Source organism: Lygodium microphyllum, chromosome 8, assembly GCF_053477565.2.
Source record: "Lygodium microphyllum isolate KBCC chromosome 8, Lygodium_microphyllum_v1.1.10, whole genome shotgun sequence".
NCBI classification, from domain to species: domain Eukaryota; kingdom Viridiplantae; phylum Streptophyta; class Polypodiopsida; order Schizaeales; family Lygodiaceae; genus Lygodium; species Lygodium microphyllum.
The window spans coordinates 123,709,763-123,853,941 of NC_141142.1; positions in this window are offsets into that span (position 1 = coordinate 123,709,763).

Consider the following 144,179-nt stretch of genomic DNA (forward strand, 5'->3'; position numbering starts at 1 on the left):
ATCCTAAGTCTTTGCACATCAATGCTTTTTGGGAGGGCACTGAAATGCACATAGTTTTGCCCGTCCTAGCCTTAGGCGACATGACTCGAAAGGGAATTGTAGACATAGGTGCCGGTGTTAGTGTGCTAAACCATGCGGCCTCGTCTCGCACCCCCAACAACAAACTAGAGCTTCAGGAGATCGTAGAGTATCTGTCGAATAAATTGAACGGCAATTTGGCCGCTAACTTAAAGCCTCTACGTGACCTTCTAGCTAGACCAGAATGGAAATGGAACAAAGTCCTTGGGAAACACCTTCCTCAAGTGAAGGATGCGAGTTCAACTCAAAGTCGGAAGTCTGTACTGAGAGTGATCCCGAGATACCACAACCATCTGAGGTCAAACGCACCAAGGGAGACTTGCCAGTCCACCTGAGGCGCAGGAGGCTAAAAGAGGAGGCCAGGAAGCAAGCAATGGGCTCAGAAGCGGAAAGGCAGAGGAAACCACAGGATCTGCCCAAACGGTTTACAACAAGGGTGACAGAGTGGTGGTCCTTCTAGGTGCAAAGAGAGAAGGTCAGACTAGTGAACCGATAGAGGGACCCGCCAAAGTCAAGGAGGTTAACTTGGCTGGAAAAGGCAAAAAACCAAGACCGGTATTCGTCGCGATGACTTGGCGGAAGAGGAAGAAACCAAACTTGTTGCGCTCTTGCAAGAGTACATCGACGTGTTTGCCTGGTAACTTAAGGGAGTCGACCCTAGGGTTGTGACCCATAACATCCCAATGATTCCAGATGTAGTGCCAACCAAACAACAACCTTACCCCATGAATCCTAAACACGCCCATGCAGTGAAGGAGGAGATTGACAAACTCATGAGGCCAGGTTTCATATATGAGATCGAGCACACGGACTGGGTGTCACCTATCGTGATTGTCATGAAGAAAAATGGAAAAATCCGAGTGTGTGTCAACTACAAGAAAGTGAATGCCGCTACGAAAAGGGATAATTATCCTTTACCTTATACCGAGCACATGCTGGAGAGGGTAGCACGGAAGGAAGCCTACAGTTTTCTGGATGGCTTCTCGGGCTTCAATCAGGTACAAGTGCACCCCGACGACAGGCACAAGACTGCCTTTGCCACAGAGTGGGGTGTATTTGCCTACATTGTCATGCCTTTTGGGCTAATGAATGCACCCACAACTTTCCAGCACCTAATGTGCACCATCTTTAAGGATATGCTCAGGCGCGAACTCGAAGTGTTCGTAGATGACCTATGTTTACACTCTAGTTGGCACGAACACTTGAAGAAATTGCGAGCTGTCTTTGAAAGGTGTAGACTCTACCACTTCTCGCTAAACCCCTTAAAGTGCCAATTCTGGGTAAAACACGGATGCATCTTGGGGCATGTAGTGTCAAGGAATGGCATTGCCACTAACTTCTCCAAAGTTAGAGTCATTGTTGACCTACCGCCACCCGACAACTACAAGGGAGTTCAGTGCTTCTTGGGACACACTGGATATTATCAACGATTTGTGCTAAATTATGCATTAATAGCTAGACCTTTGTACAAGCTGTTGATAGTGTTTGAGTGGACAGAGGACTGCCAGCGCACATATGAAGAATTGAAAAAGGCTCTTACGACTGCACCAATCCTGCGAGCCCCAGACTGGAACGTAATGTTCCATGTGCACATAGATGCCTCTAAGTTCGCTATTGGAGCTGTGCTATGCCAGCCTGGTGAGTATAATTTGGATTACCTGGTGAGTTTTGCCAGCAAGAAGCTCACAAAAACCGAGATGAACTATTCCACGACAGAAAGGGAGGGGTTGGCCATGGTATTTGCGGTAAAGAAATTTAGGCATTACCTATTGGCCACTCCCTTTGTCTTCTTTGTTGACCATCAAGCCCTACTGTATCTTGTGAACAAGCCTTGCGCTACGGGGCACATAGCCAGATGGTTACTTCTTTTACTAGAGTTTGACTTCTCTGTGGTTATACGCAAAGGAAAGCAACACTACATGGCCGACCACATATTCCGCATACCCATAGGAGAAGCCGTTGGACAAGGCGTACCTGATGATTTACCGGATGGCCATATTTTTAACTTGTCTAGTGAATGAGAATTGTTTAGAGCTGATATGACGCTTATTGGGCCAATGACATAGTGCAAGTGCTAGAAAATGGACTACCGGAGCGGCCCATTGAGAAGGCCAGGCTGAAGAGACTTATCCTAAAAATTCAGCCCTATCAGCTGATAGCTGGCCAACTCTACAGGTTGGTACAAAACGATTTATTGGGCAGATGTGTGTGTGAGCACGAGTTGCACGACACCTTAAACGAAGCACATGGCGGAATCGCTGGGGGACACTTTAGTGGGGACACAACAGCCCAAAAGGTGCTACAATCCCAGCTATGGTGGCCCACCCTATTCCGCGATGCAGCTAAATTTGCAAAGCACTGCGATGAGTGCCAAAGGACCAGAGTGCCTGTGCGGAAGGACAAGATGGAGCTGAGCCCTGTCATAGCCCGACAACCCTTTGAAAAATGGGGCATCGATTTTATTGGGCCTATCAGTCCCACAACACAATATTCCCAAGCTCGATACATCATTATGGCAACCAACTATTTAACGAAAATGGGCAGAGGCTTGGGCCATGAGGAAGAATGATGCTCGGACCACTGCTAAGTTCCTGTGGGAGCAGTATTAGAGTTCAGAAGGAAAAAAAAGAGATAGAGACAAAAGACTCAGGCCCAAGGGTAGCAGACAGCTCCCTTCAGTTCATTCTCCATATCCACACCTAGTCACTCACAAGTCAACTATATGTAATTCACACACTCAAAGATAAACTGACCTAAATCTAATCATGGTTAAGTCAGTGTGACTTAACCTTATTCACTAAGGTAAACAAAATGAGCTTGAGTCTCAACACTCCCCCTCAAGCTCAAGTAGGATACTTGACTCCAAGTAACTCTCTGAAATGCACAAACTTATCTTTACCTAATGACTTGGTAAAGATATCTGCAACTTGGTCTTCTGTCCTCACATGGACCAAATCAATGTCACCTGCAATCACTTTTTCCCTGATGAAGTGATAGTGTACCTCAATGTGCTTAGTCCTAGCATGATAGACAGGATTACTGGCTAGGAGTACACTACTCATGTTGTCACAATAGAGTGTGACAGGCCTGACTTCCTGCATGCCCAAATCATCAAGAAGCTTCATGAGCCATGCTGCCTCACATGCAGCTAGTGCAGCACCTCTATACTTTGCCTCAGTACTAGAGAGGGCAACTGTAGGTTGCTTCTTACTGCTCCAGCTGATCATACTACTACCAAGGGAAAATGCATACCCACTAGTAGATCTCCTGTCATAGGTACTTCCTGCCCAGTCAGCATCTGTATATCCTGTAAGCTCCAAAGGCTTATCATGCTCATAGAATAGACCATAATCTGATGTAGCCTTTACATATCTCAAGATCCTCCTCACTGCATCCAAGTGTGGCTTCATAGGCTTCTGAATGAACTGACTAATCAGTCCAACTGAATAGCTAAGATCCGGTCTAGTAATGGTAAGGTAAATCAGGCTACCCACCATTTGTCTATACATAGTGAAATTCTCAATCTCATGTCCAACATTTGCAAGTAGCTTAACATTTTGTTCCAATGGAGTGCTCAATGCTTTGCAATCCAACATACCATACTTGGTTAACATATCCTGTGCATACTGCTTCTGCAACAACCAAGTACCATGAGATGTAGAGATAACCTCAATCCCAAGGAAATACTTTAGATCTCCCAAATCTTTGACCTGAAATTCAGCATGTAATATTTCCTTGATCTCTCTAATTCCTGTGACATCATCACCTGTAATGATTAAGTCATCCACATAGATGACTAATACTACATAACCCGCTCTTGTCTTCTTTGTGAGTAGGCTATGATCAGCCTTGCCCATAGTAAAACCAAGTTTTTGTAAGCATGCACTTATCTTAGCATTCCAAGCTCTAGGTGCTTGCTTCAGCCTATATAATGCTTTCTTCAATCTACACACATATGTAGGAAAATCTGGATGTGTATAGCCCTCGGGCTAATCCATGTATACTTCCTCAACCAAATCACCATTGAGAAAAGCATTCTTCACATCCATCTGATACATACTCCATCCTTTAGATGCTGTCAAAGCAATCACTGTCCTCACGGTTGCCATTTTAGCAACAGGACTGAATGTTTCCTCATAATCAAGACCATATTGTTGTGCATACCCTTTTGCCACAAGTCTTGCCTTGTACCTTTCCAATGTGCCATCTGATTTGCATTTCACTTTGTATACCCATTTGCAACCAATAGCCATTTTTCCTTCAGGCAATTCAACCAAATCACAAGTGTCATTTTCAGCCAATGCTGAATATTCCTCATCCATTGCCTTACACCAATAATCATCCAAAATAGCTTCAGAAAACTTTGTGGGTTCCTTGAAGCTAGTGACTTTTGCCATATATGCATAGTGCCTCACTGTGTAACCACTGTATGTAAGCCTATCCATAGGCTTCCTGAATCTTTCTGATCTCCTCAACTGAGGTGCAGTATGAGACTCTCCTCTCTCATGAGGTGGTATATATCTATGTCTCACACCAGGAGTCACAACTGATGGAATACCAAACTCACTATCCAAGCTATCAATACCAGGTGAATCATAACCACAGGTGAGTGGCCCAGTAACATCATCAAGTTTTCCTTTGCCTTTATCCACATCTCTCCCCCTCACTGACATACCCGTGTCAGTGGACAAAGATGCTGAAGTCCTCAATCTACCTGTCCAAGGACTAACTGACGTAGTAGCATCTTTAGAAGGCCCAGAAATTGCTGCACTTTCATTTGTACCTGCATGTACATAAGGCTCGTGATAGCCATCCTCATCATTCATCACAATGATCTTCTTCTCATGCCATGATTTTAGCTCATCAAATACCACATCTCTTGAGATCAATGTCTCATGAGTAGAAGGATTGTAGCATTTGTACGCTTTCCTATCTTGTGCATACCCAATAAAAATGGCCTTTTCTGCCTTTGGATCGAGCTTGCTCCTCTTTTCATCTGGAACATGTACATATGCCAAGCATCCAAAAACCTTAAGATGGCTGATGTCTGGCTTTATCCCATAAAGCCTCTCATAAGGAGTCACCTCATGTATACCTGTTGTTGGTGTACGATTCATGACATACACTGCAGTCATTACAGCCTCTGCCCAATATGCATTTGGTAGGCTTTTCTCATTCAACATGGCTCTAGTCGATTCCATGATCACCCTGTTTTTCCTTTCGGCTACACCATTTTGTTGTGGTGTGTACCTGCATGTCAGTTGCCTTTTAACTCCATGAGCTGCCAAGAAGTGATCAAAGTCTTTAGAAACATATTCACCACCACTATCAGATCTCAAGCATGAGATATAGCAAGCCAATTCTTTCTCCATATGTCTCTTAAAATCCTGAAAAACATCCATGACATCACTCTTGTGCTTTAGCACATACAACCATGTGTACCTACTATAGTCATCTATGAATGACACATAGTAACGTGATCCCCCAAGAGATGCATTCTGTGAGGGTCCCCATACATCAGAATGTACCTGTAACGTGTCCACTAGGATCATCCAGGACACGTCTTAACAGTCCATCGGAAAGGATGTCTAGAAAACTCCACTCGGCACTCCCATGGAATGTTACGGGTTTTGCAATCTAGGTCTTCCCGTGTCTGCCCCGTACCGGAAGTATCCTGGCCATTCCCACTTAGGATCGACCTGAATTTGGGTTTTCTTATTTGGTCATTAGCTAGCAGCAACTAGCGTTAGACCCGATCGAACTACTTTACGCAGAAACGCCCGGTCTGAAGCGGATTCATGCCGCCCTTGGTTCAAGGAGAATGGGAAACGAGAGGGATGCAAGGCTCGACCTCTCTGCCATAAGGCATAGTCCCATTCCGTTCCCCTAAAACAGCGTGAATCGGGTAATAGGTAATTCTAAGTCATCGTTCTCGTTATTTGTTTTGGTGATGCTGATCATCCCTCTGTTCGTCGAGGACTTTGAGAAAAGTTCCCGGCTAACCGGGACCATCCATCCGTAGGAAGGACCCATGGTCCATCCTCCGCACTTTCCTCGGTTTGTTTTAGTTATGTAATTACCTAACACATTAGTTTGACATATAACAAACAGCTCCCTTGATTAATCCCGTTAAGCACTGGTTCCTTCACGTAATCTTATCACGTGACATAGAAAAACAGTATCAAACAACTTCTTTATTATCATATCATCATTTATCTTTGAAATACAAGGAGTTCCGCCCGTAGGCTTGTTCATAATCCGCCCGAAGGCTATCTAGTAATCCACCAGGGATTACTATTCCAAGTTTCCGCCCGTAGACTAGTATGGGGGCCTCGAGATCCAATCTCAAGTCACGTTAGCCTCTTGTGCAGGACCCGGAAGGCGAGGGATTTACGGCCAGAGCCCCCCCTGGCAGCCAAGCGTCCTCCTGCTCCAAGTAGAACTCAACGGAGAGACCTCTCACGGCGGGTTCGGTCCATGTTCCCGACGCGGTCAACAACCCCCTTGGTTAGGGTCAGGCAGGCAGTCGGGGGTAACTGAAGCTAACTCTCCCTTCAGGCCTTCAACCTGAAGTATTTAGATATCTTTTCATCCTTTAGTTCCTTGAGCAAACAATGCAAACAGTGCTTTCTAAACTATTACAAGCACAATCAATTCCAGTGGTCGTTTTATTTGGCCAACTGTTAAAAAGTGAATCATTCTCTCCGAATGCATCCAGCATTCGATCTGGGATCAAATTGCGACTTGGCAAGATCCCGAAGGGTTTGTTTGTTCACCCTTTTGTCCTTGGGTTAGGGCCATACCCTAATAACCCAACTTAATCAATACCTTAGGTTTTATTAATAGTAAATCCTGGCGACCATGTCGCTTCAATTTATTGATTGGTCATTTGCTTCCAGGCAAATACCTAACTCTCCTTTTTCTTGGCAATTATTCCCCAAGAAAGGTGATGTAACAGGATGATTACTCATCCTCTTGTAAGTTAAATTTGCGCAAGAACCTACCAACCTCATTCCAAGGATTGGCAAAACTTTCTTGTGATCAAACCACAAGGCTATGCGACGTTGCAACTTGTTGCACAAGTGTCGCCTCCATTCCAAGAGATCATTTCACTTTTGAATGGTGTTTTCTGGTCAAGAATTATGATTAGACTCGAAGTAGGGTTTAGGGTGTCTTCTTACCCAGCCCATTCCTAATTGCACTAGACCGACAACGTTCGGTCCTAGGGATTCCAACTCAAACCAAGTTCTAGCACTAGGTCGAATGATCCTTAGGGTAGCAACCTTAGATCGTTTTATGCATGAACATCCAATTTACTCAACATTTCGTGAATGTGGGTATGATCTTTGGGTTTGAGGGTTTTGACTTGGCAACAAGTGTAAAACTAGGTCGACTCCTTATCGTGCTACCCTAGTTAGCACTTGGGATATTTGCCATATCGACTGAACCATGCCCATATGAATCCCTTGTGGGTTAGGTGATTTAGGCAACTCAATATACTTGTCTTGCGACAAGGATGAACCTTTTCTAGAGATAATAAACTAGATCTAAAGGAGGAAAAATAGTTACAACTACACCAATACATGTAAACATGCGATTCATTGCTTCTACGCATCACATGGTTCACAATAACCCTATCTTTCCTTGGTAAAGTAAAAATGCCTGATAATCCGGACACTAACTTTCCTAGGTCCTACTAGGGCTTACATCAAATAATCATGCCTACAACCTTGTTGTCTACACTTTAGAATCTTATGCTTTGATAAACCATGCAACCTTTCCTAAATGCGGCTCCTGATGAATGACATTTTTGCATGACGACTATGCAATACGCAACTTTCTCCTAGCCCAATGTAGTCAATGAAGCTCGTACAAAACTAAAACTAGTGTTAACTTATTCCATTTTACATGCCACTTGCAAGTCCATAGATCATTTTCGTGCTCTTCTATTTCTTTTCGAATAACATCTTATGGGTGTTAACTTTTCCTCATGAATCATTACAAGGAAGATTTATCTAAAAATGTGACATGCCATTAATCTTTCCATGCCTAGTAAAAAGGTGTACCTCAATAATTTCAACCTTGCAATGAGGTAACAGTTGTCCTAGGCTCGTCACTTTTGAATGCACAAAAGGAAACTTACTAATAAGGTCCTACAAATGCATAGACACCTTATGCTCTTTTCATTCATTCCATTGAACGTACCAATGACCAATTTTCATATCTTAAGCTATTTCTAATAAATGTTCAAATAGCCAATTCATTTTCCAATTGCATTTAACTTGACTAGTTGAATTTGAACATGCATGAGTGCTTCCTAATCCATGAAGTTATCGTGATTAATTCAATACTTTTGTGTGGAATCCAAATAGATAAAACCTGGACTTGTGGACTCCGGGAAATATCCACGTAAATACTAGGAGAAGATCCTTCCGCAGGCGCGTCTTGTGACTTTTTAGGGCCCATTGTAGGCGTGATTTTGGCTTCCGGATTGCCTTCGCGGCCTATAAATTTACTCACCTTGGTATGCAGCCTCAAGATCTTGCCCTTCTCCCTCATACGTACAAGATCCCCTTTTGAAGTACGGATCCTTGAAAAAGAAATACCGGTTTGTGGGATTTGGCTTATGGAAGGCCTTAGGGATTGGAACTTGGGCCTTTTGCAGAAGAGCTGTGGAAAATGAAACTTAATAAGTGCTTGCGGGAATTGGGGCTTTCTCGAGCAAGCTTGTGGGAATTGAAGCTTGTTATGGGAAGGAGCTCTTGCGAATGGGCCTTGCAAGAATGGGGCTTTAGAGTTCTTCTTCTCCTTCCCCAAAAATCCTAGGGCCAGCCTTGTGGGTGATAGGTGGGAAGGCTCGTAGGCTTCCCCTTCTTCTCTTCAAAGTCTGGGCTAGGGGCTTGTGGGTGTTGCAAAGGGAAAGGGGTTTAAAAGGAACCCATGGGGTAATATGGACTTGTGTGGGGAAATCCATGGGAAAAAGCCTTAAAAATCGGGGCTAATATGGATTTGTGGTGGTTCCAATAGGAAGGGGGCTTAGAGAAGCCCCCTTAGAAGCTTCCTAGAGAAGCTTCTAAGAAGCTTTAGGAAACTACGTGGCGTGGAGATAAGGATTTGGGAGGCGTTCTGGTCCTACACCACGGCAGGGCCCTCCTCCACGGATGGCATTGGGGCTCTCCCCTCCTTCACAGCCGCCTTTCTTCATGGCGCCCCCCTCCTTCACGGTCGCCCTCTCCTTCACGGCCCCTTCCTTCATGGCGGCCCCCCTCCTTCACGGTCGCCCTCTTCGCCGCAGCCTCCGTTACGGCAGCCTCTTCACGGGCCCCCCCCCCTTCACGGCAGCCTGGCGACCATCCCCCCTTCATGGCAGCCTGTCGTAGCCTCTTTTTTTTCCCCCCCTCCACAAAGGGGGTTCTTATAGTCCAAGGGGGGGGGAGAGGGGACCTCCCCACGTGGCCCGTTGCATGGCTCTCTCCCCCCACCTCCTCATGCTGCCCTTACTAGCCCATCCCTTTCCCCCAGCCACACATCGACTGGGGAGGATAAATTCAAATTTTTTTTTGCAATAATTCCGCCTTTATCCCCTTAACCTCCTCCCAAGAGGGAGTTTTCCCGCGGCTATGCAGGTTTGAATCCCCGGCCTTATTTTCCTAAGGTGGAGTGTCTCCATTTCTCGCGTGTGGTTATAGATTAGCTGCTGGCACTGGTGATAATCTTTGCACGAGTTTACGATGAGAGCGGGAGGTCGGTTTAGTAACATTCTCAAATGGGAATATTACATTCTCTCCCCCTTGGAGGAATCGAGATGTCCTCATCTCGAGATGAACTAGGGATATTGTTGGTTGAGAGTGCTTTCATCCATCCAAGTGGCATCCTCCTTGGGATAATCTTTCCACTGGATGAGGCATTCTCTCAAGGTTCTGGATCTCAGTTGTCTCTCCCCAACATTTAAGATCCTGTTAGGCCGTAGCTCAAGGACTCCTTGGCTAGGCATTACAACTTGTTGGTCATCAAGTACATGGCTAGGATTAGGTACATACTTGTTCAATAGGCTGATATGGAATACATTATGACCCTTTAGGTTCTCAGGGAGTTTGAGTCTATAAGCATTGGGTCCTAGGTATTTTAGGATCTTGTATGGTCCACAATACCTTGGATTTAGCTTGTTGCAATCCCCTAAGGATAGGGAACTCTTCTTTGGGCATACGTGAATGAAGACCATGTCTCCTTCCTCAAATATTCTATCTTGACACTTCAAATCCGTGTATGCCTTCTGTCTATCCTTCGCAGCTCTGATGTCCCGAGAAAGTGAAATCATGAGCTTCGCACAATCTCTTCTATTTAAGTAACTGGCTTGCCGGTATACATGCTCTCATTCTATAGTAGACATGTCCATTATTGACAGAGAATTCATGACCTTTGGCCTATAGCTTTTGTTCCTGGTCCTTGATAGAGACTTCCCTTAGCACCTTTTGATAGGCTAGATCATGGCATGCTTCCTCTCTAGCTAGTTCGAAAATAGGGTTGCTTGGCATAGATACCTTTGTAGCTAGAGATCTAGCTATTGATGGATTCTGCAAGATTAGGGAATTTAGGAATGCCTTGCGACTGAGTGCATCAGCAACTACATACTCCTTTCCAGTTCGGTACTTGATCTTAAGGTCACACCCCTCCAGTACTTCAATCAACTGACATTGCCTCATGTTGAGCTTGTTCTAGGTAAAGTTCCACTTGAGACTTTTTTTATGATCAGTCACTAGTGTAAACTTGTTACCCCGCAGGTAGTGTCTCCAAAGCTTGACAACTAAAGGTTCAAGATCATGGGTAGCATAATTCTTTTCATGGGTCTTCAGTTTCTTGAAGATTAGGCTATAGGATGACTTTTCTACATAAGCATGCTAGTATCAGTTACTACCTCTACTCCTTACTGTGGTCTAGAAGTTTTAGGATCAGTACTAATACCAAACTTTGCTTCAACCTATCAAAGCTAGTTTGTTCGGCAGTTGACCATGCAATGGACGTTTGCTTCTTCAATAATTTTGTCAAAGGTGCTGCAATCAAAGCATAGTTTTTGATGAAGACCCCATACCATCTTGTCAATCCAGGAAAGTTGAGTATTTCTTTGACAGTTGTTGGTATTTGGCCATCCTAGAACATTTCTAACTTAGGCTGGCTCCAGTGAGATTTCTTCTACCGATATGATGAATCTCGGATAACCAATTTGATGTTTGGGGAATGCACATTTCGTCATCTTAGCATACAGCTTGTATGACCTCCTTGTCTCAAGGAAAATCCGAAGTTGGGGTTCATGATCTCCTTCCTGTTTGGAATAGTCTAGAGTGTCATCAAAGAAGACGAGCATAAAGTTTATCAAGATATGGTCTAAAGATATCCTTCATTAACGTATTGAATGTGGCAGGCACATTCGTAAGCCCTAATGACATAGCTAGAACTCAAAGTGTCCATATCTAGTGTTGAAGGTCGTCTTTGGGATATCTTCTTCCTTGATTCCTATCTGATAGTAACCAGACCTAAAATAATCTTGGAGAAGATCTTGGCATCCTGAAGACTATCAAGAAGCTCATCTATTCTAAGAATATGATATTTGTTCTTGACTATTGATTGATTCAACCCTCTGTAATCAATACATAGCCGAAGTGTTCCATCTTTCTTTTCTAGAACAGTACTGGTGCTTCCCAAGGTGAACTGCTAGGACGGATGTAGCCCTAATCTAGTAGTTGCTTGAGTTATTCCTTCAACTCAGTTGCTCTCGGTATAGACATTCTATAGGGTCTCTTCGCAATTAGCACAGCTCCTATTACTAGCTTGATCTCATGATCTACTTCACTTTGAAGCAAGAGTTCTATTAACTCTTCAGAAGCTACGTCCACGTATCCCTTCAGCCAAGTGACCAAATCACTTTACTTCTTTATCAATATTCATAGTCAAGAAAATCGGAAAAAAAAGTTTTATTCCATTCATATCAACATAGCCCTTTCGAGGTATAATTATTTATTGGGGCGATGGAACAAGTTGATACATTAATTTGAGGAGAATAAGATATTATTGCATTCAGCTACAGGAACTGAGTAGTAGTACGGATTGGGGTCATCGATTTTCAGGAATCGATAGTTCATGGGAAGATTAGGGTATCTTTTCCTTTGATATCCATTCTTCTCATGACGTCCCAAAACCTTGATTCGGTCGGCAGGGATTCTTTGAATCACTTCTCCGTACACATACTTATTCTGGTTAACCCTTCGACCTCCAACCTGTAGGGTCGCGTTTGCGTGAGCCTCAACAAAGACGAACAGCTTTATGATCTTCAAATCCTCCATCCACTTGATTCTCTTCAAGTTAATTTGAAGGTACGCAGGTTGATAGGCAGTTATGTAATAGATCCCTGTAACACCCATCCATCTCCGTTCCACATACACAGGCGATGGATTGTAAATGCGGTCTAGGATGTTCATCATCTCAACCCTTTGTCGATAATCCGTGGACTGCATCGCGGTCATAAACATGACTCGGAACACTAAGAACTTGTTCCATGCTTCATAATTCTGCAAGACAACATTGAAAGTAAGGAAATGTTTGGGACAGTAGCATTTTCTTTACTTCGTAGAATTTTCTAAAAACAAATCCTTTGTTGGTTTGCTCTGATACCAACTGTAATGTGTCCACTAGGATCATCCAGGATACGTCTTAGCAGTCCATCGGAAAGGATGTCTAGAAAACTCCACCCGGCACTCCCATGGAATGTTACGGGTTTTGCAATCTAGGTCTTCCCGTGTCTGCCCCGTAGCGGAAGTATCCTGGCCGTTCCCACTTAGGATCGACCTGAATTTGGGTTTTCTTATTTGGTCATTAGCTAGCAGCAACTAGCGTCAGACCCGATCGAACTACTTTACGCAGAAACGCCCGGTCTGAAGCGGATTCATGCCGCACTTGGTTCAAGGACAATGGGAAACGAGAGGGATGCAAGGCTCGACCTCTCTTCCATAAGGCATAGTCCCATTCCATTCCCCTAAAACAGCGTGAATCGGGTAATAGGTAATTCTAAGTCATCGTTCTCGTTATTTGTTTTGGTGATGCTGATCATCCCTCTGTTCGTCGAGGACTTTGAGAAAAGTTCCCGGCTAACCGGGACCACCCATCCGTAGGACGGACCCATGGTCCATCCTCCGCACTTTCCTCGGTTTGTTTTAGTTATGTAATTACCTAACACATTAGTTTGACATATAACAAACAGCTCCCTTGATTAATCCCGTTAAGCACTGGTTCCTTCACGTAATCTTATCACGTGACATAGAAAAACAGTATCAAACAACTTCTTTATTATCATATCATCATTTATCTTTGAAATACAAGGAGTTCCGCCCGTAGGCTTGCTCATAATCCGCCCGAAGGCTATCCAGTAATCCACCAGGGATTACTATTCCAAGTTTCCGCCCGTAGACTAGTATGCGGGCCTTGAGATCCAATCTCGAGTCACGTTAGCCTCTTGTGCAGGACTTGGAAGGCGAGGGATTTACGGCCAGAGCCCCCCCTGGCACCCAAGCGTCCTCCTGCTCCAAGTAGAACTCAACGGAGAGACCTCTCACGGCGGGTTCGGTCCACGTTCCCGGCGCGGTCAACAACCCCCTTGGTTAGGGTCAGGCAGGCAGTCGGGGGTAACTGAAGCTGCCTCTCCCTTCAGGCCTTCAACTTGAAGTATTTAGATATCTTTTCATCCTTTAGTTCCTTGAGCAAACAATGCAAACAGTGCTTTCTAAACTATTACAAGCACAATCAATTCCAGTGGTCGTTTTATTTGGCCAACTGTTAAAAAGTGAATCATTCTCTCCGAATGCATCCAGCATTCGATCTGGGATCAAATTGCGACTTGGCAAGATCTTGAAGGGTTTGTTTGTTCTCCCTTTTGTCCTTGGGTTAGGGCCATACCCTGATAACCCAACTTAATCAATACCTTAGGTTTTATTAATAGTAAATCCTGGCGACCATGTCGCTTCAATTTATTGATTGGTCATTTGCTTCCAGGCAAATACCTAACTCTCCTTTTTCTTGGCAATTATTCCCCAAGAAAGGTGATGTAACAGGATGATTACTCATCCTCTTGTAAGTTAAATTTGCGCAAGAACCTGCCAACCTCATTCCAAGGATTGGCAAAACTTTCTTGTGATCAAACCACAAGGCTATGCGACGTTGCAACTTGTTGCACAAGTGTCGCCTCCATTCCAAGAGATCATTTCACTTTTGAATGGTGTTTTCTGGTCAAGAATTATGATTAGACTCGAAGTAGGGTTTAGGGTGTCTTCTTACCCAGCCCATTCCTAATTGCACTAGACCGACAACGTTCGGTCCTAGGGATTCCAACTCAAACCAAGTTCTAGCACTAGGTCGAATGATCCTTAGGGTAGCAACCTTAGATCGTTTTATGCATGAACATCCAATTTACTCAACATTTCGTGAATGTGGGTATGATCTTTGGGTTTGAGGGTTTTGACTTGGCAACAAGTGTAAAACTAGGTCGACTCCTTATCGTGCTACCCTAGTTAGCACTTGGGATATTTGCCATATCGACTGAACCATGCCCATATGAATCCCTTGTGGGTTAGGTGATTTAGGCAACTCAATATACTTGTCTTGCGACAAGGATGAACCTTTTCTAGAGATAATAAACTAGATCTAAAGGAGGAAAAATAGTTACAACTACACCAATACATGTAAACATGCGATTCATTGCTTCTACGCATCACATGGTTCACAATAACCCTATCTTTCCTTGGTAAAGTAAAAATGCCTGATAATCCGGACACTAACTTTCCTAGGTCCTACTAGGGCTTACATCAAATAATCATGCCTACAACCTTGTTGTCTACACTTTAGAATCTTATGCTTTGATAAACCATGCAACCTTTCCTAAATGCGGCTCCTGATGAATGACATTTTTGCATGACGACTATGCAATACGCAACTTTCTCCTAGCCCAATGTAGTCAATGAAGCTCGTACAAAACTAAAACTAGTGTTAACTTATTCCATTTTACATGCCACTTGCAAGTCCATAGATCATTTTCGTGCTCTTCTATTTCTTTTCGAATAACATCTTATGGGTGTTAACTTTTCCTCATGAATCATTACAAGGAAGATTTATCTAAAAATGTGACATGCCATTAATCTTTCCATGCCTAGTAAAAAGGTGTACCTCAATAATTTCAACCTTGCAATGAGGTAACAGTTGTCCTAGGCTCGTCACTTTTGAATGCACAAAAGGAAACTTACTAATCAGGTCCTACAAATGCATAGACACCTTATGCTCTTTTCATTCATTCCATTGAACGTACCAATGACCAATTTTCATATCTTAAGCTATTTCTAATAAATGTTCAAATAGCCAATTCATTTTCCAATTGCATTTAACTTGACTAGTTGAATTTGAACATGCATGAGTGCTTCCTAATCCATCAAGTTATCGTGATTAATTCAATACTTTTGTGTGGAATCCAAATAGATAAAACCTGGACTTGTGGACTCCGGGAAATATCCGAGTAAATACTAGGAGAAGATCCTTCCGCAGGCGCGTCTTGTGACTTTTTAGGGCCCATTGTAGGCGTGATTTTGGCTTCCGGATTGCCTTCGCGGCCTATAAATTTACTCACCTTGGTATGCAGCCTCAAGATCTTGCCCTTCTCCCTCATACGTACAAGATCCCCTTTTGAAGTACGGATCCTTGAAAAAGAAATACCGGTTTGTGGGATTTGGCTTATGGAAGGCCTTAGGGATTGGAACTTGGGCCTTTTGCAGAAGAGCTGTGGAAAATGAAACTTAATAAGTGCTTGCGGGAATTGGGGCTTTCTCGAGCAAGCTTGTGGGAATTGAAGCTTGTTATGGGAAGGAGCTCTTGCGAATGGGCCTTGCAAGAATGGGGCTTTAGAGTTCTTCTTCTCCTTCCCCAAAAATCCTAGGGCCAGCCTTGTGGGTGATAGGTGGGAAGGCTCGTAGGCTTCCCCTTCTTCTCTTCAAAGTCCGGGCTAGGGGCTTGTTGGTGTTGCAAAGGGAAAGGGGTTTAAAAGGAACCCATGGGGTAATATGGACTTGTGTGGGGAAATCCATGGGAAAAAGCCTTAAAAATCGGGGCTAATATGGATTTGTGGTGGTTCCAATAGGAAGGGGGCTTAGAGAAGCCCCCTTAGAAGCTTCCTAGAGAAGCTTCTAAGAAGCTTCAGGAAACTACGTGGCGTGGAGATAAGGATTTGGGAGGCATTCTGGTCCTACACCACGGCAGGGCCCTCCTCCACGGACGGCATTGGGGCTCTGCCCTCCTTCATAGCCGCCGTTCTTCATGGCGCCCCCCCTCCTTCACGGTCGCCCTCTCCTTCACGGCCCCTTCCTTCATGGCGGCCCCCCTCCTTCACGGTCGCCCTCTTCGCGGCAGCCTCCGTTACGGCAGCCTCTTCACGGCCCCCCCCCCCTTCACGGCAGCCTGGCGACCATCCCCCCTTCACGGCAGCCTGTCGCAGCCTCTTTTTTTTCCCCCCCTCCACAAAGGGGGTTCTTATAGTCCAAGGGGGGGAGAGGGGACCTCCCCACGTGGCCCGTTGCATGGCTCTCTCCCCCCACCTCCTCATGCTGCCCTTACTAGCCCATCCCTTTCCCCCAGCCACACATCGGCTGGGGAGGATAAATTCAAAAAAAAAATTGCAATAATTCCACCTTTATCCCCTTAACCTCCTCCCAGGAGGGAGTTTTCCCGCGGCTATGCAGGTTTGAATCCCCGGCCTTATTTTCCTAAGGTGGAGTGTCTCCATTTCTCGCATGTGGTTATAGATTAGCTGCTGGCATTGGTGATAATCTTTGCACGAGTTTACGATGAGAGCGGGAGGTCGGTTTAGTAATATTCTCAAATGGGAATATTACAGTACCAGCTGTAATGGTCTAGTAGTAGTGCTTACATGCCTCATAAATGGAAGCCTTGATTGCTTTCCAAATTGACAAGACTGACATACATGTCCCAATTCCGCATGCTTGAACTTAGGAAGTCCAAGTACAACTTGTTTATGCTGCATATTCTTCAACTTTTGAACATTTACATGTCCAATCCTTTTATGCCATATCTCAATGTCCCTTATTGCAACATTTTCATGTGAGTACATAGCAGCATTCAATGCTGGAATTTTCGTATCCAATGTAAACATCCTGCCATTTCTTTTGCCTTTAGCAATGAGTTTGCATCCTTGACCATACTCTTCAATGTAGCATCCATCTCTATTGAATCTAACTTGTAGATTTTGTTCAGCCATTTGGCCCACAGAAAGCAAGTTTTTGGTTATGGAGGGTACATGCAATACATCATAAAGACTCTTTTTCCTGTCGCCATGCATCATCAAGGGAACAGTACCTGTATGCATAATGTCATGTTGCGTATCATCCCCTGTGCAAACATATCCATGAGCACCTTCTACCAATGTGTCAAACCACTCTCCATGAGGAGTCATGTGGTTAGACGCCCCAGAGTCTATATACCATACATCATCTGCTTTGTCGTGTACAGGCAACCCTTTCTTCACATGTTGCATTGCAAACAACCTGCCATCCTCCTGCATACTACTAGAAGAAGCATAATTACCATGTTGCTTTCCTCTTGCTCTCTGATCATTCTGCTTTTTGTAGCAATCCTTAGCTACATGCCCGTATTTGCCACAATAATGGCAATCCTTATTTGCTGGTTGCAAAAAGGAAAAACAAACATATTACAGAAGTTGCACGCGCCTTGATGGCTAAAAAGAATATACCTAAGCATTTTTTGTATGAGGCTGTTCATACTGCTGTTTATATTATGAAGAGAACTCCCATAGCTGTAGTTCATGGGTGACTTGTGAAGAATGCTTTACTAGCAAGAAGCTTGATGTATCGGACTTGAAGGAATTCGGCTGTGTTGCATATGTTCATGTGCCAGATGAGCTATGAATGAAGCTTGATCCAAAGGTAGAAAAATGTGTCTTTATTGGATACTCTTTAGAGCAGAAAGGGTATCGCTATTATAACCTTGTCACATGTAAGTTCAGAGTGAGCAGGGATGTCATCTTTGATGAAATGAGTAGTTGGTATGCATCTAGTGGTGATACATTGGATGATGATGATGATCATGACACTCATGTGCAGGTTGAAAAGCAAGAATGACGGACTCTTAGTGGACTAGAGACATCATCTGGTAGTCCATGGTGTAGGAGACTAAGGAGTACCTCTACATCTTCAGGTGCATCTAATAACATTGCAGGTAAAGACAAAGGAAAGAATAAAGTGTCAGATGGCATTGATGCAGTTCTTAATGGAGACTCTAGTGGCTTAGAGAGCTTAGATGATGAGCTTGGTATTCCTTCTGTCAGGACACTAGGTATACAGAGAGCTCATAATAATGTAAAGGCTCCATTGAGTGATCTGGTGGTACATAGATCTAGCAGGATCAAATACCCTGTTAAAAGATTTGGTTTTGAAGGTTATGCAACTCACCATTATGCTTATATGGTGAAACTAGTTGAGGATGTTGAGCCCACTTGTTTTGAGGATGCTATTGATCATACTCATTGGGATGCAGCAATGGATGAGGAGATGGCTGCATTAGAGGCCAATAAGACTTGGGATCTAGTATCATTGTCAAAGGGCAAGAAAGCTATTAGATGTAAATGGGTTTATAATATTAAGCACAATGCAGATGGTTCTATTAGTAGGTACAAAGCTAGGCTGGTTGCTAAAGGCTATGCCCAGACATATGGCATAGATTATGAAAAAACCTTCACTCCAGTTGCTAGGATGGCAATTGTCAGATGTGTGATTTCTTTGGCAAATAGCCAAAGGTTGGAGGTTGCAGCAAATGGATGTGAAGAATGCCTTCTTGCATGGTGATTTGCAAGAAGAAGTGTATATGGATCAACCAGCAGGTTATGAAGATTTAGAGCATCCCACGTATGTGTGCAGGTTGAAGAAGGCATTCTATGGGCTCAAGCAAGCACCTAGAGCATGGTCTGACAAGATCAGAGAGTATCTTGTCAATATTAGCTTTTATGTTTCTGATGTTGATCACTCACTTTATGTGAGAAAGGGAGATGCAGGTTTGGTCATCATAGTCATCTATGTGGATGACTTGATTATTATAGGTGATATTGCTAGTGGGATTGCTAAAGTCAAGGATTTTTGGAAGAAGTTTGAGATGAAGGATTTAGGTGAGCTAAGGTACTTCCTTAGCATTGAGGTGATCAAATGTGATCATGGTATATGGCTCTGCCAAAGACAATATGGCTTGGATATGTTTTCCAAGTATGGTATGACAGCATGCAAACCACTTTCAGTCCCATTGGAAGCAGAATGTAAAGTTGAGTACTGATGTTGGGGATGAGATAGAAGACCCTACTATGTTTAGGAGGATAGTGGGGAGTTTGATCTACAATATGACCATTACAAGGCCAGACTTGAGCTACACTGTTTGTCTTGTGAGTTAGTTTATGCAAGTACCTAGAAAGCCACATTTGGATGCAGTCAGATGCATATTGAGATATGTGAAGTCCACATTACATTATGGACTTTTCTATGAGGCAGGTACATATGTACAGGTGTTTGGATACACAGATGCAGATTGGGCTGGTAGTATGTCTAATAGAAGATCTACAAGGGATACATGTTCTCTCTTGGTAGTGCAGTAGTTACTTGGAGTAGCAAAAAGCAACCTATAGTCGCTTTGTCAAGTATAGAGGCTGAATATAGAGGTGTTGCTATAGAAGCATATGAGGTAGTATGGCTACAAAAGTTATTGGCTGATTTAGATGTGTAGGTGGAAGGTCTAGTTGTCATTTATTGAGACAACATGAGTAGTATACAATTGGCTAGGAACCCTGTGTTCCATGCCAGGACAAAACATATTGAGGTACACTACCACTTTGTGAGAGAGAAGGTACTAGCAGGTGAGGTTGACTTGGTGTATGTCAGCACACAGGATCATATAGCTGACATCTTCACGAAGGCATTGGGTACATAGAAGCTTCAACAGTTTGGATGCTTACTTGGAGTTGCAGAGATGCGGTTGAGCTTGAGGGGGAGTGTTGAGATGACAAGCTCAACACATGCGAACATTGATGATGGACCGCCTAGTTAGATGGGTCCACACGTCTACACTTAGTACGTTGGTGTTCATTATGACTCTCACATGGCCACTGACTCATTACTTATTATATTCAGGTTGTTACACCTATTTATAGTTGGCATAGTTATAGCACAAGTCGACTAGTGTAGTCAGTTATGCATTGTTTGACTTAGTAGGCCACTTTCCTTTATGTTATATCTTATCTATACTTTTTTGTACATTGTAAAGTGTGTGGAGTAAGAAGAAAAAACCATCAAGAAAACGTTTTGGCCTCCATCTCTCTTCTTTATCTTGACTAAGCTTCTCCTTTTGCATTCTGTGTATTCGGCGCAGCATCTTGAGCAAGTCCCCCCACCACGCAATTCTTGACATAATGTTGAGGTTCGATGGGCCAGGGAGGAGCATCTTGAGTTGAGGACTGATCCTCTAGAAGAAAGCAAGAGGAGATATTTCTTGGATGGAGAGATCCAACTCCTCCAAGTGAGTAGGATCTTGTCTGGCTATGGCAACCATATTGAAGCTTCACTAAAGGTAGAGTGAAAATTGGAACCATGAGTTGGCCTGAGGTTAGGAGAAGCTGGAAGAGCAGAGAGAAGAGCTGGATTGAGCTAAGGCCATGCTCAAATACGCTCTAATACAATGTTAAAATATGCAAGATCTAGAGCATGTCAGATGTTGAAGCTATGGAGGTTTGAAGGAAAAGAGTGACTTCATGAAGACATTGACATGACTAACTCTTACACAAGTGAATTGGGTTCTAAGATGGAATCTTGGACTCATAAACACAATCTTGTGTATTGGTTGACAATGATACAGAGACTTTAGTGAAGGACAAACGTACTATGACATTGTATTCGAAAAGACAGCAAGTACAATGCTTTATAGGAAAGTGGATGGTAGCACTTCTCCTACTGTGGATATGGGATTCTAGACCTGAGCCCTCACTGCTCGTTACAAAGAGACTGAAGTAGGTGTGATTGCAAACATCTCAACACCCCTCCTCAATAACAACCAGAAGTAAAAAGGGTATAGAGGATTTAGTGAAAGCAACACCTGCAAAGTGTGGGCACACAATAAAAATGGCAAAACACCAGATGCTATCACAGAAAAGGCTAAGTGTGGGTACCACAAACATGATGGACATCCAGAGGCTATAACACAAGGCCTCACAAAGTATAGAGAGGTTTTAGTGCAAGGCTACATGAGGAGTTTACTAGTTTATGTCCAAAGCATTAGGGCTAGGCAATAAAAGGCTAAAAAAGTCTATCCAAATAGAAGGACTGATGAGGTTTGTCCTTCTCTTTGTGGTCTTCTTCTTCTTTTTCTTCTTTTGATCCATATTCTTCTTCTTCTTTAACAACAACTAGATAGACCTTTTGAGACCCCTTTTTGGCATGGCAGATCTTCTCGATGTGTCTGGTCCTTTTGCAAAAGTCACAAAAATTGTTGATCCTTCTTGCTTTTGTACCTATGGCCAACATATAATGCTTGTTCATCTTTAGAGATGCTTGGTTCTTCCTTAGTTTTTAGAATATTTTCCTCCTCTACTAGTGATGCTTGGATATCAATAAGCTCAGGGTTTGGCATATTGATTGGATTTGCTGATACATTATTATATTGAGAAGGTGATTTTTTAAGTAGAACTCCAACGCAAACATCTACTTCCATTTTAATGTTGATTTCTACAAGCTAGGTTAGAGGTCCTTCCATGTAATTTAGATGTGTGGAGAGTGATGTGTTGGACTTCATTCCAAGCCTGAAAATTTCAATCAAGAGACCATACTTTGATGACTTAGACTATGCACCAAACAAAATGTTGAGTCTCTTCCATGTATCATGTGAAGTATCACAGTTATCCACATGGTGGATATAGTTATCCTCTAGTTCTAGTTTGATAATGGCCTAGGCCTTATCATCGTTCTTTTGCCAAGTGATTGCAAGGTCCGCATCACAAGGCTTCTTTTCTTTCCCAGTGGTAATGGCCCAGAGGCCCTTCTTCATCAGGATGAGTTTGATGTGGGTTTTCCAGGTGTGAAACTTGACTCCTTTGAAGCAAGATGTTGGAGAGTCTTTTCCCATGTTGGATTTGCAAGAACATCAGCAAATAAAATCTAAAATTATCAAATTTTATCAGTGTAAGAGCTCATTACAATGTATCAAGAGACACAAGTAATGATAGTGTGAAAACACACTATGTGAAGACTATGTCTGAGTTGATGTCGAACTTGAATCTTCTTAGTTTAGGGTCGTTCATCCTTCTTCAATCTTTCCACGTCCTTCCCCTTCTTGATTTGATGCTGGGACAGTAGATCAAAGTTGAAATCGGTTGCTCCAGGTGGTAGGAGAGAGAAAAATGATGAGTTTTTTTAAGCTTAGGTGAAAATGACTATGGAGTCACAATTAGAGTTTATGGGGGCAACTTGTTTTTTCTTACATTTTAGGAGCTATACTTGATCATTTTGAAAAATGTTTATATGGAAATGAAGCTTGATTGATGGGCTTAAAAATCCATATGGTGGTCGTCAACATCACGGACTATAGGCATAGTGTCAATGGTACAAACAATAACATGCACATTTCAATCAATGATCTGCAAGAACGATAATGTTGGGCTTAGTGACAAGTAATGTTGAGGTTTGATGGGCCATGGAGGAGCATCTTGAGTTGAGGAATGACCCTTTAGAAGAAAGAAAGAGGAGATATTTCTTGGATGGAGAGATCCAACTTCTCCAAGTGAGTAGGGTCCATACTGGCTATGGCAACCACATTGAAGCTTCACTGAAGGTAGAGTGAAAATTGGAACCATGATCTGACTTGAGGTTAGGAGAAGCTAGAAGAGGAGAGAGAAGAGCTAGATTGAGCTAAGGCCATGCTCAACTATGCTCTGGTACCATGTTAAAATATGCAAGATCTAGAGCATAGCAGATGTTGAAGCTATGGAGGTTGGAAGAAAAAGAGTGAGTTCATGAAGACACTGACATGACTGACTTTTACACAAGTGAATTGGGTTCTAAGATGGAAGCTTGGACTCATAAACACAATCTTGTGTATTGACTGACAATGACACAGAGACTTTACTAAAGGACAAATGTACTATGACATTGCATTAGAAAAGACAGCAAGTACAATGCTTTATAGGAAAGTGGATAGTAGCACTTTTCTTACTATGCATATGAAATTCTAGACCTAAGCCCTCACTGCTCGTTACAGAGAGACTAAAGTAGGTGTGATTGCAAACATCTCAACACCCCTCCTCAATAACAACGAGAAGTACAAAGCGTATAGAGGCTTAAGTGAAATCAGCACCTGCAAAGTGTGGGCACACAATAAAAATGGAAAAACACCAAATGCTATCACAGAAAAGGCTAAGTGTGGGTACCACAAACATGATGGACATCCAGAGGCTATAACACAAGGCCTCACAAAGTATAGAGAGGTTGTAGTGCAAGGCTACATGAGGAGTTTACTAGTTTATGTCCAAAGCATTAGGGCTAGGCAATAGAAGGCTAAAAAAGCCTATCCAAATAGAAGGACTAATAAGGTTTGTCCTTCTCTTTGTGGTATTCTTCTTCTTCTTCTTCTTTTGCTCCATATTCTTCTTCTTCTCTAACAACTAGAAAGACCTTTTGAGACTCCTTTTTGGCGTGGCAGAACTTCTCGATGTGTTCGATCCTTTTGCAAAAGTCACAAAAAAGTTGATCCTTCTTGCCTTTGTACCTGTTGCCAACATGTAATGCTTGTTCATCTCTAGAGGTGCTTGGTTCTTCCTTAGTTTTTAGCATCTTTTCCTCCTCTACTAGTGATGCTTGGATATCAACAAGCTCAGGGTTTGGCATATTGATCAGAGTTGTTGATACATTATTATATTCAGAAGGCAAACTTTTAAGTAGAACTCCAACGCAAACATTATCTTCCATTTTAATATTGATTCCTACAAGATGGGTTAGAGGTCCTTCCATGTAATTTAGATGTGTGGGAAGTGATGTGTTGGACTTCATTTCAAGCCTGAAAATTTCAATCAAGAGACCATAGTTTGATGACTTAGACTATGCACCAAACAAAATGTTGAGTCTCTTTCATGTATCAGGTGAAGTATCACAGTTATCCACATGGTGTATATAGCTATCCTCTAGTTCTATTTTGATAATTGCCTAAGCCTTATCATCATTTTTTTTTCCAATTGATTGCAAGGTCCGCATCACGAGGCTTCTTTTCTTTTCCAGTGGTAATGGCCTACAGGCCCTTCTTCATCTCAACATGAGTTTGATGTGGGTTTGTGAGGTGTGAAACTTGACTCTTTTGAAGCGATCTATTGGAGAGTCTTTTCCCATGTTGGATTTTCATGGAAAACAACAAATCAAATCCAAAATTATCAAATTTTATCAATGGAAGAGCAAATTACAATGTGTCAAGAGACACAAGTAATGATAGTGTGAAAACACACTATGTGTAGACTATGTCTGAGTTGATGTCAAACTTGAATCTTCTTAGCTTAGGGTAATTCATCCTTCTTCATCTTTCCAGGTCCTTCCCCTTCTTGTTTTGATGTTGAGAGAATAGATCAAAGTGGAAATGCGTTGCTCCAAGTGGTAGGAGAGAAAAAATGATGAGTTTTTTGAGCTTAGGTGAAAATGACTATGGAATCACAATTAGGGTTTATGGGGGCAGCTTGTTTTTTCTAACATTGCAGAAGTTATACTTGATCATTTTGAAAAATCTTTATATGGAAATGAAGCTTGATTGATGGGCTTAAAAATCCATATGGTGGTCGTCAACATCACGGACTGTAGGCATAGTGTCAATGGTACAAACAATAGCAGGCACATTTCAAGCAATGATCTGCAAGAACGATAATGTTGGGCTTAGCAATGAGTAATGTTAAGGTTTGATGGGCCACAGAGGAGCATCTTGAGTTGAGGACTGATCCTCTAGAAGAAAGCAAGAGGAGATATTTCTTGGATGGAGAGATGCAACTCCTCCAAGTGAGTAAGGTCCTGTCTGGCTATGGCAGCCACATTGAAGCTTCACTGAAGGTAGAGTGAAAATTGGAACCATGAGTTGACCTGAGGTTAGGAGAAGCTAGAAGAGCAGAGAGAAGAGTTGTATTGAGCTAAGGCCATGCTTAACTACTCTCTGATACCATGTTAAAATATGCGAGATCTAAACCATGGTAGATGTTGAAGCTATGGAGATTGGAAGGAAAAGAGTGAGTTCATTAAGACACTAACATGACTAACTGTTACACAAGTGAATTGGATTCTAAGATGGTAGCTTGGACTCATAAACACAATCTTGTGTATTGAGTGACAATGACACAAAGACTTTACTGAAGGACAAACGTACTATGATATTGCATTAGAAAAGACAGCAAATACAATGCTTTATAGGAAAGTGGTAGCACTTCTCCTACTATGCATATGGATTTCTAGTCCTGAGCCCTCACTGCTTGTTATAGAGAGACTGAAGTAGGTGTGATTGCGAGCATCTCAACACCTCTCCTCAATCACAACCAGAAGTACAAAGTGTATAGATGCTTTACTCAAAGCAACACCTGCAAAGTGTGGGCACACCATAAACATGGAAAAACACCAGATGCTATCACAGAAAAGGATTTATGGGTATCCAGAGGCTGTAACACAAGGCCTCAAAAAGTGTAGAGAGGCTGTAGTATAAGGCTACATGAGGAGTTTACCAGTTTATGTCCAAAGCATTAGGGCTAGGCAATAGAAGGCTAAAAAAGTCTCTCCGAATAGAAGGACTGATGAGGTTTGTCCTTCTCTTTGTGGTCTTCTTTTTTTTCTTCTTCTTTTTCTCCATATTCTTCTTTTTCTTTAACAACAACTAGATAGACCTTTTGTGACCCCTTTTTGGCGTGGCAGAACTTCTCGATGTGTTTGGTCCTTTTGCAAAAGTGACAAAAAAGCTGATCCTTCTTGGCTTTGTACCTGTTGCCAACATATAATGCTTGTTCATCTCTGGAGGTGCTTGGTTCTTCCTTAGTTTTTACCATATTTTCCTCCTCTATTAGTGATGCTTGGATATAAATAAGCGCAGGGTTCAGCATATTGATTAGAGTTGTTGATACATTATTATATTCAGAAGGCAAAATTTTAAGTAGAATTCCAACGCAAACATCTTCTTCCATTTTAATGTTGATTTCCCTCAAGCTGGGTTAGAGGTCCTTCCATGTAATTTAGATGTGTGGCAAGTGATGTGTTGGAGTTCATTTCAAGCCTGAAAATTTCAATCAAGAGACCATACTTTGATGATTTAGACTATGCACCAAACAAAATGTTGAGTCTTTTCCATGTATCATGTGAAGTATCACAGTTATCCACATGGTGGATATAGCTATCCTCTAGTTCTTTTTTGATAATGGCATAATCCTTACCATCATTATTTGGCCAAGTGACTGCAACGTCTGCTTCATGAGGCTTCTTTTCTTGTCTAGTGGTAATGGCCCAGAGGCCCTTCTTCATCAGGATGAGTTTGATGTGGGTTTGCGAGGTGTGAAACTTGACTCCTTTGAAGCAAGCTATTGGATAGTCTTTTCCCATGTTGGATTTGCAGGGACATCATCAAATCAAATCCAAAATTATCAAATTTTATCAGTGGAAAAGCAAATTACAATGTGTCAAGAGACACAAGTAATGATAGTGTGAAAACACACTGTGTGAAGACTATGTCTGAGTTGATGTCGAACTTGAATCTTCTTAGTTCAAGGTCGTTCATCCTTCTTCAATCTTTCCAGGTCCTTCCCCTTCTTAATTTGATACTGGGAAAGTAGATCAAAGTCAAAATGGGTTTCTCTAGGTGGTAGGAGAGAGAAAATGATGAGTTTTTTAAGCTTAGGTGAAAATGACTATGGAGTCATAATTAGGGTTTTTGGGGACAGCTTGTTTTTTTTGACATTGCATGAGCTATACTTGATCATTTTGAATAATTTTTATATGGAAATGAAGCTTGATTAACGGACGTAAAAATCCACATGATGGTCATCAACATCACAGAATTTAGGTGTAGTGTCAGTGGTACAAACAATAGTAGGTGCATTTCGAGCAACGATCTGCAAGAACGATAATGTTGGGCTTAGCGACGAGTACTATTGAGGTTTGATGGGCTAGGGTGGAGCATATTGAGTTGAGGAATGATCTCTAGAAGAAAGAAAGAGGAGATATTAATTGGATGGAGAGATTCTACTCCTTCAAGTGAGGAATGATCTCTAGAAGAAAGAAAGAGGAGATATTGATTGGATGGAGAGATCCTACTCCTTCAAGTGAGTAGGGTCATGTTTGGCTATGGCAGCCCATTGAAGCTTCACTCAAGGTAGAGTGTAAATTGGAACCATGAGTTGACCTGAGGTTAGGAGAAGCTGGAAGAGCAGAGAGAAGAGATGGATTGAGCTAAGGCCATGCTCAATTGAGCTCTGATACCATGTTAAAATATGCAAGATCTAGAGCATGGCAGGTGCTAAGGCTATGGAGGTTGAAAGAGAGAGAGTGAGTTCATGAAGACATTGACATGACTGACTATTACACAAGTGAATTGGGTTCCAAGATGGAAGCTTGGACTCATAAACACAATCTTGTGTATTGATTGACAATGACACAAAGAATTTACTGAAGTAAAAAAGTACTATGACATTGCATTAGAAAATACATCAAGTACAATGCTTTATAGGAAAGTGGATGGTAGCACTTTTCCTATTGTGCATATGGGATTCTAGTCCTGAGCCCTCATTGCTCCTTAGAAAGAGACTGAAGTAGGTGTGATTGCAAAAATCTCAACATTCAGGTCCCTAGTGTAAATCGTACAATGTGAGAGGGGGGCTTGAGATTTTTGCATTCCCCCTCTTTAGGTTGTCCAAGTCCTAGGGAGGTTGACCGTCACAAAATGAGGGGAAGCCTTGATATTTTCGCACCCCCCTCTTTGTGTTGTGTGGGTCCTTGGGGTGACCCTCTCAATTAAAGGGGGGCTTGAGATTTTTTCAACCCCCCTCCTATTCATGTTGTGCAAGTCTTAAAGGGCTAGCTTGCACAATGTGAGGAGGGCCTTGAGACTTTTTCAGTCCCCCCTTTACATTGTGTGGGTGCCAAGGGTAAGTTGCACAATGTGATAGGGGCCTCGAGTATTTTACAACCCTCCCTTTCATGTTTTTGGGTATTGAGGTGTCCCATACAACCTTAGGGGTGGAACTTGAGATTTTTATATCCCCCCTTTGCATTATATGAGTCTCAAGCGAGACCCACATGATGCAAGGGGTGGGCCTTGAGATTTTTCTAGTCCCGCCCATTGTGTTGTGTAGGTCCTAATGTCCTAGGGGTGACCCACACAATGCAAGGGGGACTGTAAGTATTGAACACCCTTTGGTGTGCAGATCTGATGTTGTATGCACATGTAGTGAATGCCGGAAGGTCCCTAAGAACAAATAACTATATAAAACCTTCATAAAAGCAAAAGAGAATTTGCATGACATGAGACCAAAAAGACAAATTGGGTGCAATCTGTTGAGATATCGAGCTCCACTCGTGATACGCCAGGGTGACCGTTGAGTACTTATGTCACCGACTTGTCAGTTATAGACGCGGTTGGTACACCGCCGATGAATAATAGCTACATGATAGCTATCCTTATCTACTCTAGTTCGTGGCTCAGTTAGTATGCCACCTTAGTTAGTTGAGTTTGGTTTGAGACCCATACATAGGGTTCTTCTATTTCTTTGTACTTGTGTTCTTTTGGCTTACACAACTAAGAAGAGGAAAACTGTTTTCAGCCTCCACCCTTGTGTATCTTCCCCCATTGTGCAAGCAAGAAAGCTTCAAGCGAGACTCCTTCCTTCTCTCCCACAATCTTGACATGGTATCAGAGCCTTGTTCGTGGTAAGGAGCTCAAGAAAGCAAGCCAAGCTCGCGGTGGTCTGGTAAGAGGAGCAGTGTTGCTTTCATTTTCTGTTTTGGGAGCAGATCTCTGCAGGTAGCACAGCCGGAAATTGCAGGAGTGCATTGTCTCAGGTTGAGACGCCCTTCGCGGTGAAGCAAGAGGGCAGTATATGCTGCGGGAGAGGCCTTTAGCCCTCGGCGACCTTGTTTTTTTTATTTGAGGCCATTTCGGGGCCTGTATTGCAGACGGAAGTTTTCTGCACACACTCAGGAAAAGGCTCAGTTTTATGCTGTGCAGCCACTGTTCTACAGGTCGGTGAAAAGTTACTGTAGAAATTGCATCGTATGCTAGTGCGCAGAGACATTGGGAGTTTCAGAATCATCCTTGGTTCCTGTTTATGAAAAATCGTCACTAGGAAGTGACTGTGTGGTCAAATACCACTTTCGCCAGTTTTGCAGATTTGCCCTTGTGAGGGTGAAGCTGTGTTTTTTTGCAGTAACAGAATTTCTTGCAGTATTCTGTAATGGCGTCTGATTCTCTTTCACAGATTGTCACTGAAAATCTTGACAAGAACAACTTCCAGGCATGGAAGTTTAGAATGACGAATTTCCTTATGGGAAAAGGATATTGGGAATTTGTTGCAGGAAATGAAGAAGAACCAGTTCTTCCTGATGTTCCCAATCAACAGCAAATGCAGGCATTCAAAGCATGGGATGAGAGAGCCAGGAAAGTTATGTATTGGCTGTCTATCAGCATTTCAGACTCTATGATTGTGCATATTCAGGATGCAAGTACGCCAAAGGAGGCATGGGATACTCTGTCAAAGATGTATAGCACAAATACGCAAGCCAGGAAAATGCAGCTCAAGCAAGAGTTGCACAATGTGCAAAGAGAAAATATGAGCATCAATGACTACCACATGAAGGTGAAGAAGATTGCAGATGCACTTGCTTCCATTGGGTCGCCAGTGGAAGATGATGATTTAGTTTCCGTGACCTTGAATGGTCTAGGAAAGGATTATGCACAGTTTCGAACATCCATTTCCATTTGTGAAAGATTTCCGGACTTTGAGGAGTTAATTGCTCTTCTAATTTCTGAGGAGCAGAGAAATGGTGGTGCATCTTCTTCAGGAGGAAATTCAAAAGAAGCTGTCTTCTACTCAAATGCTGGAAGAGGTAGAGGAGGCCGATTTGGAGGCCGTGGTAGAAATCAGAATATGCAACAAACTCAAGAAAATCAGTCCTATGGAGGAGGACGTGGTAACTCTAGAGGCAGGGGGAGCCAAAGAGGTCGTGGTCGATGGCAAAGAGGCCAAAAAGCAAACAGTAATGTTGAATGCTACTATTGTGGTAAAATGGGTCATATGGCTAAAGACTGCTACAAAAAGCAGAATGACATCATGAATGGAAAACTGCAACAAGGAAATTATGCATCTTCTAGTAGACAGGGTGATGACAGAAATGAGCATCTGTTTATGGTGCAGCACATGAACAATTCTGTGTCAAGTGCAGAAGAAAGCAACGATGTATGGTATGTTGACTCAGGTGCATCAAACCACATGACAGGTCATGCAGAATGGATGGAGGATGCAAGGAAAATGGAAAAACTAGGATTTGTGGAGACTGGTGATGATACTGCACATCCTATTGTGCAGATTGGAAAAATACCTTTGTCTATGCAGGATGGGAAAAAGAAATACCTCTCCGATGTATTTCATGTTCCGAATATCACCAAGAATCTAGTTTCTGTTGGTCAAATGGTTGAGCAGGGCTTGCAGGTCAGATTTAATCCTCATGGATGCTTTGTTGAGGATATGAAAAATAAAGGTCGCTTGATAGCAAAAGGAAAGAAGAAGGGCAGAATGTTTACATTGGATGCATACATGTCTGAATTGAGTGCATCAATGTTTGCACATGGGACCGGTGTAGTTGCAGATATTGATATCTGGCATAAACGCATTGGTCATGTTAATGTACAGCGACTTAAATCAATGCAGGCCCAAAATATTGTTGCAGGATTGCCAAAATTCAAGGTTGCAGAAATGCATAAGGTATGTGAAGCCTGTCAGTTTGGAAAACAGGCAAGGAAACCATTTCCTAGACATGTTCAAGAGAGTGAGAAGCCATTGGAATTAATCCACTCTGATGTGTGGACTACTAAAGCTGCATCTCTTGGAGGCTGTCATTATTTTGTCACTTTTATTGATGACTATAGCAGAAAAGTTTGGGTGTATTTTATGAAAAAGAAAAGTGAAGTTTTTGGGCATTTCAAAACCCTTAAAGCTATGGCTGAAAAAGAAACAGGTCTGCAAATAAAATGCCTAAGGTCAGATGGAGGGGGAGAGTACCTCTCAAATGAGTTTGCAAAGTTCTTGCAGGAGCATGGCATAAAGCAGCAATATTCATGCAGTTATACCCCACAACAAAATGGAATTGCAGAAAGGAAAAACAGGCATATTGGAGAGGTATCTCGTGCCATGCTCAATGAAAAAGACTTGCCAGATTTTTATTGGGCTGAAGCAGTTGCTACAGCAGTCTACATAATGAACAGGACTCCCACTGCAGCAATACATGGAATGACTCCAGAGGAGAGGTATATTGGTAGGAAACCAGATATTTATCATTTGAAAATTTTTGGTTGCATTGCCTATGTACATGTGCCAGATGAGCTGAGATCCAAGTTGGATCCAAAAGCTGAGAAGTGCATCTTTATTGGTTACTCTCTGCAGCAAAAAGGGTATAGATGCTATAACCCTTCTACTCGTAAGTTTACAGTGAGCAGAGATGTTGTTTTTTATGAGATGAGTAGCTGGTATAAACCAGTAAATGTGATTGATGATGTAGATGCACAAAATGGTAATGCTGCACAGAATTCACAGCAGCAGTCACAAAATATTAGTAGACCTGGAGCGTCCTCTAGCAATGGTTTACATTCTTCGCCATGGACAGGCAGATTGAGATCAGGAGAATCTTCTCAAAGCAATGCAGATAGTGGTATGCAGGTATCACGAAAAGGAAAAGAGAAGGTTGATCAGCCCATGTTTGATGTGAATGCAGGTCACTCTTATGTGGATGGTGAATCCAGTGGCTCAGAACAGAGCATTGATGATGAGTTGGGTATCCCTTCTATTGTTACACCTGGAGTAAGGAAGACCAGGGATGTTTTGAGAGCACCTGGGAGTGAACCTACTTTGCGCAGGTCTACGAGAGCTAGGTATCCTGTGGATAGGCTGAAATATGATGGATTTACAGCCATTCACTATGCATATATGGTCAAAGTGATACAGGAACCAGAACCCACATCTTTTGAGCAAGCCATGGGAAAAGAAAAATGGGAGAAAGCCATGGATGAAGAAATGGATGCCTTGGAAGCAAATGCTACATGGGAGTTAGTACCTTTGCCTAAAGGTAAGAATGCAATTGGCTGTAAGTGGGTTTATAAGGTGAAGCACAATGCAAATGGTTCTGTGAACAGATACAAGGCAAGATTAGTAGTCAAGGGGTATGCACAAACATATGGCATTGACTATGAAGAAACATTCAGTCCAGTTGCAAGGATGGCAACTGTAAGAGCAGTCATTGCTATGGCTGCATCAAAGGGATGGTCTTTACATCAGATGGATGTAAAGAATGCCTTCTTGCATGGTGATTTGCAAGAAGAGGTCTATATGGAGCAGCCACGAGGTTATGTGCATGCTGTTCATCCTGAGTTTGTTTGCAGGTTGAAGAAAGCCTTGTATGGCTTGAAGCAGGCACCTAGAGCATGGTCTGACAAGATAGGACAGTATCTTGTCACTATTGGCTTTCAGATTTCCAAGGCAGATTTCTCACTTTATGTGAGAAAAACAGAGAAGGGTATTATGCTACTTGTCATTTATGTTGATGATTTGATTATGACAGGTGACAGTGATGAAGATATCCTTCATGTGAAAATGCTATTGAAGCAGAAGTTTGAGATGAAGGATTTGGGAGAGCTGCGTTATTTCTTGGGCATTGAGGTGATTAGATCACCAAGTGGGATACAGCTCTTGCAGAGGCAGTATGGATTGGACATGCTGTCCAAATATGGGATGACAGGCTGTAAGCCTATTTTAGTTCCTTTGGAGCAGAATGTGAAGCTGAGCACAGATGCAGGTGAGCTTCTAGAAGACCCTACTATGTATAGACGCATAGTAGGAAGTTTGATTTATATGACTATTACCAGGCCAGATTTGAGCTATGTTGTTGGATTGGTAAGTCAGTTTATGCAGGCTCCAAGGAAACCGCATTTGGATGCGGCTAGACGCATACTCAGGTATGTGAAGTCCACATTGCAGTATGGACTATTTTATGAGACTGGGGTTCAGATACAGTTGCATGGATACACTGATGCTGATTGGGCTGGTAGCATTTCTGATAGACGATCTACCAGTGGATATGTGTTCTCCTTCGAGAGTGCTGCAGTCACTTGGAGCAGCAAGAAACAGCCTACAGTTGCCTTGTCGAGCACAGAGGTGGAGTACAGGGGTGCAACAATGGCTGCATGTGAGGTAGCTTGGTTGCATAAGCTACTTTATGATATGCATCAGTCTACAAATGGGCCAGTTGTCATTTATTGTGACAACATGAGTAGTATACACTTGGCAAATAACCCAGTCTATCATGCTAGAACAAAGCACATTGAGGTGCATTATCACTATGTGCGAGAGAGGGTTTTACTAGGTCTTATTGATCTAGTTTATGTCAGCACAGAGGATCAGGTAGCTGACATATTCACGAAGGCATTGGGCGCAGAGAAGCTGCGCAAGTTCAGAGACCTGCTTGGTGTGCAGGAATTGGGATTGAGCTCGAGGGGGAGTGTTGAGATATCGAGCTCCACTCGTGATACGCCAGGGTGACCGTTGAGTACTTATGTCACCGACTTGTCAGTTGCAGACGCGGTTGGTACACCGCCGATGAATAATAGCTACATGATAGCTATCCTTATCTACTCTAGTTCGTGGCTCAGTTAGTATGCCACCTTAGTTAGTTGAGTTTGGTTTGAGACCCATACATAGGGTTCTTCTATTTCTTTGTACTTGTGTTCTTTTGGCTTACACAACTAAGAAAAGGAAAACTGTTTTCAGCCTCCACCCTTGTGTGTCTTCCCCCATTGTGCAAGCAAGAAAGCTTCAAGCGAGACTCCTTCCTTCTCTCCCACAATCTTGACACAATCTCCCCCTATGTCTTGTGTGAGCACTTCACAAGGCATGTATTTATAGATTTATTTATCTTCAAGCTCAAAAATAGCCCACTTTACAACTAGCATGTGTTTGCTTTTGCCCAATTTTAGAGTAATGTGTTTGGGCGTCCCTATGCCCAAATATAAATATCAAATAATTAAATATTAACCAAGCACCTATGCACATAGAAGATAATAAATGTTTTGTTAAGCACTTTAATAAATAAGCGCACTTAAATAAATATTGGTGCCACGCCTTTAGTGATAAGATGCATGCCCATTAAAAAAAGTAATTCTTATATATAGGCATTTGGATTCATGTCATTTCCTGGTGCTACCCAACGCCTCTGCCACCTGCTCTACACATCAACTAAAGCATTCACAATTGTTAGAAAATAATTAGATAAAACCCAAAAAAAGTGAATACCTAGTAGTCTTCAACTAAAATAATTAAATAGGTTGGAACTCTGTCCTAACCTTAATTTAGTTTGAGTGTGCACTCTAAACTCGTAAACATCTATTAGTTTAACATGTATTTAATGGAATCACCCATTTTAGAATCACCCACGTGTACATTCAATTAATCTAATGCCCGAAAAGAACAGGAGTCTCTGTCAACTTCTCGCATAACGAATCCACCTTGTGTATGAGTCCTATCAAATAAATATAATCACGGAATCCATCGTGGAATATGCCTCGTGGCATCATACCCCTTGGGTGGGATAGCAATTGTCCTCAATTGCTATTAGCTCAATGTGGAGCGAGCAGTGAGGGGTAAGCACTGAGGTCGCAATCGTGCATCCATTGGGCCTCTTCAAGAGGATGATTTTTAAACTTAATCAGATATCTAAAATATATACGGCCAGTTCTAGTGGTCATAAAGTTAGTGTCTAGAATAGTTTCAGGTTCAAAGATTTTAGTTTATTCTTCTAAAAAAGGAGGGTTTTCATAGACAGGGTGGACAGGTAATTGGCCTCTACAAGGTTGTAACAAACTGATATGAAAAGTATTATGGATCTTACAATGTTTGGGTATTTCTAATTTAAAAGTATTGTCATTGATCTTGTGAATTCTTTTGAAAGGTCCATAAAATCTAGGTGCTAATTTAACACCATGGTGTTTCTCAACACTTTGCAATCTTCTCTTTTCAATGTGTAACCATACATAATCACCAACATTGAAACTCATGTCTTTTCTTTTTTTATTAGCTTATTTAGAGTATGATTGCTGGGCTTTCACAATCATATCTTTAACTTGAGCAAAAATAAGAGCATGCATATTGGCAATATCATCAGTAGCTTTAACTTTATTTGACAATGATGTGACAAGTGTAGGTAATCTATGTCCATAAATGATTTCAAAATGTGCTTTATGAGTAGCTCTGTGTGGTGTATTATTGTATGCAAATTGAAGTAGATGTAAATGTGTATTCCATGTTTGTGGTTTTGAAATTGTGTATGCATGTAAAAGATCTAGAATTGTATTATTAGTAGCTTGTGTTTGCCCATTGGTTTCTGTAACTTGTCCACTTGTTCCAGTCAAGACACGTCTTAGCAGTCCATCGGAAAGGAGGTCTAGAAAGCTCTGCCCAGCACTCCCATGGAATGTTACATGGTTTGCAATCTAGGACTTTACATGTCTGCCACATAGCAGTAGTATTCTGGCCGTTCCCACTTAGGACCCCAACCTAAATCAGGGTTTCCCCTAATGGTCATTTTCTAACGGCAACTAGCGTCAAACCCCAAGCGAACTACTTTATGCAGAAACGCCAAGAACAAAGCGGATTCATGATGCACTTGGTTCAAGGAGAATGGGAAATGAGAGGGATGCAAGGATCGACCTCTCTGCCATAAAGCATAGTCCCATTCCATTCCCCGAAAATAGCATAAACTGTGATTATTATAACCTAGACTCTGGGTTAGTACCCTTGCTATTCATTTCCTTTAAGAAGATCTCCTTGCTGTCCATTATGATTGAGAAAAGATCTCGTCCAACCGAGACCACGCATCCGTAGAACGGACACAGGGCCACATCCACCGCACTTTCCTCAAGTTGTTTTAGTTGTCTAATTACCTACCACATTTAGTTGGACATGCATCAACTAGCTTCCTTAAGTATCCCGTTAGACACCTATTTCTTCACTTAATCTTAGCACTTGACATAGAAAATTAGTATCAAACAAGTTCCTTTTCAACAGGTTTATCATATTTATCTTTGGAATACATTCATAAAGTCCAGCCTGTAAGCTTATCCATAATCTTCCCGAAGGCTATCCAGCAATCCACGGGGATAACTAATCCAAGATTCTGCCCATAGACTAGTATGCGGGCCTCGAGATCCAATCTCGAGTCACGTTGGCCTCTTTTGCAAGGCCCCGAAGGCAAGGGATTTACAGCCAAAGCCCCCCTTGGCACCCAAGCGTCCTCTGCCGCAGGTTTGGTCCACCTTCCCGGTGTGGCTAACAACCCCCTTGGTTAGGGTGAGGCAGACAGTCGGGGATAACTGAGGCTGCCTCTCCCTTCAGGCCTTCAACCTGAAGAATTAGATATCTTTTCATCCTTTAGTTCCTTGAGCAAACAAAGCAAACAATGCTCTCTAAATTGTTACAAGCACAATCATTTCCAGTGGTCGTGAATTGGCCAATTGCTAAGGAGTGAATCCTTCTCTCCAAATGCATCCAGCATTCGATTCGGGATCAATTGCAACTCGGAAAGATTCCCAAGGGTTTGTTTGTTAACCCTTATGTCCTTGGGTTAGGGCCGTACCCTATTAACCCAACTTAACCAATACCTTAAGTTCTATTAACAGTAAATCATGGCGAATATGTTGCTCCAAATTATTGATTGGTCCTTTGCTTCGAAGAAAATATCTAATTCCCTTATCTTGGAAACTTTTTCCAAGAAAGGTGATATAACAGGATGACTAATCATCCTCTTGCAAGTTAAACTTGCACAAGAATCTGCCAATCTCATTATGAGGAATTGGCCAATCTCTTGTGATCAAACCACAAGATCATGCGACATTGCAGCTTGTTGCACAAGTGTCACATCTAATCCATGGGACAATTCACCCATCGAACGGCGTCTTCTAATCATGGAATCATGATTAGATAAGAACAGGGTTTAGAGTGTCTTCATATCCAATCCATTCTCGATTGCACTAGACCGACATCGTCGGTCCTAAGGGTTCCAACTCAATCTGAGTTTTATCTTTTTAACAAGTGATCTTTAGGGAAAAAACCCTATTTCATTTCTTGCAAGTACGTCCAATTGTCCCTACATTCCGTGAATGTGGGCAATACTTTAGGGTATGAGAGTTTCGACTTGGCAATAAGTGCGACTAGGTCAAGTCCTTAACGTACTAAACCCTAGTTAGCACTTGGAGTGAGTTTTATCGATTTAACCATCCTAAATGAATCCTTTGCGGTTTAGGTGTTTTGGATAAACCAATTTACTTGTCTTACGACAAGGACGAACTATTCCTAAAGATATTGTCTTGATCAAAGAGGGGGAAAACTAGTTGCATTACGTCATAATTCATGTAAGCATGCGATTCATTTCCTCTAGATTCGCAATCCCTAACTTTTCTTGTTAAGACCAAGCACATGTTAAAATTCGCATAACTTACATTAATCCTACTAGGACATGCATTCACGACTCATGCTACTAAGCTTTTAAGGTTTTATGTTAAACAAACCATACATCCTTTCCCTAACTTCATTTCTGAATGAAATATTTGTACATTGATTGAGCATTACACAACCTTTCCTAACTACTACGTAGTTGAATGAGATTTATACCAATTGACTACAATTAACCTACTTCATGTAGCCCTAGAATCATTTCCAAGCCTTGAAATTTCCTACTATTGTTAGCAACTTTCTTAATGAATGTAACGTGTCCACTTGTATATGTAGGACACATCTCAGCAATCCATCGGAAAGGATGTCTAGAAAGCTCCACTCGGCACTTCCATGGAATTTTACGGGGTTTGCAATCTAGGGCTTTCCGCGTCTGCCACGTAGCGAAAGTATTCCGGCCATTCCCACTTAGGATCCACTTGAATTAGGGTTTCCCTTATTGGTCATTTCTTAACAGCAAAAGCGCCAGACCCAAGCGAACTACTTTACGCAGAAATGCCAAGTCCGAAGCGGATTCATGCTGTACTTGGTTCAAGGAGAATGGGAAACGAGAGGGATGCAAAGCTCAACCTCTTTGCCATAAGGCATAGTCCCATTCCATTCCCCTAAAATAGCGTAAATCGGGTTCAATCATAACTCTAGGTCAACGCTTTTGTTGTTCGTGTTCTTTGACAATTTTTCTGCTGTTCATCATGATTTGAGAAAAGTTCCCGGCCAACCGGGACCATCCATCCGTAGGACAAACCTATGGCCCATCCTCTGCACTTTCCTCGGGTTGTTTTAGTTATTTAATTACCTAACACATTAGTTGGACATGTAACAATCAGCTTCTTTAATTAACCCATTAGGCATTGGTTCCTTCACGTAATCTTATCACTTGACATATAGAAATAATATCTGACAAGTTCCTTATTAACAGGTTATCATATTTATCTTTGAAATACAAAGAGTTCAGCCCGTAGGCTTATCCACAATCCGCCCGAAGGCTATCTAGCAATCCACAGGGATCACTAATCCAAGTTTCCACCCATAGACTAGTATGCGGGCCTCAAGATCCAATCCCGAGTCACGTTAGCCTCTTGTGCAGGGCCCGGAAGGTGAGGGATTTACGGCCAGAGCACCCTCTGGCACCCAAGCGTCCTCCTGCTCCAAGTAGCGCTCAACAGAGAGACCTCTCGCGATGGGTTCGGTCCACTTTCGCGGTGCGATCAACAACCCCCTTGGTTAGGGTCAGGCAGGAAGTTGGGGGTAACTAAAGCTACCTCTCTCTTTAGGCCTTCAACCTAAAGTATAGATATCCATTCATCTTTTAATTCATTAATCAAAGAAAGCCAAACAATGCTCTAAAATCTGTAGCAAGCACAAACATTTCCATTGATCGTTTTTGTTGGCAAACTGCTAAGGAATGAATCCTTCCTTTCAAATGCGTCCAGTACTCGATTCAAGATGACTTGCAACTTGGCAAGATCCCCTATATCCTGGGTTAGGGCATACCCTATTAACCCAACTTGGTCAAACCTTAAGTTCATTGGTTACTTCAATTTATCGGCTGGTCTTAGTTTCCAATCAATCTTCGTTACTCAAGAAAGACTACTAAATTAGGATGATTATTCATCCTCTTGCAAGATAACTTGGATAAGGACATGCCAACTTCATTGTGAGAACTTGGCCATTCCCTTATGATCCAATCACAAGATCATATGATTCCGCACTTGTTGTGCAAGTATCGCTTCGAACTATGAGACAATGGAGTCAAAAAACAATCTGTTTCAGGTTACTAGGCAGGCATCGTTAGACCTAGGGTTTCCAAGTTTCATCTTGTAAGATTCTTAGGGACAAACCCTAGCTCACTTTACGATTGCATTTCACTGTCCCTACATTCAGTCAATGTGGGCAAGTATTTAAGGTATAGGCGTTTCTTGGAATTTAACTTATTCCGAACAAGTACTCCGCGGCTTAGGTGTTTTAGGTTTATGCCAATTTGGTTAACTCTAGAAGATAATTTCGAGATTCCACCACATGATTCGTTGTCTATGCGTAAATTGATTTTTCAATCTTAACTTATCGGTTTGAGGTCAAACATAGGTTAGGTTAATTTCAACTTATCTTTCCTTTACTTTGCGAGCAAAATTCGTGCTAAATAAGCAACCTTTTTCTTGCTAATTTATGTAGTTGACAACGATAATTTCATAGAGTTTATGCATCGTAACAATCATTTCATGCTTTGCACTTTCCATGATGATTCATTGCGATATGGGTTAATAGTGCTAGATGCAGTTTATACTTCTAGGCTTAACTGAAGTATACTATTTTAATGGATAATAATCTAGTCTTATAATTCATTTCAATGCATAAGCTATTTGCTAGAAATGTGTTTATGCTTTCTTAATTTGCATGTTTCATTTAAAAGTATTGATGACTAAGTTCCTTCGTCATGAACAACTAAGATGAAAATATATCCTATTTCTAACAATTAACCTTGCATGATTGAATTACAACAATATCAAATAAAAATTAGGAAGGAAAACCTAGGCTTAGGGTGAGATGTCCATGTGGATGCTAGGAGACGACCCTCCCGTGGCTACACCTTGGATCACTACAAGGATTTGGGCCATTAGCAACGCCGATTAGCGACAGCGGATAGCGGCTTCGCTATTGGCGTCGCTATTTGCGTCGCTAATAGCGTCGACGCAAATAGCGACAGGCTGCAGGGAAAAAATGTGGCCGAAACCCGAGCGCGGTTTTCATTTCTTTTCCTTCATTGAGAGTTTTGAGAGCGAGAGCGAGGGAGAGAGCGACCGTTGTGAGACAAGAAGAGGAAGAAGACTTGCCACTGCCATCGCAAAGAGAAGCCGCCCCATGCTCACCATATCTCATCACAAAGGAGAGAAGGAGCCTTCATCGCAAAGCCGCCCCACGTTCGCGAAGGAGAGGAGGAGCCTTCATTGCAAAGAGAAGCCACCCCACGCTCGCCATATCTCATTGGTGAGTCTCCCTCTCTCTTTCTTTTGCTTGTTCAAGGTTTAAATCACTCTCTTTTGCTTGTTTAGGAGAGGAAATGAAAGAGAAAGAGAGGGAGAGAAAGAGAGGGAGAGGGAGAGAAAGAGAAAGAGAGGGAGAGTGCATTCTCTCTCTCCCTCTCCCTTTTGCTTGTTTAATGTTTAAACCACTTTCTTTTTTGCTTGTTTAGGAGAGGAAACGAGAGAGTAAGAGAGAAAGAGAGGGAGAGGGAGAGGGAGAGGGAGAGGGAGGGGGAGGAAATGAGAGAGGGAGAGAAAGAGAAAGAGAGGGAGAGGGAGGGAGAGTGCATTCTCTCTCTCCCTCTCCCTTTTGCTTGTTTAATGTTTAAACCACTTTCTTTTTTGCTTGTTTAGGAGAGGAAATGATAGAGAAAGAGAGGGAGAGAAAGAGAGGGAGAGGGAGAGGGAAGGGAAGGAAATGAGAGAGGGAGAGAAAGAAAAATAGAGGGAGAGTGCATTGTCTCTCTCCCTCTTCCTTTTGTTTGTTTAATGTTTAAATCACTTTATTTTTTGCATGTTTAGGAAATGAGAGAGAAAGAGAGATAGAGAGGGATAGAAAGAGCAAGAGAGGGAGAGGGAGAGGGAGAGGGAGAGAAGAGAAAGAGAGGGAGAATGCATTCTCTCTCTCCCTCTCCCTTTTGCTTGTTTAATGTTTAAATCACTTTCTTTTTTGCTTGTTTAAGAGAGGAAATGAGAGAGTAAGAGAGAAAGAGAGGGAGAGGGAGAGAAAGAGAAAGAGAAAGATAAAGAGAGGGAAAGGGAGAGGGAGGGGGAGGAAATGAGAGAGGGAGAGAAAGAGAAAGAGAGGGAGAAGGAGGGAGAGTGCATTCTCTCTCTCCCTCTCCCTTTTGCTTATTTAATGTTTAAATCACTTTATTTTTTGCTTGTTTAGGAGAGAAAATGAGAGAGAAAGAGAGGGAGAGGGAGAGGGAGAGGGAGGGGAAGGAAATGAGAGAGGGAGAGAAAGAGAAAGAGAGGGAGAGTGCATTGTCTCTCTCCCTCTCCCTTTTGCTTGTTTAATGTTTAAATCACTTTATTTTTTGCTTGTTTAGGAGAGGAAATGAAATAGAAAGAGAGGAAGAGGGAGAGGGAGGGGAAGGAAATGAGAGAGGGAGAGTGCATTGTCTCTCTCCCTCTCCCTTTTGCTTGTTTAATGTTTAAAACACTTTTTTTTTGCTTGTTTAGGAAATGAGAGAGAAAGAGAGATAGAGAGGGAGAGAAAGAGAAAGAGAGGGAGAGGGAGAGAAAGAGAAAGAGAGGGAGAGGGAGAGGGAGGGGAAGGAAATGAGAGAGGGAGAGAAAGAGAACGAGAGGGAGAGGGAGAGGGTGAGAGAGAGAGAGTGCATTCTCTCTCTCACGACGGGTTTGGTTGTTTGTTGTTTGAATCACTTTCTTTTTTGCTTGTTTAGGAGAGGAAATGAGAGAGAAAGAGAGAAAGAGAGGGAGAGGGAGAGAGAGGGAGAGAAAGAGAGGTAGAGGGAGGGGAAGAAAATTTAAGATAATAGACTTATCGATAATGGCATGCAATGTGCTTTGCCATGGGCCACGTACATTGGTGACTCTTTAAGATGGCTTAAAAATGGTCAATTCCTTCATAATGTCCAAGTAGGGGATCTAATTGTGATATGCATAATTCATTGTTTTTGTATTAACTTTATAGGCATAACAAATTAGAAATCATGCCAACTAGTCAACGGAAGGACTAAAAGAAAATGATACCCTAGCTAATGGTCATTACGGTACTTCATCAAAATGAACCCAAAAGTATTGTTATAGAAGAAGAAACCCTTAAATTGAGTATAGGATATTTTCTCTCAGGTCTTATGACTATGAGTAGAATTGATTGAAATAAATTTTATTACTATAGTTATTAAATTTCATAGATGGCGCGCATTAATTTTAATACGCAATCCTAGGACAAAAAAACCACATTTCTAAGATGCTTTTTGTTGAAACTGATTTATTATTAGACTAAGAGATCCTCAATGATGCTCAAAATGGATTACTTATACTCAAAGCCGAGATATAACAAATAATTATCTACCGGGACAAACAAATCCTTGAGCATGATACAAGGCCGAGATATAACATCGGAAAATCTCTCAACTACTATATACAATGCAAGATTTATGGTCAACTTGCAACTTGACGTACATCTCCATAAAGCTATCCATTTAAGCCTCGTTTGCTATAATGTAGATAAGATGGAAAACGAAGAAGGTCTTATTGTTCAAGACCGCAATATGTATCTTAATCAGCATGTCCCATGTCCTTGCTCTCAATGCAAGTTGGCAATTAGACGAAAACGCCGACTGTCTATAGAACACGTACGACGATTTGGCGAGTTTCAATCTGAGATCATTGATCAGGCGATTGCGGATTTTCAGCAAATGGTAATTTGAAGTTAATATTAATCATGCATTGTACTCTCAAGCTAATTGAAAACCATACACAATAAGATTGGGTCTTGTTGGTAAATTTTCTATCGAGGGGGTGATGTCTCGACCCAAGGGGGAGTTCACCCTTTGCGGCCAATTAGAAGAGTTCTTGGATGTGCGATGGATGGATTGCAGGAGCCAATCGACCACTCGCAAGGCCCATCTATACCGTCAATGCCAGAGGAGACAGACAACCTTCCCGACCTACCTACAATCTTGGAGCCTGAGATGGAGGCAATGATCGATGCATTGATTCCCATGGATGTTGAGACATGTGACCCGCTTAGAGAGGAAGCATCCATTCCATTACATGATGGGTGCCGAGTATCTCGATTGAAGACATTGCTTACACTCTTAAGTGTGCAAGCAAAATACGGTTGGAGCGATACGAGTGTGACTGAGTTATTCAGGTACCTTGCACATAGGCTTCATTGATTTTTTTTAAAATAGTATTATTACAAATATTTGTGTTTTTTCAATGTATTTTATGATTTTTTCAGGTTATTGAAATATCATATATTACCACCTGCAAATACCATGCCTGAGTCTTGTGATGATGCACGACATGTTTTACAGAAGCTTGGCATGGACTACAATAACATCCATGCATGTATCAACGAATACATATTGTTTCGAGATGAATACGAGACTATGGAGACATGTACAAAGTGTGGTGGTGCTCACAGGTATCGACAGGACTTCCAAGGGCAAACCATCCCTCAAAAAGTTCTCAGACACTTTCCGCTCATCCCCCGCATAAACCACATATTTCGCACGTCTGCCATGGCAAGCTTGACAACCTGGCATGTGCAGAATAGGTCCACGGATGGAGTTCAACGAATATCAGCGGATTCGCGCGCATGGAGCCACATTGACTCTACCTTCCCAGGATTTGCGCGAGAGCCAAGGAATCTTCGGCTCGGTCTTGCCATGGATGGTGTGAACCCATTCGGTCTGCGCTCGACTTCTTACAGTGTGTGGCCTATAGTGCTTGTCAACTAAAACATCCCTCCATGGCTTTCTACGAAGTAAGGACATCTCATCCTTAGCTTGCTTGTCCCGGGCCTCTACAAAGTAAAAAATATGGACGTGTATCTTCGTCCATTAGTCGATGAGCTTAAGATTTTGTGGGAGGAGGGGGTCACTGTGCAAGATATGAGCAGGCGCGATGGTCGGCGGTCAGCCAACATTCGAGCCATTCTCATGTGCACGATGCATGACTTTCCAGGATTGGGAGAGTGCTCAGGTGAGCACACCCTTTGTTCTCACTGGTAATATCTATATTTTATTTGATTCAATCAAGTATTCACTAGGTCGTGGCTCGCCTTGCAGGTCTGGTTACCTCAGGTTATCATGTATGTCCATTGTGTGGGCCACAGTTAGACTCTCAAAGGTCACGAACCATGAATAAGATGGTATATCAAGGACATGCCGCTTTCTTGCTAGAGGATCATGAACTCAGGGAAGGTTTTCTTGGACGACCTCCAGTACGTATGAACACTGCAAGCTGGTATGAGCTGAAAATGGTAAACTCGGAATCACATTCAAATGGAATGCAACGGTTCTCAGTTTTCTACAAGTTGCCATATTGGACCCACTTACAGGTCAACCACTGTTGGATCCCATGCATATTTTCAAGAATGTGGGTAGCTTGCTATGGGACCACATCACAGGAAAGAGAGACACTATAGGGTCACGAATGGATTTAAAGGAGGTAGGTAAGATGGAGGCGCTTTGGCCGCAGTCGAGTGCTGAAGGGGGAGTGCAGCTTCCTCATGATCCCTGGGTTTTGTCTACCAAAGAAGAGCGCATTGTGAAGCAAGTAATCAAGTCTATCTGCACTTCGACGAGTATGATGCGTTCTCTCAGGTCCGCATTTTCTAAAGATGACCAAATGTCTGGGCTAAAATCCCATGATTGGCATAAGATATGTTAGGTTTGTGAATAGAATGGATTTTAATTAGCGTGGACATTTTGCAATTTGAAAAGTGGCCATTATTCATAATGATTTCTCATTTGTGGCAGTTTGTCCTACCGATCGCGATCGCAAGATGCCTTACTCCAGAAATTCGCGGGGCCATTTACAAGTTGTCGACTTTGGTGCAATGGATCTCACAGAAAGAGATTAAGACATCCTCTATTGAATCCGCAAGGCGGGGAGCAGTTGAGACGGCCTGTCTCTTTGAGAAATACCTGTCCATTAGCATGCTCACGATACAAGTTCACCTTCTTGTGCATCTTGTGGACGAAGTGGAGATTGCTGGACATGTCCATACGCGATGGATGTTCTTCCCGGAGTGCTTCATGAAAACCCTGAAAGGCTTTGTGCGACAACGAGCTCATCCAGAAGGTAGCATGGCGGAAGGTTGGTTGGTGTCAGAGGCGTTAGTGCATATCTCACAATGGCTACCAACGGTGGAACCAGACAATGAAATGCTATGGATACTGAAGAACGATGATAGGCTGACTAGAGATGTGGTGGTTGGAAATGGGATAGAAAAAAGAATGGATGCCTCAATGGAAGAGAAGGTGAATCGCTTTTGTATGTTGCACCATGCCTCCATGGAGACGTGGCTCGCCAAGTACTAGATTGCAAGGCAAGATTGTGAGGAAGCGCGAGCTGAATTCCGATGCAATACGCGTCACCGACCGATATTTGTATGCTTTACAAATATCGACCCCTTGTAATATCGACCCCTTGTAACATACAAAAGCATACAAATAGATGTTCTAGGCATAGATGAAGAAAATATCGCAAGCTTGGAGCCCGCATTGGCTAACAATGATGGAAATACAAAAGTCCTAGAACTTTTCGAGAACGAGGCAGACTCGTTCTTTTGTGGTGACATGTCTATCGACCTTCCAGTGTATGCAGAGTTGTGTCAGGAGATTAACATGGGACCATAGAATACTTCATTCTTGGAGAATTGTATTACTCAATTCATTGTTTAGATCTTCCATAAAGGTACATAAGATATGCATTTTAAGAGGGATTTTTCAAAAATGATTTATATTATTGTGCTTTGTATAGTTTAATTTGATTATTCTAACATTATTTTTTATCTATGCAAGTGACATTTTTAGGATGAGTTGAGGGATGAGCGATGAGGAGTTTCAGGACATGATGGCACGTATGTCTCCAGATCAGCTCGCGAGATTCAGAGAGATGGCAGACCAGGAGCTGCCTCATTCTTCGTCAGGGCACTCTGCTAGATCTGCTTCAGTGCGATCAGATGCTTCACTTCGAGCAGACGATCTCGACGCTCACGACTTGGACCAGAGGGAGGGACTACAGGAGGATCAGGGGGGTGCTGCTATGGAGACACAGACGTGGTGTCTCCGTCTCATCGTTCAGCTGGAGCTGCGTCACCTCCAGGATTTATCACACCTGTGGGGACGTCTACTCCAGTTACTCCGGCTTAAAATCCCTCTTAAATCATTTTAAGAGGGTACTCCCGTCGGTACACCGGATGTACAAGGGTCTCCTGGATATGCCGAGGAGCGTGGACGGAGATGGGAGAGGGCCCATCTTAGGCAGACTTCTAGGGGTTATGGATACCTAGTGGATAGTAGGTCAGGAGCCATCATCATGAATGATGAGGGGAGGAGGGTGATGGCTCACATGAGGGAGTTGTGCCAACAAGTTTTTTGGCACAACGTCCTGGATCATTGGAGGAACATACCGGAGGGGAGCAAGGACTACATAGTAGCATCCTTGCATGAGAAGTTTCCGATGCCAGCCACAGTAGATAGATTCTCTATGGGCTGGATGATAGATTGCATGCGTGCATACATGTCACATAGACGATCCGACGCACGCAAGGCAACCAAGAGTGGGCTCCAAAGCCCGAATGGTTAGATGCAGACGATTGGTGCCGACTGAGGCAGGAGGCTACAGATTCGCCAGGATGTTGGAGTCAGCGCGGGAGGCCGCGAGGGCATGAATCGAGGCCGAAGCAGTGCATCATCTTGGGAGTGGCGGCCACACGACATATTTGGAGGACTTTGTAAGTTTCTCTTTTGTTTTTCTTTTTTTCTTTTTTGAAATATTCTTTGTATTGACAATCATGTTTCTAATAGTTAGCATTTTGTTTTCTTTGCAGCACTCCATTACAAATCGCGATCCGTAAGGCCTTAAGACTCGATATGCAGAGAGGCACAGTCTCAGGGCATTGATCGACCGATTGTATAGACGCGGTGGCCCTGTAAGTCACTCATCTTTCTTGTCCGTAGTTACCATGAGATATTTGAATGCATTATTATATGGTGGATTGATATGTTGTTTCTTTTTCTGTAGAATCCGTTTGATGCTCCTTTGTGGCGGGACGAGCTTTCAGGGGACGAGGATTTCTAGCTCGCCCTTGGATCCTTAGAGCTCATACACCTTTAGTTTTTAGTCATCTGTGTCAAGATTGTGGGAGAGAAGGAAGGAGTCTCACTTGAAGCTTTCTTGCTTGCACAATGGGGGAAGACACACAAGGGTGGAGGCTGAAAACAGTTTTCCTCTTCTTAGTTGTATAAGCCAAAAGAACTCTAGTACAAAGAAATAGAAGAACCCTATATATGGGTCTCAAACCAAACTCAACTAACTAAGGTGGCATACTAATTGAGCCACGAACTAGAGTAGATAAGGATAGCTATCATGTAGCTATTATTCATGGGCGGTGTACCAATCGCGTCTACAACTGACAAGTCGGTGACATAAATACACAACGGTCACCCTGGCGTATCACGAGTGGAGCTCGATATCTCAACAACCTGATCTATGTAGACATTTTCTATGTATTAGTGATATCCTTTCATGATTGTACCAATCACATTTTATGCGATCATGTATTTATTTTATGTATCAGTTTTATGATTTCAGTATACATTCTTTTTGTTTCCAAGCGCTTTGTATGCAGCAGTGCAGAAACTCCCACAAATTATTTTTTCCCTGTTACCATCACTATTTGCATCGCAAATTTATTGCTCGTATCACTATTGGCATTGCTATGAGCGTCGCAACTTTACTGGTTGCGTCGCTATATGCATTGCTATTTGCGTCGCTATCTGCGTCGCAAATGCGATGCAGATAGCGACGCAAATAGCGACGATTCTATGGCGTCGCCAATAACGACGCTTTTTGCGACGACGGGGGAAAATTTTGTTGTTTGTATTTTCGTCACTTTAAACGTCGGTATAAGGTTTATATCTTGTAGTGGATTTTCTTAGGTGGCATTTTTGCCGTGGAATCAGCTTTACAACTCCTTTTTGATGTTCCACCATGGCTCTCTTTTGCAATAACTTGCACCGTCCGTCGAAAACAGTTTTAGAAGGCTTCCTCCTTGGAGTCGGGATTTTGAAAGGGGTGTTTCAGAATCTTTCACGACTAAGACCCTTACGAGGGTTTTTGAGTGGAACAGGGAAGTGTTAAAAGCCCTCAACCTCTCTACTCTTTTTCGAGTGGGGAAAAAGAACAAAGCTCCAAGGGTATTTTGCATGGGGTTTCAAGAGCACAAAGGAAGGCTTAAGGGTGTTTTTACGATAGGGGATTTCAAGATGCTTCAAGGGAAGGACCTTAAGGAGGATTTAAAGAAAAACTGGGGAGATAAATCCTTAAAGGTCAAAACCCTTTTTATGGGGGTTAAAAAAACTCTAAGGGGGAATTTTTAGGGGGTACCTTCAAAGCCCAAGGAAAGGGCTTAAAAGAGATTAAAAGCATGAAGGGGGGGGGGGGGGGGGTAATAATAAGACCTCTAAGCCCCACTCTTATTGGAGGAAAAGGGGGCTTGTAGACCTTTTACACCGGGGGGGGGGGGGGGGGCCGGGGGGGGGGGGGGGGGGGGGGGGGTAATAAGAGGCACAAGAAAGGCCCTTGGAAGGTTTTACGACAGGGGGGGTGAAAGGGGTTTCAAGAGGCATATGAAGGGGGCTTATGAGCTTCAAAAGGGACATTCGGGGGGGGTTAGCAATCCCAAGCCCACAAGAAGGGGGGAATAGGGAGGATTAAACACGGGGATGAAAGGGGGCTTATCAAGCCCTTTAGAAGCTTATAGTAGCTTCCACATGTGGGCAAGGAGGGAAAAGAGAGATGGACTTTGCCAGTCGTGCTGACGAATTCGGCGCGGACTGTGATGATGATGGTCTGGCGATACTCGGCGCCTCCTCTCCCCTCTTGCAATAGCAGTGGCAACACTAATAATGGTAGCCCCTCCTCCTTCTACAACACTATGGCAGTCCTCCCCTCTCCCTCAAGTGGCACAGCGTCTATAGTGAAGTTCTCTCCTCGCGGAATCAGCCGGCGGCAGCACTCCTTTTCTATTCTCCTCTTCAACCTCTACCCCCCAATGATTTGAATAGGGGGAGGGAGAGGTTCCTCCCTCCCCTACGTGGCAGCACGCATGGCTAAGGCTCCACATGAGCCCCAGTGTGCTGCTTGAACGTGGCTTCCCTCCCTCCCCTCCAGCGCGACGTCGGCTGGGGGAGAAGGAGGGGATTTAAAAAAATTGCTTTTATTTTATTAAAAGGGTTTATCCGTTTAGAATTGTTATAATGAATCATTACGAAGAAATATTTTTCTAATAATGCGAGATGCGATTTAATCTTTCCATGCATAATCGAAGGTGTACTATAATAATCTCGACTTTGTAATGATAGTCATTAGTTGTTCTAGATTCGTTACTTTGCAATGCATAGAAGCAACTTGCTAAAAATGCATAGACATCTTTTGTTCATTCCATTGAAAAATACAAATGACTAATCTTCAATCGTGAGTTATTTCTTTTAAAAATAGCCAACGTAATTCATTCTCATCAAACTAGGTGGATTTGACAAGCATAAGTACATCCTAATTCCATGAATTAACCATGCATAATTGCAATACTTCGATGTAAATCAAAAAATAGGAAGAAAACCTGGACTTGTGGGTTCGGTGAAATATCCACAAGAAGGAGATGATCCTCCTGCGGTTGCACCTTGTGCCTTTTTAGGGGCCATCGTCAACCTTTGGTTTGCCTTCGTGGATTTGAACTTCTTGCCTTGGCTCGATGTCTTATGATCTTGGCCTGCCTCCCTCGTACGCACAATTCCCTTTGAGATATGGCTTCCTTGACCGAAGTTTCGACTTGCAGAATTTGGCTTTGGAAGGTCTTAGGGTTCTTGTGAGGGCCCTTGGGCAATGGAGGCTTGAGAGCTATTCTTCACCTTAAATTTGCGGGGTTAGGAATGTTTTTGTGGGCCTTGCAGAAAGGGGACTTTAAATCCCAAGCCTAGGGCTTGTGGGTGATTGGTCGAAAAGGCTTTACACTTATTTTCTTCAAGATCCCGGGGGTTTAAGGAAATCCCCTTCAATGGGCTTATGGAGGAAATTGAGTAGGAAGGGCTTAGAGAAACCCCTCTTCTTCAAAGCCGGGATGGGCTTATTTTAGGATCTAATGGGGAGGCCTTATAAGCTTCCTCTTTGAAGCTGGGGGGGGGGGGGGGGGGGGGGGGCGGGGGGAGTAATATGGATTTATGGAGATGCAATGGGAAGGGGGGCTTAGAGAGCCCCTTTAGAAGCTTCTAGGGCTGTTGAACCTACGTGGAAAGGGGGAAATCCAATAGGCCATGTGGAAGGCGGCGTGAAGATGGCATCGAATGGCTAATGGCGGTCCGCACAGTGGTTGGCGGCTCCTTCTCCTCCTCATGGCGTAGCACAACGACCAGCCTCTCTCTTCTTCCACCCTTTGCACGGCGGCTAGCAGATTGGCGGTGGCTATGGAGCCTTAGCGGCGGCTCTTCTGCAGCAAGTGGTGACTTGTTGCTCCACTCCTCCTTCCTCCACACACGTCTGCAATGGTAGCATTGTAGCTCTCCTTATTTTCCACCTTCCCCCCTAAGAGGGTGTATATAAAGGTCAAGGGGGGAGAGGGCTCCCTCCCAGGTGGCCCCCTTGCATGGTATCCTCCTTTCCACCTCCTCCAGTTGCCCATAATAGCCCATTCCCTTCCCTCAGTCATGCATTGGCTGGGGGAAGGTGAATAATTTTTTTTTCCAATAATCCCATCATTATCCTCTTGACCTCCTCCCAAGAGAGAGTTCACCTGCGGTTATGTAGGTTTTTTTCCTCCGTCCAGATTTGCCAATGGGGAGGTCATGATTCCTTGCGTAGGGTTTATAGATTGCACTGTCAGTAACTCCAATGCCAGAATTGACCTTTGCATGAGTCTCATGCGGGGTATGGAATGTCAAACTAGTAATATTTTTTAACAAAAATATTACATTCTCTCCCCCTTGGAGGAATCGAGATGTCCTCATCTCGAGATAAACTAGGGATATTGATGGTTGAGAGTGCTTTCATCCATCCAAGTGGCATCCTCCTCGGGATAATCTTTCCACTCGACGAGGCATTCTCTCAAGGTTCTGGATCTCAGTTGTCTCTTCCTAACATCTAAGATCCTGTTAGACCGTAGCTCAAGGACTCCTTGGCTAGGCATTACAACTTGTTGATCATCAAGTACATGGCTAGGATTAGGTAAATACTTCTTCAGTAGGATGATATGGAATACATTATGAACCTTTAGGTTCTCAGGGAGTTGCAGTCTATAAGCATTAGGTCCTAGGCACTTGAGGATCTTGTATGGTCCACAATACCTTGGACTTATCTTCTTGCAATCTCCTAAGGATAGGGAACTCTTCTTTGGACATACGCAAATGAAGACCATGTCTCCTTCCTTGAAGGTTTTACCTTGATGCTTCAAATCCACGTATGCCTTTTGTCTATCCTTGGTGGCTTGGATGTCCTGTCTTATTGACTTTACTTGGTCATCCATCTCTTCCAACATCTGCCTTGAAGCTTCAACCCTCAAGGTTGGATTTGAGAAGTTTAGGGAACTTCGACAGTCATGACCATACAATGCTTGAAAAGGGGTCATCTGAATGCATTGTTAGTAAGAAGCATTGTAGGAAAACTCAACCAAGGGCAAGTATTGAATCCACCTTTTTGGTTCATGGTAGCAGTATGCTCTTAGCATATCCTCGATGACTTGATTGACTCGCTCTGTTTGACCATCAATTTGGGGATTGTAGGGTGTATTAAAATAGAGTTGAGTCCCAATGGCTTCAAAGATAGCTCTCCAGAAGTGTGACGTGAAGAGAGAATCACGATCACTAATGATTCTTTTGGGTAACCCATGTAGCTTGAATATCTCCTTGATAAACAGCCTTGCAATGTCTGAGGCTTTATAGTTTGTCTTCTAACGGGAATAAGGTGTGCAACCTTAGTAAGTATGTCAACCACAACCATGATGGAGTTTTATCCTCCCTGAACTTGAGATAGGCCAACAACAAAGTCCATACTGATGAATTCCCATTTCATTTGGGGAATGTCAAGTGGTTGTAACTTTCCAGGCATTTTGACATGTTTGGCTTTGATATGTTGACAAGATAAACACTCAATGACATATTTGAGAATGTCACCTTTTAGCCTCTCCCAATAGTAGCTCTTCCTAACTGCATTGAGAGTCTTGGCATAGCCAGGATGTCCTGAGAACGGGGAATCATGAGCTTCCCACATTATCTTCTGCTTAAATGACTAGCTTGCCGGTATACATAATCTTGTTCTATAGTAGACAAGTCCACTATTGATAGAGAATTCATGATACTTAGCCTATAGCTTTTGGTCCTGGTCCTTGATAGGGATCTCCCTTAGCATCTTTTGATAGGCTAGATCATGGCATGCTTCCTCTCTAGCTAGCTCAAGTATTGGGTTGTTTGGCATGGATACCTTTGTGGCTAGAGATCTAGTTGTTGATGGATTTTGCAAGATTAGAGAATTAAGGAATGCCTTGCGTGACTGAGTGCGTCGGCAACTACATTCTCCTTTCCCGGTCGGTATTTGATTTCAAAATCATACTCCTCCAGCACTTCAATCCACCAACATTGCCTCATGTTGAGCTCGTTCTGGGTAAAGATCCACTTGAGACTTTTATGATCAGTCACTAGAGTAAACTTGTTACCCAACAGGTAGTGTCTCCAAAGCTTTAGAGCATGGATGACAGCTAATGGTTCTAGATCATAGGTACCATAATTCTTCTCATGGATCTTCAATTTCCTTGAAGAGTATGCTACAGGATGACCTTCTTGCATGAGCACACATCCTAAAGCAAGCATGCTAGCATCAGTTACTACCTCAAACTCCTTACTGAGGTCCGTGAGTTTCAGTATAGATGCTGATACCAAACTTTGCTTTAATCTATCAAAGCTAGATTGTTCGACAACTAACCATGCAATGGATGTTTGCTTCTTCAGTAAGTCCATTAGAGGTGTTGCAATCAAAGCATAGTTTTTCATGAAGACCCTATACCATCCTGTTAATCCAAGAAAACTATGTATTTCTTTGACAGTTGTTGGTATTGGCCATTCTAGAATATCTCTGACTTTGGCAAAGATCCACTGAGATTCCTTCTGCTGATACGATGAACCCCCAAATATTCAATCTGATGCTTGAAGAACGTACACTTCTTCATCTTAGCACAGAGCTTGTGTGCCCTCATTGTCTCAAGGACAATCCGAAGTTGGGGTTCATGATCTTCTTCTTGTTTGGAATAGACTAGGGTATCGTCGAAGAAGACCAGTACGAATTCATCAAGATATGGCTAAAGATATCCTGCATTAATCTATTGAAGGTGGCAGGTGCATTTGTGAGCCTGAATGTCATAATTAGGAACTTAAAGTGTCCATATCTTGTGTTGAAGGCCATCTTTGGGATATCTTCTTCCTTGATCCTTATCTAATAGTAACCAGACCTGAGATCTTGGAGAAGATCTTTGTACCCTGAAGACGATCAAGAAGCTCATCTATTCTAGGAATAGGGTACTTGTTCTTAACAATTGATTGATTCAACCCTCTCTAATCAATACACAGTCGAACCGTTCCATCTTTCTCTTTCTGGAACAATACTAGAGCTCCTCATGGTGAACTGCTAGGACGGATGTAGCCCTGATCTAGCAGTTGCTTGAGTTGCTCCTTCAGCTCAATTGCTTCTGGGATGGACATCCTATAAGGTCTCTTTGTAATTGGCGTAGCTCCTAGCACTAGCTTAATCTCATGATCCACTTCTCTTTGAGGCAGGAGTTATGTCAGCTCTTCAGGAAATACGTTCACGTACTCCTTTAGCCATGAAGGTTCTTCACTAGACTCCTGCTTTTGATCTAACTTATTGAGCTTAATCAAGTAGACATGTAGTCCTTTTCTCACTCCCTTTATAATCTGAGATGCTTTGGCCAATTGAATTTTCGACTTTCCAGCCTCTCCTTGAGTTGTGACCAATTCCCCTTCAGAGTTTCAAAAGGAAACTTGGCCCTTTCCACAATGAATGTGGGCATCCTTAGGTTTAAGCCAATCCATTCCGAGTAAACACTCATGGATACCTAGGTTCATGACTCTGAGTTTGACCGAAGTCGTCTTTCCTCCCAGAAATAATTTCACCTTAGCACTTTGCCTGGTACAAGTGACCTCATGACCATTTGCTAATTCCACAAGCAAGGTAGGTGCTTCTACTATGGCTATTCCTAATCTTCTTGCACAAGCTGGTGAGATAAAGGAATGTGTATTGCCACAATCAATCAAGGTTTTGAAACCTTTACCTTAATAGTCCGATGGTGTCTGAATCACCCAAAACTGGCGATTCGGGCCTTTCTTGTGAAGAGCGGCATGGACTGTCGCCCTTTCAAACTCTGCTTCCATGGTCGGATCTTCTTCTTTGCACATTTCCCTGTTGACAACACAGGCAGTTCTTCCTCTGCTTCGGGTGGTGGCTCCTTGGCCACGGCCAGTTCCTTGGAAAGGTTCTTGACGATGTCCTTCACCAAGCTTTGGACATTGCCTCTTGAAATGAGCGGGCTCATTGCAGTGGAAACAATGGAGATTTCGGCCATTGCTTTGGGTAGGGAAAAAGCTGTTGAAATTATTAGTCATTGCTCTCTTTCTTTATCCTCGGTTTTGACCTTGAACTCTCTTCACTTGGGGCCTATATGCTCCTCTATTCTGGTCATTATAAGACCAAGCTTTGTTACTTCTTGGCCTAGCCTGCACCTCCTAAATTATGGGTGCAACTTGAATGAGTGTGTCCTGTAGATCTGTTGGGCACATAGATTCGAGGTGGGTATTCACTCCTGGGTTTAAGCTAGCACAAAATTTTGACACTTGCTATGTCATGTCCATTTGAGGCCCATACTTCAAAAGTGAAACGAATTTTGAGTAGTATGCGTCAAGAGTGAGTCCCAATTGTTTCAGCTCGTAGAACTCATTCATTTTTTGTACTGTGCGATACACAAGTTGTAAGTATCTTCCTTGCACAGCTTTCTTCAACTGTCAAGATTGTGGGAGAGAAGGAAGGAGTCTCGCTTGAAGCTTTCTTGCTTGCACAATGGGGGAATACCCACAAGGGTGGAGGCTGAAAACAATTTTCCTCTTCTTCGTTGTGGAAGCCAAAAAAGAACTCTCATACAAAGAAATAGAAGAACCCTATATATGGGTCTCAAACCAAACTCAACTAACTAAGGTGGCATACTAACTGAGCCACGAACTAGAGTAGATAAGGATAGCTATCATGTAGCTATTATTCATGGGCGGTGTACCAACCGCGTCTGCAACTGAAAAGTCGGTGACATAAATACACAAGGGTCACCCTGGCGTATCACGAGTGGAGCTCGATATCTCAACACTCCCCCTCGAGCTCAATCCCAATTCCTGCACACCAAGCAGGTCTCTGAACTTGCGTAGCTTCTCTGCGCCCAATGCCTTCGTGAATATGTCAGCTACCTGATCCTCTGTGCTGACATAAACTAGATCAATAAGACCTAGTAAAACCCTCTCTCGCACATAGTGATAATGCACCTCAATGTGCTTTGTTCTAGCATGATAGACTGGGTTATTTGCCAAGTGTATACTACTCATGTTGTCACAATAAATGACAACTGGTCCATCTATAGACTGATGCATATCATAAAGTAGCTTATGCAACCAAGCTACCTCACATGCAGCCATTGCTGCACCCCTGTATTCAGCCTCTGTGCTCGACAAGGCAACTGTAGGCTGTTTCTTGCTGCTCCAAGTGACTGCAGCATTCCCAAAAGAGAACACATATCCACTAGTAGATCGTCTATCAGAAATACTACCAGCCCAATTAGCATCAGTGTATCCATGCAACTGTATCTGAACCCCAGTCTCATAAAATAGTCCATACTGCAATGTGGACTTCACATACTTGAGTATGCGTCTAGCCGCATCCAAATGTGGTTTCCTTGGAGCCTGCATAAACTGACTTACCAATCCAACAGCATAGCTCAAATCTGGCCTAGTAATAGTCATATAAATCAAACTTCCTACTATGCGTCTGTACATAGTAGGGTCTTCTAGAAGCTCACCTGCATCTGTGCTCAACTTCACATTCTGCTCCAAAGGAACTGAAATAGGCTTACAGCCTGTCATCCCATATTTGGACAGCATGTCCAATCCATACTGCCTCTGCAAGAGCTGTATCCCACTTGGTGATCTAATCACCTCAATGCCCAAGAAATAACACAGCTCTCCCAAATCCTTCATCTCAAACTTCTGCTTCAATAGCATTTTCACATGAAGGATGTCTTCATCACTGTTACCTGTCATAATCAAATCATCAACATAAATGACAAGTAGCATAATACCTTTCTCTGTTTTTCTCACATAAAGTGAGAAATCTGCCTTGGAAATCTGAAAGCCAATAATGACAAGATACTGTCCTATCTTGTCAGACCATGCTCTAGGTGCTTGCTTCAAGCCATACAAGGCTTTCTTCAATCAGCAAACAAACTCAAGATGAACAGCATGTACATAATCTGGTGGCTGCTCCATATAGACCTCTTCTTGCAAATCACCATGCAAGAAGGCATTCTTTACATCCATCTGATGTAAAGACCATCCCTTTGATGCAGCCATAGCAATGACTGCTCTTACGGTTGCCATCCTTGCAACCGGACTGAATGTTTCTTCATAGTCAATGCCATATGTTTGTGCATACCCCTTGACTACTAATCTTGCCTTGTATCTATTCACAGAACCATCTGCATTGTGCTTCACCTTATAAACCCACTTACAGCCAATTGCATTTTTACCTTTAGGCAAAGGTACCAATTCCCATGTAGCATTTGCTTCCAAGGCATCCATTTCTTCATCCATGGCTTTCTCCCATTTTTCTTTTCCCATGGCTTGCTCAAAAGATGTGGGTTCTGGTTCCTGTATCACTTTGACCATATATACATAGTGAATGGCTATAAATCCATCATATTTTAGCCTATCCACAGGATACCTAGCTCTCGTAGACCTGTGCAAAGTAGGTTCACTCCCAGGTGCTCTCAAAACATCCCTGGTCTTCCTTACTCCAGGTGTAACAATAGAAGGAATACCCAACTCATCATCAATGCTCTATTCTGAGCCACTGGATTCACCATCCACATAAGAGTGACCTGCATTCACATCAAACATGGGCTGATTAACCTTCTCTTTTCCTTTTCGTGATACCTGCATACCACTATCTGCATTGCTTTGAGAAGATTCTCCTGATCTCAATCTGCCTGTCCATAGCGAAGAATGTGAACCACTACTAGAGGACGCTCCAGGTCCACTAATATTTTGTGATTGCTGCTGTAAATTTTGCGCAGCATTACCATTTTGTGCATCTACATCATCAATCACATTTACTGGTTTATACCAGCTACTCATCTCATCAAAAACAACATCTCTGCTCACTGTAAACTTATGAGTAGAAGGGTTATAGCATCTATACCCTTTTTGCTACAGAGAGTAACCAATAAAGATGCACTTCTCAGCTTTTGGATCCAACTTGGATCTCAACTCATCTGGCACATGTACATAGGCAATGCAACCAAAAAATTTCAAATGAGAAATATCTGGTTTCCTACTAGTATACCTCTCCTCTGGAGTCATTCCATGTATTGCTGCAGTGGGAGTCCTGTTCATTATGTAGACTGCTGTAGCAACTGCTTCAGCCCAATAAAAATCTGGCAAGTCTTTTTCATTGAGCATGGCACGAGATACCTCTCCACTATGCCTGTTTTTTCTTTCTACAATTCCATTTTGTTGTGGGGTATGACTGCATGAATATTGCTGCTTTATGCCATGCTCCTGCAGGAACCTTGCAAACTCATTTGAGAGGTACTCTCCCCCTCCATCTGACCTTAGGCATTTTATCTGCAGGCCTGTTTCTTTTTCAACCATAGCTTTAAGAGTTTTGAAATGCCCAAAAACTTCACTTTTCTTTTTCATAAAATACACCCAAACTTTTCTGCTATAGTCATCAATAAAACTGACAAAATAATGACAGCCTCCAAGAGATGCAGCTTTAGTTGTCCACACATCAGAGTGGATTGATTCCAATGGCTTCTTACTCTCTTGAACATGTCTAGGAAATGGTTTCCTTGCCTGTTTTCCAAACTGACAGGCTTCACATACCTTATGCATTTCTGCAACCTTGAATTTTGGCAAACTTGCAACAATATTTTGGGCCTGCATTGATTTGAGTCATTGTATATTAACATGACCAATGCGTTTATGCCAGATATCAATATCTGCAACTACACCAGTCCCATGTGCAAACATTGCTGCACTCAATTCAGACATGTCTGCATCCAATGTAAACATTCTGCCCTTCTTCTTTCCTTTTGCTATCAAGCGACCTTTATTTTTCATATCCTCAACAAAGCATCCATGAGGATTAAATCTGACCTGCAAGCCCTGTTCAACCTTTTGACCAACAGAAACTAGATTCTTGGTGATATTCGGGACATGAAATACATCGGACAGGTATGTCTTTTTCCCATCCTGCATAGACAAAGGAATTTTTCCAATCTGCACAATAGGATGTGCAGTATCATCACCAGTCTCCACAAATCCTGGTTTTTCCATTTTCCTTGCATCCTCCATCCATTCTGCATGACCTATCATGTGGTTTGATGCACCTGAGTCAACATACCATACATCATTGCTTTCTTCTGCACTTGTCACAGAATTGTTCATGTGCTGCACCATAAACAAGTGCTCATTTCTGTCATCACCCTGTCTACTAGAAGATGCATAATTCCCTTGTTGCAGTTTTCCATTCATGATGTCATTCTGCTTTTTATAGCAGTCTTTAGCCATATGACCCATTTTACCACAGTAGTAGCATTCAACATTACTGTTTGCATTTTGGCCTCTTTGCCATCCACCACGACCTCTTTGGCTCCCCCTGCCTCTAGAGTTACCACGTCCTCCTCCATAGGACTGATTTTCTTGAGTTTGCTGCATATTCTGATTTCTACCACGGCCTCCAAATCGGCCTCCTCTACCTCTGCCTCTACCTCTTCCAGCATTTGAGTAGAAGACAGTTTCTTTTGAAGTTCCTCCTGAAGAAGATGCACCACCATTTCTCTGTTCCTCAAAAATTAGAAGAGCAATCAACTCCTCAAAATCAGGAAATCTTTCACGAACTGAAATGGATGTCCGAAACTGTGCATAATCCTTTCCTAGACCATTCAAGGTCACAGAAACTAAATCGTCATCTTCCACTGGCGACCCAATGGAAGCAAGTGCATCTGCAATCTTCTTCACCTTCATGTGGTAGTCATTGATGCTCATATTTTCTCTTTGCACATTGTACAACTCTTGCTTGAGCTGCATTTTCCTGGCTTGCGTATTTGTGCTATACATCTTTGACAGAGTATCCCATGCCTCCTTTGGCGTACTTGCATCCTGAATATGCACAATCATAGAGTCTGAAATGCTGATAGACAGCCAGTACATAACTTTCCTGGCTCTCTCATGCCATGCTTTGAATGCCTGCATTTGCTGTTGATTGGGAACATCAGGAAGAACTGGTTCTTCTTCATTTCCTGCAACAAATTCCCAATATCCTTTTCCCATAAGGAAATTCGTCATTCTAAACTTCCATGCTTGGAAGTTGTTCTTGTCAAGCTTTTCAGTTACAAGCTGTGAAAGAGAATCAGACGCCATTATAGAACACTGCGAAAAATTCTGTCACTGCAAAAACTCAGCTTCACCCTCACAAGGGCAAATCTGCAAAACTGGCGAAAGTGGTATTTGACCACACAGTCACTTCCTAGTGACGATTTTGCATAAACAGGAACCAAGGATGATTCTGAAACTCCCAATGTCTCTGTGCACAAGCATACGATGCAATTTCTAGAGTAACTTTTCACCGACCTGTAGAACAGTGGCTGAACAGCATAAAACTGAGCCTTTTCCTGAGTGCATGCAGAAAACTTTCGCCTCCCAAACAGGCCCCAAAATGGCCTCAAATAAAAAAAACAGGGTCGCATATACTGCCCTCTTGCATCACCGCGAAGGGCGTCTCAACCTGAGACAATGCACTCCTGCAATTTTCGGCTGTGCTACCTGCAGAGATCTGCTCCCAAAACAGAAAATGAAAGCAACACTGCTCCTCTTACCAGAACACCGCGAGCTTGGCTTGCTTTCTTGATCTCCTTACCACGAACAAGGCTCTGATACCATGTCACGATTGTGGGAGAGAAGGAAGGAGTCTCGCTTGAAGCTTTCTTGCTTGCACAATGGGGGAATACCCACAAGGGTGGAGGCTGAAAACAGTTTTCCTCTTCTTCGTTGTGGAAGCCAAAAAAGAACTCTCGTACAAAGAAATAGAAGAACCCTATATATGGGTCTCAAACCAAACTCAACTAACTAAGGTGGCATACTAACTGAGCCACGAACTAGAGTAGATAAGGATAGCTATCATGTAGCTATTATTCATGGGCGGTGTACCAATCGCGTCTGCAACTGACAAGTTGGTGACATAAATACACAACGGTCACCCTGGCGTATCACGAGTGGAGCTCGATATCTCAACATCAACTTTTCCCAGCTAACGGATCCTTCCGAGATCCCTTGATCTGTGCACCATTGCTTCCACCAGAGCTTGGCTTCGTTGGTGACCTTCAGCTTGGTGAGCATAGCCTCGTTGGCGGGTGCACTACCGGCTGCTTCAAAGTAATCTTCCATGGACTCAATCTCAGCATCCGCTTGGGAAGTCCTACCTTTCCCATCAAATTCTGGCAGCTTGATCTGCTTCGAAATAAACTTCTTCTCCTGGATCACGGAAGTACTTGATGTAGGAGGCAAACTGGGAATCTGTACCTGGGGTTGTGCATGGATAGAGGATTCTTAATGTTATAACTCGCTAATTGTTATGACTTATATTTCATACCCAATTCAGCTATCAACCAAGAAATCTAGTCACTTAACTTTTTATCAATTCTAATAGACAAGGCAATCATTGATAAAAAGAAGTCTTATTTCATTTATATGGGCATAGCCCTTTCGAAGTACAATATTTCTTGGGATGATAGAGCAACTGTTACATTCAGTTCGGGGAGAATAACGTTGTACTACATTTAGCTACGGGAACTGGATAATAGTATGGTTTTGGGTCATGCATCTTCAGGAATCGGTAATTCATCGAAAGATTAGGGTATCCTTTCCTTTGGAACCCATTCTTCTCATAGCATCCGAACACCTTGATCCTGTTTGGCGGGTATTGAGTGTTGAAATGACCTATTTTTTGGCTGATTTTTGTTGTTTTTGAGAGCTGAATGGTTGATTTTATGAGATGATTGATTGGTTTGGAAGTGTTTTGAGAGTGTTTTGGATAGGTTGGAATGGTTTTATTAAGCTCATGATGTTTATTAGTAGAGATGTGAAGTTTTGATGATGTTCTGATATGTTATATTTGGTCCTGATAGCTTGTGTTGAGCTTCTGTTTTGTTTTGTTTTCTCTCTGTAAGGAAGGATGGAGTATTGATTGATAGGGTTTGAGATTTTTTGAAAGGTTATTGAGTGATTTTTTATGGTTTGGAATGGTTTTGATATGAGTTATGTGGTTCTGATGCTTTCTATTGACCTTCTGTAACTCTCTAATGAGCTTCTGTGAGCCTCTGTAGACCTTCTGTATGCCTCTGTATGTGTTCTGTTGGATGAGAGTGTAGCTTGGGAAAGTTTTCTAGCCTTGGAAAGAGGTGAATACAAGTTCAAAAGAGCTAAAAGAAGTCAAATAAGTAGCTATTGAAGACTCAAGTAAAGACAGGAGTGAAGTGACAGTGGTGAGCTATGAAAAGACACTATAGTGGCTTTGGTGACTCTTCATATCAGACATACCTCTTGGGAGGTGCATCCACGACATAAGAAGGATTATTGTGGGTGATTATTGAGTGATTTTAGTGAGGATATGATGTACTGTTGATGGAGAGAGAGAGAGAGAGTCAAAGATAGTCAAATCTATCAAAACAGTGTAATTGTATATGAGAGATTGAGAGAGAAGACTATGAAGACATTGAAGATGAATACTATGTGATGTATTTCCATTCAAAGATGGTGTATTCCTTTGCTTTCTTTGTTCTATTGATGGATTTTGTGAAGATGTTGGAGAATATGGTTGATTCTATCAAATCCGTGGGAGACCTACATGATGTTGCATGGAGATTTGTTGTACCTGGTGTTCTTTTCTTCATTGTGATCATATAAAACCTAATAAAAAAGCTTGTTGATGTTACAAGATATATTTTCTTGCAAGAGAATTCCCTTTTCCTTGGTGTTCCTCTTGGGGCTCCATGTTTTTGGTGTGCAGCCAGGGAAATTTGCCATCAACAAGCACCAGAAGAGACTGAAAATGAAGGAAATGGCATTGCCAAGAAGAGAATAATTCAATGGATGTTTGTAAAGTTTCTTCTTCCACTGAAGAGTTGAAATTACTCATAATCAAAGCCACTTTCCACGAGAAGTTTATCCCACAATGGCGGAAACACATCACCATCATGATGCATGCTCTATGTGGTGGACAGTTTCCTCTTCCTGTTGAAGCAGCAAAAACTTGCATCTTGGTGGCAAACTGTTTGGGAACAAACTGAAGAGCAGAAACAGAGAGAATGACCATCTATGGAAGATTTGGCATTCATTGAGAAGTTTCCAGACATCATCAAGTGGGAGATTGTGAAGAAGCTTCAGGAGTCTTGGTCTGTGGAGGTTCACAAAAACAAGAAGAAAAAGAGTTGGAAGTTGTTCATGGATGCTCAACAGCAAGATACATGGGATGCTTGGTGTTCTGACAATCTTCTGTTTGTTCAATTGGCAACCCACTGGAAGTTGGTAGACAGAGTGTTTTTCACAACATACACTGTTGAAACCATCAGAAGCTAGTATTACTATGATGATGGCACCACCACAATGCTTAGACGTATGCATTTTGATACCTTCAGAACCAAATACCTTCCTATGTGCAATGGCATGAAAGCATAATTCAGGGATGTTGAAAAGGAAGAAGTAGAAGAAATGTTGGCAAGAGAGTCCTCCAGAGACTAAAGCCTTTTGTTATCCCTCTGTGGAGCACTAATGACATAGTGGAGCCAACCCCCTGATGAATGACGCAATAAAGAGGCAAGCGTTAGAATGAGTCTAGAGGTACGTGAGAAGAGAGAAAGCAAAAATCAAAGCTGAGAACGAGCTCGCAGCAGAAGCCGCCTTTGATGCCCTTGCGGAACTCTTTACATAAGTCCCAATGGCACATCAAGCCCTTCCTCCTCCTCCTGGAGGTCCACTTCCAAGACAAATCCACCCTGGAAATATTGATGATAGGCCAGCGAATGTAGTTCCATTGCCAGCTTTTAAGAGAGAGTACAATGAAGACCTTGATCTTCATGTAGCAGAGTTTATGGTAGCATGTGTGGCTAACAATGCCAGAACCCCTGAGCATTGGTTAGCAATATTCCCCGCCACTTTCAAGGGCACGGCGTTTTAGTGGTATGAGAGACATGCAACAGGAACTTTTGGCATATAGAAAGACCTGAAGTTGGCCTTCCTCACTAAATTTAGGCATGAAGGTTTTGAAGAGCAGATGCGAGAGGAATTTATGAATTTAAGTCAGTCCTTTGGAGAAAGAGTAGAAGCTTATGTCTCATGAATGGAATCCACCTGAAGAGATGGACTAACCATAATCTAGATGATGGCATTCAAAAGAGAGTGTTTCTCAGAGGATTACAACCAAAAGTCCGTAAGTTTGTGGAGCTGCAAAGACCAGCCACACTGCAAGCTGCAAAAGGTGCAAGACTATACGATGAAGTGGAAGCTAGATTGGCGATGAATCCAGGAAGAGGAGTCCTACCTCCTCTGATGCCAGGAATGATGTACCCACCAAATGCAATCCCAGGGGCAGTCCCCTACCCCTACCAATAGATGTCCCTAGTATCACAGTACAGTGCACCAAATCCACAATGGCCACAATCAATGCCTCAAATGATGGTTCAATTACAACAACAATGGTCCCAACCAATTTTCCCAATGCCAAATTAGCAACAATGGTGGAACCCTACCAACTGGAGCCAACAGCCACCAATAGTTCAAACAGGAGCTCTGAATCAGAATCAGAACAGAGACCCCTCTGCACTAGCCCAACCTGTTTATGCAGTGATTACAGAGACTCCTCAAAACCCTACTGCCAATACCTCAGGAGGAGAAAGCTTGAAGGATTATTTATCCAACTCAGTTGCAAATATAAAAAAGAAGTTGATGGATGTGATTACAGAGTAGTTGCAGACGCTGAAAGTGAATACCGCTAGCATATCCAACGTTGCAGGAGCAGGAAGAGATGTGATGCGGTCAAATACTTGGTGTGGTAAGTGTCATCAAGCAGGCCATTTAGTCACTGAATGTACACGAAAACCGACCATTCCTAGAGCCTTCTGTTCCTACTATTTGCGGAAGAACCATACAAAGGATATTTGCTCTCTGAAGGAGATGCATGATAGGAGAGTTTGGTCCTAATTTCAGACCAATGATATTTCCATCCCAAAGTTACAGAGGAAGAAAGTCTGGCAGTGGTCAGAGATCAGAAGTGGAGTGTTACAAATGCGGAGAAAAGGGACACATTTCACCAAATTGTCCAAATCCCAGAAGGTCAAAGGATTATAAGCCCTTATGCAGTTGATGCAAAGGAGAAGGCCACACTGCAAAATATTGTCCAAGCCTAGCCCCAGTGAAAAATAGTGCTATTGATAATCCGTCCAAGGCCCAAGAGCCTACCTCCAATTTAGTGGAATTGGAAGTTGTTGCCATCACGCGTGCAAAGAAGAAGGAACTACCTATCTAGAAAGAAAATAATCCTCCTGCCAGAACAGTGAAGTTCAATCTTCCACCAAAAGAACAGAACAGAACAGAGCCTGATAGTGCCGTACAAAGCACTACAGTGCCACAGAGAGTCACAGAGACAATTCCAGAGACAGGACCAGAGGTCCAAGAGATAGAAGAGGAGGAAGTGCCACAAGTGGTAGAAGAAGTCCCCATGATGCTCCTATTGGAAGAACAAAGGAAAATGAAAATGGGTGTTGCCCCATTCTCTAACCGGTTAGAGAAGCCAATGGATCCTATTAAGGAATACGATCTGGTCACAAATCTAGATACCTTTAAACCAAACCTCACATTCCGACAATTATTGATGTTGTCTCCCAGTTACCGAAAAAGGTTCAAAAGTATACTGACAAGAAGACGTGTCTTAAGGATTGCTCCCTCAACAGCAACAAAGTCCAACAAAGCTCCAGAACCTATAAAAGAAGTGGATGTGGCTAACCCCTTCCTAGATCCTAGTACCCTAGAGACTGGTGTGTGGATAGAAGGCTGCTTTATTGCAAATGCAGTGATTGATGGTGGCTCATCAGTGAACATTATGACGGATGTGACAATGAAGGACCTAGGCCTACAAGGTGTGCAACCAACCCAATGGCTCATCAGACTAGCAGATCAGAGCAGAATCAAGCCTTTGGGCATTCTCCCATATGTGAAGACTACAGTGGCTAGAAAAGATTATTGGCTAACCTATCTTGTGGTGAAGCCAAACTCTTATGGTATATCCTACCCTCTGTTACTAGGTAGACCATGGCTCTTTGAAGCCAGAGCAAGGAAGGATTGGTTCAAAGGAACCTTGACCTTGGGTAGAGGACCCAATAAAGTGGTCAAACATATGCTATCAAATAGACCCTTCCCAAGAAAATAGTGGAACGTTCCTTAATAGTGGATACGGTAAGCCAACTCTCAAAAGATGCAAAGCCATTATCAATGGGTGAATACTTCCTGCCTGAACTAGGAATGATTTCTGAAATCACTTCTGACAGTGAGATAGAAGCATGGATGTACTACTCTCCCTGTTACATGGCCAGAGCAAAGCCAGAGACAGAGGTAGAGGATGAAACAGAGAATCTATTCTTCTCTTATAGAGCTCCTACAGAGACAGAGACAAAGACCGAAGAGGATGGAGATGATATTGAGGAAGAAGGTTATGAAAGCGAGACGGAAGAATCTATCCCACCTGAAGAGGATACATATGAAGAAGAAGTTCCAGAAGTATCAGAAGCAGACAAGCTCATGCTGTGGGACAGAATGGCGATGGTACCATTTGGTCTGGTAAATGGATCTTCTCATATGCAAAATCTTTATAAGCAATGGATTAAGAAGAACAAGCTGTCTTTTAGCAGTGGCTCATGCCGTCCTCAACCATCCTTGCCAAGGAAAGATGATGATGATGCACCGTGTCAACAAGCACCAGTCTCACGATTCCAACAGGCATTAGAGGGTCCCTGTTATGTGATGTTCCTGGACGTGTCATCAAAAGATTATTCTTCAAGCCAAGAGGTAACTAATTGTGAAACCAAACCCGAAACGGATCTAATCCCATTTCAACATCTCAAGGAGCAACCTAAGTCTCCACCAAGAGAAGAAGTTGGTTCTAGTGGGACATTAGAAGAGGACACCACTCCCTTGAAGGAGTCGGATTTGTATCCAGAGGCAGTTCGTGGGACCTTCATCCGTGAAGTAGAATGTCAAAGGCAGTTAACCTTTGTGGATGCAGATGGCACTCAACGCCATTTGAAGGTGGGTAGCAGCCTACCAGAAGAGGAGTTGTCAACCTTGTACAACTTGTTGAAAGAGAATTTGGATGTGTTTGCATGGTCATACAAAGACCTAAAGGGGATTGATCCCACAATATGTCAGCATCATATTGACTTGGAGCCTGATGCCAAGCTAGTACGGCAACGACAGAGGCAAATGAATCTAAATTATTCCACATTGGTGAAAGCAGAGCTGTTGAAGCTTCTGGAAGTCGAATTCATCTATCCAGTGGCAAATAATGAATGGGTCTCACCCATCGTGGTTGTACCCAAGAAGAATGGCAAGCTTCGTATATGTGTGGATTTCCGCAAGTTGAATTCCAAGATGAAGAAGGATCACTTTCCTATCCCTTTCATAGACCAACTGTTGGACACAGTGGCAGGACATGAGCTTTATTCCCTTCTGGATGGATTCAGCAGATATAACCAAGTGCAGATAGCAGAAGAAGATCAGTCCAAAACAACCTTCACCACAGAATGGGGGACCTACGCTTACCAAGTGATGCCGTTTGGGCTCTGCAATGCCCTTGCTACTTTCCAGCGAGTCATGATGGCCGCATTTCAAAATCATCTGCAGGACTTTATTGAGGTCTATTTGGATGATTTCTGCGTCTATAGTTTGATCCGTGAACACTGGGGACACCTGGAACAATGTTTTGACCGATGCCGAGAGTATGGGATTTCCCTCAACCCTGACAAATGCATCTTTGGGGTCTCTTCTGGAGTTCTGTTGGGCCACATTATCTCTGCACAAGGGATATCAACAGACCCTACAAAGATCGAAAAGATTGCAGCTCTGACAGCACCCACCAACCTCAAACAGTTGAGGGGATTCTTAGGCCATGTGGGTTACTACAGAAGGTTCATAGCTCATTTTGCAACAAAGGCAACCTCCTTGCACAAGCTTCTGAGGAAAGATGCAGAGTTTGTTTGGATGGAAGAATGTGACAAAGCCTCCAACACTCTGAAGCAGTGTCTGATTGAGGCACCCATTCTGCAACCTCCTGATTGGACGAAGGAGTTTCATGTACACACTGATGCATCTATTGAAGGCTTAGGTGCAGTTCTCTACCAGAAGGGCTCCTTGAAGCTGGATCAGCCCATCTATTATGCAAGCCGAAAAGTCACTGATAGGGAACAGAACTGTACAGTGACAGAGCTGGAGTGCTTGTGGCAATGGTGTTTGCCTAGAGAAGTTTTGCCACTACCTCCTATCTATCCACTTTAAATTTTATGTGGATCACGAGGCCCTGTCCTTCTTGATGAACAAAGCAGACGTGAAAGAACGAATGATGAGATGGCTCCTTCTATTCCAGGAGTTCGACTTTGAGGTTATTACCAAACCTGGTTGTTCCCATGTTCTGGCTGATCATCTGTCGCGTATCCCACAAACTGGAGACGAGGAGCAGGATGATCCAGACCTCCCTGATGCTTCCCTATTCCTAGTAGAAACTGTAACCCCCTGGTATGCAGACATTGCCAATCTTCTGGCAACCCAACAGTACCCTCCTGGTATTTCTAGTCGGGAAAGGAAGAAGCTCATGTTAGAATCAGCCCCCTACACCCTGTTAGGCGATGCACTGTATAAGAAAGGCAAAGATGAAGTGCTCATAAGATGTGTTGCGGGAGATGAGATTGGGATTGTTCTGAAGGCTTGCCATGACGAGCCATGCGGAGGCTACTTTGCAGGAGAAGCCACAGCTAGGAAGGCTTTGCTAGCAGGATACTGATGGCCGATCATTCATAAGGATACCTATGATTACTGTAAAAGATGTGATGCTTGTCAAAGAATGGGGAAACCTACCAAGACAAGTGCTATGCCACTGCAACCTATTATTACTTTGAAGCCGTTTGAGAAGTGGGGCATCGACTTCGTAGGCCCAATCGATCCTCCCACCAGAAGGAAACAGAATAGATACATCTTGGTATGTACGGATTATGTCACAAAGTGGTGTGAAGCTAAAGCCCTAAGTGGGACGATGGTAATAGCGTGGGCCTGTTCATGTACGAGAATATCATCACCCATTTTTGCAGTCCCTTAGAGTTGGTAAGTGACAGAGGCACTCATTTCATTAATAAAGTCATGGAAGAGTTGACAGAGCTGTATAAGATCCACCATCGCAAGTCCACTCCTTATTACCCCAGAGCCAATGGCCAAGTCGAAGTCACAAATCGCATCCTGTGCTCAATTCTGACAAGAACAATTGCAGCACATCGTCATGATTGGGATGATCGACTTACAAGGCCCTCTGGGTGTACAAAACCTCCCATAAAGCAGCAACAGGACAGACACCCTTTCAACTGGTGTATGGTATAGAAGCTGTTTTCCCTGTTGAACTGGAATTGCCCTCTTTGCGAGTGGCTATCAAAGAGCGTTTGGGGGACGATGATTCACTGCAACGCCGTCTCTTGCACTTGGAATGTTTAGACGAAACTCGCAGGATGGCTCTACAGTGCATGGAAGCCACGCAAGCTCGACGTAAGGCTTACCATGACAGCTTCATCAAGCACAAGGAGTTCAAAGAAGGTGATTTGGTCCTAGCATATGATTCACGATTTGGCAAGTTTCCTGGCAAGCTCCAACAACGTTGGATGGGTCCATATAAGGTACTTGCTGTCAACCCTAATGGCTTTGTCCAAGTGCAGACCATTGATACCTCTAATGATCCCTTCCTGATCAATGGATATCGCCTGAAGAAGTACTTTCCTCCTTGGGGATCTTGACAATCATGGTCACCTAATCCTTTGCCCCGTTGGCGTGGCACTCTAACTCTTATGATGCTACTTCTAGTAGCCGTCCTTCAGCAACTCTTGATGAGGTGGACGTAACCCTCTGTCCCCTCAGCCCCACCTTCCAGCCTTGATCTCTTATCCTCTATTTTCCACCAGTGGGCAGTGGTGAGGTTGGTTCTGACAAATGGTATTTCCACCATTCCCTTGCTTAATTTGAAACAAAAGAAGAAAAAAAAGGACAAAATATATACATATCGGTCATGGGAGAAAAGGACTTCGGTCCCTGTCATGCCGACCTATGCTTTGAGAAAAGGTGGAGACACCCTCAGGAATAGGAGAAAAAAAAAACAACAACAACAACAAAACAAGAAAAACAAAAAAAAAAACAAGAAAAAAGAAAACAAGAAAAACAAAACTGTTATGGGAGAAAAGGAAGCAATTCCCTATCATAGCAGGCCTCATTCCAAGAACAGGTGTTTAACACCCTTGGGCGAGAAGCTGGCTGTGGAAAAGGTGGTAACACTCCGCAGTTCAGGATAACTAACTCACCAATAGAAAATTGTCCAGAGAAATTTGAAGCCACCTCCCTTGGTGCGCTACCTCTGCAACTTCATCAGTCTATCTGCCCCCTTTTGTAGACGATCTTTTCTACAACCAATTCAAGTACCATATTTGATGGCTATCTCCCTAGGTATGCCTCTTCAACAACAGACACAACGATCTTCATCGACAAACAATCGAGTGACACGAGCGTTCATCCTAACAGGATGGGGTAGTGAGTATGGTTGCCCTCTATAATTATCTATTAGAGTGTGAGACAGAGGGTGGGGCGAGAGACCAGTCTTTCCCTTCAAATCAAATGAGGTCAGCAGTGTGAATGAAGTGTTGCACGCACGGGATGGGCCTCTCAATGCACAAAGCACGATTTGTTCTTGTGCACTGCACCATAAGGCTCCCTGGCCTTCCTTCTCGTACCGTATGCTAGCACAGGGCGCGATGCACAGTTGCACCATCAAATGCGCACAAGGCATACAACCTTTGCACAAGTGACAGTAAGGATTACATCAATGGGTTTTAGGACATTAGGTATGTTCCCATTTCCCTATGCACCCACAGGGTGGGTCTCTACCATCATCATAGGACATGTCACCCTGTTCTGTACACTGCACTATAAGGCTCTCTTGCCTTCCTCCTTGTAACTATGCCACACGGGTTAAACGCACTGATGCACCATCAACTGTGCACCTTGGCATACTCCCTCTGTACCATTCCCTTGTTGATTCCTAAACCGGGTGTGAGATATGGGTTTCAATCATTATTTATCGAGTGATATTAGTAATGGGGCGAGTGACTGTTCTCTCATCCCATCTGAGTGCTGTAAGCTGAGTGACTCTCCTTCGTCAGTGACATCGACTCGACGAGATTCATCCATCAGCTACCTCCCTAGGTGTTGCTGCATGGTCCCTGCCACGACGGCCGTGTGCTGGAGTGAACCTTGGTACCTCCTGCAGCCGACAACGACAGTGGACGTGCCATTGACAATCAACCTTGATTCTCGATAATATGGGCCAAGTTTTTCTAACCCTACACCTTCTGTTTCTTAGTGACATTCATGTTTTATGTGTGGAGGTTGGTTTGTTGAGTGTTCGTAGGTCCCTGTTGCTCAGTTAACCCTATTTGTTAAGGTCTTAAGTGTGGGGATGCGTCCCTGGGTGTCTACATTGCATACCCCTCTACATATGCCTCAACCTGCTAATGCCTCTATGCCATGCCTTGCTTTTACCCTGCTGGGGTCCCTTTCCCACCCATCCGACCATTTTCCACCCACCCTCGGGGTTGTTCCCTTGCAGCTTTCCTTTATTCCTTGATTTTGTTGTCCTGCTAGGTGCACGCACCCTACGTTCAACAGACTTCCAATCTGACTTTACAAACCTATTCATCCCTTTGAACTGACCCTTTGTCCTTTTTACCAACCCTTGTTTCGGTGCACGGTTCTCAAGTTATTAATTTTTGAAGCATTTTGCGCAAATTGGTGGTTTTTCCATGTGAACGCACTTTGCTTACTTCGGAACCGTGATCTGACGTCCTAGCCCTGAAAAAAAAATTTCCCCTGACATTTTTCATTTTTACTTCGTGTCATTTTGATGCACGGTTTGTCCAATATTAATTTTGCGGTTTCTCGAGACTTTTTCGTGCGTCTTTTTGACATTTTTCCATGTGAACTTGCACTGTTTGCATCAGAATTCCAATTTGATTTGACAGCCGTGTCCCCCGCGCCTTCTTCCACCTTTTTCCTTTTTCCTTCACCCTCTTTCGCCTTCTGGATTTTTACTTATGAATTTTTAAATATGTTTTCGGGTGTATTTTTGATGTTTTTCACATGTGAACCCCTCTTACTTCCACCGGAACTACATTCTAACATGACAACCCTGTGCCACCCCTTTGTGCGGACATTTTTCCTTTTTACTGCATGTCATTCCGGCCAGCAGTTCGTCCAATATTAATTTCCGATCCCCTTTCTGGGTCTGTTTTTTGGATTTTTCCCATGTGAACGCGTCTTATCTCAGTCGAAACCATGTTTTGATGTGATAGGATTGTTGGGCACGTCTTTTTGTGCATTTTTCTTTCTTCTTGTACCTCGTTTCGATGCACATATCTTTCGCTATTAATTTTCGTTTGCGTTTTTGTACCCGTTATGCGTTTTTTGCATGTGAATGCCCCTTACCTCTCCCGAAACCCTTGTTGCACGTTTCCCCTGTCTTCCCTCTTCCGTCTTGCACAATTTTTGTTTTTACGACATTTCGTTTCTATGCCCGGATTGTGAGATATTAAATTTTCTTTATTTTTACGTGTTTCGCACGACTCGTCCCGTGCGTGAACGCGCCCATTTTTTATTTTACGCGTCTCAACACGCCTCGCTCGCATCCGTGTGCCCCGTCCTGACATCCCGGCACTATTTCGATCCCGTCACGGTAAATTTTTTTACCCCGCCCCGCGCACGCGCGCGGGATGGGGCACGCCTTCCTTTTCTGGCGGGTACCCTTCCCCCATGGGCACCCACCCCCCTGGGCATCCCCCCCAACACCCCCCATGGGTACCCTTCCCCCATGGGCATCCCACCCCCCATGGGCACACACCCCCCATGGGTACCCTTCCCCCATGGGCACCCACCTCCCATGGGCACCCACCCCCTTGGGCATCCCCCACCCACCCCCCTGGGCGCCTGCCCCACACCCCATGGGCACCCTTTCACCCCCCCACACCCCCGGGCACCCTCCCATATTCCCCCCATCCCCACCTTTCTCTCTCCCCGACCCTTTCCCCTCCCAACCACCTCTCTCCATCTCCCTCTCCTCCCTGCGTTCCCTCCTCTCCATCTACACCTCCCTCTCCCTCCTCCTCTTCTCCTCCCTCCCTCCTCTTCGACCGCTTGCTCCCCGCCCTGGTTGAAGACGCGCCCCCCGCCCCTGGTCGTGGACGTCGTGCCGCGCCTGTGCACCGCCACACCGTGTAGCTCCTGCCACCTCTGACGCCACGCGTCTCCTGCCGCCCGCCCTGTCGCCTGACACCTCGCCTCGCCCAGGCCACCCCTACCTGTCCTCCCCACCACGTCGCCACACCACGACGCCACCCCTTCAGCGCCCTGTCCGCCGCCTCCTCCCCACCACGTGCCCTACCACCCACCCCCCTCCAAGCCCCCTTTCTCACCCTCTTTCCCGTACCCCCTGTCGCAACCTCCACAACGACCACCTGACGACACAAGCGGAAACCAACCGAAAACCGTAGCACCACGCAGCACCCTGCAGATCCCTTTTTCAGCCCCTAGTCCCTTGTCACACACGAGGTGTGTGTGCGCGTGTGGTTGTTCGTGTGCGGGAGTCCGCTACTGGCTGTTCACGCGCGGGGATGCGTGTTAGCTGGTCCGTGCGGTGGTGTGCAGCCAGCTGTTCACACGCAGCTGACATGCAGTCCATTCCTCGGTATATTCCCGGATTTTTAATTTCCAAAACCCGAAAACCCTAAAAATACGTTTAAAAATTAAAGAATTCATTAAAAAACAATTACAATTTAAAAAATTTACAGAAAAATCTTTAAAAAATTCTTAATATTTTTGCAGTAAATTGCAATATTTTTCTAAACTGAAAATTTCAAAAAAAATCCAAAATTTTTTAAAAGTAAACATTCTTTTAAAAATACACACAAAATATGAAAAATTTTCATTTTAAATGGTAAAAAGACCAATTTAATTGCAAAAAAATTCTTGAAAATTCCATCAACTTTTTAAACTTATTTTTGGAATATTTTCTAAGATGGAAATGATGTGCTAATTTATTCCATTATTATTTTATAGTAAAAATACATCATTAAATGCCTAAATTCATGAAAAATTCTCTTTAATTCCAAACAGAAGCTGAAAATCTAGAAAAAAACCAAATACATTGGTTCTTTTTGGATTGCTGACCTACATTTTGGGATTGAGAAGTGCGTATTCATTGCATACACATACACCCACTTTCAGGTATTTTTCCTTTTATATTTTTATTTTTTCCGCTACCCCAAAATCCATGTTTAATTTTTAACATGAATCCTAAACACCACCATGGCACGCGCACGCTCGCGCCAAACACACATTTTTCTAATTAAAATCAACCCGTCGTTCACTTAGCACGCGCTAAGTGCACTTAAGAGGCACTTTAATATTTTTAATTAAAATTAACTAGCTGTCACAAGAGCACGTGCTGGCAAAACAACGCTCCACATCACCTTAATTTTTAATAAATGAATTTGCATTTAGAGACCCAGTCTGGGTATCGAAGTCTGGGTTGCGTTAATGCACCAGTCCAACCTAATAATTTGTAATTAAAATTTTAAGAAGGAACCGTCGTTTTCTTGTTAAGGTTTATCACTTAATAAAAATATCACCCATTTCTTAATAATTCATAAAATGAACCTTTCATTAAATTAATTCCTCCTCACTGCACTTATTTCCCCTTTTTAATGAACTCATTTCGTGGGATGGGTACATGAAGTCTTCGGAGTTGTCTCCATGGTCAAACCTAATTATCAAAGTTGTGGTCATGATATGTGTGGCTTGTTGTTATGTTTTGGTTCAGTTTCTTTGATACGGTTAAGGGTACGGTGTGTAGTTTTTTTTCTTTCTTGCCTGATACGGGGATTTGGGTGTTTGCATATTGCATAGCATGAAGCTTTTAGTCGCATATGTGTAGAGGTCATGTGGAATTTTTTCTAGGCTGTGGTTTGCTTGGGGATAGTTGGTCGAGTCACGTTTTACCACCTTGGTTGATATCTTATCCTTGGTTTTTGTCTGTTGCTTTACAGGCATTCTCTTTGTTTGTCTGTGTTTGTGGTGTGTGTGTGTAACCATCTGAATGGCGCCCTCTCGTACTCCTCCCCCGATTCAGTATGTTCCTTTGGCTATCCATGATTATTCTTTGTTACTGGATTTGGACCTTGTCGCTAAAGCGGGTTTGTCCAAGTCCGTGAGCCTTTCTTTCCCACTGGTTCTAGATGATCCTTCCCTTTGTGACGAGTTCTTAACCTCTTACAGTAAGAGGTCTGGTCCAGTCCGTGGCACTACTGTTCTTCTGACACCGAAGAGTCTAGGCAAGGCTCTTGGTCTACCATATCGTGGGGAGTCTGTCCCTGCTGCCAGACAGTTGTTCACCAATGATGATATTTTGAAGCTATTGCAGAAGCAGACTCAAGATGTTCTTGATCCGAAGAAGGTCATTACCACGTCAGGAGTGGGTGTTTCCATGATTTCCAATCCCCTATGGAAACAGCTATGCCAATTCCTTCAGGATAGGTTCATGCTTGAAAAATCCCTATCTCATTATCTTTCCAAGGACTTGTTTACAGCTTCACGAATGATTTTGAAAGGTATAGCTATTGATTGAAGTACCTACCTCCTCTCCAAGATGGATCACCACTTTATCCGCGCTACTCGAGGAAATGTGACTAATGTTACATTTGGGTCCTTCCTCTATGTCTTTTTGTTACATGCTACCCCCGCAAGGGAAGTTCCTTTACCTCCAGTTGATCCTCCAAAAGTTCCTCCTCCGCCTCATAATGAAGATGATGATGTAATAATTGAGGATGATGATTCTCCTCCTCCCCTTGTCATTAAGAGAAAACGCCTCAAGAGGGTGGCTGATTCAGTGCCTATTCCTCCAGTTCTAGTGACAATTCCTGCGCAGTCTTGCAGCAGCTTGCCTGCATTCCTTCAGACGCCAAATCTTTTCAGAACCCATAGAGATGTGATGCTAGAACTTACTATTCCTTCTGTTCACTGCCTGGTAACAGGAGATGCTATTCCGTTCCTATGCAAGGATATCCAGAGTTCTATTGAACTTTCGATGACTGCCTGTATCCAGCAATTATATTCTTCATTTTATGATGAAGTTCAGCAATCTAAGGAGGAACTGAATAAGACCAATACTGAGTTAGCCTCTGCTCAGGAGAAATTCTCTGACCTTTGTACGCAAATGGAGCAGCAAAGTAAGCTCGTGGATACTCAGAAAGCTGAAATCTCTAAGTTGAAAGCTGAGTTGGCAAAAGCTAGGTCTCAAGTGTTTGCTATAACAGAGGAGAGGGATAAGTTACAGAAGGAGAGTTAAGAGATACATGAGGTGATAGCTGCCCAAGCAGAGAAGTTTAAATCCACCACAGCTATCTTAGACCAGAGCAATTCTCAAATCCAACAACTCAAAGATCAGTTGGCTCAGTCCCGGTCCAATACACAGAGTCCTCTACAACCAGTTTCTCTTTTACCCCCTGTAGACTTGGCAGCTCTTCAAAGACATGCTACCTTATGTCCCTTATTTCAGGCCAAGGTGGAAAGATTGCAATCTCGCATGGATTTGTTATGGTCTTCTTTTGAGCAGTATCAAGAATATGTTCCACCAGATCATTCCTTTTTTGTCCATTATCAACAACAGAAGTTGGCCTTCTATATAAAACTTTCCACGATGGATTTACCTATTCCAAAGGATGGATGGAGTGGGGCCTAGTCCTCAGATTTGCTGATAGAAGTAGTGAGGATGGTTTTTAAAGACTCTATCACTCCAGATACGATGCTTCTGTCCTATATGTATTTGAGGGGTGATTTACTGATTCCAGATGATGAAGATCTGGCTTGGTATGTTGGAGATGTGGTATTGAAAGCTTCTTTGTATGTCCGACACTTGGAGTTGAGGATTGATGAGATGTTCCAGGGATATTCTTCAAAGGTGGCTGAGTGTCCTGAGTTTTCATGGCACACTATGGTTGATGCTGTCATTTTGAATCACCGACATGTCAAAGCTTCAACTCATGCCCAGAACACTAACCAACTAAGGGTGGATTTTTTAGCCTATCTCTCCAACCAACCTCCATTTGATACTTCTTTCTTTGAAGCCTATCATCGTAGATCAGCTTTAGGTCCATCCTTCCCATGCCTAACTCATTATCAACAAATGGCTCATAGGTATGATGCTTATATTTTCCTTTTTCAATCTAACCCAAAAGTCATTTTACCCCTTCTTTTCCAACCTCGAGGATCTCCTCAAATTCCTATATTTACCCATTGTTCTTTTATTGAAGATCGAGTTTTCCTACCTCTTGATCCTTGTCCTTCCCCATCCCCTGACATTCTATCCACTTTTCTTGCTTATCTTTTAACGCCTTTCTTAACAGAATCTCCTCAATTTTCAGCCAATCCATCTTTAATCCATTCTTCATCTTATGATTTTGCCTATCCATTGCTTCATCCTCTTTCATTAGCCCCCCTTCCGTCTCCTAACACTTCTATTCCTAATCCTCCTCAGTTGGTTAGTGGGTATCTAGGTTTTGATCAGAAGATTCTTCGAAGAAGAGGCTGAAGTTCAAATGATTCCCTTCCTGGACCTCAAATCAATTGGCCATTGATCCCAGGAGAATGGATAAGTGCTGGTCACGCTTATCAGAATTATCTGCATTTTGCTCAGCAGTATTCTCAGTCTGCAGATCCTTCTGTGCACTTAACTGCTCATTTTACTTGGTACCTAGCGTATATGTATAGGCATTCTCATAATGATTCAAAGTCTATTCCAAAGTTGTGCATGAATGTCAATGTGAGCATTGATTCCTAGCAACTTGATGTATTGTACTTTTATGCCCTCTGTTTGCCTACCAGATACCTTGTCATGTTGGAAAGGATGTGCTACCTTCAATTTTTTCAGAATCCTCCCAAGACATTTGTAGATGAATCCTTATCCATGGATCGTTTTCGAAATCACCAAGCTTTCAAGAGGGATCATCTTCATTGATACCTTTGCCATGTATGGTGGATGATTTTTAATGATAAATCTCTCTTTTTGGAGGAGTCATTCAGATAGTTGTGTTGTGTGTAGTATTTGTGTTGTGGGTTAATTTATGTGATAAGATCGTGGTGGTTGCCTATTCGATTTGCTTTCGTGCGAGCTACATTTTTGGAGAATTGTGGTGATGGTGTTGCTGGTTGGATAGTTGAAGATGCTGATGCAGAAGAAGAAATCTCTTATATCCTTTACAAGTTTTTTATGATTTTTAGTTTGATAAGAAAATGTATAAAGGGTTTTCCTTTCGTTGTATTCTTTATCTCAGATACAGGTTATAAGTTGGTGTCGTGGTTGGATGGATTGTTTTTGAAGATTTATTGAAGATCAAAGTTGAGCTCTTGAATGAACTTGTATTCCCTTTTTCCTGGGTTGTGAGGACGCTTCCTTATTAAGTGTGGCGATATGTTGAGTGTTGAAATGACCTATTTTTTGGCTGATTTTTGTTGTTTTTAAGAGCTAAATGGTTGATTTTATGAGATGATTGATTGGTTTGGAAGTTTTTTGAGAGTGTTTTGGATAGGTTGGAATGGTTTTATTAAGCTCATGATGTTTATTAGTAGAGATGTGAAGTTCTGATGATGTTCTGTTTGGTCCTGATAGCTTCTGTTGAGCTTCTGTTTTGTTATGTTTTCTCTCTTTAAGGAAGGATGGAGTATTGATTGATAGGGTTTGAGATTGTTTGAAAGCTTATTGAGTGATTTTTTATGGTTTGGAATGGTTTTGGTATGAGTTATGTGGTTTTGATGCTTTCTGTTGACCTTCTGTAACTCTCTGATGAGCTTCTGTGAGCCTCTGTAGACCTTCTGTATGCCTCTGTATGTGTTCTGTTGGATGAGAGTGTAGCTTGGAAAAGTTTTCTAGCCTTGGAAAGAGGTGAATACAAGTTCAAAAGAGCTAAAAGAAGTCAAATAAGTAGCTACTGAAGACTCAAGTAAAGACAGGAGTGAAGTGACAGTGGTGAGCTATGAAAAGACACTGTAGTGGCTTTGGTGACTCTTCATATCAGACATACCTCTTGGGAGGTGCATCCACGACATAAGAAGGATTATTGTGGGTGATTATTGAGTGATTTTAGTGAGGATATGATGTACTGTTGATGGAGAGAGAGAGAGAGAGTCAAAGATAGTCAAATCTACCAAAACAGTGTAATTGTATATGAGAGATTGAGAGAGAAGACTATGAAGACATTGAAGATGAATACTATGTGATGTATTTCCATTCAAAGATGGTGTATTCCTTTGCTTTCTTTGTTCTATTGATGGATTTTGTGAATATGTTGGAGAATATGGTTGATTCTATCAAATCCGTGGGAGACCTACATGATGCTGCATGGAGATTTGTTGTACCTGGTGTTCTTTTCTTCATTGTGATCATATAAAACCTAATAAAAAAGCTTGTTGATGTTACAAGATATATTTTCTTTCAAGAGAATTTCCTTTTCCTTGGTGTTCCTTTTGGGGCTCCATCGGGGATTACGCGGGTCACTTCCTCGTATACATATGAGTTCAGCTCAACCCTCCGACCTTCAATATGTAAAGTTGAGTTTATGTGAGCCTCCACAAAAATGAATAGCTTCACAATCTTTAGATCCTCCAACCACTTGATCCTCTTTAGGTTGGTTCGAAGGTACGCAAACCGATGGGCAGCTATGTAGTAGATTCTTGAGTCACCCGTCCATCTCCGTTCCACGTACAAAGGCAATGGATTATAAATATGATCTAGGATGTTCATCATATCGATCCTTTGTCAATAATCCAAGGAATGCATTGCGGTCTTAAACATGACTCGGAACACTAAGAACTTATTCCATGCTTCATAATTCTGCAAGACATCATCGAAAGTAAGGAAATGTTCTGAAAAACAACATTTGCTTTACTTATTCTTATTAAGATTTCTTAAAAAAATAAATCCTTCATTGGTTCACTCTCATACCAATTGTAACATGTCCACTTGTTTGTTGAGATATCGAGCTCCACTCGTGATACGCCAGGGTGACCGTTGTGTATTTATGTCACCGACGTGTCAGTTGCAGATGCGGTTGGTACACCGCCCATGAATAATAGCTACATGATAGCTATCCTTATCTACTCTAGTTCGTGGCTCAGTTAGTATGCCACCTTAGTTAGTTGAGTTTGGTTTGAGACCCATATATAGGGTTCTTCTATTTCTTTGTACGAGAGTTCTTTTGGCTTACACAACTAAGAAGAGAAAAACTGTTTTCAGCCTCCACCCTTGTGTGTCTTTCCCCATTGTGCAAGCAAGAAAGCTTCAAGCGAGACTCCTTCCTTCTCTCCCACAATCTTGACATGGTATCAGAGCCTTGTTCGTGGTAAGGAGCTCAAGAAAGCAAGCCAAGCTCGCAGTGTTCTGGTAAGAGGAGCAGTGTTGCTTTCATTTTCTGTTTTGGGAGCAGATCTCTGCAGGTAGCACAGCCGGAAAGTGCAGGAGTGCATTGTCTCAGGTTGAGACGCCCTTCGCGGTAAAGCAAGAGGGCAGTATATGCTGCAGGAAAGAGCTTTAGCTCCTGTCGACCCTGTTTTTTTTATTTGAGGCCATTTCGGGGCCTGTTTTGGAGGCGGAAGTTTTCTGCACGCACTCAGAAAAAGGCTCAGTTTTATGCTGTTCAGCCACTGTTCTACAGGTTGGTGAAAAGTTACTGTAGAAATTGCATCGTATGCTTGTGCGCAGAGACATTGGGAGTTTCAGAATCATCCTTGGTTCCTGTTTATGCAAAATCGTCACTAGGAAGTGACTGTGTGGTCAAATACCACTTTCGTCAATTTTGCAGATTTGCCCTTGTGAGGCTGAAGCTGTGTTCTCTGCAGTGACAGAATTTTTTGCAGGATTTTGTAATGGCGTCTGATTCTCTTTCACAGATTGTCACTGAAAAGCTTGACAAGAACAACTTCCAAGCATGGAAGTTTAGAATGACGAATTTCCTTATGGGAAAAGGATATTGGGAATTTGTTGCAGGAAATGAAGAAGAACCAGTTCTTCCTGATGTTCCCAATCAACAGCAAATGCAGGCATTCAAAACATGGCATGAGAGAGCCAGGAAAGTTATGTATTGGCTGCCTATCAGTATTTCAAACTCTATGATTGTGCATATTCAGGATGCAAGTACGCCAAAGGAGGCATGGGATACTTTGTCAAAAATGTACAGCACAAATACGCAAGCCAGGAAAATGCAGCTCAAGCAAGAGTTGCATAATGTGCAAAGAGAAAGTATGAGCATCAATGACTACCACATGAAGGTGAAGAAGATTGCAGATGCACTTGCTTCCATTGGGTCGCCAGTGGAAGATGATGATTTAGTTTCCGTGACCTTGAATGGTCTAGGAAAGGATTATGCACAGTTTCGGACATCCATTTCAGTTCGTGAAAGATTTCCTGATTTTGAGGAGTTGATTGCTCTTCTAATTTCTGAGGAACAGAGAAATGGTGGTGCATCTTCTTTAGGAGGAACTTCAAAAGAAGCTGTCTTCTACTCAAATGCTGGAAGAGGTAGAGGCAGAGGTAGAGGAGGCCGATTTGGAGGCCGTGGTAGAAATCAGAATATGCAGCAAACTCAAGAAAACCAGTCCTATGGAGGAGGACGTGGTAACTCTAGAGGCAGGGGGAGCCAAAGAGGTCGTGGTGGATGGCAAAGAGGTCAAAATGCAAACAGTAATGTTGAATGCTACTACTGTGGTAAAATGGGTCATATGGCTAAAGACTGCTATAAAAAGCAGAATGACATCATGAATGGAAAACTGCAACAAGGGAATTATGCATCTTCGAGCAGACAGGGTGATGACAGAAATGAGCATTTGTTCATGGTGCAGCACATGAACAATTCTGTGACAAGTGCAGAAGAAAGCAATGATGTATGGTATGTTGACTCAGGTGCATCAAACCACATGACAGGTCATGCAGAATGGATGGAGGATGCAAGGAAAATGGAAAAACCAGGATTTGTGGAGACTGGTGATGATACTGCACATCCTATTGTGCAGATTGGAAAAATTCCCTTGTCTATGCAGGATGGGAAAAAGAAATACCTGTCTGATGTATTTCATGTCCCGAATATCACCAAGAATCTGGTTTCTGTTGGTCAAATGGTTGAACAGGGCTTGCAGGTCAGATTTAATCCTCATGGATGCTTTGTTGAGGATATGAAAAATAAAGGTCGCTTGATAGCAAAAGGAAAGAAGAAGGGCAGAATGTTTACATTGGATGCAGACATGTCTGAATTGAGTGCAGCAATGTTTGCACATGGGACCGGTGTAGTTGCAGATATTGATATCTGGCATAAACGCATTGGTCATGTTAATATACAGCGACTTAAATCAATGCAGGCCCAAAATATTGTTGCAGGATTGCCAAAATTCAAGGTTGCAGAAATGCATAAGGTATGTGAAGCCTGTCAGTTTGGAAAACAGGCAAGGAAACCATTTCCTAGACATGTTCAAGAGAGTGAGAAGCCATTGGAATTAATCCACTCTGATGTGTGGACTACTAAAGCTGCATCTCTTGGAGGCTGTCATTATTTTGTCACTTTTATTGATGACTATAGCAGAAAAGTTTGGGTGTATTTTATGAAAAAGAAAAGTGAAGTTTTTGGGCATTTCAAAACCCTTAAAGCTATGGCTGAAAAAGAAACAAGTCTACAAATAAAATGCCTAAGGTCAGATGGAGGGGGAGAGTACCTCTCAAATGAGTTTGCAAAGTTCTTGCAGGAGCATGGCATAAAGCAGCAATATTCATGCAGTTATACCCCACAACAAAATGGAATTGCAGAAAGGAAAAACAGGCATATTGGAGAGGTATCTCGTGCTATGCTCAATGAAAAAGACTTGCCAGATTTTTATTGGGCTGAAGCAGTTGCTACAGCAGTCTACATAATGAACAGGACTCCCACTGCAGCAATACATGGAATGACTCCAGAGGAGAGGTATACTGGTAGGAAACCAGATATTTCTCATTTGAAATTTTTTGGTTGCATTGCCTATGTACATGTGCCAGATGAGTTGAGATCCAAGTTGGATCCAAAAGTTGAAAAGTGCATCTTTATTGGTTACTCTCTGCAGCAAAAAGGGTATAGATGCTATAACCCTTCTACTCGTAAGTTTACAGTGAGCAGAGATGTTGTTTTTGATGAGATGAGTAGCTGGTATAAACCAATAAATGTGATTGATGATGTAGATGCACAAAATGGTAATGCTGCACAGAATTCACAGCAGCAGTCACAAAATATTAGTGGACCTGGAGCGTCCTCTAGCAGTGGTTCACATTCTTCGCCATGGACAGGCAGATTGAGATCAGGAGAATCTTCTCAAAGCAATGCAGATAGTGGTATGCAGGTATCACGAAAAGGAAAAGAGAAGGTTGATCAGCCCATGGTTGATGTGAATGCAGGTCACTCTTATGTGGATGGTGAATCCAGTGGCTCAGAACAGAGCATTGATGATGAGTTGGGTATTCCTTCTATTGTTACACCTGGAGTAAGGAAGACCAGGGATGTTTTGAGAGCACCTGGGAGTGAACCCACTTTGTGCAGGTCTACCAGAGTTAGGTATCCTGTGGATAGGCTGAAATATGATGGATTTACAGCCATTCACTATGCATATATGGTCAAAGTGATACAGGAACCAGAACCCACTTCTTTTGAGCAAGCCATGGGAAAAGAAAAATGGGAGAAAGCCATGGATGAAGAAATGGATGCCTTGGAAGCAAATACTACATGGGAATTGGTACCTTTGCCTAAAGGTAAAAATGCAATTGGCTGTAAGTGGGTTTATAAGGTGAAGCACAATGCAGATGGTTCTGTGAACAGATACAAGGCAAGATTAGTAGTCAAGGGGTATGCACAAACATATGGCATTGACTATGAAGAAACATTCAGTCCAGTTGCAAGGATGGCAACTGTAAGAGCAGTCATTGCTATGGCTGCATCAAAGGGATGGTTTACATCAGATGGATGTAAAGAATGCCTTCTTGCATGGTGATTTGCAAGAAGAGGTCTATATGGAGCAGCCACCAGGTTATGTGAATGCTGTTCATCCTGAGTTTGTTTGCAGGTTGAAGAAAGCCTTGTATGGCTTGAAGCAAGCACCTAGAGCATGGTCTGACAAGATAGGACAGTATCTTGTCACTATTGGCTTTCAGATTTCCAAGGCAGATTTCTCACTTTATGTGAGAAAAATAGAGAAGGGTATTATGCTACTTGTCATTATGTTGATGATTTGATTATGACAGGTGACAGTGATGAAGATATCCTTCATGTGAAAATGCTATTGAAGCAGAAGTTTGAGATGAAGGATTTGGGAGAGCTGCGTTATTTCTTGGGCATTGAGGTGATTAGATCACCAAGTGGGATACAGCTATTGCAGAGGCAATATGGATTGGACATGCTGTCCAAATATGGGATGACAGGCTGTAAGCCTATTTCAGTTCCTTTGGAGCAGAATGTGAAGCTGAGCACAGATGTAGGTGAGCTTCTAGAAGACCCTACTATGTACAGACGCATAGTAGGAAGTTTGATTTATATGACTATTACCAGGCCAGATTTGAGCTATGTTGTTGGATTGGTAAGTCAGTTTATGCAGGCTCCAAGGAAACCGCATTTGGATGCGGCTAGACGCATACTCAGGTATGTGAAGTCCACATTGCAGTATGGACTATTTTATGAGACTGGGGTTCAGATACAGTTGCATGGATACACTGATGCTGATTGGGCTGGTAGCATTTCTGATAGACGATCTACCAGTGGATATGTGTTCTCCTTCGAGAGTGCTGCAGTCACTTGGAGCAGCAAGAAACAGCCTACAGTTGCCTTGTCGAGCACAGAGGCTGAGTATAGGGGTGCAGCAATGGCTGCATGTGAGGTAGCTTGGTTGCATAAGCTACTTTATGATATGCATCAGTCTACAGATGGGCCAGTTGTCATTTATTGTGATAACATGAGCAGTATACACTTGGCAAATAACCCAGTCTATCATGCTAGAACAAAGCACATTGAGGTGCATTATCACTATGTGCGAGAGAGGGTTTTACTAGGTCTTATTGATCTAGTTTATGTCAGCACAGAGGATCGGGTAGCTGACATATTCACGAAGGCATTAGGCGCAGAGAAGCTGCGCAAGTTCAGAGACCTGCTTGGTGTGCAGGAATTGGGATTGAGCTCGAGGGGGAGTGTTGAGATATCGAGCTCCACTCGTGATACGCCAGGGTGACCGTTGTGTATTTATGTCACCGACGTGTCAGTTGCAGACGCGGTTGGTACACCGCCCATGAATAATAGCTACATGATAATAGGGTTCTTCTATTTCTTTGTACGAGAGTTCTTTTGGCTTACACAACTAAGAAGAGAAAAATTGTTTTCAGCCTCCACCCTTGTGTGTCTTTCCCCATTGTGCAAGCAAGAAAGCTTCAAGCGAGACTCCTTCCTTCTCTCCCACAATCTTGACATTGTTCCCATCAGGACATGTCTTAGCAGTCCATCGAAAAGGAGGTCTAGAAACCTCTGCCTGACACTCCCATGGAATGTTACGGGGTTTGCGATCTAGGACTTTCCACGTCTACTACGTAGTGGAAGTATTCTGGCCGTTCCCACTTAGGACTGACCTGAATCAGGGTTTCCCCTAATGGTCATTTTCTAACGGCAACTAGCGTTGAAACCAAGCGAACTACTTTACACAGAAACGACAGGGACAAAGCGGATTCATGCTGCACTTGGTTCAAGGAGAATGGGAAACGAGAGGGATGCAAGGCTTGACCTCTCTGCCATAAGGCATAATCCCATTCCGTTCCCCAAAAACAGCATAAATCGGGATTATTATAACCTAGACTCTGGGTTAGTTCCCTTGCTATTCATTTCCTTTAAGAAGATCTCCTTGCATTATGATTGAGAAAAGTTCCCAGCCAAGCGAGACCACCCATCCGTAGGACGAACCCATGGCCACATCCACTGCACTTTCCTCAAGTTGTTTTAGTTGTCTAATTACCTACCACATTTAGTTGGACATGCATCAACCAGCTTCCTTAATTAGCCCGTTAGACACCGGTTCCTTCACGTAATCTTAGCACTTGACATAGAAAAATAGTATCAAACAAGTTCCTTTTCAACGTTTATCATATTTATCTTTGGAATACATTCATAAAGTCCAGCCCATAGGCTTATCCATAATCCTCCCAAAGGCTATTCAGCAATCCACAGGGATTACTAATCCAAGATTCCGCTCATAGACTAGTATGTGGGCCTCGAGATCCAATCCCGAGTCACTTTGGCCTCTTGTGCAGGGCCCCGAAGGTGAGGGATTTACAGCCAGAGCCCCCCTGGCACCCAAGCGTCCTCCTACTCCAAGTAGCGCTCAACGGAGAGACCTCTCGTGGTGGGTTCGATCCACCTTCTTGGCGTGACTAATGACCACCTTGGTTAGGGTCAGGCAGATAGTCGGGGGTAACTGAGGATGCCTCTCTAAAAAGATATCTAAATTGAGGAAGCATTACATATCTTTTTATCCTTTAGTTCCTTCACAAAACAAAGCAAACAGTGCTCTCTAAATTATTACAAGCACAATCATTTCTAGTGGTCGTTAATTGGCCAACTGCTAAGGAGTCAATCCTTCTCTCTGAATGCATCCAACATTCGATCTAGGATCAATTGCGACTTGGCACGATTCCCAAGGGTTTGTTTGGTAACCCTTATGTCCTTGGGTTAAGGCCATACCCTATTAACCCAACTTAACCAATACCTTAAGTTCTATTAATAATAAATCATGGCAAATATGTTGCTCCAAATTATTGATTGGTCCTTTGCTTCCAAGCAAATATCTAATTCCCTTATCTTGGCAACTTTTCCTAAGAAAGGTGATATAACAGGATGACTACTCATCCTCTTGCAAGTTAAACTTGCGTAAGAATCTGCCAATCTCATTATGAGGAATTGGCCATTCTCTTGTGATCAAACCACAAGATCATGCGACGTTGCAGCTTGTTGCACAAGTTTCTCATCTAATCCATGGGACTATTTCACCCATCGAACAACATCTTCTAATCACTGAATCATGATTAGATAAGAACAGGGTTTAGGATGTCTTCTCCAATCCATTCCCGATTGCACTAGACCGACATCGTCGGTCCTAGGGGTTTCAACTCAATCCAAGTTTCATCTTTTTAACGAGTGATCTTTAGGGCAAAAACCCTAATTCGTTTCTTGCAAGTACATCCAATTGTCCTTACATTCTGTGAATGTGGGCAGGACTTTAGGGTATGAGAGTTTCGACCTAGCAATCAGTGCGATTAGGTCAAGTCCTTAATGTGCTAAACCCTAGTTAGCACTTGGAGTGAGTTGTATCGATTTAACCATCCTAAATGAATCCTTTGCGGTTTGGGTGTTTTGGGTAAACCAATTTACTTGTCTTACGACAAGGACGAACTATTCCTAAAGATATTGTCTTGATCAAAGAGGGGAAAAACTAGTTGCATTACATCATAATTTATGTAAGCATGCGATTCATTTCCTCTAGATTCGCAAGCCCTAAATTTTTTTGTTAAGACCAAGAACATGTTAAAATTCGCATAACTTCCATTGATCCTACTAGGACATGCATTCACGACTCATGCTACTAAGCTTTTAAGGTTTTATGTTAAACAAACCATGCAGCCTTTCCCTAACTTCATTTCTGAATGAAATATTCATATGCTAATTGAGCATTACGCAACATTTCCTAACTACTATGTATTACGAAGAAAGATTTGTCTAATAATGCGACATGCGATTTAATCTTTCCAAGCATAATCAAAGGTGTACTACAATAATATCAACTTTGTAATGATAGTCATTAGTTGTTTTAGATTTGTTACTTTGCAATGCACACAAGCAACTTGCTAAAAATGCATAGACATCTTTCGTTCATTCCATTCAAAAATACAAATGACTAATCTTCAATCGTGAGTTATTTATTTTAAAAATAGCCAATGTAATTTATTCTCATCAAACTAGGTGGATTTGAAAAGCATAAGTGCATCCTAATTCCATGAATTAACCATGCATAATTTTTCACAATGCTTATTCTCATCCTTACTGAAAACCAATCTATCATCAAAGAAAAAAATCACACAATTTTGATGTAGCAAATGGGATTTGGTTGGAGGGAAGGCTTAGGGTTTGAATTTGTATTTGATGGTAAAGTACGAGGTCGAGTCGAGGGTTTATGAAAAGAAGGAGAAAAGTGATTTTGATTGAATCTTTGAAAGTTAGAATTGACTTTCTTTATACGAAAGTTACCATTAACCGAAAATTGTTGCAATCACTTTTCTTGTCCACGAGTTTTATCCTCTACATCATGCACTAAAGAAATTGCATCCTCCAAAGTCTTTGGCTTGAACATATTCACTTCTGCATAGAAGTAGCTAAGAAAACCAGACATATACTTGCGCTTGCGGGTTGCCTTAAGAACATCTTCAAGCATTCGAAGTTGTAGTAAGGCGCTCCAAAAATGTTCAGTGTATTGCGGGATGGATTCACAATCTCTTTGTTGCATGAGATCCCACTGTTTGATAACTTTCTCATGGAATTGAGGTGGAAGGAAATTCTACAAAAATTTCTTTTGAAAGAATTCCCAATAGAGGGACAATCAACACTCTTGCGGACAACAATCCACCATAATGATGTTCTATTTGCTAGATGGTTAGTGACTCATTTAAGTTTATATTTTTCAGCATATTGCTCTTCATGAAAATAGTCGTCAAACTGACTGATGAAAGGAATAACAATTTTGCCATCATGTTGCCCACAAAAAGTACAGAATTTGAAATTTCTTTTACTTATCTTGGCCTCTTTTCTAAGAGCCTATGCATCAAGTGTCGCATCAATAGTATGTCAAATAACATCTTCAAGTTACACTTCGTCTTAATCAACGATAGATTCTTGAAGTGTAGCCAGTTGTGCTTGAAAATTTTGATGTGATCTTTGCTCTTCTTGAAGTTGCATCATGATTAGATCCAATTTTTGCTCCATAGTTGGCTCTGGCAAATCGTCTTTGCCCATAGAATCGTCCATATTATGATTCGACATCATAGATTTGATGAAGATTTGTCACTCGTCTTCTAATCATGTGTGAAGAGGCTCACCAAGAACTTTCTTTGGTTAATAGGATGCCTTTGCTTTTATGATCTTTCTTTTCTCAGATATAGCAATTGAAAACGGTCTTCTTCCAAGCTAAATAGTCTTCCACATAGACTGCGTGTGACAACCTTCTTGCTGTAAATCCACTAAGCCAAGTTGCAAGTGGGAACAAGGACTATGGGAATATCATAGTGTGAACGCCCGTTATGGAAGAGATTGAGAATTGAACTTTAGGCTTTAGTGAAGCTTAAAAACTTTAAGCTTTAAAAAGCTTAATGGATTTTAGGAATTTGTAATAGGACGATGGTTCATTGTTGATGGCGATGACTTCAACGAGTAGATGCCACGTTACTTGATTGAGAGATTAGAGCTTAAGCTCTCTAAGCTTAAGCAATAAGCTTAACAATTCCCATAAATCAATTGTCTTATCTCCGAGAAAAAACAACTCGGAGAGGAGACTTCTGGAGTAGTCCTCCACCTCCTGGGAGAGGTCCTTTGTGATCAGAGAGTACAACAAGGTATTCTTCACTGCCAAAAACATGTTTGTGTTATCATTTTATCACAAGACAGCTTGTAGAGCCCATTCGTTCTAGGAGCTTTGCCTTTGCACGAGATGGTAAGAAATTGGAAGCTCTTGATCTCAGCTTTTCTCTGATACCAATGATGCACAGATCGGATGCTGTATGCGTGTGTAGTGAATGTCGAAAGGTCCCCAAGAACAAAGAACTCTACAAACCTTCATAAAAGCAAAAGGGAATTTGCATGACATGAGGCCAAAAAGACCAATTGGGTGCAATCTCCCCGCATGCCCTTGTGTGGGGGGCTTCACAAGGCATGTATTTATAGATTTATTTATCTTTAAGCTAAAAAATAGCCTACTTTACAAATAGCATGCTTTTGCTTTTGTGTTTGCTTTTGCCCAAATATAGAGTAAGGCATTTGGGAGTCCAAAAGTCGGGTTGTGCCCAAATACAAATATCAGATAATAAAATATTTAACCGAGCACGTATGCGCATATACAAGATAATAAATGTTTTGCCAAGCCCTTTAATAAATAATCACACTTAAATAAATATTGGTGCCACGCCTGTAGGGATAAGGCATGCACCCATCAAAAATAGTAATTTTTCTAGGCGTTTGGATTCACGTCATCACCTAGTGCTATCTAATGCCACCGGCACCACTTGCTCTACACATCAATTGAAGCAATGTCAATTGTTAGAAATAAAAACCCAACAAAAGTGAATACCTAGCAGTCTTTAGCTACAGAATAATTAAATAGGTGGGAACTCTATCCTAACCTAAATTTAATTTGAGTGCACACTCTAAACTCATAAAAGTCCATTAATTTGATATGTATTTTGCGGAATCACCCGCTATGGAATCACCCACGTGCACATTAAATTAACTTGATGCCTGAAAAAGACAAGCGTCCCTGTCAACTTCTCGCACAAGGAATCCACCTTGTGCATGAGGCCCGACAAATAAATATAATGACAAAATCCACTATGGAATATGCCTCCTTACATCAGGTCATGAAGTGCTTTCATCCTCTTCTTCCCTACATCTTGATGTAATTAAGTTTGCAATTGTATTTTATCAAGATAGGCAAGAGAAGTGAATCTTTCTTGCAATGCTTCTCCCTCACCCAATGAATGATCTAGAGCAAACCTCATAGTGGGTAATTGGAATTCTAAGGGTAATACACAGTCCTCACCATATATTAACTTGAATGGGGTGTGGCCTATTGATATCTTAGATATCATGTTATAATCCTAGATATCCACATGAAGTTTCTTATCCCAATCGTGCTTATGGTCAAATATTGCCTTGGATAAAATCCCTATAAGTTGTTTGTTGGTACTTTCTACTTGTCCATTCACTTTTGGGGATTATATAGGGTGCTTTTGGTCAAACACTGATGTGGGAGTGGAAAAATATGTGAATCAAAGTTGGACCGATCGTTAGCGACCATGGAAGAGCGGCACTAGGCCACCGACATTAAAAAATGCATGTCATAATGAGTGATTTTATGAGAGAAATGAAGATTTTATTATTTTATGATGCATTCTTGTTTGAAATGGTTACTAATGATTAGATTTGATTGTCAATCCTCTATTTCATCAGTCGTGTTGAAAGAATCATAAAAAAACAATCGTATAATAATTGTATGCAAAACACGCAAAACCTGAGATTAGACGATTTAAAGGAAAATATATAGTTTTTGGATTATTGGTGTGCATTTGTCATTCCCAAGGAATGAAACATGCTAAGAAAATCACTTTCTATAAGAGTAATTAGTCTACATCTAAAAAGTAGTAATTATTTGTGGTTTTCTAAAAATAAAGAGAGAAAATCAAATAAAAATAGAGAAATTTAGGTTTTTCACATCATAAAAGTAATAAAAATTAAGATTAATGTATGTGAATGTATGATGGAGCTAAATCTTGAGGTTTAGCCTCAATTCAGTCCGATTTCTTTGTTAGAGTGAGTTTTTATTGCTTTCAATAAAGAAAAACACATAAAAAGCCATGCCTACACCTATCAACGCAAGCATAATTTTAAACGGTAGGGAGTAGGGGGTTCTTGAGTAGTTGAAGTGCATTGAATTTTCATGTTCCATGGCGAATGTCATATAGGGTTCATGGTTGTTTAAAAACTAAAAGGGACTAGTAGCACAAGGAAACTCGGTGCTAGTCTTAAGCAACGAAGCACTCGCATAGAAAGGAAAATCATGAAAAGAATTGTCTTTGCACTTTCATGTTGCTAATTTCCAATGAATTTTTGTTTGAGGAAGATGGTCATATTCACATTTGCATTGATACACCGCATGGTATCTAATCGTGGATGCATAGCATCTATTTGTATGAGTGATGGTCAATGCTAAGAGTGTGAGGTATCCCAAGCCATAGGCCTAGATACTCAGTTCCTTGGGGATTATTTGGTGAGGTTTATTTATCATCTCTTGGATCATTTATCAAAAGAGTGGAATTTATTTCCAATATGTTTTATGTTCACGGCACATCTTGGGTCAATCCTCGAGGTGTTAGAGAGCCATAGTGGAGCTATGGTAATCAACCAATGGGTGCTCCCTCTGTGTGTGCTACGTGGTGTAGAACATCAACATGTTTAAGGAGTTCTTTTAAGGAGTAGGAAAATAATTATTCAATGGACTAAAAAACCATACAAATGCAAAGTCTTAGACACTCCTAGCCGTGAGGCCATGTGGGGTGGTTTTAGGTGAGTGATAGAGGCCTAGCTAGTGCCTTAGACCCACTGTTAGGCTTGTTTTAGGTCCTGACAAAGACTCACAGCCACAATCATGTACTTGGTGTTCAATTGGTCTAACGAGGTGATTAGGGATCGACTATGCTGATTAATTGGAATGACATTAGGGTTTGTCATTTGGCTTCCATTGTTTAGTGGAGCCATTTGGCTAGGTATTGACATGGTCACATTAGAAGGAGCTGGCAGCATAGGCACACTTTTCATTATGCTTTTTCTCCCATTCAAATTGCTGATGGGTTCCCCTTGACTTCCAGTAGTCAATGCCAAATTATTTCCAAGCTTGAGACTCAAATTCAAGTTTTCCATTTATATGCATAGGGTGCTTGTAATCGTGACTATATCTCCTCTGCTCATGTAATAGTAGTATCAATGTCACTTGGATAAATGATTTCAACCTGCCATCTATCCCTTTTAACTATTTCTTGTTCCGAATCTCTGCTTGATGGCCTTTTGGATCTATTTGATTGTCTTTTGATATACACTAAACAATTGGTCTGTATCAACTAAGATTCAAAAACCACCACTTATTAGCGGCTCTCGAAAAATACACCACCTATGGAGACCAAAAGTAGGCCTAACATTAACTCTAGGGCTCTTTCCAAGCCTCTATGCTTAACCAAAACACCCCACAACCTCATGGCCAGGAGCTTCTAGAGGCTACACACAATGATCTAACTTAGACATGTGGTTGTATTGTTCATGGTCCAACAAATCCCTTCCCAATGCCAAGCAATTGGAGTTTCCAAACAGATCATATCACACACACATGGAGCACCTCCCTAGCTAATTTCTATGGCCCCACTATAGCTCTCCTACACCCCAGGGATTAGCCCTAGCATGCGCCATTCAAACATAAAGCATATGCAAAACATAGACCACTCTTTTAATGTTCATTCTAGGAGATAATTCAATCCTTATCAAAGCAAGCCCCAAATAGAATGAACATACTATCCTACAACATGGGACTCGTTACGCTCTCAATGCGGGTCAATGATTGTAATAATCAAGTGCAATGCATCCAAGATTTGTTTTTCCGATACCATATATATATGTAATACAATGCAAAGGTAAATGCCCTTGACTACACAAACATGTAAACTTATATATCAAACAATGTGAATTATGCACAAGCAATTCTTCTCATGACTTCACCCTAATACAATGCATTATTACTAAGGTAGCACTGAAGTATTTTGTGCTATTGTATTTTTTTAAAATACTTAAAATGAACGAATCCTATATGCCAAGCTATGAAAAAAATTAGATTCTAAGGGACTCTTAACTCCCCGCAACCCTTTCCCCTCTACCATTTATGGTTTTGCATTCGTTGATAAATGCAAAGAATATTTTTAAATTTATTTTTCCTATATAAAAATAGTAAATATACACTTTAACAAAAAAAAGGATACATGTTGAGGCAAAATCTCATGCCCTAGCCCAACCATATATCCACGAATACATTCATAAATTTTTGTACTTTTTGGCACATAAAATTCATTTTTTCATATAAAATATATTTTTATTAATTTATTTTAAATAAATTATTGTATTTTTCCAATGTTTTCTAAGTCACACTCTAATCCATCTTGACATTTAGTTTTACACCACATGAACAGAATTTGATTGCTTGAAATTATGAAAATACAAAATTTTCTTTAAAATAAATTTTTTGAGTTTAAAAAAATTAATAACTCATGATTATGAGCATGAGTTCTAAATTTTATGACATAGAGCACTCAAACATATTTCAGCTAGGCATTTAAAAAATTTCTATTGCATATGAACAAGAATTGCATCATAAATTATCAAAAAAGATTTGAATTTTCATTAAAAAGGGCTTACTGCCTTTTTTTGGATTTTGGAAATTAATTTTGGGATAGCCACCAAACCCCTCATTGATCCTCAAACCATGCTAGCCATCATTCCTTAACATCAATATAATCCCATCATGATTCTGTACAAGTCCCGGTGTACAAGTCAAATAATCAATATTCATTCCAATCTCTTCCCATTCACTTGCACATGAACCACCTTCAAGAGGAGAGAGAGGGAAGAGAGAGAAATACTGATCTCTATTCTCTCTCTTCAAGCCACCTTTTTGTGACTAGAATTGATTGTTGGTAGGTGGAAAAATCGAGGAGTATGCCAATAAGATCAGAGTGTATCGTTGTTCATGACCTCCATGACCCCCTCACCTCCAAATCATCATCGCGGACCAGGTGTGACAATACCCCTTTTTTGAAAGAAATCCCCCCAAGTCATTTCACACATGTAATTTGGTCCTCCTCTTGCCCGCCCTTGGCTTCTTTCGCTTTGACATCTAATTGCGATTCTAGAAATTCTTGCATGTCGGTCTTGAAGTCTTGCATTTCTTGGAACTTATCCTACTTCATCGAACACCCTAAAAATTTATGAAAAATCCACAACTAAAGTCTGGCTTTCAAAGTAAATTGATTTCCCATTTTCCTTGACCACTTAAAATTGTTAGATTCGTGTCCTCCACTTTCTTCAAGATTGAAATTATGCCTTAAATTCTCATGATTTGGCACTTGTCTAGCGTTTCCCTGATGTTTAAATTTTTCTATCAAAATGAGAAGCTTCGGAGGGGTCCTTGTCTCACTCTATATCGTGGAGGACCAACATGTGTAAAGGAGATGTCAATATGACACTAGAGGTAGTGAAGGGGAAGCTTCAAAGGGATCGTCCTTGCTTTGTGAAGAAGCTCACATGTGCAAAGGAGATGTTGATACAGTGTGAGAGCAGTGAACGGAAAGCTTTGAAGGGGTTCTCCTCACACTATATCATGGGTAATCATCGAGCTCGCTATAATATTTCTACAACAAAATATTAAAGACCCTAGATCCCATGCAAAAGCAATTCGAAGTAATCTCCCGTAACAAAAAAAAAACTGTGGCCTAAGTGCTCCCCTCGTGTAACAACAATATCATCCCCCCCCCCCAGTTGTGCATAAGGAACCGTGTGCTTGTAGCCCGCAAGACACTGCAAGAACTCCCCTTCAAGGGGAAAAGGGATAATGATTAATTTGCAACTTTTTTTATAAAATCCCTCTCCTTCACCCGATGCATGGCGGGGGGAGAGAGAGTGTGTAGTAGTTATGGAGGGGCATGGGGAGGAGAGCATGCGACTGCCACCTGTGTGGCCACCCCCACACCTCCCCCACCTCCTCCTTATATGACCCCCCTCCCAAACTTCAAGGGGGGGCATTGCTAGCCATCGTGCAAAGGGTAGAAGGAGAGAGAGGCTGGTCATTGTGCTGTGCCGTGAGGAGGAGAGGGAGCCACCAGCCACCATGCAGGCCGCCATTGGCCATTCGGTGCCATCTTTACGCCGCCTTCCATGTGGTCTATTGGCTTTCCCCCTTTCCACGTAGGTTCAGCAGCCCTAGAAGCTTCTTAGACGCTTCTAAGGGGGCTCTCTAAGCCCCCACCACCACCCCCCCCCCCCCCCCCTCGAGCTTCAAAGAGGAAGCCTATAAGGCCTCCCCATTAGATCCTCAAATAATCCCATCCCAGCTTTGAAGTAGAGGGGTTTCTCTAAGCCCTTCCTACTCGATTTCCCCCATAAGCCCATTGAAGAGATTTCCTTAAACCCCCGGGATCTTGAAGAAAATAAGTGTAAAGCCTTTTCCACCAATCACCCACAAGCCCTAGGCTTGGGATTTAAAGTCCCCTTTTCGCAAGGCCCACAAAACCATTCCTAACCCTGCAAATTCAAGGTGAATAATAGCTCTCAAGCCTTCGTTGCCCAAGGGCCCTCACAAGAACCCTAAGACCTTCCAAAGCCAAATTCTGCAAGTCAGAACTTCGGTCAAGGAAGCCATACCTCAAAAGGAATTACGCATACGAGGGAGACATGCCAAGATCATAAGGCTGTGAGCCAAGGCAAGAAGTTCAAATCCACGAAGGCAAACCAGAATTCAAATTCATGATAGCCCCTAAAAAGGCACAAGGCACATCCGCAGGAGGATCATCTCCTAATATTCATGCGGATATTTCACTGAACCCACAAGTCCAGGTTTTCTTCCTATTTCTTGATTTAGGTCAAAGTATTATAGCCTTGATCATTTTCCAAACCTTGTTTTATGGATAGAGAGCTTATGACATGGGCTTCCAAAGCCCTGAGGTCATGGAACAGATTATGCTGCGTGGGAGACGAATGACTGTACGAACCAGGACAAGCGCAGATCTGGACAGTGAGGATGAAAAATCGCAATGCCAGGGCTGTCAGTTTCCAATGTGCCTCTGTGATGTGCCACGAAGGAGCGCAGGGAATCAAGGAATGATCCTCCAGAAGAGAGTTTGGGGAGATTTTGCCTGGTTCAAGAGATCTAAGAGCTGCAAGGAGGTAGGGTCCTGCAGGCTATGGCAGCCATTGGAGCTTCATTGAAGGTAGAGTGAGAATGGAGCTGGAAGTGAAGTCATGAACTCAAGCCGAGCTGAGGAAAGATAAAGAAGAGCTGGAAGAGCAGAGACGAGGCTAGGCCATGCCCAACTGAGCTCTAATACCATGTCAGAATGAGCCGGATCTAGGACATGGCAGTTAGTTATGGTGGATGAAAGGAGAAGAGTAAACTCATGATGGAGGAGACAAAGACATTGTTTGTTACACAAGTGAATTAGGTTCCAAGATTGAGACTTGGACTCATAAACAAAATCTTGTGTATGTGGACAATGACACTGACACTTTACTGATAAGAAAAGAGTACTATCATTGTATTAAGAAAAGGAAGCAAGTACAATACTTTATAGGAAAGTAGGAAACTGCAGTAGGCACCACTGTGCATATGGGATAGGTAAGCCTGCATGTCCTTGGCCCTGAAGCTCCATACAAAGAGGCTGTCAGTGAGTGTGATTGCAGAATCTCAATAGGTTTAGGGTGTCATCTTACCCAACCCATTCCTAATTGCACTAGGCCGACAAGTCCTAGAGCCTAATTGCACTAGGCCGACAAGTCCTAGGGATTACAACTCAACCAACTTTTCATCATTTGAATGAGTGATCCTTTCAGTAGAAACCCTAGATCATTTCTCGAAAGTGCATTTAATTGTCCCTAAATTCCGTGAATGTGTGTAGGACCTTTGGGTATGAGGGTTTCGACTTCGCAACAAGTGCAAAACTAGCTCAAGTCCTTAACGTGCTAAACCCTAGTTAGCACTTGGAGGATTTATTATATCGATTGAACCATCCCACGCTAATCCTTTGCGGTTTAGGTGGTTTAGGTAATCGAGATTACTTGCCTTACAACAAGGACGAACCAATCCTAAGGATGTTAATTTGATCTAAAAGGGGAAAACTAGTTGCATTACGACACAATTCACATAAGCACACGATTCATTGCCTCTACATATGATTAGATTCACAATCCCTAACTTTTCTTGTTAAGACCAAAACGCATGTTAAATTTTGGCATAACTTCCATTGATCCTACTAGGACATGCATTCATGATTCATGCCACTAAGCTTTTTAGATTTTATGCTTAAATGAACCATGTAACCTTTCCCTAACAATACTCTTGATGAATGAAATTCTTGCGTACAACGAATGTGTAACATGCAACCTTTAGAATCTTTTCCATGCTTTGCTAGTTCCTATGGTTGATAATGACTTCCTTAATGAATCATTACAAAGAAGATTTGTCTAAAAATGCGACATGCCATTAAACTTCCTATGCCTAATCAAAGTTGCACTTTAATAATTTTGACCTTGTAAAGATAGGCAATAGGTGTTCTAGACCGTCACTTTGAAATGCACAAAAGGCAACTTGCTAATAAGTTCCTAAAATGCATAGACACCTTATGTTTTTTTCGTTCATTCCATTGAAGTACCAATGACCAATTTTCGTATCATGAGTTAATTCTAGTAAATTATAAATAGCCAATTTATTTCCAATTGTGTGTAACTAGGTGGATTTGACATGCATGGGTGCATCCTAGTCCATGAAATTACCGTGCATATTTGCAATCATACTTCTACGTGAAATTAAAAATAGGAAGAGAACCTGGACTTGTGGGCTCGGGGAAATATCCACATGAATACTAGGAGATGAACCTCTGCAGGCATGCCTTGTGACTTTTTAGGGGCCATCGTAGGCGCGATTTCAACTTCAGGTTTTCCTTCACGGTTTATAAATTACTCGCCTTAGTACACAGCCTTAGGATCTTTGCCCGTCTCCCTCGTACGCAGAAATCCCCTTTGAAGTACGGATCCTTTGAAAGAAGTACCGACTTGCGGGAATTCGCTTATGGAAGGCCTTAGGGTTTTGAGCTTGGGCCTTATGCGGGAGAGGAAGGGGTTTGCGAAAAAGACTCTTGTGAATGAACTTGTGCAAATGGAGGCTTTGAGAGTTCTTCCTCTTCTTCTCTTAAGATTCTGAGGCTAGGAATGGGCTTATGGGGGATCTAGTGGGAAGGGGTGTTAAGGAAGCCCCTTAGAAGCTTCCTAAAAGAAGCTTCTAGGAGCTTTTGACTATAGACAGCAGCCACAAAACCACGTGGTGGGAGATGACGTCGTTCGGGCAAAAGGAAGAAAGGTGGACTTGACTAAGGGATGGCGACGATCTGATGGCGGCCAATGGCGTAGTTGGTGGCAATAATCGGCAGCCTACGGCGAGCACAACCGCGTCCTCCTCCTCTTACGGCGACAACAATAGCTCTGAACCTCACGCACCCTCCCTCTACCCTTGTTACTACCCTAAGGGGGTTTTAATAGGTCAAGGGTGGGGAGGGGACCTCCCCCACATGGGCTGTGCATGCAGCCCATGACTCCCCCTTGTAACCACCTCTCCCACCTAGCCATCCCCTTCCCTCAGCCAACGCATCGGGCTAGGGGAAAATTAGTAAAAATATTTGGAATAAATTTCACCTTATCCACTTAACCTCCTCCCAAGAGGGTGTTTCTCGGTGATTTAAGTGGTTTTGAACCCCCAACTCAGTTTACCAATGCAGAGGCCTTGATTTCTCGTGTGCGGGTTGCAGATTAACTTCCAGCACTGAAGATAACCTTTGTATGAGTTTTCCACAGTGTGTGGGAGGTCAGGCTTAATAATATTTTCAAGTGAAAATATTATTTTAAAGCGCTTTCATCTATCCAAGTGGCATCCTCCTCGGGATAATCTTTCCACTGGACGAGGAATTCTCTCAAGGTTCTGGATCTCAGTTGTCTCTCCCTAACATCTAAGATCCTATCAGACCGTAGCTCAAGGACTCCTTGGCTAGGCATTACAACTTGTTGGTTATCAAGCACGTGGCTAGGATTAGGTACATTCTTCTTGAGTAGGCTAATATGGAATACATTATGAACCTTTATGTTCTCAGGGAGTTTCAGTCTATAAGCATTGGGTCCTAGGCACTTGAGGATCTTGTATGGTCCAAAATACCTTGGACTTAGCTTCTTGCAATCTCCTAAGGATAGGGAACTCTTCTTTGGGCGTACGCAAATGAAGACCATGTCTCCTTCATCGAAGGTTCTATCTTGACGTTTCAAATCCGCGTATGCCTTCTGTCTATCCTTGGTGGCTTGGATGTCTTGTCTAATTGATTTCATTTGGTCATCCATCTCTTCCTGCATTTGCCTTGAAGCTTCAACTCTCAAGGTTGGATCTAAGAAGTTTAGGGGACTTCGACAGTCATGCCCATACAATGCTTGGAAAGGGTTCATATGAATGCTTTGTTGGTAAGAAGCATTGTAGGAAAATTCAACCAGAGGCAAATATTGAATCCACCTTTTTGGTTCAAGGCAGCAGTGTGCCCCTAGCATATCCTTGATGACTTGGTTGACTTGCTCCGTTTGACCATCAGTTTGGGGATGGTAGGCTGTACTAAAATAGAGTTGAGTCCCAATAGCTTCAAATATAGCTCTCCATAAGTGTGATGTGAAGAGAGAATCACAATCACTAATGATTCTTCTGGGCAACCCATGTAGCTTGAATATCTCCTTGATAAACAACCTTGCAATGTCTGAGGCTTTATAGTTTGTCTTAACAGGAATAAGGTGTGCAACCTTAATAAGCATATCAACCACAACCATGATGGAGTTGTATCCTCCCTGAACTTGGGGTAGGCCAACAACAAAGTCCATACTGATGAATTCCCATTTCATTTGGGGAATGTCAAGTGGTTGCAATTTTCCTGGCATTTTGACATATTCAGCTTTAATACGTTGACAAGACAAACACTCAGTGACATATTTGAGAACGTCAACTTTAGGCCTCTCCCAATAGTATCTCTTCCTAACTGCATTGAGAGTCTTGGCATAGCAGAGATGTCCTGAGAAAGGGGAATCATGAGCTTCCCACAATATCTTCTGCTTGAGTGACTGGCTTGCCGGTATGCATAATCTCGTTCTATAGTAGACAAGTCCACTATTGATAGAGAACTCATGATACTTAGCCTGTAGCTTTTGATCCTGATCCTTGATAGGGATCTCCCTTAGCATCTTTTGATAGGTTGGATCATGGCATGCTTCTTCTCTAGCTAGTTCAAGTATTGGGTTGTTTGGCATGGACACCTTTGTGGCTAGAGATCTAGCTGTTGATGGATTTTGCAAGAGTAGAGAATTAAGGAATGCCTTGCGACTGAGTGCATCGGCAACCACATTCTCCTTTCCAGGTCTGTATTTGATTTCAAAATCATACTCCTCCAGCACTTCAATCCACCGACGTTGCCGCATGTTGAGCTCATTCTGGGTAAAGATCCACTTGAGACTTTTATGATTCGTCACTAGAGTAAACTTGTTACCCAATAGGTAGTGTCTCCAAAGCTTTAGAGCATGGATGATAGCTAATAATTCTAGATCATGGGTAGCATAATTCTTCTCATGGCTCTTGAGTTTTCTTGAAGAGTAAGCTACAGGATAACCTTCTTCCATAAGCACACATCCTAAGGCAAGTGTGCTAGCATCAGTTACTACTTCGAACTCCTTACTGAGGTCCAGAAGTTTTAGGATAGGTGTTGATACCAAACTTTGCTTCAATTTATCAAAGCGAGATTGTTCGACAGTTGACCATGCAATGGATGTTTGCTTCTTCAGTAGATGCGTCAGAGGTGTTGCAATCAAAGCATAGTTTTTTATGAAGACCCTATACCATCCTGTCAATCCAAGGAAACTGTGTATTTCTTTGACAGTTGTTGGTATTGGCCATTCTAGAATATCTCTGACTTTGGTTGGATCCACTGAGATTCCTTTTGCTGATATGATAAATCCCAGATATTCAATCTAACGTTTGAAGAACGCATGCTTCTTCATCTTAGCATAAAGCTTGTGTGCCCTCATTGTCTCAAGGACAATCTGAAGCTGGGGTTCATGATCTTCTTCCTGTTTGGAATAGACTAAGGTGTCGTCGAAGAAGACGAGTGCGAAGTCATCAAGATATGGCCTAAAGATATCTTGCATTAACCTATTGAAGGTGGCAGGTGCATTTGTAAGCCGGAATGACATAACTAGGAACTCAAAGTGTCCATAACTCGTGTTGAAGGCCGTCTTTGGGATATCCTCTTCCTTGATCCTTATCTGATAGTAACAAGACTTGAGATCAATCTTGGAGAAGATCTTCGTACCGTGAAGGCGGTCAAGAAGCACGTCTATTCTAGGAATAGGGTACTTGTTATTAACAATTGATTGATTCAATCCTCTGTAACAATGCATAGTCCAAGTGTTCCATCTTTCTTCTTCTGGAACAGCACTAGAGCTCCCCATGGTGAACTGCTAGGATGGATGTAGCCCTGATCTAATAGTTTCTTGAGTTGCTCCTTCATCTCAATTGCTTCCGGGATGGACATTCTATAAGGCCTCTTTGCAATTGGCACAGCTCTTGGCACTAGCTTGATCTCATGATCGACTTCCCTTTGAGGTGAAAGTTCTATCAACTCTTCAGGAAATACGTCTGCGTACTCCTTTAGCCATGAAGGTTCTTCACTAGACTGCTGCTTGTGATCTAGCTTATTGAGCTTAATCAAGTAGCCAGGTAATCCCTTTCTAACTCCCTTTATAATCCGAGATGCTTTAGCCAATTGAATTTTCGGTTTTCCAGCCTCTCCTTGAGTTGTGACCAATTCCCCTTCAGAGTTTTGAAAGGAAACTTAGCCCTCTCCATAATGAATGTGGGCGTTGTTAGGTTTAAGCCAATCCATTATGAGCAAACACTCATGGATACTTGGGTTCATGACCCTGAATTTGACCAAAGTTGACTTTCCTCCCAGAAAGAATTCCACCTTAGCAGTTTGCTTGGTATAAGTGACCTCACGACCATTTGCTAATTCCACAAGCAAGGTAGGTGCTTCTACTGTGGCTATTCCTAATCTTCTTGCACAAGCTGGTGAGATAAAGGAGTGTGTTGCCACAATCAATCAAGGTTTTGAAGCCTTTACCTTTATAGTCCAATGGTGTCTGAATCACCAAAAATTGGCAATTCGGGCCTTTCTTGTGAAGAGCGGCATGGACTGTGACCCTTTCAAACTCTCCTTCCATGGTTGGGTCTTCTTCTTCGCACATTTCCCTGTTGGCAACATAGGCGGTTCTTCCTCTGCCTCGGGTGGTGGCTCCTTGGCAATGGGCAGTTCCTTGGAAAGGAGCTTGATGTTGTTCTCCTCCAAGCTTGGGATATTGCCTTTTGAAATGATCGGGCTCATTGCAGTGGAAACAACGGAGATTGCGGCCATTGCTTTGGGTAGGGAAAAAATTATTGACATTATTGGTCCTTCTCGGTTTTGACCTTGAACTCTCTTCACTTGCAGCGTATATGCTCCTCTGTTCTAATCATTATAAGACCAAGTTTTGTTACTTCTTGGCCTAGCCTGCACCTCCTGAATTATGGGCATAATTTGAATAAGTGCGTCCTATAGATCTATTCGGTACCTTGATTTGAGGCGGGTATTCACATGTGGGTTTAAAGTGGCACAACATTTTGACACTCATTGTGTCATATCCATCTGTGGCGCATACTTCAGAAGTGAGACAAACTTTGAGTAGTATGCGTCAAGAGTCAGACCCAGCTATTTCAGCTCATAGAACTCATTCATTTTCTGTGTGGGATATGCAAGTGGTAAGTATCTTCCTTGCACACTTTTCATTAGCTTTTCCCAGATAATGGATCCTTCCGAGATCCCTTGGTCTCTGTACCATTGCTTCCACCAAAGGTTGGATTCGTCGGTGAACTTCAGCTTGGTGAGTATTGCCTGGTTGGCGGGTGCAGTACCGGCTGCTTCAATGTAATCTTCCAAGGACTCTATCCAAATCTCAGCATCAGCTTGGACAGTCCTTCCTTTCTCATCAAATTCTGACAACTTGATCTGCTTGAGAAGAAACTTCTTGTCCTGAATCACGGCCGTACTTGATGTAGGGGACGGATTGGGAATTTGTACTTGGGGTTGTGCCTGGATAGAGGATTTTTAACATTAGAACTTGCTAATCGTTATGGTTATATTTCATACCCAATTCATCTTTCAGCCAAGAACCTAGCCACTGAACTTTTTATCAATTCTCATAAACAAGACAAACATTGATAAAAAGAAGTCTTATTTCATTTATATGGGCATAGCCCTTTTGGAGTACAATATTTCCTGAGATGATAAAGCAACTATTACATTAGTTTGGGAAGAATAATGTTGTGTTACATTTAGCTATGGGAACTGGATAATAATATGGTTTCGGGTCATGGATCTTCAGGAATCGATAAGTCATCGGAAGATTAGGGTATCCTTTCCTTTGGATACCCATTCTTCTCGTAGCATCCCAACACCTTGATCCTGTCGCGACGGGGATTATGCAGGTCACTTCCTCGTATACATATGAGTTCAGCTCGACCCTCCGACCTTCGACATGTAAAGTTGTGTTTACGTGAGCCTTCACAAAAACAAACAGCTTCATGATCTTCAGGTCCTCCAACCACTTGATCCTCTTTAGGTTGGTTCGAAGGTACACAAACCAGTGGGAAGCTATGTAGTAAATTCTTGAGTTACCTGTCCACCTCCGTTCCACATACAAAGGTGATGGATTATAAATACGGTCTAGGATGTTCATCATATTGATCCTTTGTCGATAATCTGAGGAATGCATCGCAGTCATAAACATGACTCAGAATACTAAGAACCTATTCCATGCTTCATAATTTTGCAAGACAACATTGAAAGTAAGGAAATGTTCTTAATAGCAACATTTGCTTTACTTCTTCTTATTAAGATTTCTTATAAAGAAAACTCCTTCGTTGCTTTGCTCTGATACCAATTGTAACATGTCCATGTGTTTCCTTTCAGGACACGTCTTAGTAGTCCATCGGAAGGAGACTCTAGAAAGCTCTGCTCTGCACTTGCATGGAATGTTACGGGGTTTGCGATCTAGGACTTTCCGTGTCTGCCACGTAGCTGAAGTATTTCGGCCATTACCACTTAGGACCAGCCTGAATCAGGGTTTTTCCTAATGGTCATTTTCCTAAATGGCAACTAGCATCAAATCCCAAGCGAACTACTTTACGCAAAAATGGCAGGGAGGAAGCGGATTCACGCTGCACTTGGTTCAAGGAGAATGGGAAATGAGAGGAATGCAAGGCTCGACCTCTTTTCCATAAGGCATAGTCCCATTCCGTTCGCCTAAAATAGCATAAATCGAGATTTTTGTTGTTACCTAAACTCTAGGTCAGCACCCTTGCTGTTCATTTCCTTTGAGAAGAGCTCCTTGGTGTCCAGCATGATTGAGAAAAGTTCCCAGCCAACCGGGACCACCCATCCGTAGGACGGACCCATGGCCACATCCACTGCACTTTCCTCAGGATTTCTTTAGTTTGTAATTACCTACCACATTTAGTTGGATAAGCATCAAGAAGCTTCATTAACTAGCCAGTTGTTAAACACCGGTTCCTTCATGTAATCTTAGCACTTGACATAGAAAAGCAGTGTCAACCAAGTTCCTTTTCAACAGGTTATCATATTTATCTTTGGAATATATCCATAAAATCCAGCCAGCAGGCTAATGCATAATCCACCCGAAGGCTATCCATAATCTGCCCGAAGGCTATCCAGCAATCCATAGGGATTACTAATCCAAGACTCCGCCCATAGACTAGTATGCGGGCCTCAAGATCCAATCCCGAGTTATGTTGGCCTATTGTGTAGGGCTCGGAAGGAAAGGGATTTATGGCCAGAGGCCCCTTTGGAACCCAAGTTTCCTACTGCTCCAAGTAGCGCTCAATGGAGAGACCTCACGCGACAGGTTTGGTCCACGTTCCTGATGCGGCTAACAACCCCCTTGGTCAGGGTGAGGCAGACAGTCGGGGGTAACTGAAATAGCCTCTCCCTTCAGGCCTTCAACCTGAAGCATTAAATATGTTTCCATCCTTTAGTTCCTTGAGCAAACAATGCAAACATTGCTCTCTAAACTGTTACAAGCACAATCAATTCCAGTGGTCGTTTATTTGGGCAACTTCTAAGGAGTGAATCCTTTTTCCCAAATGTATCCAACATTCAATCTGGGATCAATTGTGACTTGGCAAGATCCCCAAGGGTTTTTTTGTTCACCCTTTTGTCCTTGGGTTAGGGCCATACCATATTAACCCAACTTAACCAATACCTTAGGTTTTATTAACAGTAAATCCTGGCGACCTTATCGCTCCAATTATTTATTGATCCTTTATTCCCAAGCAAATACCTAACTCCCTTAACTTGGCAACTTTTCCTAAGAAGGTGATATAACAGGATGACTACTCATCCTCTAGCAAGTTAAACTTGTGCAAGAACCTGCCAACCTCATTCCAAGGAATGGAAACTCTCTTGTGATCAAACCATAAGACCATGCGATGTTGCAACTTGTTGCATAAGTGTTGCATCTATTCCATGGGATCTTTTCACCCATCGAACGACATTTTCCGGTCACGAAATTTTTCTTAGACAAGAAGCACGGTTTAGGGTGTCATCTTACCCAACCCATTCCTAATTGCACTACGCCGACAACATTCGGTCCTAGGGATTCCAACACAATCCGAGTTTCATCATTTGAACGAGTGATCCTTTTGGTAGAAATTGTAGATCGTTTCTTGCAACCGCGTCCAATTGTGCCTACATTTTGTGAATGTGGGTAGGACCTTTGGGTATGAGGGTTTCGACTTGGCAACAAGTGCAAAACTAGGTCAAATCCTTAACATGCTAAACCCTAGTTAGCACTTGGAGTATTTACTATATGGATTGAACCATCCTATGCTAATCCTTTGCAGTTTAGGTGATTTACGTAATCCCAATCACTTGTCTTACGACAAGGACGAGCCAATCCTAGGGATGCTAGTTTGATCTAAAAGGGGAAAACTAGTTGCATTACGACACAATTCACATAAGCACATGATTCATTGCCTCTACGTACGATTAGATTCATGATCACTAACTTTTCTTCTTAAGACTAAAATGCATGTTAAATTTTGGCATAACTTCCATTGATCCTACTAGGACATGCATTCACGATTCATGCCACTAAGCTTTTTAGATTTTATGCTTAAATGAACCATGTAGCTTTTCCCTAACTATACTCTTGATGAATGAAATTCTTGCGTACGACGAATGTGCAACATGCAACCTTTAGAATCTTTTCCATGCTTTGCAAGTTCCTACGGTTGATAATGACTTCCTTAATGAATCATTACAAGGAAGATTTGTCTAAAAATGCGACATGCCATTAAACTTCCCGTGCCTAATCAAAAGTGCACTTCAAAAACTTCGACCTTGTAAAGATAGGCAATATGTGTTCTAGACCGTCGCTTTGAAATGCACAAAAGGAAACTTGCTAATAAGTTCCTAAAATGCATAGACACCTTATGTTTTTTTCGTTCATTCCATTGAAGTACCAATGACCAATTTCTGTATCATGAGTTAGTTCTAGTAAATTCTAAATAGCCAATTTATTTCCAATTGCGTTTAACTAGGTGGATTTGACATGCATGGGTGCATCCTAGTCCATGAAATTACCGTGCATATTTGCAATACTTCTACGTAAAATTCAAAATAGAAAGAAAACCTGGACTTGTGGGCTCAGGGAAATATCCACATGAATACTAGGAGATGAACCTCCTGCAGGCGCGCCTTGTGACTTTTTAGGGGCCATCGTAGGTGTGATTTCGGCTTCTAGTTTGCCTTCCCGGTTTACAAATTACTCGCCTTGGTACACAGCCTTAGGATCTTTGCCAGTCTCCCTCGTACGCGGAAATCCCCTTTGAAGTACGGATCGTTGAAAGAAGTACTGGCTTGTGGGAATTTGCTTATGGAAGGCCTTAGGGTTTGGAGCTTGGGCGTTATGTGAGAGAGGAAGGGGTTCGCCTTAAAGACTCTTGTGAATGAACTTGTGGAAATGGAGGCTTTGAGAGTTGCTCCTCTTCTTCTCTTAAAACTCCGAGGCTAGGAATTGGCTTATGGGGGATCTAGTGGGAAGGGGTGTTAAGGAAGCCCCTTAGAAGGAGCTTCTGACTACGGATAGCAGCCATGAAACCACGTGGTGGGAGATGACATCATTCGAGCGAAAGGAAGAAAGGTGGACTTGACTGGGGGATGGTGATGGTCTGATGGCCAATGGCAGAGCTGGTGGCAATAATCAGCAGCCTGCGGCGAGCACAACGGCATCCTCCTGCTCTTACGGCGACGACAATAGCTCTGAGCCTCACGGAGCCTCCCTCTACCCTTGTTACCCCCCTAGGGGGGGTTTTTATAGGTCAAGATGGGGGGAGGGAACCTCTGCCATGTGAGTTGTGCATGCAGCCCACGACTCCCCCTTGTAACAACCTCTCCTACCTAGCCATCCCCTTCCCTCAACCACGCATCGATTGGGGGAAAATTAGAAAAAGAATTTGCAATAAATTTCACCTTATCCACTTAACCTCCTTCCAAGAGGGTGTTTCCCCGCGATTTAAGAGGTTTTAAACCCCCATCTTGGTTTGCCAATGCGGAGGCCTTGATTTCTCACGTGCGGGCTACAAATTAACTGCTGGCACTGAAGATAACCTTTGTACGAGTTTTCCATGGTGTGCGAGAGGTTGGGTTTAATTAAAATTTTAAGTGAAAATATTACATTCTCTCCCCCTTGGAGGAATCAAGATGTCCTCATCTCGAGAGGAACTGGGGGTATTGTTGTTTGAGAGCGCATTCATCTATCCAAGTGGCATCCTCCTCGGGATAATCTTTCCACTGTACGAGGCATTCTCTCAAGGTTCTGGATCTTAGTTGTCTCTCCCTAACATCTAAGATCCTGTCAGGTCGTAGCTCAAGGACTCCTTGGCCAGGCATTACAACTTGTTGGTTATCAAGTACATGGCTAGGATTAGGTACATACTTCTTCAGTAGGCTGATATAGAATACATTATGAACCTTTAGGTTCTCAAGGAGTTGCAGTCTATAAGCATTGGGTCCTAGGCACTTGAGGATCTTGTATGGTCCACAATACCTCAGACTTAGCTTCTTGCAATCTCCTAAGGATACGGAACTCTTCTTTGGGCGTACACAAATGAAGACCATGTCTCCTTCATCGAGGGTTCTATATTGACGTTTCAAATCTGCGTATTCCTTCTTTCTATCCTTGGCGGCTTGGATGTCCGGTCTAATTGATTTCATTTGGTTATCCATCTCTTCCAAAATCTGCCTTCAAGCTTCAACTATCAAGGTTGGATTTGAGAAGTTTAGGGGACCTCGACACTCATGCCCATACAATGCTTGGAAAGGGGTCATCTAAATGCTTTGTTGGTAAGAAGCATTGTAGGCAAATTCAACCAAAGGTAAATATTGAATCCACCTTTTTGGTTCACGGTAGCAGTGTGCCCTTAGTATATCCTCGATGACTTGGTTGATTCCCTCTGTTTGAACATCAGTTTGGGGATGGTAGGCTGTACTAAAGTAGAGTTGAGTCCCAATAGCTTCAAAGATAGCTCTCAACAAGTGTGATATGAAGAGAGAATCAGGATCACTAGTGATTCTTCTAGGCAACCCATGTAGCTTGAATATCTCCCTAATAAACAACCTTGCAATGTCTAAGGCTTTATAGTTTGTCTTAACAGGAATAAGGTGTGCAACCTTAATAAGCATATCAACCACAACCATGATGGATTTGTATCCTCCATGAACTTGGGGTAGGCCATCAACAAAGTCCATCCTAATGAATTTCCATTCCATTTGGGGAATGTCACGTGGTTGCACTTTTCCTAGGATTTTGACATGTTCGGCCTTAATACGTTGACAAGACAAACACTCGGTGACATATTTGAGAACGTAACCTTTAAGCCTCTCCCAATAGTAGCTCTTTCTAACTGTATTGAGAGTCTTGGCATAGGCGAGATGCCCTGAGAAAGGGGAATTATGAGCTTCCCACAATATCTTCTTCTTGAGTAATTGGCTTGCCGGTATGCATAATCTCGTTCTATAGTAGACAAGTCTACTATTGATAAAGATTTCATGATACTTAGCTTGTAGCTTTTGATCCTGATCCTTGATAGGGATCTCCTTTAGCATCTTCAGATAGGTTGGATCATGTCATGCTTCTTCTCTAGCTAGTTCAAGTATTGGGTTGTTTGACATGGACACCTTTGTGGCTAGAGATCTAGCTGTTGATGGATTTTGCAAGATTAGAGAATTAAGGAATGCCTTGCAATTGAGTGCATCAGCAACCACATTCTCCTTTCCAGGTCAATATTTGATTTCAAAATCATAATCCTCCAGCACTTCAATCCACCGAGGTTGCCTCATGTTGATCTCACTCTGGGTAAAGATCCACTTGAGACTTTTATGATCCATCACTACAGTAAACTTGTTACCCAATAGATAGTGTCTCCAAAGCTTTAGAGCATGGATGTCATCTAACAGTTCTAGATCATGGGTAGCATAATTCTTCTCATGGCTCTTGAGTTTTCTTAAAAAGTAACCTAGATGATGACCTTCTTGCATAAGCACACATCCTAAGGCAAGCGTGCTAGCATCAGTTTACTACTTCAAACTCCTTATTGAGGTCCAAAAGTTTCAGGATAGGTTCTCATACCAAACTTTACTTTCAGTCTGTCAATGCTAGATTATTCGGTAGTTGACCATGCAATGGATGTTTTCTTCTTCAGTAGATGCATTAGAGGTGCTATAATCAAAGCATAGTTTTTTATGAAGACCCTATACCATCCTGTCAATCCAAGGAAACATCGTATTTCTTTGACAGTTGTTGATATTGGCCATTCTAGAAAATCTCTCACTTTGGCTGGATCCACAGAGATTCCTTTCGCTGATACAATGAATCCCAGATATTCAATCTGACGTTTGAAGAATGCACAATTCTTCATCTTAGCGTAAAGCTTGTGTGCCCTTATTGTCTCAAGGACAATCGGAAGCTAGGGTTCATGATCTTCTTCCTGTTTGGAATAGACTAAGGTGTCGTGGAAGAAGACGAGTATGAAGTCATCAAGATATGGCCTAAATATATCCTGCATTAACCTGTTGAAGGTGGCAGGTGCATTCGTAAGCCGGAATGACATAACTAGGAGCTCAAAGTGTCTATATCTCGTGCTGAAGGCCATATTTGGGATATCCTCTTCCTTGATCCTTATCTGATAGTAACCAGACCTGAGATCAATCTTGGAGAAGATCTTTGCACCGTGAAGATGGTCAAGAAGCTCGTCTATTCTAGGAATAGGGTACTTGTTCTTAAAAGCTGATTCATTCAACCCTCTTTAATCAATGCATAGTCCAAGTGTTCCATCTTTCTTCTTCTAGAACAGCAATGGAGCTCCCTATGCTGAACTGCTAGGATGGATGTAGGCCTAATCTAACCGTTGCTTGAGTTGCTCCTTCAGCTCAATTGCTTCCGGGATGGACATTCTATAAGGCCTCTTTGCAATTGGCGCAGCTCCTTGCACTAGCTTAATCTCATGATCGACTTCCCTTTGAGGTAGAAGTTTTGTCAACTCTTCAGGAAATACATCCACGTACTACTTTAGCCATGAAGGTTCTTCACTAGACTCGTGCTTCTGATCTAGCTTATTGAGCTTAATCAAGTACACAAGTAATCCCTTTCTAACTCCCTTTATAATATGAGATGCTTAAGCTAATTGAATTTTCAATATTCCAACCTCTCCTTAAGTTGTCACCAATTCCCTTCAGAGTTTTGAAAGCAAACTTGGCCCTTTCCACAATGAATGTGGACGTCCTTAGGTTTAAGCCAATCAATTCCGAGCAAACACTCATGGATACCTAGGTTCATGACCCTGAATTTGACCAAAGTCGACTTTCCTCCCAGAAAGAATTCCACCTTGGCAGTTTGCCCAGTACAAGTGACCTCACGACCATTTGCTAATTCCACAAGCAAGGTAGGTGCTTCTACTATGGCTATTCCTAATCTTATTGCACAAGTTGGTGAGATAAATGAATGCATATTGCCACGATTAATCAAGGTTTTGAAGCCTTTACCTTGATAGTCCGATGGTGTCTGAATCACCAAAAATTGGCGATCCGGGCCTTTCTTGTGAAGAGCGGAATAGATTGCCGCCCTTTTAAACTCTACTTCCATGGTCGGGTCTTTTTCTTTGCACATTTCCCTATTGACAACACAGTCGGTTCTTCCTCTGCCTCGGGTGGCGGCTCCTTGGCCACGCGCAGTTCCATGGAAAGGAGCTTGATGTTGTCCTCCGCCAAGCTTGGGACATTGCCTTTTGAAATGACCGCGCTCGTTGCAGTGGAAACAACAGAGATTGCGGCCATTGCTTTGGGTAGGGACAAAGTTATTGACATTGTTAGTCCTTGCTTTCTTTCTTTGTCCTTATCTTTGACCTTGAACCCTCTTCGCTAGGGCCTATATGCTCCTCTATTCTGATCATTATAGGACCAAGTTTTGTTACTTCTTGGCCTATCCTGCACCTCCTAAATTATGGGCGCAGCTCAAATGAGTGTGTCCTGTAGATCTGTTGGGTGCATAGATTCGAGGTGGCTATTCATAGGTGGGTTTAAACTGGCACAAAATTTTGACACTTGTTGTGTTATATCCTTCTGTGGCACATAGTTTAGAAGTGAGACAAACTTTGTGTTGTATGCGTCAAGAGTAAGACCCAACTGTTTCAACTCGTAGAACTCATTCATTTTCTGTGTGCGATATGCAAGTGGTAAGTATCTTCCTTGCACAGCTTTCTTCAGCTTTTCCCAGGTAACAGATTCTTTCGAGATCCCTTGGTCTCTGCACCATTGCTTCCACTGAAGCCTGGCTTCGTCTGTGAGCTTCAGCTGGGCGAGCATTGCCTAGTTGGTGGGTGTAGTACCGGCTGCTTCAAAGTAATCTTCCATGGACTCTATCCAAATCTCAACATCAGGTTGGACAATGCTTCCTTTCTCGTCGAATTTTGGCGGCTTGATCTTCTTGAGAATAAACTTCTTCTCCTGAGTCACGGCCATACTTGATGTAGGGGACGGACTGGGAATCTATACCTGGGGTTGTGCTTGGATAGAGGATTTTTAACGTCACAACTCGTAATCGTTATGGTTATGTTTCATACCCAATTCATCTTTCAGCCAAGAACCTAGCCACTGAACTTTTTATAAATTCTCATAGGCAAGATAAACATTGATAAACAGAAGTCTTATTTCATTTATATGGGCATAGCCCTTTCAGAGTACAATATTTCCCGCGATGATAGACCAACTGTTACATTAGTTTGGGGAGAATAATGTTGTGTTACATATAGCTATGGAAACTAGATAATAATATGGTTTCAAGTCATGGATCTTCAGGAATCAATAAGTCACCAGAAGATTGGGGTATCCTTTCCTTTGGTACCCATTCTTCTCGTAGCGTCCCAATACCTTGATCCTGTCGGCAGGGATTATGCGGGTCACTTCCTCGTATACATATGAGTTCAGCTCGACCCTCCGACCTTCGACATGTAAAGTTTTGTTCACGTAAGCCTCCAGGAAAATAAATAGCTTCACAATCTTCAGGTCCTCCAACCACTTGATCCTCTTTAGGTTGGTTCGAAGGTACGTAAACCGGTGGGCAACTATGTAGTAGATTCCTGAGTCACCCGTTCACCTCCGTTCCATGTACAAAGGTGATGGATTATAAATACGGTCTAGGATGTTCATCATATCTATCCTTTTTTGATAATCTGAGGAATGCATCGTAGTCATAAACATGACTCAGAACACTAAGAACCTGTTCCATGCTTCATAATTCTGCAAGACAGCAGTGAAAGTAAGAAAATGTCCTTAATAGCAACATTTTCTTTACTTCTTCTTATTAAGATTTCTTATAAAGACAAATCCTTTGTTGGTTTGCTCTGATACCAACTGTAACGTGTCCACCTATTCCCTTTCAGGACATGTCTTAGCAGTCCATCGGAAAGAGAGTCTAGAAAGCTCCGCTCGGCACTCCCATAGAATGTTACAGGGTTTGCGATCTAGGACTTTCCGGGTCTGCCACGTAGCAGAAGTATTTTGGCCGTTCCCACTTAGGACCGACCTGAATGAGGGTTTTCCCTAATGGTCATTTTCCTAAACGGAACTAGCGTCGAACCCCAAGCAAACTACTTACACACAAAAGCCACGGATGAAGCGGATTCACGCTGCACTTGGTTCAAGGAGAATGAGAAACGAGAGGGATGCAAGGCTTGACCTCTCTGCCATAAGGTATAGTCCCATTCCGTTCCCCCTAGAACAACATAAATCGGGATTTTTGTTGTTACCTAAACTCTAGGTTAGCGCCCTTGCTGTTAATTTCCTTTGAGAAGAGCTCCTTACTGTCCAGTATGATTGAGAGAAGTTCCCGGCTAACCGGGACCACCCATACGTAGGACGGACCCATGGCCACATCCACCGCACTTTCCTCAGGGTTGCTTTAGTTGTCTAATTACCTACCACATTTAGTTGGATAAGCATCAAGCAGCTTCATTAATTAGCCAGTTAGACACCGGTTCTTTCACGCATTCTTAGCACTTAACATAGAAAAGCAGTGTCAACCAAGTTCCTTTTCAAGAGGTTATCCTATTTATCTTTGGAATACATCCATAAAATCCAGCCAGCAAGCTAATGCATAGTCCGCCCGAAGGCTATCCATAATCCGCCGAAGGCTATCCAACAATCCACAAGGATTAATAATCCAAGATTCTGACCATAGACTAGTATGCGGGCCTCGAGATCCAATCCCAAGTCATGTTGGCCTGTTGTGCAGGGCCCGGAAGGCAAGGGATTTACGGCCAGAGCCCCCCTTGGCACCAAAGCATCTTGTAGCTCCAAGTAGCGCTCAATAGAGAGACCTCACACGGCAGGTTCGGTCCACGTTCCCGGTGCGGCAACAACCCTCATGGTTAGGGTCAAGCAGATAGTCGGGGGTAATTGAAACTGCCTCTCCCTTCAAGCCTTCAACCTGAAGCATTAAATATCTTTCCATCCTTTAGTTTCTTGAGCAAGTAATGCAAACATTGCTCTCTAAACTATTACAAGCACAATTAGTTTGAGTGGTCGTTTATTTGGCCAACTACTAAGGAGTGAATCATTTTTCCCGAATGTATCCAGCATTCAATCCGGGATCAATTGTGACTTGGAAAGATCCCCAAGGGTTTGTTTGTTCACCCTTTTGTCCTTGGGTTAGGGCCATACCCTATTAACCCAACTTAACCAATACCTTAGATTTTATTAACATTAAATCTTGGCAACCATGTCGTTCCAATTATTGATTGATCCTTTATTCCCAAGCAAATACCTAACTCCCTTAACTTGGGAAAATTTCCCAAGAAGGTGATATAATAGGATGACAACTCATCCTCTAGCAAGTTAAACTTGCACAAGAACCTGCCAACCTTATTCCAAGGAATGGCAACTCTCTTGTTATCAAACCACAAGACCATGCGATGTTGCAACTTGTTGCACAAGTGTCGCATCTATTCCATGGGATCTTTTCATCCATCAAATGGCGTATTCCGGTCATGGAATTATGTTTAGACAAGAAGCAAGGTTTAGGGTGTCATCTTACCCAACCCATTCCTAATTGCACTAGGCCGACAATGTTCGGTGCTAGGGATTTCAACTCAATCCGAGTTTCATCATTTCAATGAGTGATCCTTAGGGTAGAGGCCCTAGATTGTTTCTCGCAAGCGCGTCCAATTGTCCCTACATTCCGTGAATGTGGGTAGGACCTTTGGGTATGAGGGTTTTGACTTGGCAACAAGTGAAAAACTAGGTCAAGTCCTTAACGTGCTAAACCCTAGTTAGCACTTGGAGTATTTATTATATCGATTGAACCATCCTATGCTAATCCTTTGTGGTTTAGGTGGTTTAGGTAATCCAAATCACCTGTCTTACGACAAGGACAAACCAATCCTAGGGATGTTAATTTGATCTAAAAGGGGAAAACTAGTTGCATTACGACACAATTCACATAAGCACATGATTCATTGCCTCAACATATGATTAGATTCACGATCACTAACTTTTCTTCTTAAGACCAAAACGCATGTTAAATTTCAACATAACTTCCATTGATCCTACTAGGACATGCATTCATGATTCATGCCACTAAGCTTTTAAGATTTTATGCTTAAATGAACCATGTAGCCTTTCCCTAACTATACTCTTGATGAATGAAATTCTTGCGTACGACGAATATGCAACATGCAACCTTTAGAATACTTTCCATGCTTTGCCGGTTCCTACGGTTGATAATGACTTCCTTAATGAATCATTACAAAGAAGATTTGTCTAAAAAGTTGACATGCCATTAAACTTCCCATGCCTAATTAAAGGTGCACTTTAATAATCTCGACCTTGTAAAGATAGGCAATAGGTGTTCTAGACCGTTACTTTGAAATGCACAAAAGGAAACTTGCTAATAAGATCCTAAAATGCATAGACACCTTATGTCTTTTTCGTTTATTCCATTGAAGTATCAATGACCAATTTTCGTATCATGAGTTAATTCTAGTAAATTCTAAATAGCCAATAATTTCCAATTGCGTTTAACTAGGTGGATTTGACATGTATGGGTGCATCCTAGTCCATGAAATTATCGTGCATAATTGCAATACTTCTACCTAAAATTAAAAATAGAAAGAAAACGTGGACTTGTGGGCTCGGGGAAATATCCACATGAATACTAGGAGATGAGCCTCCTACAGGCGTGCCTTGTGACTTTTTAGGGGCCATCGTAGGTGCAATTTCGGATTTTGGTTTGCCTTCGCAGTTTACGAATTACTCGCCTTAGTACGTAGCCTTAGGATCCTTGTCCATCTCCCTCGTACGCGGAAATCTCCTTTGAAGTACGGATCCTTGAAAGAAGTATCGGCTTGCGGGAATTCGCTTATGGAAGGCCTTAGGGTTCTTAGCTTGGGCCTTATGCGGGAGAAGAAGGGGTTTGCAAAAAAGGATCTTGTGAATGAACTTGTGGAAATGGAGGCTTTGAGAGTTGTTCCTCTTCTTCTCTTAAAATTTCGAGGCTAGGAATGGGCTTATGGGGGATCTAGTGGGAAGGGGTGTTAAGGAAGCTACTTAGAAGCTTCCTAAAAGAAGCTTCTAGGAGCTTCTGACTACCGACAGCAGCAACGAAACCACGTGGTGGGAGATGACGTCGTTCGGGCAGAAGGAAGAAAGGTGGACTTGATTGGGAGATGGCCATAGTCTGATGGCCAATGGCAGAGCTGGTGGCAATAATCAGCGGCCTGCGGCTAGCACAACAGCATCCTCCTCCTCTTAGGGCCACGACAACAGCTCTGAGCCTCACACAACCTCCCTCTACCCTTGTTAACCCCTAGGGGGAGGGGGTTTATAGATTAAGGGGGGGAGGGGACCTCCCCCACGTGGGCTGTGCATGCAACCCACGACTCCCCCTTGTAACCACCTCTCCAACCTAGCCATCCCCTTCCCTCAGCCACACATAGGCTGGGGGAAAATTAGTAAAAAAATTTGCAATAAATTTCACCTTATCCACTTAAACTCCTCCCAAGAGGGTGTTTCCTCAGGATTTAAGCGATTTTAAACCCCCAGCTCGGTTTGCCAATGTGGACGCCTCAATTTCTCCCATGCGGGTTACACATTAACTACCGGCACTAAAGATAACCTTTGTACGAGTTTTCCATGATGAGTGGGAGGCCTAGTTTAATGATATTTTTAAGTGAAAATATTACATTCTCTCCCCCTTGGAGGAATCGAGATGTCCTCATCGAGAGAGGAACTGGGGGTATTGTTGTTTGAGAGCGCTTTCATCTATCCAAGTGGCATCCTCCTCAGGATAATCTTTCTACTAGACGAGGCATTCTCTCAAGGTTGTGGATCTTAGTTGTCTCTTCCTAACATCTAAGATCCTGTCAGGCCATAGCTCAAGGACTCCTTGGCCAGGCATTACAACTTGTTGGTCATCAAGTACATGGCTAGAATTAGGTACATACTTCTTCAGTAGGCTGATATGGAATACATTATGAACCTTTAGGTTCTCAGGGAGTTGCAGTCTATAGCATTGGGTCCTAGGCACTTGATGATCTTGTATGGTTCAAAATACCTTGGACTTAGCTTCTTGCAATTTCCTAAGGATAGGGAACTCTTCTTTGGGTGTACACGAATGAAAACCATGTCTCCTTCGTCGAAGGTTCTATATTGACGTTTCAAATCCGTGTATGCCTTCTGTCTATCCTTGGCGGCTTGGATGTCCTGTCTAATTGATTTCATTTGGTCAGCCATCTCTTCCAGCATCTGCCTTGAAGCTTCAACTCTCAAGGTTGGATTTGAGAAGTTTAGGGGACTTCGACAATCATGCCCATACAATGCTTGGAAAGGGGTCATCTTAATGCTTTGTTGGTAAGAAGCATTGTAGGAAAATTCAACCAAAGGTAAATATTGAATCCACCTTTTTGGTTCACGGCAGTAGTTTGCCCTTAGCATATCCTCGATCACTTGGTTGACTCACTCCGTTTGACCATCGTTTGGGGATGGTAGGCTGTACTAAAACCGAGTTGAGTCCCAATGGCTTCAAAGATATCTCTCCAGAAGTATAATTTGAAGAGAGAATCATGATCACTAATGATTCTTCCGGCAACCCATGTAGCTTGAATATCTCCTTGATAAACAACCTTGCAATGTCTGAGGCTTTATAGTTTTTCTTAACAAGAATAAGGTACGCAACCTTAGTAAGCATATCAACCACAACCATGATGGAGTTGTATCCTCCCTGAACTTGGGGTAGGCCAACAACAAAGTCCATACTGATAAATTCCCATTTTGTTTGGGGAATGTCAAGTGGTTGCAATTTTCCTGGCATTTTGACATGTTCAGCCTTAATACGTTGACAAGACAAACACTCGGTGCAATGTGGAGGCCTTGATTTCTCACGTGCAGGTGACAGATTAACTACTGGCACTGAAGATAACCTTTGTATGAGTTTTCCATGGTGCGTGGTAGGTCGGGTTTAATAATACTTTTAAGTGAAAATATTACATTCTCTCCCCCTTGGAGGAATCGAGATGACCTCATCGAGAGAGGAACTGGGGGTATTGTTGTTTGAGAGCGCTTTCATCTATCCAAGTGGCATCCTCCTCGGGATAATCTTTCCACTAGATGAGGCGAGGCATTCTCTCAAGGTTCTCGATCGCAGTTGTCTCTCCCTAACATCTAAGATCCTGTCAGGCCATAGCTCAAGGACTCCTTGGCCAGGCATTACAACTTGTTGGTCATCAAGTGCATGGCTATAATTAGGTACATACTTCTTCAGTAGGCTGATATGGAATACATTATGAACCTTTAGGTTCTCAGGGAGTTGCAGTCTATAAGCATTGGGTCCTAGGCACTTGAGGATCTTGTATGGTCCACAATAGCTTGGACTTAGCTTCTTGCAATCTCCCAAGGATAGGGAACTATTCTTTGGGTGTAGTCGAATGAAGACCATGTCTCCTTCGTCGAAGGTTCTATATTGAAGTTTCAAATCTGCGTATGCCTTCTGTCTATCCTTGGCGGCTTGGATGTCGTGTCTAATTGATTTCATTTGGTCATCCATCTCTTCCAGCATTTGCCTTGAAGCTTCAACTGTCAAGGTTGGATCTAAGAAGTTTAGGGGACTTTCACAATCATGCCCATACAATGCTTGGAAAGGGGTCATCTGAATGCTTTGTTGGTAAGAAGCATTGTAGGCAAATTCAACCAAAGGCAAATATTGAATCCACCTTTTTGGTTCACGGCAGCAGTGTGCCCTTAGCATATCCTTGATGACTTCGCTGACTCGCTCCATTTGACCATCAGTTTGGGGATGGTAGGCTGTACTAAAATAGAGTTGAGACCCAATGGCTTCAAAGATAGCTCTCCAGAAGTGTGATGTGAAGAGGGAATCACGATCACTAATGATTCTTCCAGCAACCCATGTAGCTTGAATATCTCCTTGATAAACAACCTTGCAATGTCTGAGGCTTTATAGTTTTTCTTAACACGAATAAGGTGTACAACCTTATTAAGCATATCAACCACAACCATGATGGAGTTGTATCCTCCCTAAACTTGGGGTAGGCCAACAACAAAGTCCATATTGATGAATTCCCATTTCGTTTGGGGAATGTCAAGTGGTTGCAAATTTCCTGGCATTTTGCATATTCGGCCTTAATACGTTGACAAGAAAAACACTCGGTGACATATTTGAGAACATCACCTTTAAGCCTCTCCCAATATTAGCTCTTTCTAACTGCATTGAGAGTCTTGGCATAGCCGAGATGTCTTGAGAAAGGGGAATCATGAGCTTCCCACAGTATCTTCTACTTGAGTGACTGGCTTGCCGGTATGCATAATCTCGTTCTATAGTACACAAGTCCACTATTGATAGAGAATTCATGATACTTAGCTTGTAGCTTTTGATCCTGATCCTTGATAGGGATCTCCCTTAGCATCTTCTGATAGGTTGGATCATGGCATGCTTCTTCTCTAGCTAGTTCAAGTATTGGGTTGTTTGACATGGACACCTTTGTGGCTACAGATCTAGCGGTTGATGGATTTTGCAAGATTAGATAATTAAGGAATGCCTTGCGAACGACTGAGTGCATCGTCAACCACATTCTCCTTTCCAGGTCCGTATTGGATTTCAAAATAATACTCCTCCAGCACTTCAATCCATCGACATTGCCTCATGTTGAGCTCACTTTGGGTAAAGATTCACTTGAGACTTTTATGATCCGTCACTAGAGTAAACTTGTTACCCAACAGGTAGTGTCTCCAGAGCTTTAGAGCATTGATGACAGCTAATAGTTCTAGATCATGGGTAGCATAATTCTTCTCTTAGCTCTTGAGTTTTCTTGAAGAGTAAGCTACAGGATGACCTTCTTTCATAAGCACACATCCTAAGGCAAGCGTGCTAGCATCAGTTACTCTTCGAACTCCTTACTGAGGTCCAAAAAATTGAGGATAGGTGTTGATACCAAACTTTGCTTCAATCTATCAATGCTGGATTGTTTGGCAGTTGACCATGCAATGGATGTTTGCTTCTTCAGTAGATGTGTCAGAGGTGTTCCAATCAAAGCATAGTTTTTTATGAAGACCCTATATCATCCTGTCAATCCAAGGAAACTACATATTTCTTTGACAGTTGTTGGTATTGACCATTCTAGAACATTTCTCACGTTGGTTGGATCCACTGAGATTCCTTTCAGTGATATGATGAATCCCAGATATTCAATGTGACATTTGAAGAATGCACACTTCTCCATCTTAGCATAAAGCTTATGTGCCCTCATTGTCTTAAGGACAATCCGAAGCTGGGGTTCATGATCTTCTTCCTGTTTGGAATAGACTAAGGTGTCATGGAAGAAGAGGAGTATGAAGTCATCAATATATGGCCTAAAGATATCCTGCATTAACCTATTGAAGGTGGTAGGTGCATTCGTAAGCCCGAATGACATAACTAGGAACTCAAAGTGTCCATATCTCGTGTTGAAGGCCATCTTTGGGATATCCTCTTCCTTGATCCTTATTCGATAGTAACCAAACCTGAGATCAATCTTGGAGAAGATTTTTGCACCCTGAAGACGGTCAAGAAGCTCCTCTTTTCTAGGAATAGGGTACTTGTTCTTAAAAGCTGATTGATTCAACCCTCTGTAATCAATGCATAGTCCAATTGTTCCATCTTTCTTCTTCTCAAACAGCACTGGAGCTCCCCATGGTGAATTGCTAGGACGGATGTAGCCTTGATCTAACAGTTGCTTGAGTTGCTCCTTCAGCTCAATTTCTTCCCGGATGGACATTCTATAAGGCCTCTTTGCAATTGGCGTAGCTCCTGGCACTAGCTTGATCTCATGATTGACTTCCCTTTGAGGCAGAAGTTCTGAACTTCAGGAAATACGTGCGCGTACTCCTTTAGCCATGAAGGTTCTTCACTAGACTCCTGCTTCTGATCTAGCTTATTGAGCTTAATCAAGTAGACATATAATCCCTTTCTAACTCCCTTTATAATTTGAGTTGCTTTAGCCAATTCAATATTCGATATTTCAACCTCTCCTTGAGTTGTGACCAATTTCCCTTCAGAGTTTCAAAAGGAAACCTGGCCCTTTCCACAATGAATGTGTGCGTCTTTAGGTTTAAGCCAATCCATTCCGAGCAAACACTCATGGATACCTAGGTTCATGACCCTGAATTTGACCAAAGTTGAATTTCCTCCTAGAAATAATTCCACCTTGGCAGTTTTCCCAGTACAAATGACCTCACAACCATTTACTAATTCCAGAAGCAAGGTAGGTGCCTCTACTATGGCTATTCCTAATCTTATTGCACAAGCTGGTGAGATAATGGAATGTGTATTGCCACAATCAATCAAGTTTTTTAAGGCTTTACCTTGATAGTCCGATGGTGTCTGAATCATCGAAAACTGGCGATTCGGGCCTTTCTTGTGAAGAACGGAATGGACTGCCACCCTTTCAAACTCTGCTTCCATGGTCGGGTCTTCTTCTTTGCACATTTTCCCATTGGAAACAGAGGCGGTTCTTCCTCTGCCTCGGATGGCGGCCCCTTGGCTATGGGCAATTCCTTGGAAAGGAGCTTGACGTTGTCCTCCGCCAAGCTTGGAACATTGCCTTTTGAAATGACCGGGCTCGTTGTACTGGAAACAATGGAGATTGTGGCCATTGCTTTGGGTAGGGAAAATTTTATTGACATTATTGGTCCTTGCTTTCTTTCTTTGTCCCCAATTTTGACCTTGAACTCTCTTCACTTGGGGCCTATATGCTCCACTATTCTGATCATTATAAGACCAAGTTTTATTACTTCTTGGCCTAGCCTGCACCTTGTGAATTATGGTGCATCTCGAATGAGTGCGTCCTATAGATTTGTTGGGCGCATAGATTCGAGGCGGGTATTCACAGGTGGGTTTAAACCGGCACAAAATTTCAACACTTGTTATGTCATATCCATCCGTGGCGCATACTTCAGAAGTGAGACAAACTTTGAGTAGTATGGGTCAAGAGTCAATCCCAATTGTTTCAACTCATAGAACTCATTCATTTTCTGTGTGTGATACGCAGGTGGTAAGTATCTTCCTTGCATAGCTTTCCTCACCTTTTCCCAGGTAACGGATCCTTCCAAGATCCCTTGGTCTCTACACCATTGCTTCCACCAAAGCCTAGCTTCATCGGTGACCTTCAACTTGGCAAGCATTGCCTGGTTGGCAAGTGCACTATCGGCTGCTTCAAAGTAATCTTCCATGGACTCTATCCAAATCTCAGCATCAGCTTGGACAGTCCTTCCTTTCAAGTTGAATTTCGGTGGCTTGATCTACTTGAGAACAAACTTCTTCTCCTGAAGCACGGTCGTACTTGATGTAGGCGACAGACTGGGAATCTATACCTGGGCTTGTGCTTGGATGGAGGATTTTTAACGTTACAAATCCCTAATCCTTATGGTTATATTTTATACGCAATTCATCTTTCAGCTAATAACCTAGCCACTGAACTTTTTATCAATTCTCATAGACAAGACAAACATTGATAAAACGAAATCTTATTTAATTTATATGGGCATAACCCTTTCGGAGTACAATATTTCCCAGGATGATAGAGCAACTGTTACATTATTTTGGGGAGAATAATATTGTGTTACATATAGCTACGGGAACTAGATAATAATATGATTTTGGGTCATGGATCTTTGGGAATCGATAAGTCGTCAAAAGATTAGGGTATCTTTTCCTTTGGTAACCATTCTTCTCGTAGTGTCCCAACACCTTGATCCTGTCAGCGAGGATTATGCATGTCACTTCCTCGTATACATATGAGTTCAGCTCGACCCTCCGACCTTCGATATGTTAATTTGTGTTTACGTGAGCCTCCATAAAAATGAACAGCTTCACGATCTTGAGGTCCTCCAACCACTTGATCCTTTTTAGGTTGGTTCGAAGGTACGCAAACCGGTGGCCAGCTATGTAGTAGATTCATGAGTCACCCGTCCACGTTCGTTCCAGGTACAAAGGTGATGGATTATAAATACGGTCTAGGATGTTCAACATATTGATCCTTTGTTGAAAATTTGAGGAATGCATCGCAGTCATAAACATGACTTGGAACACTAAGAACCTGTTCCATGCTTCATAATTCTGCAAGACAACATTGAAAGTAAGGAAATGTCCTTAATAGCAACATTTTCTTTACTTCTTATTAAGATTTCTTATAAAGACAAATCCTTTGTTGGTTCACTCTGATACCAACTGTAACGTGTCCACCTATTCCCTTTCAGGACACGTCTTAGCAGTCCATCGGAAAGAGACTCTAGAAAGCTCCGCCCGGCACTCCCATAGAATGTTACAGGGTTTGCAATCTAGGACTTTCTGCGTCTGCCACATAGCGGAAGTATTTTGGCCGTTCCCACTTACGACTCAGGGTTTTCTCTAATGGTCATTTTCCTAAACGGCAACTAGCGTCGAACCCCAGGCGAACTACTTTACGCAAAAATGCCAGGGATGAAGCGGATTCACGCTACACTTGGTTCAAGGAGAATGAGAAACAAGAGGGATGCAAGGCTCGACCTCTCTGCCATAAGACATAGTCCCATTCTATTTCCCTAAATCGGGATTTTTGTTGTTACCTAAACTCTGGATCAGTGCCCTTGCTCTTCATTTCCTTTGAGAAGAGCTCCTTGCTGTCCTGTACGATTGAGAAAAGTTCCCGGCCAACTGGGACCACCCATCCGTAGGACGGACCCATGGCCACATCCACCGCACTTTCCTCAGGGTTGCTTTAGTTGTCTAATTACCTGCCACATTTAGTTGGACAAGCATCAAGCAGCTTCATTAATTAGCCAGTTAGACAACGTTTCATTCACGCAATCTTAGCACTTGACATAGAAAAGCAGTGTCAACCAAGTTCCTTTTCAACAAGTTATCATATTTATCTTTGGAATACATCCATAAAATCCAGCCCCAGCAGGCTAATGCATAATCCACCCAATGGCTATCCATAGTCTGCCTGAAGGCTATCCAGCAGTCCATAGGGATTACTAATCCAAGATTTTGCCCATAGATTAGAATGCGGGTCTCGAGATCCAATCCCGAGTCATGTTGGCCTCTTGTGCAGGGCCCAAAAGGCAAGGGATTTATGGCCAAAGCCCGCCGTGGCATCCAAGCATCCTGCTGCTCCAAGTAGCGCTCAACGGAGAGACCTCATGTGGCGGTTTTGGTCCACGTTCCCGATGCGGCTAACAACCCCCTTGATTAGGGTCAAGCAGACAGTCGGGGGTAACTGAAATTGCCTCTCTCTTTAGGCCTTCAACCTGAAGCATTAAATATCTCTCCATCCTTTAGTTCCTTGAGCAAACAATGCAAATAGTGCTCTCTAAACTGTTACAAACACAATCAGTTCCAGTGGTCGTTTATTTGGCCAAGTGCTAAGGAGTGAATCCTTTTTCCCGAATGTATCCAGCATTCAATCCGGGATCAATTGCGACTTGGAAAGATCCCCAAGGGTTTGTTTGGTCACCCTTTTGTCCTTGGGTTAGGGCCATACCCTATTAACCCAACTTAACCAATACCTTAGGTCTTATTAATAGTAAATCCTAGTGACCACGTCGCTCCAATTATTAATTGATCCTTTATTCCCAAGTAAATACATAACTCCCTTAACTTGGCAACTTTTCCCAAGAAGGTGATATAAGAGGATGACTACTCATCCTCTAGCAACTTAAACTTGCGCAAGAACGTGCCAACCTCATTCCAAGAAATGGCAACTCTCTTGTGATCAAACCACAAGACCATGCGACGTTGCAACTTGTTGCACAAGTGTCGTATCTATTCCATGGGATCTTTTCACCCATCGAATGGCGTTTTTCAGTCACGGAATTATGTTTAGACGAGAATCAGGGTTTAGGGTGTCATTTTACCCAACCCATTCCTAATTGCACTAGGCTGACAATGTTCGGTCCTAGGGATTTCAACTCAATCCAAGTTTCATCATTTGAAAGAGTGATCCTTAGGGTATGAGGGTTTCAACTACATTCCGTGAATGTGGGTAGGACCTTTGGGTATGAGGGTTTCAACTTGGCAACAAGTACAAAACTAGGTCAAGTCCTTAATGTGCTAAACCCTAGTTAGCACTTGGAGTATTTATTACATCGATTGAACCATCCTATGCTAATCCTTTGAAGTTTAGGTGGTTTAGGTAATCCACATTACTTGTCTTACGACAAGGACGAACCAATCCTAAGGATGTTAATTTGATCTAAAAGGGAAAAACTAGTTGCATTACGACACAATTCACATAAGCATACGATTCATTGCCTCTACGTACAATTAGATTCACAATCCCTAACTTTTCTTGTTAAGACCAAAACACATGTTAAATTTCGGCATAACTTCCATTGATCCTACTAGGACATGCATTCACAATTCATGCCACTAAGCTTTTAAGATTTTATGCTTAAATGAACCATGCAACCTTTCCCTACAATACTCTTGATAAAGGAAATTCTTGTGTACGACGAATGTGCAATATGCAACCTTTAGAATCTTTTCCATGCTTTGCTAGTTCCTATGGTTGATAATGACTTCCTTAATGAACCATTACAATGAAGATTTTTCTCAAAATACGACATGCCATTAAACTTCCCATGCCTAATCAAAGGTGCATTTTAATAGATTTGACCTTGTAAAGATAGGCAATAGGCATTCTAGACCGTTACTTTGAAATGCACAAAAGGCAACTTGCTAATAAGGTCCTAAAATGCATAGACCCATTATGTTTTTTTTGTTCATTCCATTGAAGTACCAATAGCCAATTTTCATATCATGAGTTAATTCTAGTAAATTCTAAATAGCCAATTTATTTCCAATTGTGTTTAACTAGGTGGATTTGACATGCATGGGTGCATCCTAGTCCATGAAATTATCGTGCATAATTGCAATACTTCTACATGAAATTAAAAATAGAAAGAAAACCTAGACTTGTGGGCTCGAGGAAATATCCACATGAATACTAGGAGATGAACCTCTTTTAGGCATGCCTTGTGACTTTTTAGGGACCATCATAGGCACGATTTCGGCTTTTGGTTTGCCTTTGTGGTTGATGAATTACTCGCCTTAGTATGTAGCCTTAGGATCTTTTCCCATCTCCCTCTTACGCGGATATCCCCTTTGAAGTACGGATCCTTGAAAGAAGTATCGGCTTTCAAGAATTTGCTTATGGAAGGCCTTAGGGTTTGGAGCTTGGGCCTTATGCGGGAGAGGAAGGGGTTCGCGAAAAAGGCTCTTATGAACGATCTTGCGGAAATGGAGGCTTTGAGAGTTCTTCCTCTTCTTCTCTTAAAATTCCCAGGCTAGGAATGGGCTTATCGAGGATCTAGTGGGAAAGGCTGTTAAGGAAGCCCCTTAGGAGCTTCCTGAAAGAAGCTTCTAGGAGCTTCTAACTACAGACAGGAGCCACGAAACCACGTGGTGGGAGATGACATCGTTTGGGCGGAAGGAAGAAAGGTGGACTTGACTGGGGGATGTTGACGGTCTGATGGCCAATGGCGGAGCTCGCGGCTATAATCGGCAGCCTGCGGTGAGCACAACAACATCCTCCTCCTCTTACAGTGACGACAATAGCTCTGAGCCTCACGTAGCCTCCCTCTACCCTTGTTACTCCCCTAGGGGGGGTTTTTATAGGTCAAGGGGGGGAGAGGAGACCTCCCCCACGTGGGCTGTGCATGCAGCCCACGACTCCCCCTTGTAACCACCTCTCCCACCTAGCCATTCCCTTCCCTCAGCCACACATCCGTTGGGGGAAAATTAGTAAAAAAATTTGCAATAAATTTCACCTTATCCACTTGACCTCCTCCTAAGAGGGTGTTTCCTCGTGGTTTAAGCGGTTTTAAACCCTCGGCTTGGTTTGCCAATGCAGAGGCCTTGATTTCTCACTTGCTGATTACAGATTAACTGCGGGCATTGAAGATAACTTTTGCACGAGTTTTCCACGATGCGCGGGAGTTCGGGTTTAATAATATTTTTAAGTGAAAATATTATATCGATTCCTCCAAGGGGGAGAGAATGTAATATTTCCACTTAAAAATATTACTAAATCTGACTTTTTGCACACCGCGTAAAACCTGAGTAAGGGCATCTTCCGTATGGAAATTGCTAACAATTTATTCCATAACCCGCATGCATGGCAATCGAGACCTCTGCATTAACAAACCAAGCAGAGGGTTCAAAATCCACAAAATGCGGGTAAACACTCTCTTGGGAGGAGGTTAAGTGGATAAGGTGCAATTTATTGCAATTTTTTTTTCTAAATTTCCCCCAGCCGATGCATGGCTGAGGGAAGGGGATGGCTAGGTGGGAGAGGTAGTTACAAGAGAGGGAGTCGTGGGCTGCATGCACAGTCCATGTGGGGGAGGTCCCATCTCCCCTCGTTGAACTATAAAAACCCCCCTTAGGGGGTAAGAAGGAGGACTGAGGAGTTGTCATGCTGAAGTCGTGGAGGGAGAGAGGAAGTCATCGCTGACGCCGCCAGTCATGGAGATCGCTGCCCAACCCAACCGCTAGCACTGCCACCTTGCGCTATCATGCTACTACGTATCTGAGGTGTGGAATCCACCAAAGAGTTTGTGTGTGTTACATTTGTTACTTTGTACATACTTAGACATTGTGCTTTGCTCTGCTTGAATGTTTTGCCTTCAGTTGGTTCATGTTCAATTTCACAGAAGAGAAAAGTGTTGTTTGGGAGTGAATCTGGTATTTGTTACAAACAATTTAGAAGGAGAAAGTGCATTTGTGAGGAATACTGGTGATTGTAGTGCCATTGCAGGCTTTGAGTTATTTTGGAGTGGAAGAGCTTGAGTTTTTTATTATAGAAAGTTCAGAATGTTGATGTTGCCAAAGAAGAGGAAGGAACCGATTTTCAAATGCAGAAAAGAGAACCTCATAAGAGCTTTCATCTTTGTCTGACTGTATGCATCGGCTTTAGGAAAAAATTGACAATATTCACCAGTGGAAGGAAGCTGTTAACTCTTGGAAAGATATTGTTACTTGGCATCATTTTCTCGTCTTGCTTATTCGCTTGATTGATCTTCTATCTTGAAATTCATCAAGGTCCTCTGTGGTTGCGACTTTTCTTTCAAAAACCCTTCGATAGTGCCACCTTAGGCTGTCAGGCTGCTGCCAAATTCTTCCCCCACTCGACTTCATTCTCCTACCATTACTACCCCTCCCTCTTCCACGTGGTTCAGTCCACTGTAAGAAGCTTTTTAGAAGCTTCTTTAAGAAGCTTCTAAGGGGGCTTTCCTAAGCCCCCTTCCTAGTAGATCCCCCATAAGTCCATTCCTACCCCCCCCGGATTTTAAGAGAAGAAGAAGAATCTCTCAAAGGTTCCATTTCCGCAAGGCCCCCATAAAACCATTCCTAGCCCCCGGGATTTTGAAGAGAAGAAGAAGAAGCTTATAAAGCCCCTTCCCACAAGACCCATCCTCTCCCGCAAAAGGCCCAAGCTCCAACCCCTAAGGCCTTCCATAAGCCAAATCCTGCAAGCTGGTATTTTTTTTTTTCAAGGATCTGTACTTCAAAAGGGATCTCCCATGTACGAGGGAGAAGAGCAAAGATCTTAAGGTTGCTTACCAAGGCGAGTAAATTTGTAGACCGCGAAGGCAAACCAGAAGCCAAAGTCACACCTACGATGGCCCCTAAAAAGTCACAAGGCGCACGTGCAGGAGGATCATCTCCTAGTATTCATGTGGATATTTCCCTGAGCCCACAAGTCCAGGTTTTTTTTCTATTTTGATTTCACATGAAAGTATTGCATTATGCACGATAATTTCATGGACTAGGATGCCCCTATGCATGTCAAATCCACCTAGCTAAATGCAATTGAAATAAATTGGCTATTTAGAATTTACTAGAATTAACTCATGATACGAAATTGGTCATTGGTACTTTCAATGGAATGAACGAAAAAAAAACATAAGGTGTCTATGCATTTTTAGGACCTTATTAGTAAGTTTCCTTTTGTGCATTGAAAAGTAACAAGTCTAGAACGCCTATTGCCTATCTTTACAAGGTCAAAATTATTAAAGAGTACCTTTGATTAGGCATGGAAAGTTTAATGGTATGTCACATTTTTAGACAAATCTCCTTTGTAATGATTCATTAAGTAAGTCGTTATCAACCGTAGGAAATAGCAAAGCATGGAAAAGATTCTAAGGGCTGCATGAAATAGGTTAACTCTAGCTTCAATTGGCATGAATCTCATTTAACTACGCAGTGGTTAGGAAAATGTTGCATGTTTCACATTCGTCATACGCAAGAATTTCATTCATCAAGGGTTGTATTTAGGAAAAAGCTGCATGGTTCATTTAAGCATGAAATCTTAAAATCTTAGAAAAAGAATAGTGGCATGATTCGTGAATGCAAGTCCTATTAGGATCAATGGAGGTTATGCCAAAATTTAACATGCATTTTGGTCTTAACAAGAAAAGTTAGGAATTGTGAATCTAGTTGTACGTAGAGGCAATGAATCACGTGTTACGTGAATCGTGACGTGATGCAACTAGTTTTCCCCTTTTAGATCAAGTTAACATCTCTAAGTATGGTTCGTCCTTGTCGCAAGACAAGTAGATCAAATTACCTAAATCACCTAACCTGAAAATGATTCGCATAGGATGGTTCAATCGATACAATAAATACTCCAAGTGCTAACTAGGGTTTATCACGTTAAGGATTTGACCTAGCTGCCAAGTCGAAACCCTCATACCCAAAGGTCCTACCCACATTCACGGAATGTAGGGACAATTGGACACGCTTGCAAGAAAAGATCTAGGGTTTCTACCCTAAGGATCACTCGTTCAAATGATGAAACTCAGATTGAGTTGGAACCCTAGGCCTAGTGCAATTAGGAATGGGTTGGGTAAGAAGACACCCTAAACCCTGCTTCTTGTCTAAACATAATTCCGTGACAGGAAAATGCCGTTCGATGGGTGAAAAGATCCCATGGAATAGATGCGACACTTGTGTAACAAGTTGCAATGTCGCATGGTCTTGTGGTTTGATCACAAGAGAATTTCCATTCCTTGGAATGAGGTTGGCAGGTTTTTGCATAAGTTTAACTTGCTAGAGGATGAGTAGTCATCCTGTTATATCACCTTCTTGGGAAAAGTTGCCAAGTTAAGGGAGTTAGGTATTTGCTTGGGAATAAAGGATCAATCAATAATTGGAGCGACATGGTCACCAAGATTTACTGTTAATAAAACCTAAGGTATTGGTCAATTTGGGTTAAGAGGGTATGGCCCTAACCCAAGGAAAAAAGGGTGAACAAATAAACCCTTGAGGATCTTGCCAAGTTGCAATTGATCCTGGATCGAATGCTGGATGCATTCAAAGAGAAGGATTCACTTCGTAGCAGTTGACCAAATAAACGACCACTAGAATTGATTGTGCTTGTAAAAATTTAGGAGAACTGTTTACATTGTTTGCTCAAGGAACTAAAGGATGGAAATATATTTAATTCTTTAGGCCTGAAGGGAGAGGCAGCTTCAGTTACCCTCGACTGTCTGCCTAACCCTAACCAAGGGGGTTGTTAGCCGCACCGGCAACGTGGACCGAACCCGCTGCGTGAGGTCTCTTCATTGAGCGCTACTTGGAGCAGGAGTATGCTTGAGTGCCAGGGGCTCTGGCCCTAAATCCCTTGCCTTCCAGGCCCTGCACAAGAGGCCAACGTGACTCGGGATTGGATCTCAAGGCCCGCATACTAGTCTACAGGCAGAATCTTGGATTAGTAATCCTTGTAGATTGCTGGATAGCCTTCGGGCGGATTATGGATTTGCCTACGGGCTGGATTTTATGAATGTGTTCCAAAGATAAATTTACTTGCAGGTATACCCCACAGCAAAATGGGGTTGCAAAAAGAAAAAATAGGCATATTGCAAAAGTTGCACATGCATTAATGGCTGAAAATAACATGCCCAAACATTTTTGGCTTGAGGTTGTCCATACTGTTTTCTACATTATGAATAGAACTCCCACAGCTCCAGTTCATGGGATGACTCCTGAAGAGTGCTTTATTGGCAAGAAGCCCGATGTATCACACTTGAAGGTATTTGGATAAGTTGCATATGTTCATCTGCCAGATGAGCTATGGAAGAAACTTGATCCAAAGACTGAAAAATGTATTTTTATTGGGTACTCTTTAGAGCATAAAGGGTATCGCTGTCATAACCCTGTCACAGGTGAGTTCAGAGTGAGCAGGGATGTTATCTTCAATGAGATGGGCAATTGGTATGCACCTGCTAGTGATGCATTAGATGATGATAATGATCAGGATAGTTATGTGCAGAAAGAAAAACAAGAATCACGGAGTCTTAGTGGACCAAAAACATCATATGGTACTATGCCTATAGCGAGCCCTTGGTCTGGGAGACTAAGGAGTAGCCCCACATCTTCAAGTGGATCTATAAGTGTTGCAGGGAAGGACAAAGGAAAGAAGAAAGTGCTGGATGGTAATGATGCATCCACCAACCATTTGGGATTTGACGAAGATTCCAGTGGTTCAGAGAGTTTGGATGATGAGCTTGGTATTCCTTCAGTCAGGACACCACGTGTACAGAGAGCTCATAGTAATGTAAAGGCTCCATTGAGTGATCTAGTGGTACACAGATCTAGCACGGTAAAATACCCTGTTAAAAGATTTGGTTTTGAAGGCTATGCAGCTCACCATTATGCTTATATGGTGAAACTAGTTAAGGATGTTGAGCCCACTTTGTTTTGAGGATGCTGTTGGTCATACTCATTAGGATGCAGCAATGGATGAGGAGATGGCTGCATTAGAAGCCAATAGGACTTGAGATTTGGTACTCTTACCTAAGGGTAAGAAAACTATGTTTGTAAGTTGGTTTACAAAGTCAAGCATAATGCAAATGGTTCAGTTAGCAGGTATAAAGCTAGGCTGGTTGCAAAAGGCTATGCTCAAACATATGGCATATATTATGAAGAGACATTTAGTCCAGTTGCTAGGATGGCGACTATTAGATGTGTGATTGCCTTGGCAGCAACCAAAGGTTGGAGTTTGCAGCAAATGGATGTTAAGAATGCCTTCTTGTATGGTGGATTTCAAGAAGAAGTGTATATGGAGCAGCCACTAGGTTATGAGGATTTAGAGCATCCCATATATGTGTGCAAGTTAAAGAAGGCACTCTATGGGCTAAAGCAAGAACCTAGAGCATGATCTGCCAAGATTGGAGAGTATCATGTCAATATTGGATTTTGTATTTCTGATGCTAATCACTCACTTTATGTGAGAAAGGGAGATGCATGTTTGGTCATCATAGTCATCTATGTGGATGACTTGATTATTATAGGTGACAATGACAATGGGATTGCTGAAGTTAAGGAATTATTGAAGAAGAAGTTTGAGATGAAAGATTTGGGCGAGCTGAGATACTTTCTTGGTATTGAGGTGATTATATGTGATGATGGTATATGGCTATCCCAAATGTACTATGGCTTGGATATGTTATCCAAGTATGGTATGATAGCTTGTAAGCCTCTTTCAGTACCATTGGAGCAAAATGTGAAGATTAGTGCTCACATTGGGGATGAGATAGATGACCCTACTATGTTCAAGAGGATAGAAGGGAGTTTGATTTACATGATGATTACAAGGCCAGACTTGAGCTATGTTGTTGGCCTTGTTAGTCAGTTTATGCAAATGCCTAGAAAGCCTTATTTGGATGCAGTTAGATGTATATTGAGGTATGTGAAGTCCACTTTACATTATGAAATTTTTTATGAGGCAAGTAAGTATGTACAGGTCTTTGGATACACAGATGCAGATTAGGTTGGTAGCATGTCTGACAAAAGATCTACAAGTGGATTCATGTTTTCCCTTGGTAGTGCACCAATTACATGGATCAGTAAAAAGCAACCTACAGTTGCTTTATAGAGTATAGAGGCTGAGTATAGAGGTATTGCTATGGCACCATGTGAGGTGGTATGGTTGCAAAAGTTATTAGGTGATTTTGATGTGCAAGGAGATGGTCCAGTTGTCATTCATTGAGACAACATGAGCAGCATACAACTAGCTAGGAATCCAATGTTCCATGCTAGGACAAAACACATTGAGGTGCACTATCACTTTGTGAGAGAGAAGGTACTTGCAAGAGAAATAGACTTGGTATATGTTAGCACACAGGATAAGATAAGTGACATTTTCACAAAGGCATTGGGTAGAGAAGCTTCGAAAGTTCTGAAGCTTACCTGGAGTTATAGAGATAGAATTGAGCTTGAGGGGGAGTGTTGAGATGGAAAGCTCAACACGTGCAGACATTGATGATGGATCGCCTGGTTAGATGGGTATGCACATCTATACTTAGAAAATTGGTGGTCATTATGACATTCACATGGCCATTAACTTATCACTTATATTTAGTTTGATACACATACCTACAGCTGGCAAAGATATAACGCCAGTCGATTAGTGTAGTTGGTTATGCATTGTTTGACTTAGAAGGCCACTTTTCTTTATGTTGTATCTTATCTATACTTTGTGTACATTGTATAGTGTGTGAAAGAAGAAGAAAAAATAGTAAGAAAGCGTTTTGGTCTCCATCTCTCTTCTTGTGTTCTTGAGTGAGCTTCCTCTTGTGTATACAGTGTGTGTTTGGCGTAGCAGCTCAAGCAAATCCCCACATCACACAATTCTTGACATGATTTTCATTCCTCTTTTAGAAGTTTAGGATGTCATTGAAGAAGACAAGAACAAAGTCATCAAGATAGGGCCAAAAGATATATTGTATCAGCTTGTTAAAGGTTGGTGCATTGGCTAATCCAAAAGATATCATAATGAAATCATAATGGCCGTACCTTGTATTAAATCAAGTTTTTAGAATGCCTTCTTCTTTGATCATTGTCTGATAATAGCTTGATCTTAGATTAGTCCTTGAGAAGATCTTTGCACATTGAAAAGAATCGAGTCAATTTTCTACCCTTGGGATTGGATATTTTTTCTTGATTATGACCTAGTTTTAACCCATAGTAATCAATGCAAAGGTGGAGGATTCCATCCTTTTTCTTTTGAAACATCACCCATAGTGAATTACTTGGCCTGATATATCCTTGGTCCAAAAGTCTCTTAAGTTGTTCTTTCAACTCAATGGCATATAGGATGGACATATGATAGGAATTCTTTGCTACTTGCACAACTCTTGGTGTTACTTCATCTTATGACCAAATTCTCTTGGTAGAGGAAGTTTTCTTAGCTCTTCAGGGAACACATCTGCATATTCTCTTAGCCAAGATTGTTCTTCATCAGCTTTCTTTCCTTGCTCAATCTTATAAAGTTTGATTAGGTAGATAGGCAATCCTTTTCTTAGTCCCAAGTTCATTATCTGAGAACCTTTTACTAGTTGTATTCTAGGGTTTCTAGTTTTTCCTTGAGCGGTTACTAAATCTCCTTTTGGATCCAAGAACACAATTTGACCTTGTCCATAATGAATGTGAGCATCATTGGTAATTATCCAATCCATCCCTAGCAAACAATCATAAGGCCCTAAATTCATGACCCTAAATCCTGTGTTGAAAAGATTGCTTCCTAAGTTAAATTCTACTCTTTTATTCTATTGAGCAAAAAATTCCTCTTTTCTATTTGCCAATTCTACTAGCAATTTAGATGTAGATATAGTGTTTATTCCTAGCTTTTTTGCATACTTCAATGAGATAAATGAGTGGGTGCTTCAACAATCAATCAAAGCCCTAAAGGTTTTACCTTGATGGACTATGGGGTTTTAGATCACTAAGAACTAGCAATTAAGGCCCTTCTTGTTGAGAGTAGCATGTATCGTTGCTCTTTCCATGTCTACTTCTAACATGGAATATTCACCTTCATCTATTTCTTTGTTCCTACCTTTGAAGGTTACTCCATCAACTTTCCCTTTAGTAGTTGAAACTACCCAATTCTAGCCATGGAATTGTCTTAGATGGATTGATTGACCTAACTTCGGGCATTGTCTTTTGAAGTGGCTAGGTTTGTTATAATAAAAATATCTTAATACCTACTTGTTGTTGACTACTACAAGTACAAAGTTTCCAACTAGACTTATCTTATTCTTCTTTCTTTGATCAATTTGGGATTATCTTGGATCCTCTTGACATATCCTCATGGTCCTTTATATGGAGAGATTTGTCCCCAAACTCTGTCACTCTTGGATGTGGATTAAATTTCTTGGATAATGGACCTTGCTCAAGACCTTGCTCAAATTGATGTGTCTTGTAAGTCAAATGAGTGCATTGCTTTGAGATCAGTATCTAATGGAGGGTTTAGTCCATGATAAAACTTTGATACCTGTTGGGTGATGTCCATGGGCAATGCATACTTCAAAAGGACACAAATCTAGAATAGTAGGCTTCAAAATTTGGATTGCTTTAAGCTAAAAAATAAATTCATTTTTAGTGTGTTGTATGCTGGTGGGAAGTATTGCCCACATATAGCTTCCTTTAGTTTTTTCTAAGTAATGGTTACTTTCGTAAACCTTTGGTTCTTGCACCATTGCTTTCACTAAAGTTTGGCTTCACCTGTCAACTTTAGTTTAGTTGTCATTGCTTGATTTGGAGTAGTAGTGCTTATTGCCTATAGAAACAAAATAATCCTCCATAGATTCAATCTGAATTTTTGCTTCAGACTCGATCCCTTTCCTTTTCCATCAAGCTTAGACAGTTTGATTTTCTTGAGAAGGAATTTCTTTTCTTGTTCTTTAGTCGAGGTAAGTGTAGGCATAGAAGACATAATACCATGGTTTTGTTTATGTTTACAAGTTTAGTTGCATGTCTTGTATGCTTACAATTTTCATCTCTCATTAAGGTTTTCAATAATTAAATTCACGAATTTTAAATTTACAGCATAAGATTAGTATGAAGTACACAATCTTGCAAAATTTTGAGAGTCTTTTATTATTCACAACTTGCAATAGGGCTAACTAGGTTTCTTTATCATATCAAATAGATAGTTGGAATCAAGTTAGGAAGATTTTTGGGTTACAACTATTCTAATTATGAAATTTTGATACATCAATAATTCTACAGGTTGGAGGCTCATAAAAAATATTTAGGACTTTGTATTTTAGGAAAAGATTTGGAAATCACATTTACAATGATTGTGGTAGTATGAGCATCCTAAAAGGGCAATGACTCGATTGTGGGAATATAGACCAATTATTCATAAAGATAATGGTTACGGTGATACCATTCTTTGCCTGTGTTGAGGATAGGATTTAGACATGATTCTTTGAAGATTAATACACAACTTGGAAGGCAATCAAGGAAAGATCTTAATTTAATAGCAATTCTTTCCAACTTGGTTCTATTCCTAGTTTCTTGGATTTCTCTTAGTTTCCCTTCAAAAATTTTTTCTGCCCATTTTTTGAGATCTAAACTTTGATTAGTCTTCCTTTATTTGATCTTTCCTTGGTTATTATTAGTCACCCAAGAGAGTAGTTCTAATCAATCATTTTAATCACCTAATTTAATTATCTTAATTTACTTTGTATAGTTTATAAATGTTAAGAAAAACTATTTCTCTATGTTTATATGATTTATATGTTTATATTTATGAATTCAAGAATACTAAAGAATTTTTTTAATTTCTTTAGCTAAAAAAATATTTTCAATGTAATTATGTTTATATGTAGCTACATATAATGTTTTTAATGCATTTTGATGATGTCATCCAATTTATTCTACCTTTCAAAATTCAAAACTCGAAATTAATAACATATACTTATTCTAATATTTCTTTTTGTTGATTTTTTATTTTTTTGAGCCATACATTCTTCATTAAAGATTGAAACTCCTTTATGTATGTTCTTATTTATGATCGTTAATTTAGAAAAGAACCTAGTTTTGTATTGTGTAAGATGGCATTGTTGTGCACTACACGGACACAATGTGAAAAACTCTAGAGTGCATTGTCATCCAACTTTCTTATTTTTCTAGAGAGTCAATACCATATTAGTCATTAGTGTCAGTGTCCATAGTATGGATGGCTAAAAAATACTAGATTTTTGGATAATTTTAGCCTATTTTTTATATTTTAGATATTATTTCTTATAAATATCCTAAAAAACTATGAAAACTTCTAGAACAGGATGACATTTAAAAAACAAGTTACTTTTCAACCAGTTTTGGAGATTTCATGGGAAAAGAAGGGCTTCCAAAATTGCACGATGTGCGATCGCAATTTATAAGCAACAAATAGCACTCGAAATTGGAAAAAGAAAAAGAAGTAATCTAGAAGAATTCTGATCAAGTGTCCTCAGGTTTTACCCCCCTTTCAGATCCAACGAAACCATCAGATTTGTAGACTAAGAAGCAAAGAAAAAACTACTATTTGATGCATGTTATTTGTCTAGAAGGGAGCTCTAGGACATCTAATGCTTGGAGATTGCTTCTGAGTAGTGCCAGACAAGGAATTTTGGGTTCTATTAATACATAGTTCTTCGATTCATTGTGCTTTGTCTTTATCTTGTGTACCTCTTGTCTATTCTTTTTCTTCTCTTCTATCTCCTATTCTCTACTTCCTTCTATCTTTAATCCTCGATGGATATGACCTTTCGACTAAAACACCTCTGACATTCGTGAACCCAATGTGAAAGGTCGTCAAAAGGAAAGACAAAATGGGAGAACCCTCAAGCACAACTTCTATTGATGTTTTGTAGCATTAGTGTAAAATATAAACATGCTTATGCATGTGTAACAACAACAAAGGGTGAGGATATCTAATGATTGGAGATTGCTTTTGAGTAGTAACAGACAAAGAGTTTCAGGTTCTATCAATACATAGTCCTTTGATTCATTGTGCTTTGTCTTTATCTTGTGTACCTCTTGTCTATTCTTTTTCTTCTTGTCTATCTCCTATTCTCTAGTTCCTTTTATCTCTAATCCCCGATGGATACGACCTTTCAATCAAAACCCCTCTAACATTCGTGAACCCAACGTTGTCGTGCCGCTATGCGCACACCGTGTAAAAAAATCTAGAGTGTAACTTTTTTATTGATTTAGAGAGCCAATGCCATTTTAGACATTAGGGTTAGTATCCATGGTTCAAAAATATTATATTTTAGTCAATTTTTGAAATTTTTGATATTATCTCTTGTAAAAATCCATAAAACTATAGACAACTTCTAGATTAGGATGACATGTAAAAGAAAGCATGTAGCTTTCAACCAATTTGAGAGGATTTTATGTAAAAGAGAGATTGACGAAATCGTGCGACATGCGATCGTTGTTTTGAGACAGTGAACAAGACTCCAAAGTGGGAGATGAAGGAGTGATCTAGCTGAATTCTGGATAGGTTTCCCGATATTTTATCCCCCTTTCAGAGCGAATGGAAGCATTAGATTGGCAATTTGAGCAGCATAGAGGAATGTGTTATTTTATACACGTTTTTGTCTATTAGAGTTTAATATTCTCATAATGCTGAAAGAAACTGACATGCTTTATCTCTGTTAGTATTCTTATTCATTCTCTATTTCTTTCTGAGAGTATTCTTCTACGTGTTCTATTTCTTCATGCCCCTTCTCATCAGTCTACTCCTCTCCCTGAATCTCCCTTCACCCTATTGTCTCTTACCCCCATGGTGGACTTTCGACACCAAATGCTCTGACACTGTGTTAGGGGAAGTTTATGCTATCATCAAAGGTGAATTCCGAAAGATATTTGGACTCATGTTGGACTGAAATCTTTAGCCATATTCATAGAATTAGCTGCAGCATTGTTCTTTTAATTCATTTCTTACTCTATAGAAGTCATCTTGTCAAAATACGCAAGTATTATGTCCCCCTATGGCAAGGCAATGTTTGTAGATCATTAATAGATGCTTTGAGTTGAATTAAGAGGAGCTTTTTCTCTTATTTCTTGGTTGTGGTACCTTATCCTTATCAGGAACTCAATTTGAAGCTCTCTTGAAGCAAGTCTCTTTGCCCTACAAGCCTTGTAATTGACTCATAAGCTTTTGTCCCTAACAATCTACATTGAATGTAATCATACAAAGTTGATTCATGCTATGGCGTCATATATGAATGATGGCATGCAGAGTTGTTTATGATACATGACAGCATATTGTACTTGATTTTATAATTTGTGATTGCTCTTACAGTCAAGAAAACAAGCTTGATTTGAGTTAGAACTTATGAGATAATACTCTTGTGATCTTTGCTAAGAACATGTAGTTAGAAGCTCTATCAACATCTTCAAGAACTTGGCTTGAAACCTTCAACCCTTCTCTTATCTCTACCATCTCCGGAGTCTAAACTATTGAACCCCCATACACTCTTCTCTCTCAAACCCCTGTGAAAGACCATGATGTATCTCTCGAGCCTTTAAACATTCACTGTAATCTACTTATCTCTTGAAGACACATCTCCATCTATCTTGTCCAGTATTCTTGCCAAACCTCTATGGTGACCTTCAACCCTATGCGCTGCGACATTGGTGGAAAGAATACTGGACAAGGTAGATGGAGATGTGTCTTCAAGAGATAAGTAGATTACAATGAATGTTTAAATGTTCAAGAGATAGATCACGCTCGATCACAGTGGTTTGAGAAAGAAGAGTGTATGGGGGTTCAAGAGCTTAGACTCTGGAGATGGTAGAGATAAGAGAAGGGTTAAAGGTTTCAAGCCAAGTTCTTGAAGATGTTGATAGAGCTTCCAACTGCGTGTTCTTAGCAAAGATCATAATAATATTATCTCATAATAACTCAAATCAAGCTTTTTTCCTTAACTATAAGAGTAATAAAAAATTATAAAATCAAGTACAATATGTTGTCATGTATCATAAACAACTTTGCATCCCATCGTTCATATGTGATGCCATCGCATGAATCAACTTTGCATGATTACATTCAATGTAGACTGTTAAGAACAAAATCTTATGAGTCAATTACAAGGCTTGTAGGGCAAAGAGACTTGCTTCAAGAGAGCTTCAAATTGAGTTCCTGATAAGGATAAGGTACCACAACCAAGAAATAAGAGAAAAAGCTCCTCTTAATTCAACTCAAAGCATCTATTAATGATCTACAAACATTGCCTTGTCATAGGGGGACATAATACTTGCATATTTTGACAAGATGACTTCTATAGAGTAAGAAATGAATTAAAAGAACAATGCTGTAGCTAATTCTATGAATATGTCTAAAGATTTCAGCCTCAAATCAGCCCAAATATCTTTCAAAATTCATCTCTAATGATAGCATAAACTTCCCCTAACACGGCGTCAGAGCATTTGGTGTTGAAATTCCACCACAGGGGTAAGAGAGAGTAGGGTGAAGGGAGATTCAGGGAGAGGAGTAGATGACGAGAATGGGTTTGAAGAAATAGAAGACGTATGAGAATACTCCCAAAAAGAAATAGAAAATGAAGAAGAGTACTACCAGAGATAAAGCCTGTTAGTTTCTTTCAGCATTATGAGAAGATAAAACTCTAATAGACAAAAACGTATATAAAATAATACCTTCCTCTACGCTACTTAGATCACCAATCTAATGCTTCCATTGGCTCCAAAAGGGGGGTAAAATACTAGGACACCTACCTAGAATTCAACAAGATCACTCCTTCTTCATCTCCCACTTTGGAGTGCTATTCACTGCCTGAAAATAGTGATTGCACATCACGCGATTTTTTCAATCTCTTTTCTTACATAAAATCCTCTCAAATTGGCAGAAAGCTACATGTTTTCTTTTACATGTCATCCTAATCCAAGTTGTCTATAGTTTTATGGATTTTTACAAGAGATAATATCTAAAATATCAAAGATTGGCTAAAATCTAATATTTTTGAACCATGGATACTAACACTAATGTCTAAAATGGTTTTGGCTCTCTAAATCAATAAGAAAGCCACACTCTAGATTTTTTTACACGGTATGCGCATAGCGGCACAACAATACGAAAGGTTGTCAAGGAAAGAAAAGATGGGAGAACCCTCAAGCACGATTTCTAGTGATGTTTTGCAGCAGTTAGTGCAGAATATGAACATGCTTATGCATTTACAACAACAACAACAGGTGATGCAAGCTTCTGCTCTCGGGGAACTTACTCATGAAATATACATGTGCATCACATGGATTCAAAATAAGGTATTTTTAAAATACTATTTTTATACATTTTTTACATACAAAAGGGTGTAATTTAAATGGGTCATTTACAGATTGAATAGAAAAGGGTTATGTTTTATTCATAGAAATTTCACAAATAAGGATATTTATAAATAGGCCTTGAACGCATGTGATGTAGAGGATATACATATAGTAACTTTCACATACGGGCCAAACCAATGATTTACCATCTTCCTAGAAATACTGTATTTATTATCTAGGCTTCTGCCATAGATAAGAATTTCTTGAATTTCTCTTGGCCGAAGTTGATGTCGCTTATCAAATATTCTTTTGTTCTTTAGTCTTCCTGTCTTTAGCTTCTCAATAGCTGCTTGAATATCTTCAAGCCTTCTTTCTAGCTGCCATGTGCACAAAGTCAGCAACTCTTCTCTATTGATGCCTTCCTCCCAAGGTAGAAGACTCCATGTGAGAATAGATTTTTCAATTGGCATAATTAGTTGTTGTCAATGCATAAGCTCTGCAGGCATATAGTTAGTCATTGTACTGTGAGAAGTCGGATCAGCCCATAATGCAAAAGGTAGCATTTTAGGCCATTCTTTGACCTTTCCTTTAGAAGACTTTGCTAGGGCTTTGAGAATATGTTGGTGCCCTCTCTCACTTTTTCCATTGCCTTCAGGGTTGTAGGTTGATGTTAACACTAACTTAATACCAAATTGAGCAAAGAAGTTGTGTGTCTCATCAGCATCTAACTCTCTACTATTTGTAGTTACTTTACCCACATAACCATATCTACAAAACACTTCTTCAAGGAAAAAACGACCAACAGCTTGAGTGGTCTTGGTTGTTAAGGCTTTGCCTTCAACTTGATTGGTTAGATTCTCTCTTGCAAGTACTAAATACCACATATTCCATATCCTTGTAGGCATGGTTACAAGAGCAATAACCAATCTATAATGTATAGATATGGGATAAGCCACTTGTAACCCATTTCGATGCTTGACCATAGAATACATCTGACACACATAACAAGTTTCAACAAATTGTGCTATGTCCCGATACGATACATGTTTTGCCACCAATATTTTTCTTTGACCTTACTAAAGGTTCCGCATATGTCTCTATGGCCATCCCACAAGCTTTTATGAAATTCATTCATTACTTGTTGAAATCTTTTGTTACCTAAAACTCAAACATGCGCTCCTTTGTTCTTCTTTGCATGCTTCCATAGATGCCCTTCTTTAAGAAATAAGCCAGAAGCTTTCCTAATATACTTGAACTCTTCTTCAGTCCAAGATTCCTCCTTCTTCATTGTGCTCAAAAATTGGCCAATCTTCAGCCAACCTTCTTCAAGGAAATGAACTAGAACTGGAGCAATGCAATGAGCATGCTAGCTTCTAGTTGACCACCTTTCTTCCATAGATAAATATTTGATCTTTGTTGCTCTATGTTGATTTACAACAGTGCATTTTCTTGTTCTTACTATCCTTAATGCTATATCATTAAAAAGACCAGCTTCACCTGCAAGATTTAGATTTGGGTTTGTATATGTAGCAACTAAAAAGGTACTTTCAGTAGCCATGGAATGAAATTCAACAAGTATAGATTCTTTAGCTTCATCTTCTTCCATCAACTCTTCTTCATGATCATATATTGCACATGATAGCATGTCAACAATTGGATTCACCTTTCTTGCAATATGCTTTAATTTAGGGCTGAGAGATTTAATATATGCAATCCATCTTAGCATAGCAATGTCGGGTGTAGAGCAGTTGGCAATCATGCCCAAGAGTGGAAGACAATCAGTTTCTACCACTATGAAAGCACCTATAAAGTATTCAGATCA